Source organism: Apus apus, chromosome 1 (assembly GCF_020740795.1).
Source record: "Apus apus isolate bApuApu2 chromosome 1, bApuApu2.pri.cur, whole genome shotgun sequence".
Taxonomy (NCBI): domain Eukaryota; kingdom Metazoa; phylum Chordata; class Aves; order Apodiformes; family Apodidae; genus Apus; species Apus apus.
Window position 1 is genome coordinate 155,953,545 of NC_067282.1, and position 129,921 is coordinate 156,083,465.

Below are 129,921 nucleotides of genomic sequence, written 5' to 3' on the forward strand. Positions count from 1 at the left end.
CTTCCTGAGCACTTTGCAAAGCACCCCAACATACTGATGGGCAGAGGCAAATTTACCCACCTACTCTGATAAGGCAATAGATGTAGGACAAGGCACTGAGAGCCCTGACCTTTCCTCTCCTCTTTGACTACCTTAGAATTCACTTTTCCTTAATATTTACTGTAAGCTCTGCATCTGCATTTCTTTTTATGAGGTTTCCTGTGAGACAGGTTCTCTTCCATGGAAACATCTTACCTCCCTTCTTTCTTCAATGCTAACCCCACTCCATGGAGAAAGGATCTGGCTGGACCAGTGGAGACTTGTCAGAGACCTTAAATCAGCCAAGGTCTGTATGGCCCCTGTTCAGCAACAGTGAAGTACCTACTTTCCTAATGGAGTTTAGGTGCTTAGGAAGCTGCAAAGACCCGTGAGAACCAAGATCCATTGGGGTTGGAGGGTTCTCCAGCACTGATGACCCTGCCATGGTATAGTTCTTTTTTGAAAGCAAACAGCCCGGATACAGAGCAGGTGTCACTGAAAATGTAATATATACCTCTCGCATCCGCGTCTGCCAAACTTCAATGAACTCCAGTGAAGAGGCATTGACCAGGGTGGCATTCTGTGTCCAGGCAGGGCACTTCCACTTGGGGAGAGACAGCATGGCCAGGGTTGGTGCCAGGAATGCAAAAGTGCCTCCTTGAATAATAGGTAACCTGGAAGGAGAGCAGAGGGAATAGATGACAATCAAGAATGCTAGAAACCCAGGTCTATAGAGATGACTGAAAGGAAAGCAAAATACATTTGAAAATCAGTCTGCGTGTGGCCTCTGACAGTATCTTTTGAAATGCTCTGGCAGGTCTCCATCAGTGACCAGGGATGGGTATTGCTGCCCATTACACTCAAGAGCAATATAGAGGAAGAGCTCATGTTCAGACTCTGCCAATGGAGAGTCTCATTGGTGCTGGAGCCAAACTCTGCTACCCTGCATTAGAGAAAGAGTATTCCTCCTAAGGTGTGACTAGACCATGGAGCTGCACAGCATAGAACCACAACCAAAGGAAAAGGAGGGAAGGGAGGAGAGAAGGAGGAGGGAAGAAGAACAAGGAAGAAAGATGGCGAGACTCTGAAAAAAGCTTAGCATCAACCTAGGCCCAGATATTTCCAATATCTGGTTGCTTCCTCTGTCCCCTCCAGCTGCCTCAGTTTTATTTACAACCTGCTCATGAACACAAGGACATGCCCTGGCTACTCCCCTCATCACAACCGTCCTCCGACTGAGAGCAGTGGAAAATGTGACTTGGTTTTTAGTACATTTTTTCAAAGCTAAGGACTTTGCCCTGTTTCTACCAACACTAGAAAGGAGACCTGTATGGGTGGGTCTGAGCACATGGGCTGGGGTGAGACCTGTGGGCTGCTCCCCCTCTCTCCTGGCTCGGAATAACCCTCAGGCCAGCAAGTAGTTTGCTGGCTTCATACAGAGCTTTGTAGTACTGGGCTTGTGCTACTGTGAGCTACAGAATCACAGAATGTTAGGGGTTGGAAGGGACCTCTGCAGATCTTCGAGTCCAAGCCCCCTTCCAAAGCAGGGCAGATCACTCAGAAAGGCATCCAGACAGGTCTTGAAAGTCTCCAGAGAAGGAGACTCCACAGCCTCTCTGGGAGCCTGTTCCACACCAGCCTCTTCTCCTTCCATGCATGGAGGAATGGAGACAGAGGCCTAAAAGGCCCAACTGGCTCTTCAAAGCCCCCCAGGCATTAAGCTCCCATTGCAGTGCACATTTTTTTAGCCTTTCCTCTAGCATCTGTGAAAAAAACCAAAGCTGCCCAAGGGCACAGGCTGGCACAGAAGCTCTGAATCATCCAAGGGAAACCCCCAAGGGGCTCAGCTCCCTCCATTTAGGAAGCACCTCTGGGAGCAGCTCCCAAAGCAACCTCTCCTTGTGCCAGGAGCTCTCGTGGTGTCTGCCCAGAAAAGCAGTGGGGCAGTGAGCCAAGTGAGTGCTTCTACAGGGCATGGATTTCCCTGAACCAGAGGCACTTCCCCTTTTCTCTGGAAAGAGCTGGACAATAAGAGATGGCATAACTGTAACAGCACCATGTCTCCGTCACCTGAAGCAAATATTTACACCTCTGCAATGACTCATGCCATGCACAATCGAAGCACTGTCAAAGCTCTGCCAGTATATTTGAATATCAATCATCCATAAAGTCACTTACTCACAGCATTCAGCCAAACATGTTGCAGCCTTCAAAGGATTTTGTGGGCTAGGCAAAAAAAATAAACAAAAAGAGGCGGCTCATTGCCACCGCTGTGGAATTAACAATAGATTTATAGCTCCTGCTGTGTTTGCCCTCAAGATACTTCACAGCCAGCACTGGCATGGGTGGGCTCAGAGCAAAACTGTGGTGCTGAGGTGATGCATATGGGGCATGCTGAGCTCTTTCCAGCAGGGTTTGCAGGTGGGAAAGCTGTGGGTTTAGAGAAGGAAATACTGTGCTCTGATCATCACCACACGATGTCCAAGCATCTGCTGAAGGAGGCTAAACATAATGGCAAGTGATTTGTGTCTCTCCTCTGAAGCCTCTAGGATATTGTCTCCAGGGACTATCTGGGACCCATCACTGCTTTTTCATGCTGTGTAACACAACCAAGCTGCAGATTGCAGTGGGTCGGGCTCTTCCCTTGGCTACTGCTTCTGGAGGGCTGCTTCTGAACAGTACTAAGTCTTGGTGGGAACCTTCCCATTTCCATGGCCAGTTCCCATCTGCTCGTTCATGTGCCAATATTGTCTTTTAGACTACATAGTTTTTCCCTGCCTGACACTCTCCATTTCTCTCCCAGGCTAGTTGCAGGTGGCAGCCACACCCCTCTGAGCAGCCACCATGCCAGCCAGGCTAACCAGGCTGGCATCTGTAAGATTAACCATGTCCACTCCCTGTGCCACACTAAGAGATCACCTCCATACCTCTTCTCCTCCAAATTAGTCTGTCTTAAATACAAACACTGGGAACTGTGCAGAGCACTTAGCTGGGGGGGTCCCCAGAGCCTCAGAGAGTGGGATGGATCTTTTCCAGGAAAAAGCATCCCCTCTGTCTCGTTATTTACAACTTTCATGGCCGTCTTGTTGGTGATTTACAGTTATCAACTACTACAGGGTTTCAGAAAACAGTAGAAGGATTTTAAAAATCTGCCTCCAACTGTCTCCTAAGGCCTGGTTTTGCCTCTGGCCACATCACAGGCTGACTCCCACCTTTCTGTCAGGAATGTCCTCATGCATTATAGTTGGGGCCAGCAACAAGGCAATTGTGTCCTCAGCATAGCAAAATCATTCAAGTTTATCCTACAGGAACAACTCCTTACCAAATTTGTTTTTCCTCATTTAGCTATTCCACCATGGGAGAGGCTCCCTGCTACTTTTTCTTCCTCATCTAACAGCGAGCAGGGGACAACACCAAGGCATCTGAGGGGTCCCTGGAAGGACTCCAGCCTGAATCACACCAGCAGTCACATCCACGATCATACACCCCAGCCTGAATTTAAACTAGCTGAAAAGAACCATATTGTCTCTTTTTCATGATCAGGTTGTCTTTCCTTCTCTACTAATCTTGTAGGAATGTAGGAGAAAGGAAGCATCTTCCAGGGAGAGGTTTGCCTAAAGCCACTTATTAGGGCAGACAGAGGAGGAAAAGTTGAATTGGGAAAAGAAACAGGAGGCATAAAACCATTTTGTGGAGCTGGCAGTTGACCACTGATTTGATGGTAGAAAAGTTTCAATCAAGTCCCTCAGATTTGGAAGCCAAAGAAGGTGTGATTTTTGCCTGTGAATCAAGAAACACAGCTTCCCACCATATTGGAGGAAAACCCAGCCTGTGGAAAGAGATGCAGTCCAGTGTCATGACGTGGGGAATAAAAGAAATTTTGCAAGGCCAGCAAAGATTTGGGGTCTTTGTGGCAAGGGGGAGTCTTTGCAGCCATGTCTCTTATTACGTACTGCATTTTCTGGGCAGTGAATGCCAACATTATGCTCACCTCCTCACCACTCAACAGCTCAGCAGCAAAGAGGACTTACTTGCTTACATTCAGACTGTGCCACAAGACCCTGAGCATGCGAAGTGGCACCACCGAACAGAATGTGCTGCAGAGCTCTTCCCTGAGTCTCTGAGGATTGACAAATGGGCTTCAACTTTTCCCAGTTATCCCCTGCCCTAGAGTTCCCTACAGAATCTGTGCGCCCTTGATCCCAGGCCCAGATGAGAAAGGTCCTGCCTCAGCTGGAGGGTCCCTGGAGTAGGGAGCAAGCAGAAACTGTTGACTGCATGTTTCAGTGCTTTATTATTTTGCAGGACAGATTCCTGCAAAGCCCAACAAAAGGTGCATCAAGTACCAGGAGATGCAAACATCAGAACAACTAGGTAGCCCTGCAAAGCTATCACGTCCAGTGATTTCAGGATGCTTTGGCATCTGCCCTGGTTGCCCAGGGGCACCAAATGACCCTCACTGATAGGCAAGCTCTACAGCACACTGGTGGCCAAGCACACAGTAATTGCAACAAACCTTTTGAGTGTCCCATTTCTTGCATTTGGCTTACCTGACTCCAAAGAGGACTTGCAGCAGGGTGCAAATCCCTGAGACAAAGAAGATGGTGCTGATCAGGTGGCTCTGGGTGAGGAGGTCATGCTGGATGCAAAGCTCTTTGGAGAGGATCAGCGGGATGGCTACCAAACCTCCCATGGCTGTCAGGAAATGCTAAGAGCCACAGAGAAAGACTGGGTGAAGAAGGACACAGAACAGGCTGTATAGTACTCCCATGTTGTTGAGGGAAATTAAAAGTAAGTCAAAGATTTGTGTTTGGGTGGTACTAGTATTACCCATCCTCTATTCTGACAACTGTAATGCTCTGTTCCAAGGCATCTACAAGAACTGCAATGCACTCCCACAAACTTCTCCAACTTCCCATGCCCAAAGACCTTCTGTAGTGCTCTAGATTCCCCTTTCACTGTCAAATACAACCAGTTTATCCTCAGCACCTGCAGACAAAACTGATGGGGCTACTCTTCCATGAAGCTGGGGACATCCCAAAATATGGGGGCAGAGCCATCAGGCAAAGGGAGCACAAATATTTCAGTCCATCTCATTTGCACCTCAAAGGACAGTATAAAAAGCTAGCAAATTGGATCTACCCATTCTTTGCTATCTGTAGCTTTTCTCATACAGTGGAATTATGAATAACCATTACAACGGAATAAATCAGGCATTGCATTTTTCTGAGGAGTCCCAGACATAGTTCTACAATGACCTTCAGCTAATTTCTAGATGTGAAAATAATTATTCAAACTTATTTGTGCTTCAAATTTTAACCTAAATTGTGCTGAGCAATGGGCAAGGCAAAGTTGTTTCAGTTGGAACCACTTCCCAGTTCTTTCGTCAGAGCACAGGACTGCAGTGGTGGAACTGGAGGCACTCAGAAACTCACTGTGCTCATTAGAGACATGCTTTATTAAAATTATGATGCAGATGTGTTCAGAAAACCTTGTCTTAATACACTCTATGTCTGAGATGATAATTTCAGGAAACAAAGTACAAAATGCCCACCAAGTCTCAAGCACAGTTCATCATTATCTGAATCTCCCTGAGGTCTCTCTTCCCTGAGGCTCCACACCCAGCATGGCACTGGTGGCACTGGGTCATTTAACACACCTAGGCATGGACACCAGCCAAAACAGAGTGTGCCTTTCAGCTTATTTTTGATTGCCATGGGAAGGCAGAAGTTCAGAAGCCCTTAGACATTTGGCTAACTTCAGCTGAAGCATCCAACCTGTTCTTATTAACTATTTGGCTCCAGTCCCAGGACTCTGCCTTCCATTTGCACTTCCAGGGGCAGAGTAGCTGTGGGCACAAGGATAACATTCAATGCTCAGGGCGTGGTGGAAGGACTTGAGATCCCTGAAATCCAGCCTCACAAATCCAGTCATGCCCCATGAAGGTGAAGCACTCCCCAATTCAGCTTTGACCTCACATTAACCAGCTGAACAGCCATTAAGCTTCCACCCACCCCCAGCCTCCACCTGCTCCCCTGTCTCACCTGAATTCCCAACAGGATGCACAGGTACCAGGGGGGCACATCTGTGACAGTGTAGGCAAGCTTGCTACCCCTGTGGCCTTTGTCCCCACCTTCCTCTGAGCCCCAGGCAACACGGTCAGGTGAGGAGCAGTAGTGGCTCCCATCTTCATCCTGGCAAACAGGAGAAACCCTTTGTTAGTCACAGCCCAGCCCCACAGTCACCCAGCAGCTGCTTCTTTTGCATCTGTGCTCCATGTCTTGGAACAACACCTCATCTATAGTTTTCAACAAGGGCAGGAAGAAAAAGAAGAGCAAGTTGGGAAGTTGAAACAGAGATAAAAACACTTATGGAAAACTTTTATATGCATGTGTGTCTAGACCAGAAGAAATATTAAAGGGTGCCTCAGCCTCAAATGCACATCTGGACAAAGTGTCTTAAAGTCATTCATGTCTAGTTAAGGATGAGGAAACTGCAACCAGAAGCAAGAAAGAGTGGGCAGTGGGTTAATCAGTGAAAGCTGCTCTCATTGTCCCCTGGCCTCTGTCCTTCCTGGCTGTCCCACCCAACCAGCACTCTTAATAAAATATGCTAAAACAACTTGGCTGCCACTAATTACAGAGAAGAAGCATGTTTGATACTTCAGTTTCTTAAGTCTTCTCTTCCCAATGTCCTTACACTCCCTGTTACAAATGTTGTGCCTCTAAAAACACAGCTGTCCTGTGTCTGACAAGAAAGCCTTGCTTCTGCAGAGGAACAGGGACATCAGCAGACAGGGAGCCCTGGCATTCACAAGAAGGGACTCAAAGCAGGGCTACTGGGGTGCTGCCCCAGCTTGGCCACTTGCCCTGGGAATGGCACCCAGAGGAATGCTGCAGGGAAGGGGCAGCACTGGGGATGGGGAAACAGCCTGGAGACCTGGACCCAGGTGGCAGGGTCTGCAATAGCTCCCCAGGAAGGCTGAGCTCCCCTCCCAGGCAGCCAGAAGCCCCAGGGCTCCCCAGGGAGCTGTAGGCCTTGCAGAGTTTATTTATACAAAGACACATTTTGCCAAGGAAAGCAAAATATTGCTTATTGCTTTGCTTCAATTGCCACAGCTTTTAAACTAAGTAAATGCCCCTGGTTGTCCACTCCTCCTTCCAACCAACCCTGACCCCTGAGCACACATGCGCACACACACACAGAGATATGCACCACTCCAGCATGTGCATACGTACGTGTACACCCCTGCACACACACACATGAGGAAGGGGGAGGCTGCCTGAGAAGCCACAATGCTTTGAGACAAATGCAAAAGCTAATTAAGATCCCAAACCATTTGTTTCATCAACCCTTCTCCAGTCAGCAAGTCCTTGGCATGCAGTGAGCAAAGGGTTTTCTGGGCTGGGATGCCCTGCTCCGTCAGGGAGGATCAGAAACCTCCTGTCAGGAGAAGCTCAACCTGTTTGTCAGCATCAGATGTTTTTTTTCTTGTCCTCCAAGTCCTGCTAGAACCTGAAGACATCAAAATGCCCAGCAAAACAAGGTGGCTGCAGTACCACCCATGGCCTAAGTACCTATAGGGATGTAAAATTAATGTGACATTCAGTTGTAAATTTTGTAGGTTTAGGAGATTAATCCTGAAAGACTTCCTTATTTGATTGGAACCTCCAGGTTTCCATTCTCATGACTGAGTCTCCAAAGTCTCATTCTAGATCACACTGTTGAAAATGTGCTCTGCAACACCTTTAAACTCACGTATTTATCCAGCCTAGGCAGGCTGGGAGCATTACAGCTACTTTAGAATAGACAGGTGAAGGCAGAGTTAATTCAAATTGAGCTCAGGCATGAACTTCAAGAGCAAAAGACATTCCTGAATAACTCCCTGTGGAGACATTTTCATTTCAGAACAAGAGCCTGAGCCATGGATTAACAAATGTACAGCAAGGTACTTAAGACTGCCCATGCATGGAGCTATCTGGGGACAGCTACTCCTGAATAACACCATGGGTAGACGAACCCTTATCTAGGCAGACAGCAGTAAGCTCCTTGCCTTGCATTGCAACTTTTCCAGTGTTAACTAGAAGGCATATTCCAGCAGGGCAGAGCCTGTGCCATTAGCAGCCCCACATGACCATCACATGAATGCCTGACCACCCCCTTGCCCCAAGCCAGCAGGGCTCAGTGTGAGAAGGATGCAGTGGAGATAACAGGAGAAGACAGCATCAGAGGCAATGGGCTCAAGTTGAAACACAGGAACCACCTGAAACCAGGAAATACTTTTCCACTGTGAGGGTGACCAAGGACTACACAGGTTGCCCAGGGAGACTGGAATTTCCATCCTTAGAGATATTTAAAACTGTCTAGCCACAGTCCTCAGCAACTGGGTCTAGGTGACCCTGCTTCAGCAGGGAGGCTGGGTAAGTAGACCTCCAGAGGTCCCTTCCAACTTCAGCCAGTTGGTGGTACTGTCAGAAGGACAAGGCAGGAGCATTCCAGAGTGGGAATGGGGAAGCACTGCTGGGGTTCTCAGCCCAGCTTCTCCCACAAACGCAGAGGGCCAGGACACCTGCTGCATATCTCAGGCTCCAGGCACAGCCTCACAGCCCTCAATAGCATCTTAAATAAGCACACCAGTAAGGCAGTCAGAAACTGAGCTACTTGAACCACGGGTAAAAGAACTCCATCTTCTGCCTTCTTTGGGGTGATTCAAACCAGAGAAAGTCACAAGCCTGATCTGCATTATGGCAGAACAGGTAGAAATGGAGACCATTAACAATAGCAAAAGAAATTGCTCTTAGGCTCTGCCTGCAGCTGGCACAGCACCCCTACTGCTCACAGCCCATTCACCAAGAGTTACCTGAGAAATGGGAAGCCTGGACACCAAGAGGTTAAATGCCTCCTCCAATGTGTCCCAGGCAGGTTGTCTGTACTGTGGTAAAAAGAGCGTCAGGACCCCACACTCTCACAGCTGCTGTCACAACATAAGCACCTCTTTCAGTTTCTAATGGAGATGACTCCTGCTGTGAGATAGGAAGGGGCTGCCCCAGTCTGTTGCAGCCCACAGCACCTCCAGTGCACTGCACACCCCTGAAGTGACACATCGTTTACAGCTTTTACCACCCTGCTGTAACCCTATGGGGTGCTTTCCCCTGCTGACTCTCAGAACTCTTTTTTTCCCCATCTCTCTGCCAATTTACCCCAGTAGAAACTGATCCAGAAGACAAAGAAACACACTCTTCACTTGGCTAAGTGTCTATTATAAAATGCTGTACCCAGGGACACAGCCACAAGCTCACTTGCTTTTCAGTACAGATACACTTGCACTGACATTCATCTACACTATCATTTTACAAATAATGGAGAGCAAAGAAGTGAAAAAGGTGCCAGAGAGTAGAAAGTAAGTATGCCAAGCCTGCAGCAGCAGCAGCAACAGCAGCAAGCTGTAGAGAGGAAATAATTCATCGGACTCCTGTTGATAAAGGAGCCGAGACAGACGGTTACCACACACCAGCATCCTTGCAGCCAGTCCAAGCCCCCAACTCTCCCTTTCTCCTCCTGTCTCAGGGCTTGCACCCATTTCTGCAAGCATTACCCTTCAGAAAAGAGCAGACTCACCACAAAGCTGGGGTTATCTAGCCCGTTGAGCTCTTTGTCTGAGGAGGGAGTCATGCCTTCCACTTTCCTTCACCGACAGCCTTGAAAGAGAAGGACTGGTAAGAAGAGGAAAGCCTCCCAAGTTGCCAGTCGTCCCAGTCAACAGTGCCCTAAAGAAACCGGGTGAGCAGATGCAGAAGCTGAACTTCAGGAGTCAACCAGTGCTCAGTCCTAGCTATTCATGTGAGCCGTATCACAGAAGCATTTCTTTTCCCTTGGCTTATATAAGTGACTCCTTTTCTCCAGCTGATTAGAGGATCGGCATTCAAACCAAACTGGAAAGCAGCCTGAGTGAATCAGTAACGGATGGCAGAAACAACTTCCTCCACAGAAAAGGATGCAAGGGAGTGTCAGAGAGGCAAGACATTTCCTTGTTTTGCTGCCACAGCCTTTAAGCTTTTTAATTCATTATTGATACAACAGCCACTTGCACCTTCCATGTGGGTTGGGCCCATTTTAAGACCTTTGTAAATCCAGTTTCTAGATGGTTTCACTTGTTTCACGTGTAAACTGCTTTGCATTTTGGCTTAGGTACAAACGTCATCATCTTGTATGGTAATCTTGTTACAATATGAAAAGAATGAGGGTTTTACTGGGAACCTATTTAAGGCAGCAACAAATTATCAGGTCATCAGAACATGGCACGGGGGGGGGGGGGGGGGGGGGGGGGGGGGAGGTATAAAAGGCATAAGACCGAAAAAGGCCATCTGATTTATCTCCATTCAGCTAAGGATCCTCGCTGAATGGTGATCATCTGACAGCCCCAAGCACAGTTGCCTTTCTCTTAATAAGTGGCAAATGGTGTTAATGCTCCATCAAGCCATTCTAGCCACCCACCCCAGCCCTCCTCAGATTAAATATCTATTTAATTTAATGGTTTCCTGAGGCAGCAAACTTCCCAGATCAGCTGCAGAGAGCTTGTTTAGAGAGGGGCATGCTGTCACCTACACACTGTGACCACCCCTTGGGAACATCTCCTGGTTTCCACACAGAAAGCAGTGTAACAGAAATAAACTTCGGTCCCTATTTCTCCTGTAGAGCTTTGGCATTCTCAGACATTCTCTTCAAGCCAGGACTGAACTACAGGGTGAGAAAACCTTGTCCTAAACACCATCAGTGAAGCTATGAGCTGCCAGACAATCTTAAGGCATCAAACTCACCAGATGTTCACAGCTTTGCCAGATCTCCTTTCTGAACTCCCATTATATAGGGATCCCCCTGTATTTTTATTGCATGGGGTGCATGTCCAGTCCCACTGATCTTGGCATGAGGCCACTTTTTTGTGGAAGCTGTAAATGAGACCTCTTTCCCTGGTCAAACTACCCTGACCACTTTCACCCTTGACTTGGCCCAGTGCAGAGGGAGCAGCACAAAATCCCCATTGCACTGACTTACCCATCTCTTGTTATCCAACGCACTGTATGGTTGTGGCTCACTAGATACTTACTGTTTCATTGTATGTATCAGCAGGATGCACCATTACAAGGCTCTAAGATTGATTCTTCCATTCCTTTTTTGAAGGTATGTTCCTGCTTGCATTTCTTGATGGATACAGTGCAGTTGTCCGAGCAGCCATCTAAATTTGTCCATACTTAAATCCCCCATTAACCCTACTCCACTCCACGAATCAGCCACTCTGTGCCACACAGTCTCTATTGTCATTTTTTTTTGCCAAGCCACAGCACAATATTCCTCTGGGAACAGCCTTCCCAGTAGACTTCTATGAGACCTCCAATTAGAAAAGTTCTCCACTTCTGAATTTCAGCCCTGCACCTGTTCAATGACTCCCCAGTCCCGTTTTCAAATGAGACCTACACATTCAATAATCAGGGTTTCTTCTTCTCTTTGGTTGTAGAAACTTGCATAATAACCCAAAGGTGTGAGTGCACAATGACACTGGTGTCATCTAGATTAGCATGTCAAACATCCCACACAAGTGGGGCAGGATGAGAACAACAAAATAATAGTCATAATAATTTTTGAAAAATCAGTAACAACAATACTTTTTTTCCAAAAAAAGTGAGCAGAAAACAATTCTGCCATTCTGGAAAACTCTGGTGTGCCAAAAATGCACTTTAAGGGTATCAAGAGACTCAATCGTTTTTCACAGCAAGGAATTCTTCAATTAACAAAGAATTGTCAGCACTTAATAGCAGTCTAATCAATAGTATGAATGGCTTTAAGGAATAAATGAGCAGGCATCGACCTGTTAAACTCATTCGTGATGTGTTAGGAATGAAAATAAAATATGATATGGATTCCCTTTAGATTTGTGTGTCTGGCTTATCTCCTCCTATCAGTCAAGCTACCTGGCCAGCTGCTCATGTGAGTAAAGGCAGTTCTGGTTTATGCCACTGAGGGCAGAAGCAGCCAACTGACTGTTAAAAGCAACCAGTCAAGGAAAAGGTAGGAGACATGGGAGACCCAGCTCTGATCCTCAGTCTTGACCCCAAGTCTCCTGTGCCCACAAGGAGAACTTAGACCATCTGTATACTGACTTTCCTGACACGGTCCTTTTCACTCTTGGGTTACATTTCTCCCTGAAAGTCTTTCTCAGGGCATGTTTCATAGTAGATCAACTTAAAATACCACCCCAAGATGCAAACTTGAACTGTCCCTGATTGTGCCTCCATGACCAAGGAGCTTCTTGCACTCTGTAGGTGTCCCCACTGAATTGCAGCTGGGGTGGCACCAGCAGGGTAATTCCCAAGGTCCTACTGGTAGATACAGATGACAGGCAAGTGCCTGTCACCTGCAATCCTGCAAAAAATCTGAGTAGTGAAAAATCTGAACATGCTGTCAGTGCCCTCCACTGTCAGCAACTACAGGCAGGTTTGGTGAGCAGTTCCTGCAGCTGACTTTACCCACCTGCAGTGCTGGCACCTGAGGTTCCTTTGTATTCAGCAGGCATCTCTAAAACTTCCACTGCATCTTAAAATAGCAGTCCCAAGTGGGCTAGATAAAACAAATCCTGTTTCTTTCCCAAACTATGAAACAACCGAGAGTAACTGGCACAGATGAAGATGTCTAAAGTTGAGGGAGAGGAGTCCCTCACATTACCCAGGGAGGTACAGACCTGGTGAGTCACACCAAGCCTCTTCCTGGGAGGGCAGGTTCATCCACAGGGCTCTCACAAACCTGAGGCCCTGAGCCCCAGCTGCCAGAGGTGGGAAAATATGGGTTTAGAGGGAACTCAGGGCTATGAAATAAAAGCAGTGGGGTACAGAAGAGGTGTTACATGGAGACCTTGCACCAAAAAAAACAGGAAACATCTTCCTGGAGAAGAGTTTGTTCTTCCACAGAACTAGCCCTGGCTGGTTTGCGTGGAAGGATGGACTAGCAAGAAAGCCAAGATTATGACTTGCAATGGGGTATTTTGTCACAAAATACCTGTATGTCCTTCTGTCTGCAGAACCTTCTGCAAACAAATAGGATCACCCACAGTCACTGATGTGAAATTAGTACTTGTGTGCTCAGTAGTGGGCAGTTGGCTTCTGCAGGAAAGTTCTGTACTGCTCACTAACAGACCTGGGTGAGCCCAGTGCTTTTAGTCTTGGCCTGCTGAAGTGCACCAACATTATTTCCCGTGAGAAATAAGTCTCATCACTTCAGTGCAACAGGGCAGCACACTGCAATATACTCAGGGTATATGACAAAATTTAGCTGAGAAAATGTTTGATTAAAACACATTAGGAGAGCAAACATGACCAAAGTAAACTCTCTTAAATAGCCAGGGATCATTGCTTTCTATTTTTGCACCAGGATCTCCATGACACAGCAAGAAACTGAGTGCAGAGTCCCTGCCAGAAAATTACCTGTGTGCTCACCTTTCCCCTTCCCACATCTCTCAATTGCCTTTTGTCATCCAAAGGACTTGACATGTAAAGACACCCACATCTACATTCCTGTGGCCAGTTCCCCATGAAAGCAAGCAGGAAACTGCCCAGGCTGCGTCAGACAGCAGCAGCCACCCAGCTGGGTGCAATGCATAAGCTTCCCCAGCTCTTTTCTGGGGAAACCCCTGCAGCCATTCAGCTCTCCTAGCAAGTCTCCCCTAACCCAATCCCTTCTTCTTTCCTTCTGTCATTGTTCATTCAGCCACACCACGGCCTGCCCCGGATACAGGTCCTGGTTCTCAGCACTGTCAGAGGAGCTTGTGAATTCCAAGAGATGAACACCTCTCCAAGAAGGGATGCTCCTGCCCACTATACCCAGACCTTGCACAGGCCAAAACCTGGGGTGTGCTGCCATTGACACCCCACAAGGCAGAGCACCATGTGGCCTTTTCTGGTTACCCTTGCCTTTCATCTACCTGTGCTCCTGAAAGGACCCTCCTCCAGACATTCCTGAGTCAAGAGGAAGAAGAAAAGCTCTTGTTCTTCTCTGGGGCTGGTGCTTTTTGATGTCAAAGCAGCGCAATAACAAACTGCAGAGCTAGCAAGGGGTGGTGCCAAAACCAGGAGAATGGTATAAAGGTGTGAGTCATGCCAGGATGGAAAGACACCTACAGGAGATTAAAGAAGGGATCTCTTAAATGTCACGGCACCACGTTGATGCCAACAGAGCTCTGCTTGACTGCCTATGCCATGGGAAGAGGGATGCTGTTTTCACTGACCGAGTGCGCTGCCACGAGAGGAGGCAGGACACAGGGATGGGACAAGGTAGAGGGCAGCCATGTCCCATCCTCACAGCCAAGGGCATCCTGGCCTGGCAAGGCTGTGGAAGAGGAGACAGGAGGGCCCCAGCAGCTGATCTGAGTTGAAGTGCCAATTTTGAGCTGTAGAGCATGGCCTGGAGGAGAAAATCATCCAGGGCAAGGCAACAATCATGCAGGTGGGGACATGTGAAAGGGGCACTTTCACAAACAGGTATTTAAAAGGTTCAAAGAGGCACAGGAAAAGTTAGGAGGAAATCCCCCCGTGACTCAGAAAGGCTTTATCCCTAAGTGGATGCTCATCAGCCAGCAGGGAGATCTGAGTGCAGGTGTGAAAGACCTTTGAGCCAGCTTTGAAAGCCATCAGCTGAGTTTTGCCTTGCAGGCTGCTGTGGTGGAAGAGCACACTTTGAAATAGATCACCCACAGGTGATCCATCAGGTAGGTGGGAACCCCTAGCCAAGATCCTGGGGCTGAGAGAGCTGCAGCCCCTCAGCCATGCCAGCTCCTGTGCAAGCTCCCCCTCCCCTCTTGCCTTCCCTGCACTGAAAGCTCTCATGGAGCCAGGACATGGACATGCTTCTCACCTGAGCCCAGGTTCATCCCATGCTTCTGCCTCCACAGCCCAGCACCCAGCTCTTTGCAGACAGCTGCCTCCAAGGGTGCAGAGAACAGCACTGAAATCCTCCCCCAGCCAGCAGGATATTGATTTTGCAATAATAAGCCCCTTTATCTCCCTTGGGCCCAGGAATAGCTCTTAAGAGCATTAGCAATGGAATAATCCAGCATTTTGAGCACAAGCTCAAGCACAGTTATTGCGTCCCTGGGCTTTCGCTGAGCCCATTCATTCCCTGGCACATGTGACAAGACTTTCTGCTGCCAGCTCTGTGCTGGAGGCCACACTTGTGGCATGTGCTCAGTCCCCAGCTGTTTAGCACTGGAACACACCTGGCAGTGGGAAGGGGGCAGAGGGCACTGCCCTTGGCTCTTCCCACCATCCCCCAGCCATCAGCAGTGGTGGGGCCAGCTCATAAGCCATGGCAGGAGAAGGCACAGGCAACACCAGGCTCATGCATGGTGGAAGGGCCAGTTCAGGGTTGGTCTCATCAGGACCAGAAAGGTGCATCCCCAGTGCTCACGGGCCTGCCTGTGCTCCAGCTCCTGGAGGTGACTGTGTCTGCACCAGGGGCATGCCCTGAAGCTGGCTCTTCTGTTGCCAGTGTTCCTCTCTCACACTGCCCAGCCTGCCTCAGTGCTCACCTTCATTGCACAAACAAACAGCAAAATCCCTGCAGGCAGAAGAGGAAAGGAAAAACAAACAAACGAACAAACAAGAAACCCCAAACAAGAACTCAGCAATATTCACTGAACTGGGGAGGACCTCTCCTCCTTGGCCCACTCTCCAAGGGGAGCCAAGGAAAGCTCACAGTTTAAGAAGGCTTAACCAGAAAAGAGAAAACATTAAAGTAGTTTTTGAGCAAGATCATTATGAGTCATGGGAGGCTGAAACAGGTTTTTCTGACAAAGCAAGTAAATCCCCTGGAGAGAAGCCCAGGAAGGAACCAGCACAGCCAAAACTAAAAGGAATTGACTGAGAGACAGATGGACAGACAGACAGAGAGTAGGATTAAGGTGTTCCCAGATCCAAAGGCCCACAGAAATTACAAGAGACCTCTCTGCAAGTGCAAGGAGGGCCAGAGCTGAGCCTCCCCGGGTGCAAGCAAGACAAGGTCCCAGTGCCGGGGAGGGACCACAACCAAGGTCCAGCCACTGCCTGGCCCCACAGCTCCCCTCCTTGCCACAGACCCCCTTGGCTGCACCACCAGCATGGGATGGGACAGAATGAGATGGGACAGGGGCTTACTCCCATCTGACATTTTTATTTCCCCTTTATGCTCTGCAGTAAATAACAAAATGACTGTAAGACCACTGTTTGGTTTTACAAGCAGGAGATGCCCACATATCCAAGGAAATGTTTTGGTCCCCCAGATCTACTTGGGCAGCCATGGTCAGCCAAGCACATTTTCTGCAGCTACAGGCTGCAGATATAAAAGAGAGATGGACAAAAATGGACCCACAGAGCCAGAACATCTCCCTGCCAAGCTGTGAGAACACACAAATGTTCTCACACCAAGCTGCCCATATTTGTGCCAAGGCTATTAAAGAACAGTGGTCTTGGCTTTCACCCTTGTATCTGCAGTAAGTCCCAGGTTGGCCCAGGACAGGCAAGGATTCAGGACAGGAGAGGTAAAGGAGATACACAGGATGAGAGGAAGCTCCAGAGGGTGCAAGGAGGAATGAGGACAGCCACAGCAGGGAACGATCAAAACCACCCTGCAAAGCCCAAAGCCCCGCTGGTCACACAGCTGGTATACTGGCTGCTCGGAAAAGCCTCAGCACAGAAGCATTGCCTGCACCAAAACCTCACCATCTTGAGTGCTTGGACAACGCAGGACACTTCACCTCTTCCTGGCTCTGCACAAGGAGCCAGGAGGGCAGGGGCAGAAAGAGCAACCAACAACCCAGGAGGTAAGAGCTGGTCACTGCTGCATCCTCTCCAGATGTAAAGCTTCATAAAACATCGGGGCCTGAAGTCGCAGGCTGAGAAACTCGGTGCAGAGGGAACCCCAAGGAAAAGAGAAAACACCTTTCTCTCTGGCTCCCGCAACAGCAAAGCTGGCAGAGCTGCTGCTATGAAACCCTTTGGGCTCCCATGGCACACATCCCACTCCACTGCTGTGTACAGAAAAATCAGCCCTGGGATCTGGCTGGAGGGAAAAGACAAACATGGGAGGGTCTGCAGCTCAGGAGTCTCAGCAGCAAGCTCAAGTGTGGATTTCAGCAGGTAGAGGAGGAGGAAGAGAGGGGAGCCCGATGCACCTGGGAGAGATGGTGACAGCCAGTCCCTGCAGGAGGGAACTGTAAAAGATTGATCCTGAGGGCTTGCTGCTTTTCACTCCCTTTCCCACGCCTGGTTTCTCTGCAGGGCTTCAGAGCCACTCAGCCAAGCAGCCAGAGCAGGGCTGGCAGTGCTGGGAGCATGGACAAAGCAGAGGAGAGGCAAGTGCTGGGGGAGCGTGGCTGCTCGCTTTGCTGCTCAAGGCTTAATGCCCTAAGAGCCCAGCTGACTCCTGCTCAGAAGCAAAGGGAAATCTCAGGCACTCGGGCAGCCAGGCACCCAAAGACGCCGTGTTTCCCCAAACCATGACGGGACAAAGGTTTGGGAAATGCATCGCCCTTTGCCTGCTGCCCTGGAGCTGCCTGAGCTTTGCCTGGAGTGATGCTGTGGGGTCCAGGACCGCCTCGCCTAGGGCAGGACACATCAGAAAGGGGCTTCTCAGAGACATGGCCAACGGGACCGATATGCACGGCAACATCTCAGGTACCAAGTGAGCGATTGCCCACCTCTCCCTCTGCGGGGCTCTCGGGGCCCCACCGTGCAGGCGCGCAGGGTGAAGGGTGCAGGGACGTGGTGATGATGGCATGACAGAGCTTCTGCTGGTGGGCACACATAGGGGCTGCAGGGATTTGGGAGGTTCCAACCAACAATAATATCTCAGGATATCAAGGTATTAAAATTTCCTGCCCTCTTCCTTTCCCTGCCAAGTGTTGCTTCCTGCACCCTGTCTCCATCTGCACCTTTCTAGTCTCTCACTTCTGCCATTCAGTAGCTGCTCACGTAGAGTTTGCAACTAAAAGACTTATTTCCAGAGAAAGTTACTAAACTTCCTAAGTCTCTCTTTTGGGATTGCACAAAATATTTCAGAGACTTGCAGGACCAGCAGGACTGAGGCAGAGGCTGGGCTGCCTTTTCAAAAGCACCAGTGGGGGCTTTGTCACCACCTCCACTCAGTGTCTCCCCTTCTCCTCCAGCACCGTGCACAGCTCTCCCGCCACCACGCTATGGATACTACTATGTGGACAGAGGCTCTGGCATCTCCTTGGGCTCGGTCCTCGTCTACTGGTGCCAGGAGGGGTACCAGCTAGTGGGCAGCGAGAGGCTGTCCTGCCTCCGCCGGGAGAGCACATCATCCTGGAGCCACCCCCCACCCCATTGCCAGGGTAAGGACCTCACAGGAGTCACCCAACCCCCGTGCCCATTTACAGGGTCCAAACAGGGTGCAGGTGATCACCACCCAATTGCTAACTCGGGAGGGGAGGTGCAGCCACCAGCCCTTGCACTGGGATTTCCTCATCCTGGCCAAGCTGACAAGGGCAGAAGGAGGAGGTGGGGTACCCCAGCCACCCCAAAAGAGGACAGCGGAGGTCCAGCTTGACCAGGTCGGTGGTCACCAGCATGGGTGAAATACCATGCTTCAGCAGCAGGGTCCCTGCAGCAGTGTTTCATGAGCTTAATAAGTCAGGAGGTGATAAATGGCTGAATTCACCTAGCATCAGCTCAGCAGATAAGCAGGCCTTATCTTGCTCCCAGTAACTAGCACAGAAGTCACCAGGTTGGGTCAAAACTTGGTACCATCTGACACCCAGCTCCAGGTGCCAGGCACAGGGAATCCAGGGCACAGCCAAAAGTTTGCAACAGGAGAAAAGCTGAACTCTGTAATAAACCAGCATGTGCTGTTGATTAAAGCACATGTGAAGCATGTGCCAGTGGCCCCTCCCATTTTTTCTGGCACGAGCTCATTGAGAATAAATGGCTGAACGTCAAGCAATTTCAGGAGAATTGCCCTTACTTTGGCAGTGGCAAGCAAAACCACAGAATTTGTAAATGCTGTGTGGCTCATGCATGAACTTCATTGCTCATGCTGGACACTGAGAATTAAAGACCCCCTGGGGCCCTTTTGGAAACAGTTTATGGGCAAACTTGTGGTGCAACAGGAGGCTAAAAAAATAAGTTTGAAATGGAAAAGGTCTGCCACAGTAATTTTGCCTCTTCTTTTTCTCTTGTTCAAATGCCAACAAAGCAAATTCGTTTTAAAAAGGTGACATCTTGTGAATGTCAAGTTTATAAATTGCTTCAATGATACAACGTGGCTGCAGGTACTTCAGCTCAGAAGCATCCCAGGCAGCTTGACCCTTAAAAATGAAACTAAAAACACATCAATTTGCCTCAATTCAGAGCTGCAAAACCTGGTGATACACAGTTAGTGAGTGTCTTTCATTCACAGAAGTAAGCACAACAATATACAAGCAATTAACTCTGTTAGAGCAGGTTACAGTTACTCCTGTAGTAAAACATTCATTAAGCCCATTAGCAAACCTCCTCAGCTCTAAACAGAGGCTGCAGTTTGTGCACTGTGCTTAATGAAAAACAACTTGGGCAAACAACAAAAAAAATAGCCCAAACCTTAAATCATACCATGGGTTCCTTAAAGTAGAGGGCTTAAGATGGTTTTAAGGAAAAAAAATCCCCACTTGTTCTCTTTGAAAAAAAAAAAAAAAGCAACTCTCTGTACTTTCAGAAGTCTTTGTTTGGTTATTTTGCAAGGGTCACATGGTTGGGTTTTTTTAAAATCTGTGTGGTTTATTACTTTGAAAACCTAAACATACAATTTTTGAAGATGTTAGTGAATTCTTTGATATTATTTTGCCCTTGGGATGGGAGCCATGTCCCTAACTTTAGACACTTACAATGCAAACATCACTGAGGTTCCTTTCACAGTTTGATAAAGATGTAATTCATCTGCTTTTTCCAGACATTCATCTTAGGTCAGCTAGGGATCACAGGTTTGGATGGACCATACACCCATCCAAGAAAATTTCTGAAGAAAGGACTATTTTTCACAGTGAGGGTGGTAAACCCTGGAGCAGGTTACCCACAGAGGTGGTAGAAGCCCCATTCCTGGAATTATTCAAGTTCAGGTTGTACAGGGCTCTGAGCAACCTGCTCTAGTTGAAGATGCCCCTGCTCACTGCAGGGGGATTGGACTAGATGGCCTTTAAAAGTCCCTTCCAACCCAGATGATACTATGATTCTATGATTATGTTCATCAAAGTTTCCAGTTAATATGTTGGGGTTTTTTATTTATTTCACAAGCCTATATTTCTTACAAATGCTTCAGTAATTAATTTTTAACTTTTTTTTTTCCTTTTCAACTTAACTTTTTTTCCTGATTAACTTTACTTTTTTCCCAACTTTTTCAACAACTCTCTTCCTCTTTTCAGCTTTTTTTTTATTCTCTTTTTTTTTCTGAGGAACCATTAAGCAGAAATACATGTTCCAGGGAAAAAAAAATAAATTTACCATAATTTCTTTAATTTTGATTTGAGGCTCAATTCATACTAACTTTGTGCTTTATGCAAGAGACCTTGAACATGTTATGGTTTCACAGAATCCTGCTGGTTGGTAAAGACCTTGAAGATCAATGAGTCCAACCATAACCTAACTCCACCCAGCCCAGTGCTTAAACCATGTCCCTAAGCACCACATCTATGTGTCTCTTAAACACCTCCAGGGATGATGATTCAACCACCTCCCTGGGCAGCCTATTCCAGTGTTTAATAACCCTTCCAGCGAAGAAGTTCCTCCTAATGTCCAATATAAACCTCTCCTGGCGCAACTTGAGACCGTTTCCTCTTTTCCTATTACTCGTTACCGGTTTTCAGTCCCACCTGATTATTTTACTTTCATTATCCGAAGAACGTATTAACTTTTCATAGGATTACACACACACACACACCTTCCCCAGGTTAACCTTCTAGTTTATCGTGCCAGCGCAGCATCCCCGTTATGTTTTCTTTAAATGGTTATTACTAAAAATTACACTCTGAAGCCCAACTTCAGGTTATCTGCAAGGGGTGAGCGGGGCCCGGGAAGGGGGGAAGGGATGCCGCCCATTCCCGGGCATCCCCCCCGGGCTCCGCTCACCCCGTCCCCGCCGCTCTTGCCCCCCAGTCGCCCCCCAGCCCTCGGCCACCGGCTCCCGGGCTGCAGTGGCCGCCTCGCTGCTGAGCGGAGCCGTGATCCTGGCACTGTCCGTCTCCTTCGCCGTCTGCTGCTGGCGGGATAGGGCGAGGAAGAGCCGCGGGGGGTGAGTACGGAGGGCGGGGCGGTGCGGGGGACAGGGGGTGAGGAGCAGCCGGGGAGTCGCTGCTGCCATCTGCTGTGACACCACCCAGAGATAACCCGCGGCTCCTCTGTTTGGCCGCCGGGAGGAAGAACGGGGCTTTGGATGCTGCTGGTTGATTCCAAGAAGGGGTCACCTGCGAGGAAACCTGCAGAGCTCGGTAGCTTGGCGGTTTCCAAAAATCCCGCCCGTAAGGGAGGAAAAAAGCATCAGGCAACAGATGGAGGCTGGTCGGTGGGAATATCCCTTTTCTGAGACCAATTTCAGTGCATGCACAGCCCAGCATGGGGAGAGGAGGAACATCCTCCTCCGTGAAGGACCGGGAGAGAAGCCACGGCAGGGAGCAGGGCTGGGCAAGCAGAGCTGCCACCAGCCAAGACCATGCTCACAGAGCACCATCTCTGCAGCTGCACTTGCCTTTTTTTCCCCCAGCCTAGAGTCCAGTAAGATGTCTGATTTCACCAGTGATGGTATCCTGGACAAAGGATCATAGGGACCACACAGGAGCCTACCTAGAGGCAGCTTTAATTCCTAAGAGCCTAATTCCTTATTATGAGAAGTCCAGAAGTGCAAAGAGTAGAAAGAAAACTCAAAGAGATACCACCTCCATCTTTCAGCAGGCATAATCTGTACCTTTCCACATTGGCCTGCTCTTCCCCCACACAGGCTGGTGCCTCACTGCCTCACCAGCACCCCTTTTCTGCAGGACTGAAACAGCTTTGCTGCTTTCCTCTAGAGGTGGAGGGAGGGTGTCAAAATCACTAGGCAACAGCCTTGGTTTAGGACAGAAACATATCAAATCTTTCCAGGAGGGTAAATGAAAACAGCTGAAGATGCAAAGAAAACAACTGCACAGGCATCTCTCTCCACCTTGCAGGCAGCAGCACAGGAGGAAAGTCAGAGGAGGATGGAGACGTGATGGCTCTGCCCCAGAGAGGGGGAGGAATGCTTTCGGAAAACTGAAACACTACCACCGGCGGGATTACCACCTCTCAGCCCATTCCAGCTCTGTGTTCCCTGGGGCATTTGCAGGCCGCAGTAACCTGGCTTTCCAAAGGTAGGGCTCAGCCCCACACTGTCCCCCCAGCTCCTCACACAGGGGCAGGAGTCCCTCTCAGACCATCTGGAGGTAGGATCAGCCAGATGTAAAAGCTCACAGGACTTGGGCAGTGGATCCCTGCCTCACCCTGCCCCATGCTCCCCACCTAGCCCCTAACAGTACCTCACACCTGCTCTTTTTCAAGGGGAAGCTGAGCCAGGGGACCAGGAGTTGCCTTTGCCCTGCCTCAGCACCACCTGGCTGGGCCGTGGGCTCCCATCAGCCCCGCAGCCCCCTCTTACAACCCACTCTACCTCTTGCCTTTCCCAGGAGCCCCGAAAACCTGCCGAAGCTGTCCCTACAGAGCTGGCACCCTGAAGCACAGGTCTTGCCCCAGCTGATGTTACATCCCAGCACACCACCCATCGCCACCCGGCCCAGCCCTCTGCCCCACAACAGGCTGCTGCCAGCCCTGCCCTGCCCTGCCGACCTCCCCAGGAGCCTGCTTCCCCTCTACTACAGAAGCTACGAGGAACAACAAGTTCTCCAACAAGTTCGGGAAGCTGGTTTGAAAATCTGAACTGCCATTCAATCTTTCCCAGCCTCCCACCCTCCTTTTTTCCCTTTAACACCATCAATTCCTTGAAACTGCAGAGCTCAGGAAAGAATTCCACAAAAGCACCTGGGTTTTCAAATGGAGACAACTTGACACTTCCATGTTGAAAGGCTTTTTTGATATAATCTATTTCTTTCCTCCCATGTATATAAGTGCATATTGCAAAAAAAAGTTCCAAGCTTCTTAATGGATCATTTTGGTGAGAGGCATAAAGCCAAGTCTGAGCAGCTCCAGCTTAACCTACAGGCTGAGCACGTGCAGACTTTTAAGTTCTAAACACAAGACTCTCATATTCTGTTTAGGTCTCTTTTAAAGGCTGAAACTGAAGACAGCCAGTTACCAGGAACAGGGAATCTATGTCACCAGATAATTGGAAGCATTTACAATTCATTGCACTTGAACACAGGCTGAGATTTAAAGGGTTTTTTTTGTTGTTGTTCAGAATTCACCATATCCTCCCATTTCCACACAATCTTAGACTTGTAAAATGCAGTGAGAAGTGTGCAAAGATAGCCAGTCAAGAGGAAAACATGAATTTATCTTCAATACAAAGGAACTAGGATAGTTGGGGGAGAAAAAAAAAATAAAAAAAAATTAGGAGGTTTAATCCCTTTTCTCTTGCACTAGAAAGTCACCTCGGGACCTCCAGCAATACCAGAAGAGCTAGCCTACGTGCCATCATTTGCATTCAGAAAGCCATGACACCTGTATTTCTGTCCAGGATTTCCTGGGTGGAAACTGAAGGGCATGTTCCAGGCTGAGCAGAGCTCCATGCAGAGCCTGGCCAGCAGCTTCAGGACACCTTGGCCCCTGTTTGCACCGCAGGACAGACCCATGCCTGCGGAGTACACCCAATGCAGTCTGGGCACACAGGGCTTGTTGAGTAACATGACATCATGTGTGCACAGAGATGCTGCCCGTGCCTCAGGAGGCATGATGGTGTTAGTCAGAAGAGATGCTGGCAGCTGCAGACATGGGGCGAGGAGTAAGAACAAGCACCCAGGATGTGGAACCTCCAAGCATCACCCGCCATCCAGTGCTCAAGGATGCAAACTGTGGTACTCAAACAATCCTGCTACAAAAGGCAGGATTTTAGTCTGCTGATTTCGTTTCTATCAACATTTGCAGCACGTTTCAAGGAAAGAAGCCTTAAGAGATGCAAAATAGCATATTTTTTGTGAGAAGGCAAGACCTACCAGTGGACATCTGGGAACCACTGCTGCTTCTCCCTGCAAAGAAGGCTAGAGACACTTTTTTCTATTTCTAATAATAATAATAAAGGAACCTCTTCCCATTCCACCTCCTATGTCTTCTTTTCATACCACCAAAGTATGGAAAGTCTGTTTGGGGGCTGGGTTTGATGGGGCAGGGAGCAGATGGTAAAGCTTTTACAGATCACTTGCAAGAGGAAATGGCCTCGAGTTGTGCCAGGGGAGGTTAAGATGTGACATTAGAATAAAATTCTTCACTGAAAGGATAATAAAAACACTGGAACAGGCTGCCCAAGGAGGTGGTTGAATCACTGTCCCTGGAAGTGTTTAAAAGACATGTATATGTGGTGCTTAGGAACATGGCTTAAGCACTGGACTTGGTAGAGTTAAGTTATGGTTGTCCTCAATGATCTCAAAGGTCTTTTCCAACCAGAACGATTCTGTGAAAAGGCAACAATGTCCATAGTGGCCATATACCAGCCACTGCACCACAAGAAGGAAAACACCTTCCATTTTCTTTGAAACAACTGAAGCTGTAGGAATGACAGGAAAAACAGGATCTGCTCTGTGCTCTTTGGGCTCACATCCTAACTTAACCTTTTTCTTCTCCCTCTTTTTCCAGCCTAGTCTAGCACTCAGAGGGAGATAATCCTGCTTCAAGGTAAGCTGTTCTTTGGTCCCATTCCAGATGCTTCCAAGAGTGCTCAAACTACCTGTGGAAAGGATGCTCTGGTTGCAGACAGGCCAGCCATCAACTTGGACACAGCACTACTGGTGTTTTGGGCTCTCACAAGTTCATCGGTACCATACCCACAGACCACACTTCCACTTCTGTCTCACCAAAACAGGTTTCATGGACACTGATTCAGCCCAGGATCTGACCTGCCCTATTGCTTGTTCATCTCTGAAGGATTTGTCTTGTTAAAGAGACAAAATCAGGACAAAGCAGAAGGGAGACCGGCAAGGATGGGAATGAGACTTCTCATATGTGTTTCGTTCTCTCTTCCTCTCCCTTGCCATATTTTAAGGAATAAATAAAACCTTACTACAATGTCCCTTCTCTCCAAAGAGACTTCTGTTCAAAAAATCTGGGACAGTTTGCTGTTCCTTGGATCTCAGCAATGCTTTAAAATCAAGTGGGATTTTTTGCTACAGAAGATTTGAGATTGACACCTGCTTTCACTGCACACTGAAATGACGCACATTTTAGATATAAAAAAATCTTTTGCCAAACATGTCCAGAAAGGTGCTCATTTTGAAGTGTCATAACAAAAAGTTAGCATTTTCAGTAAGACACAGTAGTTTTTCATACAGAGAAAACTATCAATTTGAAACAAGCCTTTTATACAACTGACATTTAAAATAATTATTTACTTGACAAAACTGAAAAGTTTCCCTGGGGCAACATTTTCCTGACTTTTTGTGTGCAAAGTTAAGCTTTCTACTACAGAATTTTTCCCCCAAAACCCTGGCAGACTTAGCCAGGTCCCTACAGTGGGGAGGAGCACAGCCAGGTCATTTCAAATTGCAGGAGACTAAAACAAAGAAGAAAGAGGGGTTAAAGGCAGGAAAGCCAACTCTACCACAAGTTTCCCTACCAGCCCCTTAGTCTTTGCTTCAGTTCCTTCTCACCTTGGACCAGCACGGCAAAGAGCTGAGTTAAGGTTGAGACACACTCAGCTTCACTCCGGGAAGGTACCATTGATAAGGCAACAAGAAGCACCTTTTGCATTTATGTGCTAAAAGAGGAAGGAGGAGGAAGGAAACTACAATTCCACGCCTATAATCCCACATTCTCAACACATTACTCAGCGGTTCCTGTTGGAGCCACCATCTACCCAACCTTTCTTCACTAGTGAAACACATGAGGACCTGCTCTTCCCTCCCGCCCCCCCGCCCCGTTTTCTCCCCTGCAGATCACCACAGAAACTCCAGCTTTCTCTATGCTAGGAAAGGGGGTTTCCAGCTGTTTTAAGATCCTGGCCTCCCTGCAGGGAAGCTGAACGTCCAAGAGGTTTAGTTTTAGTTGTAATGCTTTATGCAACATCAAATGGAATATACAGTTATGCAATACATATCACATTTGTGTTCATTTTTTATTTCAATTATATACGTGCAATGCCCAACAGAAAGGCAGGCCCTGCAACTGGAGGAAACCATTTGAAGGGGGATGGAGATACTGTCAGGCAAACCTTACAAGCAGCTGCTTTCTGCTCAGTGTCTGAACAAAGAGAGAAAGCACTTTCTGTTTTTTTGTTTTGTTTTTAAACATGATTTTAACCATAAGACTCCACACTGGAAAACTCAGCCTGCATGCTCATCTAGAAGGAGCTGAAGAAGCCACAACTTTAAATCCATCAGGGTACCTCAGCATACAGGCTCCTAAGGACTGTCAGCACTGACAGAAGAGGCTTCAGGCCCTCTCCGAAGATCTGGGCAAGGTTAATGCTGGGAGTTGTAACATTCAAATGCTAAAGCCATGAAACCACAAAAAGATATTCATTGTCATCTTGAAAAGAACAGCCCCCCCTCATCAGTATAAGCTTCTAGTCCATTATGTGAAGTGTTGCTGTGCTGGTAGGAAGAGGAGAGTGAGGCAAGTCCTACCCTCTCTCTAAGCATCTCTGCAACACAGAAGTATTGGCCAAATTCATAAGTCTGAGGACTAAGGGGAAGAAATAGCAATCTAGCAAGATTTCACAAGAGAAAGCAACAGTAACTGTGTGATGACTGTATCCCAACAAAAGATCCTACCTCATCTGTGTTGCAGGAGATGGGCTCCTCATGACCACCACAGGTCAGGCAGATCACTCTCCCATCAGCTTTAGATTAACAAGGACTTCTCTATACTGCTTTCCTCCACAGTGACACCAGCTTGGTTCAAACAACTTCCACACCTAGCATCACTGCAACAGAGTGTCCCAAACTGGTGTTTTACATCAGTAAAGCCAATAACAAATCTGTTGCTGCCAGGATTACCCAACTCGCCTCAAACCTCCACCATGCAGCAGTTCAGACTCCTGCATCCCCACAACTCGCTCTAGCTCCCTGTGTTTGTGTGGTAAGAACTTTATTTGGCCCTTGCTGTCTCAGGAGCCTTCACTTTGCCACAGAATGTAACAGAGGTATGCTTAGGGCCAAGAGAAAGCCCTGGAAGAAGGGAAGATTCAAATCTTGCTCAGACAGTGCTCTCACATGTAGATTACTGAGGCCACGCTATTAATTACACTGTAACCCAAACTTAATGACAATACTTGACCTCTTCGGTCTTTAGGAGCTTTGTTGACAGTCACAGCCAGAGGACCCGAGAGCTGTTTCCTATCAGTGGAACATCTCAAAGTAGGAAAAAAGAGATGCTGGGATTTGACCAAAGAGGAAGGAGCATAAGTTCTTACAGCTACTACTTAAAACAGATGACAATAAATCAGGAAAGTAGAAAGCACTTCTATTGCCACACACTGCTGGAAGATGTAAAACAACAACTACTCTTAAGGCACGAGTTCATGTCAAACAGCACTTCACATTATTTGCTATGTGCATGCTAAAAATTCACATCACTGGCAGCTGGCTGGAGGACAGTTAAATCTCAAGAAGTTTCAAGTACCTACAACCCCTTCTAGTAGGGCTGGTAACAACTTCAGTCCTCTAGCCCTTCAAGCACTGTGCCACTTCTCAGAATTTCTTGACACACCTCAGTTCTGAGCAGCAAGGGTTTACCCCAGCACTACAGCTTGCCCCTGAGGGAAGTAGCCCCATGTCATACAGCACCTGCCATGCAGTGGATTTACCTGTGCTGGAGACTAACACCAAACCAAGCTCTTCAACTTCAGGCAACTTCCAAGAACCCTGTGGAGACAGGTGAGTAAGAAGCACCCGTGTAACTGTTCCACAGTTTTTTCAAGTGTATTTTTCTAAGCTCCCTTGTAAGTATGAGGGAGGAAATTGGTGCAGGACCTCTTCTTCCCCCCAGAAGAAAAAACGTGTTCAAGCCAAAAATCTCCACAGAAGCATGGCCAGCCCTACCAAACTGTAAATAACCCAAAGCAACTCAGAACAAACATGAACACAAAGCCAAAAAAACCTCCACAAACCAAAACTAAACCACTACCAAAAAAGAAACAAAATCAAACCACCCCCACAAGAAAACCCAAACACCCTGCATTATCTCTAAAACAACATATTGAATTCCTATGATTGAAGGAACATCTCAGAAAAAATCTTTTTGGACAACAGAGTCTGTGATAGAGGGGCAAAAAGAAAACAAAATTTCAGAGTTCAGAAACTAGAATATAAACCCAACTTGATGACTAAAAACTGTTACGGAAGTTGGCAATGGTGTTTTAAGCATAGTTAGAGCAGCCCTGTCAAGACACTGCATTTCTAAGGGCACATACCTGCTCACACTTCGTTTGTAAGTAGGAAATTGAAGTCATTAAAAAAGAGGGAAAAGGAATTTATGCAATGGCTCTTCACCTTACCTAGAAGGTGACAGGCTCCTGGCTGTAATCCAGAGAAACATCACTGCCTTCTCAGATAATAAAAAGAAACAAAAAAGGCTTACAGGAACCCTTAGTATCAGTCCAGCACTGCTGACTCCCAGATTACTATGATTGAACTGAGAATGCTTTGAAAAATCAATGAACGGTTTGAGTTGGAAGGGACCTTAAAGATCATCTAGATTCAGGTCCCCTGCCATGGTCAGGGACACCTCCCATTAGACCAGGTTGCTCAGAGCCCCATCCAACCTGGCCTTGAACACTTCCAGGGATGGAGCTTCCACAACTTCCCTGGGCAACCTGTGCCAGTATCTTACCATCCTCACACTAATTAATTTCTTCCTAATGTCTAACACTTCAGTGGCTAACAACTGCCTCTCTTCCCTCAATACACATTCATATCTGTTTTGGAAGAGTCTGGTCCATCCTCTTTTTCCAATCTCATCTCCAGCAGACACCATCTATCAAATATGTTGCTAGTCCTGGGTCACCAACCTTTTAGCCAAACACTGTTCTTTGCTTAAATACAAGGAAGAGCTGCAAGCGTCTACAATATATAAAGGAACATACCATGCACTGAGATGATCACATGGACAAAGCAGACACATGAAGGTCTCCTTTCAATAAAGGTTCCTGTACATAATTTCTTGTTGCAGGAAAAGTCCAAAAACAAAAACCTCAGGAGAAACTTAATTGAGCTCCATGCAGTTGAAAAGGGTGAAATGCCAGGTTGCTTCCCAACTAGGGGGATGCAAGCATCAGCATCAGACAGTAGATAATACTAAGCTAAAAGAGGCAGAAGCTGCACCCCTTCACATGAGCTTGAATCCTGATATAATTTAACATTCTAACACCAGTGTTACCCACCTAGAAGTCCTTCTGAAGAGGGGCAGCACCATCAATCAATCAATCAATCAATCTAGTTACAAACCTCTTCCTGAAGGCTAAGAGCTGGCCTGTAGGCCAACCACACAAACTGTTGTATGGAAGCAAGGAGTAAGTGCTCTCCTGAGTGGCTGAAGCCTATTTTTTAGTGGCAGCAGACCATGGGAAGAGGTTTCCCTCACCACATTCTGAACTGAGACAAGAAGATGAATCAAGGACCAAAGGCAGCAGCAGCTTCAACAACTGCTGTGGTGCATAAGAAGCAGTTACAGCTGCTTATAGTCAAGAAGGGCACTTTTATAACAAATATACTAAAGGTCAAAAAGTGTCTGTCTCTAACAACTGGGCAAGACAAGAATGGAAAAAAGAAAAAAAATAGCAGGCAGCATCACCAACACCTCCAGCACTGGTTTCCTGCTGGGTTGCAACCCCAGTGCCAAGGGCAGCAGCAGGCACTGCCACAGGAGAGGAGGTGCCCAGCCTGCAGTCCCATCAGGCAGCACTTCTCCTTCCACTACCAGCAGTTACATCAGGGGATTGCACAGGGGCTGAGCGGGTGACAAAAACATAGTTTACTTTGTGTGGGAGTGTTGGCACCAAAGGGTGGGCACATTCTCCCAAGTTACCAGGGCAAATGACTGATCTACAGCAACCTTGCCTGTCCAGAAAGAGTACACTCAGTTCCTTAATGCAGATGGTAAACAGCACTAAATGGCAACACAGGTAAGATACGAGCAAAAGCAGGCAATTGCCAACAAATGACCTTTTTACAAAGCAGGGTATTTGGAGTCACTTTATGCAAATTCAATGCCTGGTTCCCCTGTCCAGTGATCAATTCGGGACTTGCTCCCACTCCCTGGACCATGAAAGGCCATTTCCCTCACCCCCATGAGATGCCCACAGTTGCACAGTGTGAATTCCCTTCCTTGCCCCAGCAGAAAACATTTTAAGAGGGCAACCAGCCTGAACTGTACAGCTCACACCAGGTGAGAAATCCTTCTGCACTGGTATCACTAAGATTTCAGGCTTGTTGCCAACCTCATGAGCTACATCAACCCAGCACCCCCATCACGAGGTTACTGGTCTTAAATATCTCTGGCCAGAAGTGTAAGAGCTTGCTGGAGGCCTTCTGCATGTGTCAAGTGCTCTTCGTTCCCCTCTTGTGCACTGATATTTCACACCTTTAAGTGAGCATGGTGACAGAAACAGGGAGTTGCAACTAGAATGTTCTGCCACACCTTCAGACACATTAGTGCAATCTGTCCCAAGTACCATGGCATTTAATTCAGAAAGCATAAACAAGTTTTTCATGCTTGAGATTGAAAAGGATACCAACAATACAGGTTAGAGACAGACAGCCTCTAGCTGTTGACATAAGACAACAGAATCCCTTAAAAAAATGTAAAGTGTGCATGCCTTTTCCACCCTTCATACAAAAGCCACCATGCAAAGCAATATTTCCATGAAAAAGCAGCTCCAGTTTAGATGAATAGGGGAAAAAACCCCATGCAGTGACATTGTTTTATTAGATGCAGTAATTAAAAATCCAAGTTTTAAAAAAACAACACTAAAAGCAAACATGAAGTCATCATCAAGTTTTCTGTTTTATTTAAGATTTTAGTTTTAATTCTGAAGAAAGAGGTACATTTCCTTGGTTTTAGTTTTAGCATCAGGTTATAACCATGTTTATTTATCTGTTTCTTTTTTCCTGTCTTTTCAATACTGCACAAACGTCCAGAAACTACAGGGTTAAGTAAAAGCTGCAGGCAGAGGAGGTCAGAGGTTGCTCCTGATGGTGATCATGTGGCCCCAATGCAGTGCTATCCCAGAGTGCCCTATTCAGGTGAATCTAGTTGGTTTTTTAATTTAAAAAAAAAAAAAAAAAAAGAAAGAGAGACTAACAGAGGAGACAGAAAGGCTGAAGTAAATATCACTCGTGTTTCAGCTGCTTATATTATGTATACGCTAGGTATTAAATCTGTGAATACTTTTAAAACATTAAAGTTTACTTTAAATCTAAAGCCAAAATTAAAGAAAAATCTTATTCTCCCCTCTTTAAACCACTCTTTAGCAACATGCCAGTTACTCATAGCTGTAAGTGTTTTTTGTCTTTCAACACACTTCATGCCAAACTCTGACAAAATAAAATCCTCTTCTCAAATAAAAAAACAAAACCAACATAGCAATTTCCCTGTGTAGTGCCACACTGAATGCAAAATAAATGCTAGGCCACTGCTTGCCCCACATGTTCAGTAACTTCATTTAAATTAAACACCTTTTTCATGTTTCTGCATTTCATTCTGCATTGCATTTTTTCCCCTACTGCAGATTGACACATTTCCACTAGGCAGAAATACTCATGTGCAAAAGACATAAGACAGTAATATTCTCCTTAAGCATTGAGACTGCATTTTGATCTCTCTCTCTTTTTTTTTTTTTTTTCTCCTTAGAATGCTTAGAAAATATTTCAAACAGTGTATTTCAAACACTGGCTCAGCAGAAACTTAACGAAAAGAGACAGTCATGACCCTGTGATGGCACTGCATTTGGGGGGGAGGTTTGATCAGGAACTGGATTCTTCAGAAAGAAAGATATGACAGGGAACAGTAGGTGGGCATGGGGAGGAGTCAGGGCGGGACACTTCCTGCATTTCTAACGTTTTGGGTTTTATTTTTCTTTTTTTTTTTTTTTTTCTTTTTCCTCCTTTCCTAATGACGATCCAGCGCTGAGCTCTGTAGTAGATCTGTGGGGGTTTTACTGGGGGGTCTGAAGGCTGTCTGAAAGCCTGGAGGTGGGGAATGGAAGCTGGTGGGGTTTGAAGGAGGAGAGTAGGGATTCCAACTGGCTCTGTGCAGAGGGATCTGTGTGCCGAAGGGGTTACTGTGGTGCGTCTGTGATGGTGCTGCACTGGGGCCGTCCACCTCTGTGAGGGCCTGAAGAGATTTTAGCCAATGTGGAGGATTGTCATCTTGAAGGGTGTCTAAACTGTTTCCTGTGGATGCTGGGATACCTATGAAGAGAAGAAAAAAAAAAAACAGGGATACAAGCATGTCAGAGCAGATGCAAAAAGCTTAGCATGAGGGAGGTCAATTTAACCTAACAAAAAGCAACAGTGAAAAAACATTAGTTTGTACAGAGAATGCATTTTACATTATTACATACAAATACCCTGCCTGCAAAACATTTAACATTAAATCCAGACAGGAGAAAGTTCCCCCTCAGAGCACTTTTTCATAAAACACACATTTTTCTCTCAAACATCCTGTGCAAGGACTGCATCCCTGTTGACGTGACCTTACCACACCAAACCACCAGAACACTGCATGCTTCACCTCCTCCTCTGCCTACTTGAATCATGCTTCAGCCTCTCTAACAGGGAAACACAACCAGACAGCCTTATAAAAGAGAGCTTTATAAACAAGTGGAGTATGTCCCTTTTTAAATAACCAAGTCTAGTGAATGCCTTCAGTGCCTGAGGACCAGCGGCGCACACACCGGACATGCCACCCAGCAGGAGGGACACCTACGTTGACCCTATAGATAAGCACTGATCCACCTGACTGCCTGTGAAGGCCCCGGGCATGCATTGCAAAGGCCCCAGTGACATTTTGTTACACCTAGCAGTTCCACAAAAATTCCTGGACCCTTGAGGTTTTGTGGATGGAAGCTGGAAGAGACCACCGCATACTGCCTTTTTCTTTTTTTCCAGAGGTAAATCAGTTTGTGCCAAATACCCATTGGATGGTTTGCCAGCGGAGCTGAAGGAGTGAGAAACGGTTACCTGTGATGATTGCGGGGTCCATCCAGCTGCCAGGGCTGTCCCAATTCAGGCTGTCGGTGGTGGCAGGGTTGGACGTTGGTACACTGTGGTTGGCGTTGGAGGGGGAAGAAGCATTGGGCAGTCCACCAAAGTTGATGTTAATGTTCGGTAGAAGTGCCCTTAGCCCGTCCTGCCATTCCTTCATATTTAAACTCTCTACAGAACTGCTGTTGTCTGGGAGATTTACCAACAAAAAAAAAATGAAAGATAAAAAAAATAAAAAGCTGAAGTTAGAAACAGATGTCCTTCTTCGGTGGGGTATGGGATTTTGTTTTTACTTTTTAAAGTTAAGCATTTAATACTTTCCCTGTCCAAAAATTAGGGTCAATGTTTATATGATTGATTAATTACTCAGAGAGGCTGGCAGGTTTTAAACCAAGTATATGAGAGTGGGAGAAAGATTTAACTCCTCCCCCAATTTATATTTCCCCCTTTTTTTTTTTTTTCCAGTTCAGAGACTCAAAATAATCAAAAGGGCACAGTGGCTCCCCCTCTACTAGTAATAGGGGAAAACCAACCAGATCCTTTATAAGAATACCTCTGGTGCAAGCCAGATAACCCGATTAGGCTGTTTTATTAATGGGCAGGAGGTTAAAAATGGTTGTTTTCTTTGAAGTATATTAAAATGAAGAAAGGCTAGGTAGGGCTTTGCAATAGAAACCGAACATCAGGAACCAGGGAGGTGGAGGAGGAATATCACAGAAGTTTTTTGTTTTGTTACAGCTTGCTCATTCACAGCCTCACAGATGTTCTTCTGAAGGAAATGGTAATTAGGTTCTCATGAAGTTGAAGGGAGTGCAATTTCCTCTTGCAGATGAAGAACAGCAGTGAAAATTCTTTAGAGACCTTTCAGAATAACTCCCAACACAGCAACATCCTCAAAACTTTGGTTAGAATCAAACCAGCTTGACACCAAAACAGTCAAGTCTCCAACTATTTGCCTAAATGTTTCAAGGCAGGTATTGAAAAGCACAACAGGATACTGTGGTTACAGTAACGATTCCTGAACACAAACCTTAATCCATGCTATCTAGGAACAGACTATGAGGTTCTACGATCCGTCTTTAACTTGTCAGACTTAGGTTAATGCTTGGCAGAATTAGGTTATGGTTGGACTTGATCATCTTAAAGGTCTTTTCCAAACAGAACGACTCCATGATTCTGTGATCTCCTGCTTTAGGTATCTCAAATCAAGTACAAGCATCCTAGTATTTATCAGCCAATAAAGAAAATGATACTTAATTAAATTGTGGTCAAATATATTTGAAAAGCAAGCGTTGGGCAGCACATTAGCAGTATGCTCTTTTTGCAAAAAAACTAGAATATAACTTTTTTCCTTTTTTAACCACCTCTGCTTGTCCTTCTTAAAGAAAGGACCTTCACTGCACTCAGAAGTGCTACAGTGAGATACCTACATAATATTGCTACTTCATCAACAATGGAAGATATTTAAGTCTTCAGGGAAAATTAAAGAGGATATCACTAACTTGCAACTATGTATGTTGGACAGAGAAGAAAGCAGTCTCACTTGCTATCAAAACCTGCCTCAGCAATTCTTGTAAAGCTGAATGCTCAGAAAGAACTGATGTCTTTTTGTAACTGGAGGGGGAAAAAAGCAAGTTCTTGAAATTCTGTGCTTTCATGCAGAACTTTCCTTCCCCAGACCAGAGGGTTTTTAGAATAAACTTTATAAAAGATTCTAATTCTGTATAGAACTACAGCAAGAAACTTCATTCACAAACCACAGCAAGTCACACCTCAGTCCATGTCATCAAGTCAACTTCAAAACAAATTACTATGCAAATCTGCTTTATCCACTTTGCCTATGATGACTGCTGGAGCAATGTATTCATTTCTAACCCCATGCATGCCTAATGCAGCTATTCTCACACAAGCACCCATCTGCATCCATAAATGTCCCATGTAGCAGGACAGCAGCTGACACCTAGAATGTCTGTGGCCAGAGCCACACTGCACATGAAGGCTGGACAGGAATAATAGCACAGATAGAAAGAGGGTACTACAGAAATCATCCTCTGCCTGAGCAAATTTGCAGAATACATTTGATCACAGACTCTGGACAGTTTACAGTCAACTGCTGTGCTCCCCACTCACTGGCTGAGGCTGGGGAATCACTCTTCCTCAGAGGTTAGGTTACAGCACACGATACACCTCCACAGTGAAAGCAGGCAACTCCTAAGCATTCCCATAAACAAAGACAGGTCAAAAAATCAGGTAGTGAAAGTAACCCCAAAAGCCTGCCCCCTACTACTACAGGCATCTAAAGATTAAAATTTTAAGTGCTATGGGAGAAAAAAAAAATAGCAGTAACAGAACTGAAGCTCTGCCTCAAGCTAGTAAACCAAGACCAGCTTTTTAGTAAATTCATAGCACATGGATACAATTTAAGTGTGACTGTATCCACACACTGTGCAGCATGATCTGTGTACAAGTCACCTCAGGTGAAGAAAAAAAAAAAAAAAAAGCAGGCTTACTGGCCAGCAATTTGTTCTGTGTTTGTATAGCATCAAGCCATAGTGCCATACAACCAGCTTTCACTTCTACTTTGAGTTCCTGTACTGTAAATCAAATCTACCTCCTGCTCCCTCCAGAGCTCCCGCTTTTTTCTTTGCAATACCAACACACATGAACAGGATTTGAAGAGTTTAGTGCAATACATTTTTCACCCAGAACTATGATCCTGGGGTTAAGAAAAAAATTAAAACTTTAAAAAGCATTAGTCAGAAATGTCCTTGATGCGTTATTTGCTCACAACCTTCTTGAACATCCATAAGCCTATTTAAGACAAGTTCTAATCGTATTTTTTGGCACCTGAGTACCCAGCTCACCATCACAGAAATAACTGTGCAACAGATTCCACATGGTACACCAATACTTTCCACTTTATTTTCTCACCTCTGCTTCCCACAGCTTGTGCCAGAAACACAGCTCAGTTTATCATAGAATGGAATATTTTAATAACTCACTTCTACTACAAGGCAAAAAAGTACACACAGGATACTTATTAGGACCACACAGTAGTAAACATACTCATTGCAATACCTGTGAGCTGGGGATCTGCAAGCTTATGACAATCCTTATCATGGACATTACTAACTCCCAACATGCCCTCAAAGCTCACGTACAAGAAAGCAAATGTGCAGTAAACTGCACACCTGTAACATGTCATTAAGTCTAATGAAGACAAAGCTAGCAAGATGTCATACTTCTGAAAGAATGAGATAGGAAGATAAAAGTAGTAGGGTTTTAGGCCACCGTGGGCTAAGAAAATAGACATTTTTGCCATGTTATTCTCCATTTTAAAAAGACTTAATACAGCACATATAAGAATCCAGTAAGATAGCAAGTGGTTGAGATACAAGACTATCATGGAATAGAAAAGGCTGGCACTGTTTGGTGAGGAGACAATCTGTGAGGCAGGCATAGTGCACCATTGCCATGCACCCTCTAACACAGAACAAAAGAAAATAAGAGGAAACCGAGGAGGACTGCTCTTTATCTCAACTGTCAGTACAAAATCCACTTGGAATCACAGAAGTCAAGAGACAAAAGGCCTATAATGACCCAGTATCTATTAAAACTGTGCTATTTGCTAGCAATAAGGAATTTATTTATTAAAATCTTGTGCTCCTGGGTACAAAAGTGACAAAACAGAATTCCCAAAGATTTATTGTCTTTCCCTGGCAGCTGGGTTTGTGAGGCTAAAAGGCAAGCTATGACAAAAACACTGGCCTCTGACACCAAAGAAAAAGCAAGCAACACATTACTTGTGTGACTGTAACAAGGTTTTCCAGCTTGGCTAATAAATACCCAGAGGAAAAAAACAAACAAAACCAAACAACAAAACAACCACAACTCCAGAGTTTTACAGCTTTGTCACGACTCTCAGCACTTAAGGAGAAATACTGCAATTCAATTATTCTTGTAATACGGGATCTGGTAAGGGATTAAAATGCATTTAGGTGTTAAAACAGATGGGATCAAGAGAGAATACAATACAACACTCCCTGCACTGCCCTCTGGGGCCTGTGACTGGATATGATAGGTAAGCCACCCGGTTAGAAAAATTCCTGATGCAACCCAAGTACACGAGCAATCTGCAGGCACCACACAGCAACACCCAAACCAATCAACCACATCAGTGTGTCTTTGCTGGAATCTGACAAGTTTGAAACAAGAGCCTAAGTGAGAATACACATCCACCCCAAAGACAGGAGTTACTTCCACCACCTGAAGAAAGTATCTTCAGGAGACACTACTACCCATCCCTTGGCTAGTTAGTCTTTTTCTTACTTGAGTTCATGCTTCACCATGAAACTACTACTACAGTTAAAAATGATAAAAGGTTAACTCTTCGTTAATAAAGATCTATTAAAAAGGGCATAAAACAAGTTAAAACCAGTTGACTGCAATGGATGAAAAAAATCTAAACACCAAGATAAATGGGACATTCCTACCACCATGCTCCAGCTTTGACTGTGAAAGGAGAGAATAACCTGGTGAAGCTTCACTGAAAGCACCACTATTCATATGAAAATTAGGCTCAAATACATATCCTGAACTCCTGTCTTCTCTTAATGTGCATTTCATAATCCTATCTGGTCTAGTGGAAACTTGTGTCTACAGAGGTGAACAGATCCCACAGTTCTAGCACTGAACTTTTTCATGTGCCTGAGGTAGGATGTCAACATAAAGTAAAAGCACTTGTATGTAAAAATTTTCAAAGTCAGCTGCCCTCTTAAAGTAAGCAAAGGGAAGAAAAAAACCCACCTTCATCACAAACATCCTGCCCACCTGATTTAAATTAAAAATACTTAAAGTTAGCTTAAAAAAAAAATAGGATTGAGAAGCCTGGACATTCATCTCTAGGAAAGAAACAGTCGTTTAATGGATTTCTAAATAAAACCCTTGCCCCATCATGACACCCTACCAGTCTGGTAGTGTTACTTCCACATCCTCTACTTGCAATGCCTTACACACGATTCCTTCAAATCAGGCACAATAAGTGTGTATCTGGGGGAGAGATGGCTAAGAGGATGATTGCCAAGCCAGAAATACTGTTCTGTTGAACATATTCAGTACTTTAGAAGACGTTTGCACAAGTGTCAGCTGCATTGACATGGGCTGTTCCGTGACATAAATTCTGACACCACCACAATGTAGACCCTAAGGTATTTCAGATTTGGCTGCACCACACTTGCGATGTTGACACACTTGATCTTTTGTGTTTAGGGTAATGGGATAGCATGTCTTACAGTCTATTTGGTGGCAGACCAGCCCACTAAAATGAATGTGTTAGAGACTAGATCATACAAGTTTATGGTCAAATCCATTTAAAAATTCATAGAGTATATGCTTAAATGAATGTGACTAACAGCAAAGATCACAAGACCATCACATGAAGGCAGTGTAAAGCAACTATATATCTTTGCTGTCAAAACTGTATTCCAAGCTATGAGTCCTGCTAAAAAGAAAGTAGACCAGCAAATGTGTGTTGTAATTATTATTTTAAGAATCCACCAGTATTTCATGTGTGTGACCAAGGCACACAACAGTGCTACAGAAAAGCTTCAAATAAGCAAAAGAAATTCAGAGGAAAACTATCATAGGAGAGAAAAATAAACTTATCAGTAATGACACGTACCTGACAGCACAGACTAGAAACAAGAGAAGTGAAGACTATCAAGCTGCATTCAGTAACAGAATGGCTATCACAATGACCTGCTCGTAAGAAGGCCCTTATGAAATCTTCAAGGATTCTAAAGAGGAAGTTTGTTTTGAAGCCTTGGCAAGACAACCGGAATGACAAAATTTGTCTCAGGCCAAGATGGGGGGCAGAAGAAAAAGAGGGTAAAAAAGGAACAGAAAAAACTACCAGGAGTCTTTCAACTTGATAATAAACAAATGAGGGCACCAAAAACCATACCCTTTGAAGTGCCATCCCTGTTAGTTCCAGCCTGTGCTGCATACTATCATTTTCACAGATACCACAGATAGTCTGTGCTTTCCATGAAACAACCCTTTATCCTATTCCAAGAAGTAACTGGGGCTTCTCTATTTTAGTCTCAAAACTACTCTCCACTATTGGTATTTCTATTTTTCAAAAAGTGGTCCAATATTTCACCCCGGGGGGGGGGGAGGAGGGGGAGGGCGGGGGGGGGAGGGGAAGAGGACAGCATGATTTGTCCCATCCTAAAATAAAATTATGCCCATCATTTTAGATAAACTCAAAACCCTGTCATTCAAAGCTTACATATTTAACCAGCAACAAAACAGTTATAATAAAAACTGTAGCTATGTCACTTTAATATGACTAATAAGCTTGCTTGCTCATGAATTTTTTAAAACCATGAGTAAAATCCATTTAAACTGCTATGATCTGAAACATTGTACTCTCGGACTTCATTGATTCTGTGTATTCATGATTTCTAGGAAACCCACAATGCTTACACCAAATGAGGAAGTTTCATCAATTCACAGAGGCCCAAGAATGTCACTGGCAGATTAAAGAAGACTGAATCTGTCCACATTTAAAAAGGAGTGCTGCCCATCAGGAATACAAGTGGCCACTTCATATTAGGGAGATATCGAATGACAGAAGCACTAGAAGATAAAGCTGTTTGTGCCTCACTGACATTCTCTACACACAGGAAGCTACTTGGCAATCCACTAAAACAGCTTTCTAAGAGTCATTCCACAGTACAGATTTCAAATGAGTGTCTTGCTCATGAACAAAATAAGTGTACATACATGCATACACACATATATGTACAAAATCGGCTTCAGTAGTCAAGAGACACCAGTCTGCCCTCAGCTTTAAAAGAATGCAAATAAAGCAGCTTTTATCTTCATTCCACATTGATTTCCATTGTTAGATTAATTCCACATGTATCCAACTTAAAAAAAAACAAAACAGCCATGTAAATAAAAAAGCACTGTTTTTCAATTTGAAATAAATTAACTGCAACTTAACATGCCAGTAAGCCAAGTAGAAGAGAAATATACTGAATTCTGAAGTATACACTTCAAAGGGGAGAGTAAGTTTTATCTAAATATTTTTATTTTTTTATTAAGATCTGACAGTAAAACTTTTAAGCTTTCTGTGACTACGTAAGTGTTATGAGTCAGAGAATAAATTTATTTTCAGGGTATATCCCCTCTACAACATCAGTAAGGGGAAAGCTCATACTAGATATTAAACAGGAAGATTTGTATTTGCTTGTGTGTACAGGTTCAGAATTTTATTAGGTTTGAGAAAAGCAATTTTATATTAGTATTCTGGAGAGTTCTTGTGATTGACATACACTTACCATGGCTCAAGGGACCAAATCTAATATATAATTATAGCAGCCAGCCACCCAATTTTAAGCTGTAAGTATATTTCAAATTGAGATTATAACTTGCTTTGAAAACATGCTTGACTTTGTATCAGATGTTCCACAGCACCCTATCCTTTTTTTTTTATTACTGATTTTTTTAAATGATTTTTTGCTAAAAATGCTTAGTGGTCAACCACAGGACTTCAGCCAGGTTTGGGGCTGGTGGGGGGGAGCACTGTCCTGCACACAAAATGACAATATGATCTGTAATTACTTCAGTCAATAATCAATCAACCTATTTTTTTTTCTTGTGAACTAAGAAGACAATTCTCATCCAAATAAAATGGACCCAAAAAAAACCAGCCAGTTCTCATCTCTGATAATCTCAATACTAACATAAACCTAAACTGAGAGCACAAATACTTCAGATATTGAAACAAAAGCAGTACATATCTGAAACCTACATACAGGACAATTTGATTTAAAAAGCTCAAAAAGATGGGACTTCCATTCATCTGAGAAAACAAACTTAATTTTAACCTAAGTATACCTACTGTTTACTCTTACACTCCATTATCAGGGTTCAGTTTCACAGTTACCCTTATCTGTCAATTTAAAAAAAACTTCACCTGTGACGTCAAATGAAAATCCTGTGTGTAAAAGTGTACCTTTGGGTATGTGCATAAATATATGCATAAATAAATGCAAAAAAACATGGAATTTTTCCTATGGCTAATGCAATAACTAGAACTGGTAAAGAAAAAACAGATCATCTAAGCTATCTCAATCAGCAAAAGCATATCTAGTTATGTAGGTTCTGAATTTGTGGAGTACCCAACCAATCCTCTGACCAAGGCTGTGAGATCAGCACTAGCACAGTGAAGGCACACTCTGAGAAATTATAAGCTAATTTTTAATTTTTCCACATCTCTAACAAATAATTTAGGCTGATGTGTATCTGTAGGTACTTCAAATGTTACGTGGCAAGATTAGAGAAACTGCAAGAAAGCTGAGAAAAAATTAAAAACTTCCACATGACATGAAATTAATTCTGATTACTAAACACTGTTTTCCAGTAGAGGTGACCCACTTTTTGAATACGCAGGTTTTTAAAAATAAATCATTTGGGAACAAGCTGAAGTCCAAATGAGACTGTGATGTAGAAGGAACCAGGAGATGACAAAGGATGGAAAAGATAGTTTTTGTTCTTCTAAAATGCGATTTGGTATTGCTGGGAGGAGAAACACTATTTGTAGAGCTGCTCTTTCAATTGCTGTTATCCCTTCAGGATATTTCATTTACGCTCTTCCTATATTACAATTTTAAAAAAGATTATGTGGTTCTCAATGGTTCTTCAAGTTCATGCATTTCAAAATGTGTTTATACAGGAAGCCTATGAACCGCTTGTGCTTTTCGCTACAATTAATCAGAGAATTGATATTTTGCAAGACAGACTTGACTCAAAAGGAGCCAAAGTTTCAGGTCTGTGCCCAAGGCGCAGCCTCTTGTGAGACACTGCTACTAAAAAGGCAGCACTGTCAAGTATACTAATTTCCAGTCTTTTAAAATCACTAAGCCAATGACATCTTCTAACTCAAGCTAGTGGTTTACTGTATATTTTGAAGTGCCAGTTTGTATTTTAGAAAGGCATCCGTGAGAACACAGCACCCCAGGGCCTTATCACTCTCTTCAACTACCCGAAGGGAGGTTGTACTCAGGTGGGGACTGGGCTCTTTTTCCAGGTAACTACCAACAAGACAGGAGGGCACAGGCTCAAGCTGCTCCAGGGGAGGTTTAGTTTGGATATTAGGAAGTACTTCCTCACAGCGAGGGTGATTAGACATTGGAACGGACTTTGCAGGGAAGTGGTGGAGGCACCGTCCCTGGATGTGGCACTTACTGCAATAGTCTAGCTGATGTGGTGGTGTTGGTCATAGGCGGGACTTGATCTTAAAGGTCTTTTCCAGCCTTGGTAATTCTGTGATTCTGAGGCTAAGCATCTGCCTACTGGAGGAGGGGACAGATGCTACACCAGCCAAGGGAGCTGCCCCTTACGTTGCTGCAGACCCATTCTGAGATCTTATGTGTTACCTTTGAAAGGAAACAGCCTTCCTAACTTTTGGTGAAAAAAAAAACACCTTTGCCTGAAAGAGAAAGTTCTTACTCTATAAGCAATAAATGCAGTCTTACATCTCAAACACAGGCAAAGACCCAGCATTTAATTCAGCTGAAGCTCATTTGGCAACACTACTAGAGAACAGGAACAGTCAGGAAATCTGATGTGAAATCCCTCCCATGTGCTTGTTTCCCTGTTTCTGGGGAACAGCTACCCAAAAAGCTGTTGGAACTGATAGTCCAGAATGCAAACTGGGTCAGCCACTCAGGCCACCTATTCCAGCCAGCAATGCATTCATTTCAAGTCTAGCAGTGTTAATGTGATTAGTCATTCCTCTGATGTACTGCAGCCAAAAGAAGTGAGAGGAATTTTTGCCACATTTTCCCCTTCCAAATGAAAATTACACATTTAAAAATAGGCATCTTGCTACTCAAAAAAGCAGGATGCCTGTCTTTCACTGCCATCCTTAATTATCTTACAATCAAAGATTTTAAGAAATTTGTAAAAGCTCAACAAAACCAAGCTCCCAAAGATGAGGGCACACAAATTTATATATCAAGCTTTACTTGGAACAGTATCTCCTATACAATCACAAGAAAAAATTCCACAGGGTTATAAAAGCAATTGCAATATTAGTGCTGGGAAGGAAGGGTGGGTATGAGATGAGATTTTGAAACAGATGGAAAAGTAAGTAGCAGGACTTAGAACACAGGCACCATGGATAAGTTCTCTCAGAGATGGTGACAAGATTACGCTAAGGAAGTCAGGCCTTAGTAGTAAATGTAGAAGGTGTATAGGGGACAAGACACCAGAGGTAGGACAAGGAATATCAATAGCAGACTTCAAACAGCATGACTTTAATCATGACACTAATTTAATATTTTGGAAGTTAATCCAAAATCCCATTTCCATTTACTTGATTTTAAACACAACAGCACCACCCTGGGTCCTTTAAAAAACCCAAACACCTCCAGAGAAACAGAACCAAGAAAGCCAAAAGTTTATTTCAAATTAAATTTGTTCCATATTGTGCTGAACACTTCACCTCTTTACCAGTGAAACAAAGTTATTAACAATGAAAAATAAAAGGAGAATTAATTTTGGGGATGGAAGATACACACTGACACAAAGTACCTCCTAAAGAAGGTGGATGGAGGCTCAAGAACCTCCACGGAAAGAAATGTGACACAGCAGGCATAAGGACTGATGTGAAGAACAAAATACTCAGTTGCGAAGGCTGCACTAAGAACAGACAACTTTGTTTCAGGAAACAGGACACACAGGGTCTATGTAAGGGTTACTAAAAGGAGTACTGGAAACAGTTGAGAGTTGTTCACAAACAGTGCTCTTCATTTTACAATTTTAAAGCAATGGTCAGGCCTTTATTTTGAAATGGGGAGTGACCTTCACATCATGGCAACACCTCCACTTCTGAGAGGAGCTGCTCTGCAGTCTGGAAAGATACAAGCCTTTGGAGGTGCTGCACATGATATTTACAACTAAATAGTTGTATCAGCCAAGATTTTAATCATATTTCCTATTTTCAATACTAATACCTGATCAGAGAAAGATCTCAGCTACAGGCAGCTAAAGATACAACCAGAGGCACCGAAAAGAATACCACTGGCTGCTGTGCATTCTGCCCAGCTGCTGTGTGATCATGAAGTGAGAAGGCAGTCTTGTTTAAAGGATTAGGACAGAAAAATAATGGACTAACGCATCTCTGCTGTTAAAGAGTAAGGTTATCAATACTTAAAACCAGAGTAAAACCATTCAGATATTGTCAGGTCAAGAGGAAAAGTGTAGCAAATTTCTCTTTCGACCACTGCATCCAAATCGAGGGATGCGAGGCAGCACTGTTTGAGTCACATTGCCTGTTGCTAGGGTATGGGATTAAATGCATTTTGTACACAGCATTTGGAGAATTGTAAATTTCAACAGCCATACCACACAGGACAGGCCCTCTTTTAGAAAGGCATGGTAGCAGAAGTAGAACCTCTCCAAAATCCCAGACCAAATTATTATTCTGACACTACAGAAGTGTCAGCTGCTATGCTGCAAATTCTTTTTTTTTTTTTTTGTTCCACAACTGTATATTCTGTATTTCCAGGAGTGCCATATTTTTATTTATTCAGGAGAAAAAAAAATTACATATTAACAATCAACCCAGAGAAGGAGACAAAGTCAAATAAGAAATTATTTGACAAAGGTCAAATAAGAATGTGTGCCCCAAATGGCAATGAAATTACATTTTGAGAAAATACCAAGTCAGACAGGGATTCTTAGTATTAATGGCAGACCATGTCAGAGCTAGTTCTGATAACTCATCCTTCTCTGTAGTCTAAATAAAGTCTTTTAAACAATAAAATCATAGCCAACATAAAGGGATCCTCCCTTGTTTCATTAAAACGTTGTCCAAAAGGTAAAATTAAGAAAGGATTTAATGTTCAATACAAGTTCCATAGCTGAAAAACAGAAACCAGAAAACCTAAGTGGGAGAAGATGCAACATCATAAGTTGTTCACATATGGAAGAGCTCAGCACTTAAAATAAATGGGAAGAAGTTGGACCTTCTTAATGTAACTTTCATTATTTTGCCATCACTGCTACCAGCTATTGCTTCACAAAAACCTAAATGCAGGCAAGACTCAAAAAATGTGTGTGGTAATCAGTGTATTGATAAGGAATGCAACACCAATACCACAAAGACTGCTGGATGACTTAATACAACAGTCTACCTATTTATTGCCTCAATCTCATATTTAAATAAATATAATTCCAACAATTAGGCAGTGCATATGCAATAAATAAACCACAGCATCAAAACAAAAAGGGCTCCAGGGAACAACATTTTGATTTGTCAGTTATATTCAACTACAAAGACTTATGAAACTCAAACCCTCTGTTTTGAAGTTTCAGGAACAGTTCAAGGAAGTCTACTGCAATTTCCACATCAATGGCTAAAATAACTTGATGGCTTTTCCAGTGGTTAACTTCAAAGACAACAGGTAAAACTTTCTTCCCTCACCCTAAACAGGGTTTAATTCTTCAAGCTTCCTATCGGTGTCCACTTGAATATTTCCTCTATCTTAGATTTCTAATACATGCACAACATAAATAAATTGCCTGTGTTCAAGAAGCATTTGGAAAATGCTCAGAGATAAATGGTTACGTTTTTAGGCTGCCCTGTGTGGAGTCAGAAGTAGGACTATTTGATCCATGATGATCCTTGTGGTTCCCTTCCACCTCAAGGAGTTTCAATGATTTACGTGGGAAGAATATACACACAAGATTGTGTAGTATTAATCTTGAAAGAGTTCAAATTTCCAATGATGATTATTGAATGTATAAGTTCTTACAATTTTTTTCTCATTTGACATTATGTTCAGGACCGTTATGAAATTAATAAATGAAATAACAGCCAGTATTTCCAAATGTCAATTACTACATCTTGCATAGAACTGACGGAAAGGTGGACCAATCATTGACAACTTCTTCCTCACATATGCTTTTAACTGTGTGAATTTTTTCTTACACTTTTTCTGTCTAATAAAATCACTGACTACAAACCACTCACTAGTAAACTCAAAAAAATAAATCTATTTCTATTTTCCCATTATTAATATGCATGCATCTCATTTTATAAGCATCTGTCTCAAAACACATTTAATCTGAGACCTACTTCACCTTATGATCCAATACTGTCTATTATTTTAGAACACATCACTAGGCAATAGGGCAGCAAAGATGACAGCATGTTAGCTATCAAATTACAAAGAGTTTCCTGTTATCCTAAAGTAACACACACTCATAGTGCTGTCAGTGGATCTTTCCTTTGGCATTATCTAGAGAATAAAGGATAGCCACTGTCTTATATTCCTAGAATAGATTGCACGCAATCTAGGGTAAAATTGCTTTTAGCAACAATCATGTTGTCCATGAATAAGAAGTCATTGAACTTTTCTCCTGAAGCACAGTTACACAGTTATAATTACACATTAAATCATCTAACCCATCCCACACCACAGAACAGCAACAAGCCTAAATCATCCCTTACAATGAGAACATGAAACATCTGCTACAGTTTGCAAAATCATATGGTAAGGGAGAAAAAAAATATTAGTTTGGGAAACAGTCAGAGTTCATTTAAATGGAGGTTGGGGACAAATATATGCCTGATGAATATGAGACATTTGGAGTATATGCATAATAAAATTATGAAGTAAATTATGTGTCATTTCACTGGAAACTGCAGAATTAGTATAAAAATCACAGACTCATAGAATCACAGAATCCTAGGGGTTGGAAGGGACCTCGAAAGATCATCTAGTCCAACCCCCCCGCCAGAGCAGGGTCACCTAGAGTACATCACACAGGAATGAGTCCAGGCGGGTTTTGAATGTCTCCAGAGAAGGAGACTCCACAATCTCTCTGGGCAGCCTGTTCCAGTGCTCTGTCACTCTCACAGTAAAAAAAAATTTTCTGATATTCACCTTAAACCTCCTATGCTCCAATTTGTATCCATTACTCCTTGTCCTATCACTGGTCATCACTGAAAAAAGCTTAACTCCATCTTCTTGACACTCACCCTTTACATATTCATAAACATTGATGAGGTCACCCCTCAGCCTCCTTTTCTCCAAACTAAAGAGACCCAGCTCCCTCAGCCTTTCCTCATAAGGGAGATGTTCCACTCCCTTAATCATCTTTGTGGCTCTGCACTGGACTCTTTAAAGCAGCACTACTTCCTCTGAGAAATAGGCTATCAAATTCGATATAGAAATTACTTTTAAATGAGAGGCTAAAAAAACGTAGGCAGTGCCCACGTCTGTCCATTTAAATCTGGTGCACATCACAAAGCAGCTCTACCTGGAGCTGTGAGGTTATGAACACAGGACAGCTTTGATTCTCAACTAAACAAAAGGTAGCTCAGAACATTATATTCAACGTGTCACACATAAGCATGTCAAATGCACGTGAATACTAATTCCTACCTAAAGCAGAAGCAGCAACAGTTTAAAATATACCATTTGCTTCATACAAGCTTCCAAAACAAATAATCTTAGGGGAATAAACTAAAATTCCATTCAGAAAGCCTAGAAAATAGTATACTGGCTTCATATGTAGTTATAAAAGTTTTTAGATCTCTCATTTTCACAGAAATGAGAAAAATTTAAAAGGTTTTACTAAATACAGCAGACAAACACACAGAATAAATAAATGTTTATCTTTTTTTAATGACTAGTCCTGTATTATCTGCTTTAGGAATTTATAGCCCTGTAAAAAAAATTGTGATCAAAGTCCTTAGAAAACATGCAACTTTGACAGCAGTTGAGTGTCTTGGCCAGAAGAAGGCATATGAAGTTTCATCTGCACTAGGTTTCTTTTGCTGTTACATCTGAAACAGCCAAGATGAAAACACTTTCTAACACACCTGCACAGAGATTAACAGAAGACCTAAGAAAAAGGAGCTTCAGGTATACCACAGCTAATCTCTCCATACTGCTGAACAGCTATTATGATATGCATGACCTTTCTAGTAGGTCAGCTAAAGTCTGTTATAAAGCACTGTAATGAAGTCACATCAATATGATTTCCCTTTACTTGTACACCACTTTCGTCTACCAACCCCACCAGACAGGTGTATCTGTAAATCAAATAAGGAAATTAGGAAAACTCTATTATACACCCAATAGATGAAAAACAAGCATAAAGAACAGGAATTATTCTTTCAAAAATAATATAAAAAGAATTTGTTGAGAGACCTGTACACTAGATACGGATTTGAAAAGAGAGAATAATCAATAAATTGGAAACAATATATTAAGTTATCACACAAAAAAGAGGTATGAAGACATCTCCTGACTTTCAATTTTGTACTTCTGAAATTAGATCACTAAAGAAAAATCTATGCACTAAATACCATACAAATAATACAAATCTGTAACTCAGCAAACAAAATCAGAAATATCTGAGACTTCAGCTGATTTCTGACAACAGGAAAAAGAGTAATCTGTGTTTGTGCAAATTACTCTTTTTACATCAAAGCTGAAATATAGGTCAGCTGAGAAGTGTTTGCACTGTGGCATCTGCTGCTATCTGTCAGCCAGACAACTAACAGTGTTTTCTATAACAAGAGATTAAAGACCAACTTAAAGGAACTTTCCATAGAGACTACAGCAGATGTTTATTTTCTGGTTTTAGCACTGTATCTGCCAAAAATATTTTGAGATTAATTAGTTCTAGCAGTTGCATACAAAAAAGGAATATATTTAAATATCAACTCTGTTGTCTTAAAACATATGGGGGAAGTACACAGCACAGGTTAAGCATCATCCAGCACCACACAGCTGGCTCTTCAGGCATCATACTGAAGATCTACAAGTCTTCTACAAACACAAAAAGGTCCACTTTCAAACTGCCAAAGGCAACTAAAGCAATGCAATATTAAGAATACTTCCACAAATGTAGAATCAACCTGTACCACAAACAGATATTTTTCAACACTACAGGATTCTGCTGGTCCTCCTAGTCCAGACAATAGTTTTGTTACTGGCCCTTTGCACTAGCAATTTTTAGAACTGAGTGGTAAAGTTGAAACTTGATGTCTGGCAATATTCCTGGAAGTTGTGTATAGTTCAGGGGAAAGTGAGCAACAGTTTGCCATGCTATGCATGCTGCATTTTTGACACCACTAAAAATTAATTTATTTTCTTTTACTCTTTCTCTTCTCACATTTCAGTGTAACCAGTATCAGTCATTTTAGCCTTAAAACTTTGCCACTACCAGTTTTTAACTACCTGCATTTGTAGTCTGGAACAAGTGTTTATAGTATGAATCAACCTAAGGACACCACAGCAGTATTGTAGCTTAAACAAGCCCTCAAAGAGGACAGGGAAGTAACAGCCAAAATTAGCTCTTGTATTACAGTATCAAAAACATCGTGACTTTTTCTAGGTCACTTTCTGATAGTATGGCTAGTACTTTTCAAAACCCATGAAAAGAAAATAACACTGGCAAACATCTCAAAAAGCAGGTTTTTTTCCATCTTATGGCTACAAAGAGCTTACAGAGACTTTCTACCCGCAGTTCATAATACACTTAATACAATTTTTTTTCTCTGTTAGGAAAAGGGGCCCTGTTTGGGCCAAGCTAAATCAGAAGCATGAAAGGACTTCACATTCCAGAAATGAATTTTTAATCAAGACAATTAGCTCCTTAGTTGTAACATTTGCTGCAAGAGCCTAACAATCCATTCAGAGCACCCTGAACTGGCCTGACTGAGCATTTATTTTTCTTCAAGATCCCAACCCTCACAATCAGGATGAATCCTCTTACACACACTGCAAGCATCCATTCAGCTAAAGATTAGCATAATATTAAGGCCACCTGAAGTACAGAAATTAACAACACTGAATGTTTTATTGTGCAGCCATTTGGTTATGCGGAAGAGGGAACAACAACCCAGCCAAGACATGTGGCACAAATTACCATCATTACAGTATTTTGCACAATTTTAAGAACTCTGGTCAGCACCTGCACGTCAACATGGAAGTCACAACGCGCTTCCAGGGCCTACTCTTAAGAAAAGCCAGTCTGGCAAGACCAAAGAATTAAAATACCAATCTGCTCTTGCACAAAATTAAGCGGGCACAGAATACTCCACCTTCCTTATAAAGCTCAATATTACAAGGCTAAACATCCAAATACCTTTTTTTTTTAATGGAAAGGGCCTATTTAAAATAATATTTCTTCCTCTGTTCATAAGGATATGTCAAGAAATAATCACTTTACCACTTGTAGTTGGCTACTCCCTTTTCCTGTCCTGGCTCAGAGAAGCTGAAAGCATGAATTAAGTCATATTCACAGCCATCCCACTTCACCTACCTGATATAGGGATCCCTCCCAGACCTGTGCTGTGTTGTGGTGGGAGATTCAAGTCCAAGAAATTACTATTTGAGGTGGGATTTGCTGTGTGGTTCAAGTGCATGATGCTATTGCGTGGAAAGGCCATCCAAGGATAGCGAGCTGCTTGGCCTGGAAAGCTGAAGGAGTTGTAAACTGCTCGATGCTGCTGAAACTGTGGGAACCTCTGTGGCATGACTGGAAATGTGCTACTGAGAGAGTTGGCATTTGTGGGTGCAGCAGGATGCAGGAATCCAGAGCCTGGCCCTTTGGCAGTTGTAGTGTGTGGGGTAGGGTTCTGAAGAGATGTGGGCGAGAGGGAAGGTTGGTCTTGGACTGACAGTTCCTTCTCAATCAGGTCTGCTAAGGCTTTGCGGGTGATGTCAAAGGGGTCAAACCCTAAGTCGTCCTCTTGCTGTTTGGAGGAACCAAACCCAAAAGCCGCTTGCCAGTCTGTGGAGGAGGATACTGGTATAGTTTCTGTGAGAGAGAACAGGATTTAGAATAAGAATTAGCATTTACCCATACAAAAATTTCAGTCTCAGCCTACCTGAACCTGTATTACTAGTTACCTCTCATATAATACTCCTGTAAACCTTCCCAAAAGGCACCTTATTCATCAACTTAGAATGCCATTTTCAATCAAACTATCATATATTTCTACTTAAGGTGAAGAGGTAGAACAAGCAAATAATATTCTTACTGCAGAATTGCTCTGTTCATAACCCACAGAATAGCCTTGTCAAGTATTTTCAGTAATAGTACAAAGTAGAAAGAGACCAATAAACACTTGCTTAAAACCTTCTTTAAACCCATTATTACTTGCAGGAAGCATGACCAAGCAAAGTTTAAATAAGACTGTGTTGTGAGCCATCACAGAGGCTACCAGCAGTCGGGACTTTGTTTAGACTTATGTGGGGAAGAAGAACAGTTTCCCACAGGTTGTTACTCAGTTCAGCATTTTGCTTTCAGCATTAATGCTGTGCTTCAGCTCTGCTGTGCAAGAAAGGTGGGGAGGATATGTTCCCTCTCAGAGGGGGAACCTCTGAGCAGCAGTTAAAAAGATAGAAACAAAACCCCCATTGTCTACTATTATGAAGAAAAACAAGCCAAATTCTTGAGTAGACACCTTGATAAAACAAAAGGAACTAAGAAACTGCAGTACAAGATACTGTAAAATACTTTGAGGCAGAGCTGCAAAAACCATCAGATTTCCCCTGCATTTTCATTTACTACTTCATTTCATTATACAGTTTCTTATTCAGATTCAGTGAATGCTGCATTTAGTTTCGCAGTATTTTCCCTCAAAATTCTGGTAGTGCAAGCTGATGAGTACGAGATGGTATCACTCACAACATTAACTCCCTCTGCTGGTAGGGAACTTGGTGTACCGATTTAAGAATTTAAAATTAAGCTCAGTATCCTCTCAGAAATCTACACTTCTATTTTCACTCTAAAATCCATGACAATAGAAACAGTTGCTGGACAGACAAAAACTTGTCCTTTGTATTCTTGTTTAAATAGCAACTATACATTTTATATTAATTATGAAACAAACAACATCTCTACTACCTGGAAAGAGTCTCTCATGGCTAATAATCCTCACAAAATTTCTTCATACAGTACCTTAACAGCAAGTAATTTCTTCGGTAATAAATACTGCTTACAAACAGGATTATGATATCCAGAAGTCAGATAAACATTAAAATACGACTAATCACTAAGTAAGCAGTGTACCTAAGTATTGTTTACATTCTATTACTTATTCTGTTAAATTTATTTTTCTAACACCTCCCTCAGGTTTATAATTTTTGACTGCTTAAATACTGTTACCATTCTCAAGACTATATATATACACAATTAAAATTAATTTTTGTTCATATGAAGTGGTATTCCATAGGAAAATATCTGGAAAATACAGATATCTTTCAGGTGATGCAATCAACTGTATTTTTAGCTTCTCTGAATGTATATAATTTTGCTTCAGAAAGCAAAATATTAGGTACCTTCATGTAACTACCCAAGATACTAAAGAAAACTGAATTCCACTGCACAGCTTCTTATGCTAGAATTATAGGTTATAACAGATTATTACACCAACATATGCTGACACCATGTATATTCTTCATCCTCAGAAAAGCCTGTAACATTAAATATTAAGAATACATGTAACATCCTATTATTTCGATAGGCACATGGCTAAGAAAAAAAAATAGCACTGATAATTTAGCCATGCAGCTGGAAAACTGGAAAGTTTCTTTAAGAAAAACCCTTACATCAGTGCAATTCATTTGCAGTTAAGTGACAAATTTTAACCATTTGTTAAGGGGATAAAAACAGTATTGATCAAGTCCTAGTGTTTTCAGTTCTACACAGATTTAGGCATCAGCTGCAAAATCAAGCAACACCAAGCCATATAACCCAAGTACATACCTGATGTGAAGAGGCTCTGTGGTTCTGGTGCTGTAGGCCAGTCATTTGAAGTTTGTGGAGAGCTGGGGAATGGAGGAAGCCCACTAGGGATGGGGTTAGGGTGTCGAAAGTTGTCAGAGAAGAGTGACTGTGATTCTGTTACAGCCCCTTCAAAAGGAGACCGTGCACTGTGATTAGATGAACTGATGGGTATGACTGGATTGGGTTTTGTTAAACCAGGCGGTGGTGAAGGTGTGTCACTGTTTGTTATCTATAGGCAAAAGAGGAACAGAAACAATTAGGATGTGAGTCTTTATATATGAAACATTCTTCATTAACAAAGTTGAAAACTTTCCTGAAAATTTTGGCTGCAATTAAGTTAGTTAGTATATAGCTCAGTACAAGGTCAAACAAAAATAAACTTAACAGCAGCATTTTTTAGTTTTGTTAAAAATTATGATACATTTCAGAAAATACTTGCTTTTCCATCTACAAGTTGCACTAAGCCCTCAAACTCAATTCTTACTTTCACAGCATTTATCTTTATGTCTTACCTGCTGGGAGCTGTCACCATTTCCTATACTGATGGAATCTGAAGGTTTGTCGATAGGGCTGCAAAAGCAGGAGGGGAAAAGAAACAATAAGAGACTCAAATATTTAATGTAAAAATCAACATTTGATTCTGACTGGTACAAAGGCCTTGAAATAAAGGCAAAGTGAAATTAATTAGGAGGAATTAAGATGGGAAAAAGTCCACTTATATTTATGACAGGCTTTTTTTAATCATAAGCATTCCAATACTTTGCTGTATACTGTAATAATTCTTCCCACCACTCTCCACTCTGCTTCTTGACTGTCCTGTTAAGCAACAAAAGGAAAGTTTAAACATGTTCATGGTAAATTCTATGCCATTAAAAATAGGACTCTTGTATTATGGCAGTATTCTGCAGTAGTCAGCTCCATCTATGCTACTACTGGAGAGAAGCTTGGGAACAGATCTGTTTTCCAAATAACTAAGTTGTCAGCTCCCATAGAAGTCCTAAATAAATCTGGGGAGAGATAAAATATTAAATTAACTATTTAGTCTTGGTGGCAAGTTAAGCTTCCCACCAGTCTTCAAGCTTTAACTCGCAGAAAGTAGTTCCAAGGTAAGAAAACTGAGTTTTGAGATGACAGAAGGGGAAAAACGCAGGCAAAGACATAGCATAAAAGACATGGCACATTTCAGGACTCAAGATTCTGACAGGCATCTGTAAATAGCCTTAATTATGATAGGTACCACACTAATGAAACAGTATTAGTTCAAGTTCATATTAAAATCTCTGCTTTAAAACTTCAAGGTACTTTCATTTTTATCTACCCATAAAAGATGATGCACAAGCACCAGGCTGCACAATCCAAATCAACAGTCCTACAGACAAGGACCAGAAGAAAATTAATTTCAGTTCTATTAGGAGGCCAAAATGGGATCCAAGTCAAATTACAGGCACAATTTGTTAGCACAAGACAAATACATATACAGTAATTATTTTAACTGGGTGCAGACTTCAGATTCTACCTACACCTTGTTTTCAAACATCTCTTGCTGCTGCAAAGTTTAAGTATGGCACAGAGCCACGAATCAAGGTAAAAAATTCCTAAGACTGTTTCCCCCCATATTTGTTCTCCCCATCCCAAAAATACCTAAGAGTGGAGACTCAGCAGAATTAATTCTCCATTCTAAAGAAACTACGTAAGAGTAATCTGTCAATAAAAACAATTTTTGTGCAAAGGAATACTGTGTCTCAAAAAAAGATAACTGAAGCTAAAGTATTCATAACTATAAAAGAAAAATCAGAGGAACACACTTGCAAACAAGCATTACTCTGGTGAAGATTTACAAATACTTTCAACTCAGTAGTCAAAGAGCATGAATGAAGTTTTTCCATTTGGAACAAACTTCGTTGGGTTAGTAATTTCTGAATACCTATAGCACAAAAGTGTGCTCTAGACTTTTGACTACACAATCATTCTAACTGTAGAGCTGATATTCCAGCCAAATTATTTTCCAAAAGCTGCTGACATAAGGTCACCATGCTGCAGTTTAAAAAGCTATATGTAAGACAGCTTTTAATGACCATCTAAGTGCTGAAAATGTTTATTACATTTGAACCTGCCTAAGGAGCCTTTAATTGCAAGACAGGCTTCTAACTCTCAAGAATTAATAAAGTTCATTCTATATCGGCTACAATATTTTTACCTACATTTGATATGCCCTTTTCAGAAAAGACAAGAAGGAAGCTCCATGTCACCTCAGAGATGCAACCATAGAATCATACCTCAATGAAACTACTATTAAACCTAACAAAAAGGTATGACTTTGAACAGCACTCACAATGTTAATGCATCAGTTCAGTATTAATTTAAAACCAAGATCAGCTACCTAACTGGTAAAACCACTTCTTGAAAGATTAGGGTTTATCTTGTTAATTTTCCATCCAACCTGTGAATAAACCCAACTGACATTACCTAAAGGGGTCCAAAGAAAACAAACCAGCATGACTACAGACCACCATCAGAACTGCAAGTGATGCTTATGATGGAAAAGGCCACCAGTTCTATTCAAGGAGGGCACCAAAAGAGGAAAAAAAAGTGTTGGTTAGCAATAAGGAAGTTATTGCAAAAGCAGATGAACTACCTCCTCTGCACAAGGAAGCCTCAGTTGAACCTGCTGGCCTGTCATTCCTGTTCCTGAGTGATAATCAGGGTATTCTTACCTCTGCAGTTGTGTTTCTGTAACACAACTGGAACACAAGAAGATAACAGATATTCGGTCCTAGCATTTAGCTTCCTTCTATTGAAGCTTTTCCAAGTGACAAGCCTCCTGATGTATAGCAACTAGCATGTTACTTCCGTGGAAGCTTCTGAATAGAAATTAAGAGCTCAGATCTGGCTAGGACCATGCAGCTATATAAGCTGTTGATCCCCTGGTCATTCAGTTCCCCTCAGCTCTTACCTGTACCATTGCTTACTAACTTCTCTTTAGTGTTCACCTGCACAATGTGCCAATCAGACTAGCTTGGCTAGGCTAAGTCCCACTTTTTGTGACCTGATCAGGATTTGAATCCAGCTCTCCAACCAGAGAGACTGGAGAATCATTCCCTCCACATCAATCAGTGAGAGAGAAAGCAAGCTATCTGAAGTATAAAAGGCAGCACAATTACCCGAAATCTGAGTCTGCACCATCTGGAGTCATGTGTTCTGGGTCTGTGCCATTTTCTAATATAGGAGGCGTTTTCCTGTGTTCCATTGTTAAACCGTTGGCTGATTTACTTGAACTCTGTAATGATGGCCAGGCATCTTTGTTATTACTGTTGGGTCTGGAAAAAGGCAAGAGTAAAGAAAAAAAAAAAAAAAAAGAAGAAGAGTTCAAGTTATGAAGAAAGTGTTTTTAAAAACTGTAAGCACTGGGGAAATTAATCCTTGTGCCAGACAATCCATACAAATAGATTTATCTGGATATTATTTCTCAGACTTTAAATGGTGATGACTTAAAAAAAAGAATTAGTGGGGATGGAAGGGAGAGAGAAAACTGGGGGGGAATTCAGTTTTCTTCACAGGATAGCTGCTCTGCTAATGCTGACGTCCAAACTTGTCCATTTGGGGGAGTGGAAAAAAATTAAAAGAAACAAAAATATACTGACAGCTTCAAGTATCCAGACCTACACACATCTTATTTAGAATTATTTGCTTTATCCCACAAATATTTTTAAGTTCTGTGAATTACAAATGAAATAATTTTTTAAAAACTGTTTTATATTCCAGACCCTATCAAGCCTGATCCCAACAGATGAAGCCTGTGTTTCACACCTACACAAGAGTCCACAGTTTTACCACCAAACCCTGAGACCAGCCAGGCCAACACACTGTTCATTCAAGTTATTGCTCCCTTCATTTCTAGTCTAAAGCCCCAACTGTTTCCCTTTTTGAAGTAACATTACATTTAATTTCAGATTGCACATGAGATCTGAAAAAAGTTAAGTAGAGGACTCAAAGCCCAAGTTTTTGCTGAAAGCAAACTGAAGCAAGCTGAAATATCTATAACTGAATGCACTGAAATACAGTGTCATCCCCTAACCCTACTACACTTCTACACTCCTACTATAAAAGATTTGCCTTTGTCTTCTCCAGTTCCTTTACATGAAGTTTAGCTTTTCATTTGCTTTATTTAGGATGCTGGGTTTAGTGTTCAAGTGCTGTCTTTTTTTAATGCTTGTTCCCTATGAATTTTTAAAAATAGATATGTTCTTCCCAATGCCCCCCTTCATTAATATGTTCTTATCACAGGGTCCAACATTTACTCTGTATCTCTTGGTCAATTTAGGACATTCACAGTCAGAATCTCAACATTCTTCTAACTGCTTAAAGCAAAACAAGTGTTTCCAACTCCTATCCAGACAAAATTGGTTTTACTAGATACCTGCTCTATCCTTTTTCATATACCTATACAATATGTATACAGATGACAGCCTTGACCTGATATACAGATCTGACCTTTGCTTTATACACATTTGAAAGACAGCAAGTTGATCAGATATTGAACATCAAGGAATGAGTGCACATCAGCAGCAGCACAATAACAGTCATTTAAAAAGCTGCGATTTAGATATAACAAAGCTTTTGATCATTAGCACATTTTTTTAAATATAAAAATTTTTGTCTGCTGCAGCACAAAGCCACCTGTATATTAAAACTAAATTTAAATTGTCTCAGTTAAAAGTTTTGCACTCAAGGAGAGAGGTCAAGAGGAACTTTTAGGCTTTGGGGGTGGGTTTTTGTGCACGTGGGGTTTTTTTTGTTTTGGTTAAATTCAGAGCTGCATGATTCTAAAGGTGTATCCTCTAAAAGATCTGCAAGTGCTTAACAAGTGTTTCCACTTGTAGCATAGGAAAGCGCTCATTTCAGTTCTTTAGGAGAATGTCAGCGGCAGGGGGAATTGCTTGATCTGCTTTGAATGTGGAATATACCTCTAATTGTAAGTGAATGCAGTTACCATGGCTAGCTATCAAGTGACATACCAAGAGATGACTACCCCCATACACAAAGTGGCACTGTAAGATTTTAACATTTGCATTCAGTAGCAAGAAAAAAGGTCTGCAAGTAGGCTCTTTCAAAATCTAACAATTGTGAAAGAGCACTTATGCTCACTTTAAGAAACTGTTTTCTACTACTGGATATTTATAATTAAACATTTACTATTTAGAACTCAACTTCTGTTCAATTCTAGACTGAAACAGAAATCCTGCACCCCAGAAACACAAGAACAACCACAAAATCAGAGGGTCTGACAAACTGCCAGAAATATTAATATTGTATCAATGAATGAGACAAAAACAAGAACCCATGTGGGTAAAAAGCTGTGAAGGAGAACAACATGCATTCAACAGCACACAAGCTACATCCTGTTCTGATGAGAAAAGACTTGAAGAAACATTTTAAAATCTCAGCTGCAAGAAGAAATTAACTTTGCAACCCAAAAGATAGTGCCTAGCCATCCATTAGCAAAGAACAGACTCTGTTGTGAAGATGCTGTTCAGCTGACAAGAGAAATTAACTCCAGAACACTTGTTGCCTTTAGAGTAACATGCCATTTTTTCCACAAGTGCCAAAATGTTAACACCAGTGACTGGCCAAGCTCCAATTCATAATTGCTTTCTGAAGGCTTAAAAGTTTGCTGCAGTTCCAGATAGAGCATTCTTCCTCACTGGTTTCGTTTGTTTTGCTGGGATATAATTAGGTTTCAAAGTAAGATTAGGTCAAACTTTTAACAGACAACAATCAATATGCAATTGCAGGAAGCAGTGTATTTACTTTGCTCGCTTACCTTCCAAGTCAATATGGAACCACTGCCCAAGAAATAAGAAGTGGCACAGTCCTTAAGAAAAGATCCAACTGGATACAGTCAAAGAGCATATGACACTTCCCTCAGAAGTTAAAAGAAAATAATGCCAGCACACCAGCTGGGATATCAGTTCTCAGAATTAAATTCTGCTTATTCAAGATCTATTGGCAATATTTTACCTATAGTATTCACTTTCTTGCTTAAACTGTTGTGCAGTGATGCTGCCAGTGCTGAATTATTGTCTGAAATATTCAGTAGTGGATAAACTGGCACACAACGCAAACCCTGATTACAAGGCCAAGGTTTGTATGAAGTGCAATCTAACATTTACATTCCACTCTGCCTATCTCATTATGAAAATCCTATAAAAAAGGAGTGGAGGAAGCTGCTAACAGTTTTTATTTCTTAAATGTGACATTTGAGTGGATAATTCACATAAGGACTGTTGACCTTAGGCTTTCATTTATCTTTGTGTGACTATGTACTCACATGGACAGAAACCTTTTCATAACTTACTGAGCAAACTACTTCAACAAAATACTATTTTAACAAGCAATAACAAATGATATCTACAACATAGTGAAAAAACCCAACATTTAACTTTACTACATGAAGCCAAGAAGTCTTTTATATTCACATCTTGTAAACTCTTATTCACACAAAGGAAACTGATTTTGCTTTCAATTCTCAAGGTCCGTATACCTAAGGTAAAGACTGCCCTATAAATCATGATGTAAAACACACAAAAAAACCCCATGTCAAGACTATGAGTTGCCTTAGTTGTAAGATACAGACTGCATTAATCATGACAGCATACCAAGAAAGCTGACACCTGGTCTTTAATAAATATTGTTTATGCAAGTAGAAAATACAAGATCTTGTTTCAGAATAACTCATTCTGAACTAGTGATCCAAATACTCACAGCAGAAAACAATTTATTTACTAAATAAGACCCCCATTCTCTTCGTATTAGAACAAAGTTGTGCATATGTCTCCGCACGAATAACTGCTATCAGATGTTATCATATTATAGCTACTGAAAAGAGCAGGTAACTTAAGGATGCAATAGGAGTAAGAAAGTTTTTTTTGGGAGTAACCAGAAAGAAAACATAGCCAGTCAGTCCAGAATCAGTACTTACGCATCATACCTCTGCAGTGCTGTCACTTTGTTCTTGTTCTTGTCAACTGTACCCGTAGATAACTGGAGAAAGTTGGGGTTTAGTTTGTATAATTCTTGCAGTAGTTTCTGTTCATATTCCTGGTGCTTACCCGCCTAAGGAAAGACACTCACAATGAGTAAACACTGGCTTAATATATTTTATATATACAAAAAATATTTTTTAATATATAAATGTACATATGTACCTCCCAAAGTTTAGTAATTGAGCTTTAACAATTTAACAGGTCACTCCTGACTGAAATGCAAACTGGTGCTTCTCAGTTTCAGCACAGACATGATCTCAACAAATCTAAAGTTTGCCTAGAAAGCATCTGGAGGTATTTACCAATTCATATTTTTTGAGACTTCTAAAGCAGAAAAATATTTACAACCTTATTAGAACTTGCTCTTCAGTTCAAATTGAGAGCTTCTCAATATATCTTAAGATAAGTCTCCAAGGCAACCTGCATTTAATACATCAGCCATACTAAGCTGTTCAGAAGACAAAGAGCAGAGAGTCACTCTTAAACCAAAAGTTCCAAAATGTATGTAATTTTATATCAGCTTAATAAAGACAGCTGAGGTGGTCTGAGTGTTACCTGTCATGTGATGAGGAGTATACTCTGAGCACTAACTGATAAATTATTCTTTTAAATAACTGAAAAAGCTGCAATATTCTTTTAACTAATCAAATTAATTGAGAACAATTTCTTGCTTTGAGAGACTGATGAGGCTCAATCCAACTCCAGATATTGAATCTGGTGAGTGAAGGAAGAGTATTTCTCAGTCTAGCTTACCTGTAACACTCTGTGGCTAAGTATTTAACACAAAACCAGCAAGATCCACCCCCCAACCATTTAAATTGATATCTCAAAAAAAAAAAAAAAGAAGCAAGGCAAGCCTTCCAATTTTTTTGTAGGTTGTTATACCACTCCAACCTAAGAATTACTATTTCCAAGTTAAGTGACCTAATGACTTGGATCAAAATGCAAAATAGAACAGTGAAGTAGTCAATAGCTTTTATCTAGTTACCAGATACTAAGAGATCTGCACTGCAAACATTAAGCAGCTGAGTAAGAATAAACCTCTCAGGATGTTTTTCATTCTGCTAAAGACTTCAGTGCCAAAAGTCTGAACACCATGGCCAGAAACATCAGGCCATCCTAAGCTCACTTACCTATCACATAAATGGTGTGGGTTGGAAGAGACCTTAAAGATCATCTAAGTTCCAAACGCCCTGCATGGCAGGAACACCTCCTGCTAGACCAGGTTGCTCAAAGCCCTTCCAACCCAGCCTTGAAGACTTCCTGGGAGGAAGCATCTATAATTCCCACCTTCACTTTCAGACACTTCCTGGAGTTCTACCAGTTCTTTTCAGTTTGTCACAGTGATTAGCAATATTGACAATTGTTTAACCTAGAATGTAAGTTCATCTACTAACATTTTTTTCAAATAGAGAACCAAAGTCTGTGACAATGAGCATTTGGCTGTGTTACAAGGACCTGTAAATTTATATACACTAACCCAGAAAGCTGGTGCACTGAAAGCACACTGCACTTTTCAATAGTTGTGTAACTTCCAGCTATTTCCAAGAAAGCAATATGAAACAGAGAAGAAAGTTTAAGGAATGTAACAAGGAATAGGAAAGGAAGATTCATTTAAGTCACCAAGATCCAGTATAACTCACTCAAGGCTTCTGAAGGTACTCTTACGTGAAACTGAATTCCTGGCCAAGGTATTTTATCAATTTTAACAGGTAGTTACACTAAAGGACTGACAGATTGCCAGCCTATAAAAAGGGCTGTAGAAAAGATCCTGTGAATGACAGACTCCTAAATTCAACCTCCATCCTTCCTAAGATTATAAAGTCTATCTTAAAAAGAAATTAAAAGAAGATAGATGTTCATGGATAAAAACAATCTGCTGGGAATGAATCCGAACACCTTCTGTAAAGAGGGACCCTACTTCACTAACATGATGGAATTCTATGGATATTATCAATAAGCATACAGAGAATCCCCAATGTTTTAAAAAAGCCTCAGATAGAGCTTCACAGCAGAAGTTACTGCAAAAAATGTTCTGGGATAGAGGAAATGTTCTTGTCTGGATTGAAGCTGGTTCAAAAATAGAAAGGTAAATTAGGAATTACTCCCACTCTTTTAGGGTGCAGAAGCAAAAAAAGAGGACTGATGACTGGCATCACTTTTATGCAACACTACTGGCATGCACCAGAAGAGAGGGAAAAGCAAGCTCTCTCCTGACAAAACCAAGCTCTTTAGGTAGAAAGCTGTCATGTTGATTGTAAGGAACTCCAAAAGAACCCCAGAGAACTTGGCAAACTGGTGGCAAGTCAGTTTCATCAGATATGTCAGGTAACACACACCAAGGGAAAAATAGCTTAAACCATACAAATGCTCCACTGATCTGTGAACTGGCAGTTACAGCTCAGAGAAGAGATACTGAGGTTACTGCCAACTGAAGTTGTTAGATGATTATGCACTGGCAACCAAACAAAAAATGTGTTGGGCATCATTAGGAAGGGTATTTAAAAAAACAAAACACTAACAAAAACCTCCACACACCACACTGCACAGAAAACACCAAGGACTGCTGTATTAAACTTTGCTTCTCTCACATCATGAGTATGATGTGTCTGACCTCTGCACACCAAGGAGGACACAGCTAGAAGGTACAGAGAAGGGCAATATAAATTCTCACAGGGATAACTGCTTTACGAAGAAGTTTAAAAGTCCAGGAACTGTCTGATTTGGAAAGAAGGCTGAAAGAGGTGAAATAAAGTTTTACAGTCTCAAAGGTGAATAAGGGTTTTGCTTTTAGCAAGTACTACAATGCTAAGATTAGGGGACACTTAACAAAACTAACTGGAGACCACTATAACAAAGGCAAAAGAAAGCACTTTACAAAACAACTTGTGGATTTCTGGGGCTTACTGCCACAAAAGACAATAGTGTTGACAAGCAGGTTTGAAACAGACTAAACAAACCCTGACAGCTATATAAAAAAAAACCCCACACCTAAAAAGCCTAGGTAGGAACATACCCTCAAATATATATAACATAACAGATCTAGGTGGTGGGAGAAATACAGGGAAATGAACAGGGAAGGTGGCCTCGTTTGCAGGTTTTCCTTGAATTACTGGCTAAGAATTTATCTCCATCTTTTTGACTCAGGAACACCCAAGGGACTTCTCAGTCTTCAAAAGCAAGAAAATACAATGAAAAAAATAACTCTTCATTTCCCATATCAAATCGATTAATCACCTTTTTATTTCAAAATCCATCTCTGTCATAAGTTTCAGCGAAAGGCTATATTACACACATATTAGACTAAATTATATACACTAAAATACACACATGCCACATTTCATGTGATCCCCATTTATGACACTTACCTGCATTTCCTCTTTTGTGAAACTGGCCGCTTCATCCCCCAGTTCATGTAGATACATGCAGTCTGGTTTTGGACACTGCATATTTTTTAGAAAATAACTGCAATATTTTGTTGTACCTAATGATGCCTGAAGAAAAAAAAAAAAACATTACTGAAGTACTGGAGGCTAAGAGCACCTTTTACAGTAAAAGAAAATAGCTGTATTTGAAAAAAAAATAATTCCTTCCTATGGTTTGGAGTTCCACCATAATGCATTTTTTCATGCATATGGACTAGGAAGTCCAATTTGTAAGAAACCTATATACTCAAGGATTAGAAAATTAGAATGCATTTCTATTTTCCTCAATCTAAACAAACGCCAAAATAAGAGCCTCACTAAATATTTGCATTCACAGTCGTAAGAAGCCAAACAAGTAGTTATGAATTTGTATTTCATGAAAATGGCTAATGTTCTGTAGCAAGGTCAGGACATTAATATTAACTAGATGAGTTTGCATAGCCACCAATGTGGCCTAGTCAGCCTGAATACCCATTTACACAAACAGGAAAAGGAAAAAACTTGGACTTTCCAGGGAATTTGAGAGATGTGGCGTTTGGACTGAAGAAATGCTCCACAAAAGCAAACACAGTCAGGTTTTTACACTTTGCTATTAAGCTATACAGCAAAAAAAGACACTGTGGGAAAGTGGGAGGTGGTGATCCATCTCCTACTTTATCTCAAGCTTCTTTTTCAGAAGTTACCTGCTAACCCCCTAAAACCTTGCCTGCTGAAGGCTCCCTGAACTTCCCTGTTGTGATTAATGCCAGGAACAGAGGTCAAAATAAAATAAACGGGGGATTTTTGTTCATCAACACAAACATATCCATAAAGGTAAAACTTTATACAAGCACCAATATTGGTGTCCTAGCACAAATACGTAAGAACATAAAAATATTACCACCTTAAGTGTTCTGCCGTCTACCACCACGTTGTTGACGCACTGTATGGCTCTGAGAGCGTCTTCTGACCGGATGTAAGTTACATATGCACTGGCACTTGGACCCTAGAAAGAAAACATAACATTTTTCAAGTTTTTTTTTAATCTGCACACCAGGCAGACCTGAACATTAAGCTGCTTTTTTAGCAGTTCACTTCATAAACTAGTATATTCGTGACTAGATGTTTTCTGCAAGAAAACAGACAAAAATAATACAATTCATACAGATTTAGATGTGATGCATAAAGAGTGGGGAAAAGAAATGCATCAAAATGTTGCTTGAAAAATACTTAAGGTATTTTATCCCTGAAATGCAGATTAGTGAATAAATGCCATATTGCTGCTTCTTTGAAGGTACTCACACTGACTCCCAGTTTTTAATATTTTTACACTGCATCTTACATCCAACTTTGAGGCCTGATTGGACAAAGCCTCAGTTACCTAACAGCAATTTGATTTTTACAACACTTTTTTTATCTTTTAACTTTTTTAATCTATTGCTTCATCAGAAATAGGAAACCCCAAATTCACTCTGCACACATTTATTGTCTCTAAAGGAATTTAAAAAATCACAAAGGCCTCTGACTTACCTGTGAGCCTGCATATGATGTGCTGTTATTAATAACAACTTTATGTATTTTACCAAACTTCCCAAAATATTCTGGTCGTTTCAAAACCTACAGGAAAAAGAGAGTGGTATACTGGAAGGTTAAGTCATACAAGTCTGTACTTACTATCGTTTAACTGCGCGAGTAAGCCTTTAATAAAAAACATGTCTCTTCTACAGAGAGGAGGAGAGCATGTAGATGTAGATTATTTCGGTTATTTGCAATACAAAGTACATTGCTACTGCAGTAAAGAACTTAAATGAGAGATATTCTACACTTTATGCTTTCTTTTTCAAATTTCTTTCAGTATTCAGATTACCCAAACCCTACTCAGGCAAGATACATCTCAGTCAGCATGAAATAGCCCTATATGTGTCTATTTTACAATTTGTGGAAAAAATTAAAATCACATTTATTGCAGTTTTAAAAGAAATAACTATCTTAAACTTGCATTCAGATATATTAACTGCTAGGAACAAAACGCTGAATCCTGACTCACTTGCCTCAGTGCAAAGAGAAAGAATAAACCAATTAGCTCGAGAGGCTTAAGTTTTCAGAAGACCAGACTAAGTACAGGGAGACAATATCTGACACTTCCTAAGGGCAAAAAAACATTTCAGCATCAACTTCATGCTGAAATGAATGAGTATCACAAGCCTAAAGAAAAACAATCTCCAAACCACTCCTGTCTTGCCCTTCCCCGCATCAGTTAGTAATAATACATAATTTAGGGATCCTGTGCATTGCAGGAACATCTCTAGTATACTGAGCAACTCTGCCGAGTAACCGTTACCTGTGTGCCAATGGAACTGGCAATATATCTGACACATTGGGTACCAAAAGCCTTTCTTTTCCTATCTCTGAGACGGAAGAAGGTGCCAGAGTACTGACCCCTCAAACTGAAGCTAGATCACAGACTCCTAGAACGGTTTTGATGGGAAGGGACTTTAAAGGTCATTTAAGTTCCAACCCCCGTGCATGGGCAGAGACACCTCCCACTAGAGCAGGATGCTCAAAGCCCCATGCAACATGTCCTGGAACACTTCCAGGGAGGGGGCACCCACAACTTCCCTAGGTAACCTGTGTCAGTGTCTCACCACCCTCACAGGACAGAATTTCTTCCTAATATCTAGCATAAATCTGCCCTTAAGACCACTATCCCCTGTTCTATCACCACATGCCCTTTTAAAAAGTCCTTCCTCAGCCTTCCTTTAGCACCTTCAGGTACTGGAAGGCTGCTATGAGGTCTCCCCAGAGCCTTCTCTTCTCCAGGCTCAATAACCCCAACTCTCTCAGCCTGTCTTCATAGCAGAGGCTAAGGGTATTTCTAGCTCTAGACAATAATCTGAGAGTTTTAAAAGGTAGATTTCCCCAGCTCCATCTTCGTATTAAAAATGCATAGTACTGTTTAACCATACTGATCCAAGGGCTTCTTTACCTAGCTATCTCCTCCATCTTCTCAAGGCAACACCAGTGTCTTCAAGATCTAACAGCATTAATCACATTTGGAACATCCTATAGAACTACAGGGCACGTTGTAGAGACAACCAGTCACTCCCTGGTCTCTTCTGACTGCTCTTCATTTAATCAGTTCCCTTTTGCAAGATCCTACACCCATCCTTCTCAGGCATCATTCCAGAGGAGAATGAAAATCCTCAGTAAAATTAAAAGAAGTTTATTCAAGTGTCTTGTAGATTATCCTCGTAATAGGGCAGCATGGCCTTCACAATTTTCCCATGAGTATGTCAACAGAAGTGGATCCACCTGTATTCCATTATAATCTACAGATCCATTTCCAGAATCAGAAAATAGCAGCCAATCTCCCCTTCCAAATCATCTTTATTTTTGCAGGAGGTTTTTGCCTGCTTAAGTGGAAAACTTGAGTATATTGAATACTCTTTTTTTAGCCCATCTCTTTCTTTCAGGCTAAGCTTCTTGGAAATCAAGTCATCTTGGTGCTATATGGAATATTCAGTAAATACAGATTATCTTCTGACATGACAGTGAAAATACTGCTACCAACAAACCTTGTAAAATTCCCCCCCCCCCCACTACACCAATAAATCCACTTCTAATTGCTTTAAGAATTCAGTGTGGAATTATCTGAGGTTTAAAAGAAGTTAATTGTATATACTATTCTCTTACTCAAATCCTGGCTCTGGTCAAAAAAAAATGACTACATTTTTCAGTAATAAATAGCACCAAGTCAGTGTTGGCAGCTGCTTGCAAATACTTGTTGCTACATTCTTGTAGAAACTGAAGTGTTAAATGGCTTATCACTTTAACTTTGACTTTTCTCTTTCCTTCATCTCTCTTTTCTTCCCCTCCACTAAATGCAGCTTTTTGTATTTCATCTTTCCCAGTCTACCAAAATGCAGCTCATAATCCGCGAGTCCTCAGAAAGGGCCAGAAACAGACACTTCTATTTGATCTTTCTCCAGACAATTCAGTCCGATCAGGTGAGTTTAACTTAGCACAGTATTTTTTAAGACATCCATCTTATCCTGTAGTACACTCCTTCCATACTCTAATTCAAGGTACTTTTACTCATTAGAACCAATTCCATTAGGCCCCTGAAGATGACTAATGACGGAAGTAACAAGAACATCTTGAACGTTTTGTCAGATGAAAGGCTTCTTTTTGATGATGCAGAGTAGCAAGCCAACTCTCTCCTGGGTCTTCCTCATATTAAATTTTTTCCCCTCAACTGTCATCAGCCTTATGCTCCCCTTCCCAGTAACACTTCAAGCACTGGCTTTTTATTTCTGTCTCAACAGGTTTTTGCTACACTTTATTATTGTTCTTTATAATGCAACCAAACCCCCATTTTAGAATTGGTGGTACATGACACAGCTATATAATGCTAGCAAATCCAGTCTAGTAAAATGAGTCCCTAAAAAATCCTTAAGCTTATTTTTAGGTTAACAAGAAGTCATTTTTAAACAAAAAAAGAACCCAGACCGTTTGTACTCCCCAAAGCAAAGACATAAATACTCATTGAGGTTATTTTGGAGGAGGAAGCTGAGTAGGCTCCTTTTAGAAGAGAGGACCTCAGTGGCAGCGAACCTTTTCAATGCTGCTTCATTTTGTACCCACCAGGGAGACAGTCACGGGTGGGCACAAGGGTATTCCAATGGTTCCCTGACACTAAGTTAAGAGCAAGATGTGCAAGTGTGAACTACTCACCTCTGGATCTGCTAGACGCTGAGATAGTCCTACCACAAACACAAGGTTCTTCTGTACAACCCGTACACTGGCCAAATGTTTGCGATTCTCTGATATCTTCTGTTTCCTCTCGTTTTGTTTCTGTTTCTTTTCATTTTTTATCCTTTGCAGCTCTTCCTGGGAGAGTGGTTTGTACACTGCTGGATCTTCTGGATATGGCTAAATATAACAAATATCATTAAAACCAACCCATATAAGAAAACACATTTGAAAATAACTTCTCCTGATGTTTTAACACACAAATTTCCTTCTTCTCTTACACTGCTCTGATTGCTATGGCCAGTCACATTATAGAAGTAGAATAAGCTTTCCTTTAGGAAAGGTGAACATCTTGCATACTTTCATGGAATTCTCCTATTTATAGACATCATACTGATTCGAGCAATAACCACATTCTAACCCAGCTGCCTAGTCAGTTTAGTAACACTACAAGCAGCTGCAACATGACAGCCAACACATCCTGTTAAGATGTCACTAACATAGCTTAGTAAGGAGGGTGAAAGCATGCCCTGCATAGTCACTTTATATTTAGTCGCCTGATACAGATTTGGATACTTCAGTGTGCTAATAAAGTAAAGACTACAGCTCAAATGTAATTTCAGTGGCCCACGAGTTCCAGAGAGTAATACCATTACACAGCTCAATTTTTACATGGTTAACTTCTTCTAATGAAGAGACAGATTTCAATACAGCTAATGCAAGCTGATTTAATAGTACTCTTGCCATGTCTATGTACCAGTTTGAAACTTCGGTTTTGTCTTTCCTGGACAAAGGTACATTTTTAACCTCGAGATTATCATCTACAGATAACTCCTCAAACACAGACATAACACTGTAGATTTTAATCTTAAAGGTGTTTAGCAGAAGTACAAGTGTCCTCAGAGTCACCTAGAAAGATTAGTCTATTCATGCAGAACACTACTATAAAAGCAATATTTTAGCCTGGTCTTGTAGAGTACAGGGCACTGTCCTCTGCCCTGAATTACTCCTCAAAGCAATTCCGTATTCCTTACCTGTCCTAGTTTTCTCAAGACTGAAAAATTAGATTTCACACTTTATATACAAAGCAATGCTAAGCACAGAAGTATATAAAAATGTATCTCAAACAAGTGTGTCTAAACACTGAGTTCAAGTAAAAAAATTAGACTAGTACAGCAGATGTGCATTAAAGACTTCAGGTAAAGAAAATGAACGATATGTTTAATTAAGTTCTTTGCTTGTACTACCATAACCAAAGATTTCAGGGTACCACACAACAAAAATGAATTTAACTTTTTCCTGACTGCCTTCGGTTAATGGTAGAATACAAAATTAGCTGTCATACTACATGACTTGAGAAAAAATCCTCTACGCCAGGTGAAAATACAGTTTATGCTAAAAGCATGTACTCCTCACACTTGCATTGCAACTATCATTATTCAAGACATCTTCTGAAAATATGCTACTGTCGACTTCAGCAGATGGCATCTCACAGTTATACACCAAGTCCTCTGGAACATGTTTTTAGTATCACAAAGGAATTTTAAACTTGTAAGATACTTTAGCAGTAGCTAAAGGTACACAGCTATGTCCTCAACATGAAAACACAGTAAAGACTAATGTTACTCTTGAAGAACAGTTTAAGATGTACGATTTGTTAGAAGTTATGTTATTCACAAGTAACAGATTTCATAACATACCTGATGAACAGCAATCATCTGCTAAGTAAGGTCATTTGGGATTAGCTATAGCCAATTAATATCTTGTTTTAACACACATACACATGAGATGCAGAGTAATTCTGCAAGGCATTTCACTTAAAAGAGCTTCTCCAAGTCTGTGTTAGTCAATCATGTAGAATAAAGCACAGATATGGTTTTGTTTTAGGGAAGAGAAAGAATGCTCGACAAAGAGAAAGCTAATTCAGTTCTCAATCTCAAGCTGAGTTTGTATAGGAATGGGAAGAAAACAAGTGCACCAGTATTGGCACATACAGTTCCAAAAATAAAATGGCTTGCCCTACATCAAGTGATGTGGTACCATACCCACAATCCATCTTTTTACAGATTAATTCCTTCTGTATATCCCATACTATGTAAGGCAAAGTTTGCAAGTGTGCTGCTCTCTGGTACTGTGCAAGAAATTAATTCCTAGTTTTCAGTAGATTCAGTAAAGCTCCTGAAGATCCAAGAAAACTAAAGCAAATAGTGCCAAAGTTCATCAGCTGCTTGGTTGCCAAGTATAGTCAAATTCTTTGCATATTCACTAATGAAAAGCAAGTCAGAAAGTATGTTCCTTCTCCGTACCACTATTTGCTACTAGAGGTCCTGAACATTAGTCAAGAAACATTCAAGGTAGCTCAAGCATAACCTGAGCAGAATGTTTATTTGTCCACAGCAAAATTACTAGTTTGTATTTGTACAGGAGAGCACAAGAAGTACTGGGAACACACAACTAAACTTGAGAATCAGGGAAGAGACATTTCTTCATGTCAGCAGAAAGTATGACACTGACTAAATAAGGATTTCAATCATTAAGAAGTAGCAGCAGTTCATTTGCCACCATGGATAACAGCACTTGTTTGAGCAACAGGATCATCAGAAGTTCTCACTAGACACTGTAGAGCTGTATTATATATGAAATGTTTCATATATATGTTCATCGCTCTTACATGTTTAATGCTTCTAAAGAATATGAGTAGTGGAACATCCTGACCTGCAGGACCTGTAAATGAATCTGCATGCACCTCTTCAAACCTGAGAATCAACCAGAAACATAACACAAAGTGATAGATTATTTTCCTACCTATATATAGTGACATTATGATAGGTAAGAGATGGTGCATTTAAGGAGGGAGGAAGGAAAGTAAGCACAGCACCAATATTTCAGATGCTGACTCTAAATAAAACAGTAAGTATTGGAAATTCTGTTCCTTTCAAGTAAGGACAAAGTCAGTATACAAATTGAGTAATTATTTCATCTTCAGAGTGATTGCTTCCCACAGTGTTAATGAACGCAGATGACAGCTCAACTACAGAAAGAACACATGCAGGGAAGGCTGGTGGAACATGGCTGAGAAACCCAAGCTGGATTGACTGTTGATGTATCTCACAGCACCATCTCATTGGTTGTTTACTCACTGTCCAATCCTACAAAACACAGGTAGGACCACAGGTACCCGAAGCTCTCAGGTCTTGCAACAGCTGAAGTGGCAATGCTGATGACATGACCACCTTGATAAGATACTTAATTGATTAATCCCCTATCACTGATTCCTTAGATGGTAGAGGATTTAAGATCCAAGCGAAGTAGCTACATTGTTTATCTGCATTTATGTATTTGCAGATGCAAGACATTAAGAGATGTCAACATTGTTGATAAACTAAGTTTAGCTGAGACCCTCCATTTAAGTTATACAAATGCTCTTCAGCAAAAACCATGGAAGCCACATGAACAAGATATGCCAACACAGAAAGTGACCAGATTTTGTTTACACTAAGTGCAAGCTGATGCAAGTCCTACAATCACTTCATCAGAAGTTCAAGTGTCTCTTCTGCAGTCTCGTTTCTTTCATTTGAGATAGCCCTTGATGAATTCTCAGTCTTCCTGACTAAATTTGTCTTGTCATTTAAGTTTTGTTTTCTTTCAGACTTTTTCCCCCACGTTTTCCCAGTTGTTGAAAGCTGAGCTGGGATTTATCAAGCACTTTGCTTTTGTCATTCCCAGATGGGTCACATTCCTTCCATACATTTCCCAGTCGTTGCCTTGCTACCAAATAGGTTCTGAAATGAGAAATACAGAGGAAGTCAGTAAGGTTTATGCATAGTGTACACTATAGTACTTACATCAAGAATTTTAAAAAAAGCTATTTCCTATGTATTTCTAAATACCAATTGTTAACCAAACTACTCAGTTGCGGGATTAAAAGCACCAGAGGAAACAACTAACATTTGGAGACTGCATTAAACCCGGGTGTTCCTTTTATGCAGAAGCAGGAGGAAGAGAAACGTGGACAAAAACATGGTTAAAACATGTCAGGTTCTTGGTCATAAACGTAGCAGTTTACTCTTTCTCTCCATTTCTAAAACAAGGTGCTAGGAGGAATAAAGCTCACACCACAGGAAGATGAAGTTACATTATTTGGTGGAAGGGCAAAGCAATTAAGAAATGCAAAGGAGCTGGGTTTTTTCTTGTTGGATTTAAACACTGCAACAAATAGCACTATGGTCTGAGAGTGCTATGCTCCATTAAAGCAACACAGGGAACTGAAACAGTACAAATTATCTATATGACAAAAAGCACTTAGGCCACTCAATTTTGAAGAAAAGAAAATTGAAAAATCATTGCAAAGATAAAAATAACTGGCTTTACCAGCAAGACTGGTGACCTGTAAACCAGTTTTTGCCTACAGAAGTCTCCAGTGAGGACAAGATTTTTTCATTCTGATTTGACTAGTTAGCAGCTATGTCACTCACAGTTAAGAAATCCATTGACTGAAAAAAACAAGGTGGCTTGCTTCACATCTTACAATTGATTACACCTACAGTTCTGAAGGGCATTAGGCACTCTAAGGAAGCCAGCTCTATTTTTTTAAGGAAGTACTTTTTGTAGTTAATGAATTAAACAGAAAAAAAATTCTGAGTCTATTTCAGAAGATTCAAAGTTTAGAAAGCTTTTAATGTGTTAAGACTAAAAAGTACTAGTTTCCAACCAGCATTCAAACTAAATTCATACTAGTACCTTGCTTTCACAAATAAAAACAAAGCAAATGTTCATCTACTAACAACAGGAGGATTCTTAGGACACACGAAATCAACTGACTGCAACCACATTAACGTATTCTGCACATATCAAGCTATATAACAGCTTGAGCATGTAGCAGTATTCTCTCCTTGGTAGAAAAAAAAAGTAAGCTAACATCTTGTCAGTTGTAAGTAAACCAGAGACACTCAGGAAAATAATGCTATATATGCAATGCACAGTTGAGATCTACCAAACTAATGGCATAGGTGCCACTACATTGTATAGCCAAACTATTTTATGACAGACTTTTCAAAAATCTCCCCCAAAACCTTTCAACCAAAATTCCTGGAGAAGGAACTTCACTGGCTCCTCTCCACACAGAATTGATCAAAACAGCTGGAGAACTCACATTGCATTCAATACCACTGGCACAAATAGCAGTTTTCTACTATGTAATTTTGCATAACATAGTCATCCTTGCTTTAATATATGCTTATTCACAGTTCGTTTTGCAGTAAGTACCCTGCACTAGTACTTAATATAAACTTTCCTGCAAAAAATTTTGTTGCCTTGCCATTTTCTGCACTTCAGCATTTCTAGTGGTTACAACCAACACACACACCATAGTAGATAGGAATTAGAAAACTGCTTAGAACTTTACCCCAGAAACTTTACTACACTCACACAGGAACTATTTGGACATACTGCACACAGACACATACCTGGCTCAGAGGGTTCAGCACACTTCAGAAGGTGGCTTCTTCCAACTTATTTGATGCTGCCATCAACTGCATAGCTCAAAATTATTTGTTTCCAAGATCCCGATGGGGTCTCTGTGCAATGATGTCTTTGTCTATGCTTCTCAGCCTCTTTCATATGAATCCCCTACAATCCAGTGACACAGCTGCAACTCTACTCAAGAACATCTTGCAGTCCAGGGATGAATAAAGTATCAAGAACATAATCCTTGTCCATTGTGAAATAAGACGTCTCCTTCCTCTCCCGGAACAGTCAGTGTGCTTCATTCTAATTGTAGCACTCATTCTAGCTTTTCTCCCAAAACTGCTTCTTCAGAGCAAACTGTATCCAATTCAGCAAAATATTTGCACATCCAAACATACACCAGATTATTCCAGGGTAGAATGTTCAGCCTTGGCAGTATCCATATTTCAAAAAATTCAGATACCCAGAGGCAGTAAGCAGCATGCTGCTTCTGTGACTCTTCAAATATATTCCACATACTTCCAATAATGAACAGGCCGAGATGAATCAAATAGTTGTTGGCAAAAAGTAGTATAATAAATCCAAGTAAATGAAGCAACTTCAACAGACAAGGAAATTCCAGAAATCTCATGTTGTTCCAGAACAGAAATCTGCTGGTACTATGAAAATCACTACATAACATGTGTCATCTTACAGGAGGTATCACATGTAGAGTGTGATCTGGCTGATGACAGGTGGATCTTCCTTGTAGAACACACGGCTCAAATATGACAGCAAATTTGTGCAATTTGTTAACAAACTTATTTTGCTGTGGGACAGCCTTCAGGCTTACAGAGGTGTCCAGACATTAGCAGTAATAGCTCTAGTGTAGTCAAAGCCCGAAAGAGCAGCAAGAAAACATGACTGGAAGTGCTTACAGAAAGCCATGGCAGTGAATAAAGATAGTGAGACCAAATAAAATTACTTGGAGTCTGAAAAGAGAGCTGTAATGCAAGACAGGAAGCCAACAAAGGCATAAACTGAGGATATGATCACAATTAAATAGCAAGAGAAAGAGAGGACATAAGTAGCTGTAATTACAAAAAGAGGAAGGTCAGGCAAGAAAGTTACAATCCAGGGAAGTCATTAAAGAGAAGACACTGAGAAAGAGTTTTATTAAACACTGAAGCTAAGAAAATAATGAGGTTAAGCAAAACACTAAAAGGGGGTGAAAATAATTAAAATGAAAAAGCAGGCAACTTAGTGAAGCTGAAGTTTATAGTTGTGGTCCAACCAAAGCATCAGCCAGATGTAAATTAAGAGACAGGGAGAAATTAAGTGTGACTCTCAAAGTACTACCTTTAAGTATTTGGCAACAAAATCAGAATACTAAACAAATAGACTTAGCCTAGATTTTTAAATGCTTTGAAGTTTAACACAACTGGATATATTTTCCAAAGGTTTTACATGTTTAGTGTCCAGAAAAATATTAAAAGCTCCAGTGCCACAAACAAAACAAGCAGGTGCTTTATAACCTTGCCTCAGACAGACTGCTAGTTTAGCTGAACCTTGGCCCTCAGCAAACCCCTGATGTTGGAATCCTCACTGTCCTTCCTGAAAAGACCTTGTGTCAAGACATGAGCATCCCAACTCAACAGGTTTTTGGTCTGGGATTTTTTTGGGTTCTTCTGAGGTTTTGCCAGTTCTCCCAGCATCAGTATGCCTTGTTTCTGATCTACAGCTTCCCCTATTAATCCAGTTCTGAATTTAAGAAACCAAGACTAAGCCGCTGCACAACAGCTTTGACGCATATGCAGATAGATAATGAAAGATCCAACACCTCACCCTTGATCTGGCCAGGCTAGAAGAATGCTTCCCTGAAGGAAAAGGATGTCTTTGGTACCAACACAATGCAAAAGCCTTGTAATATGTGCAAGACAAGCCGCTGTTCCAGGATATTTACCTTTCTGCAAGCAGGACAAAGTCCATTCTCATCAGTGCGGATACGATGCCAACAGAAACGACAGATTTGGTAGCCACAGGTGCAAGGGAAGAAGTTGATGTCATCAATTTCCAGAGGCTCCATGCAAAGAGGGCATTCCACAGGGTCTTCTTTAGCATCAGGGCTGCGAGACATCTTTGTATGTTCGCAGAGCAGCAAAAGTTTATAATAACTTAATAGACCAAGAAGGTCAGCACTTGAAGGTCTGCAAAAGAAGAAGAAAAAAAAATTAGCACTTTTGACCTCCTATTTTTTGCATGTTTAAATACTTCAGTTGGTTGCTGTTTTCATTCTCCCCACACAGATTATCCAATAACACAAGTTTATTCCCTAAGAAACCTGAGTTTCTCTTCCTACTTATGAGTCACATGAGTAATATAAATGGTACTGGTGATGTACCTGCCCATCTGGATAGGCAATCACTTCTTTGGCAGTTCACTAGCCTATTTGGTTTTCAAACTGTCAAGTTGTAAAGAAATGCTTAACACTGTACACCATATATTGCTTCCAAGCTCTGCCAGATCCTTTAACTATTGCTTTCCCGAAAACACGTACAAATTCAAAGTGAAATCCTGGAATGTAGGACTTCATGTTCAAGATAATTTTATTCCTTTGCTAAGAGACTTGGAGCACCATTTAAGTCATCTATTCAGACTTTTCACTAGGGTTACAGAATTACAAAAAACAAAAACAAGGAACGCTTCTTTCTCAGAAGGATTAGTTTCTTTGTCCATCTCATTGTTTTGGTCCAGAGATTGATCTCAAGATCAGCCTGAGGACTTGGGCATTAACAAAGATTTGTCAGGTACACAGCTTTCTACATGTGTAAGACAACTGTCATTGAGTAATTAATGCTTTTCATGAGCATCCAATTTATAGCAAGGCACAAAAATATGCATGTGGTTGAAAAGACCCTAAGTTTTAACTGAGAGTACAGCCACAATAAGATATTTCTGGATAAGAATTTCGAAGTGAACCAAAATTCAGGTCACCATTTTGTTAACTAATTTCTTGAATTCAGTCATTTGGGTATACTTCTGTCAGTTTAAGAATGTAGCACAAGAAAGTTAGTTTCAGACCCAAAACAAGACACATAAAATCATCACAGAGATAATAATTCAGTTTGGGGTTTTGCTCCCTTTTTATTCCTCATTTAAGTAACACTGTGGATATTTGAAGTTGTACCTAGTCTCAGCAAGCTGCCTCGATCCTGCATGTACATGGGAGAGAATTAAAGGGTCACAATAGAATGTTTACATGGACATTTTGGAGAGGAAAAAAAAAAAAAAAAAAAAAAAAATCACACACCCACAAACCTAGAAACCCACCGAAAAGCACTGAAAAGACGTGACCAGAACTGCTGGTTGGGTGGCCATACCATCTGTAACAAACCACACCACTTCATTACAAAAAAGTGACCCCAAAAGGTTTTTAAAATCCAAACTCTTTTTACAATTATGCTTTTTCCAAAACATCAGTCATGTAATTATAATTTAACCACACACACACACAATCTGGAGTCCCCTCTACTTTCCCATTGAGTTTTCTGTTGCATTTTTAATCAAAACGTACTAGATCATGTAGTATGCTACCTTTTTCCTGGCTTTTAGGAGCAAGTCCAGAAACAAATTCTCACATCCACCTACTCGAAAAGCAGCAACATTTACTTCTGTCTTCAGAAATAAGCTGACTGAATGTTTTGAGATCAAACCTTTGCTCAGAGATTTCTTTACATTGCAGTGTTGACCTTACATATATGTGATTCGACACTTTAGCAACCAGAAAAAAAAAAAGTCCTGTTTATAGTTGTCCACACTCTAAACCATATTTCTTTGCATGAAGTCTATCTTGCAAAGCACAAGAGGTTCCAGCTCAGGTTGGGACTTTCCACATTACAGGACAGGATCAATTTAGCATATGCCCCACTATACTTGTCCCTGTCCTGCACATCTCTTCAGGGACAAATACTCCTCTGCAAGCAGTCAGGAGAGAATCCTGAAGAGGAACAGCATACATGCACACAACCAAAGCACCAACCGAATATACAGCAGAGAGTATACAGCTTTGTACAGGAATGGTCACGTTGCAGTCAGGCTAACCTGTGTTCACAGGCTGATACCAGAAACCTAGACTCACTGCAATTTAGCTTGGTAGGGAGTTTGGTCTCTAAGCTCAAAGTGCAGGTCTAGTAAACATGTATCACTGGTCTAGACAGAAAAATTCCACTGGATGCTCACATAAGAACAAGGATAAGAGAACATATTTTAGATGTGGTAAGCATGATTTCTCTACATGGCATGAACTAGCAATGACACTGTCCCATTTCTGACCTTCACAGTTATTAAATCAAAAAGTTAAACTACAGTAATACATCAGCTTTTACTTTGTTATCTGTGCTTCACTAGTGCTATATTTGCAATTCATCGTGACAAGCTCAAAATCAGGTTCTGGGGCCTTAACCAGTGTATTCTACAGAGAACACTAGCAGAATCTGACCCGAAGGAAGGAAAGGACTAGTTTGTTTAGCAGCTTTGCCTTGTTTTTTAAGAACACATTCCCACTGGCTGAAGAGTGGGAGCAACTGTTAAAAGGCCACAGCACATTATTTAATTGCTCATTATGCAGATAACTTTACACACATTTCTCCAGCAACCCTTCCATTTCCTGTAAACTTTTCACACTTGTATAGCAGCAAAACCATTACAATATGAAAATGACTTTAAAACAAAGCATGGGATAAACTGAACAGATTTTTTTTTTCAGTTTAGATTTGGATTTGATTTTACACAGATCTCCAAACAATAGGTCAGTAGGCAGACAGCATATTCCCTTCAACTGTGTACTCATTCCACCGCATGCTCAGCAGCTTTGAGCCCAGTGAAACAAATCTAAATCTATACTAGACTAGTGAAGCTGTAGTTTAAAAAGTGCAGTTTTGACGAAACTTCAGCCACCACAGTGAAACTACTGAATTATGAAGTTACTATTTGGAATCTTTGCTAAGACATTTCATCAGTTCATGTGAAAAACAGCATGACATATTAACTAGTACCTCTGGGATATGCAGACAGGCTCTAACAAAACTGCAACATGATTAACATTTATGAGCTGTTTAAGTTAACGCTAAGAGTTCAGCAGCTGCTAGCAATAATGCCAATAGCTTGCTTCAGTCAGCAAATAGCCCAGTATTTTACAACAAGGAGTAAAGAGCAGCTGTGTGCCATGTTTCTTGAAACTAAGAAAAAGGCAGTATTTATTTACTTGGGAAAAGACCATTCAAGCACCGCATGTAGAGATTCCCCACTGAAGTATGTCACCATTTCAGGAGGTTTTATGTATCATGGTTTGTGCCTCAATTCTGCATCAGAACAATACTTTGTTTTTTTTCAAAATTGGAATAGCATGTATAATAAAGCATAATTATTGTTCATATAGCACCACCAAGCAACACAAAGTAACTAGACCCCTCTAAGACTTTTCCAAACAATTCAAGATTAACGTCACAGGAAAAGTAATGTAGCAATGGCAAAAAACAAAAGGTAGTATTACACAGTGTTTAAGCTAGAATATTTGGTCTTTGGAATCGAGTTCAAAGAAATTAAATTAATAGCATCTGAAAAGAAGAAAAGGAGAAAGGTTGTACACATGTACACACACCATCAAGCAGCTAGAATTTATCCATACACTTTCCAAGACGTCAACAACTGCAATCAAACAGGGCTCCAACAGCTCCACATCCTTTTTACAGGAGACTCTGCCAAAACATTCATACACACAGGGATTGAACCAAGGTGGACAATGTCCAGCAGCATGTTTTTGATCTACTAAATTTGCAATCAGTAATAACCAAAAATATAGAAATAAATACTTGTGGATCTCATCCCTTCTACTATAGCAACCAGCAAGTTCCTTTCTTTTCCAAACACATATGCAAAATGTAAAAAAAAAAAAATAATTTTTCATTAACTTTTTAAAATGCTTACTTAGTGCATTTGACAGCTGTGTCTAATCATCTCCACTGTGCAATTGTTTCTCTTTATGACATCCTCCAAATTTTGCAGTTGGGAAAAAGATCCTACTATTTGAGGGTACTCACCTAAGCACAATTTTAGTTCTAATACAGCTAGTGATTTCAGTCCATTTAGGATGCAGATGTTGCCTTCCCTTTTTCACTTGAGCGAGTTTAGCTTTCAGCAGTTTATCTTTCCTACTTAATTTTAAAAGGGGTCATAAAAAAATAGGGGCATTGGCTTGTTATCCATACTTCTTCCTCAAGCGCACAGGTTTGAGACTTAACACACATCCATTCTTATCTCCCCATAGTAGACACCAGAACACCTCTCTGCTTGCTGGCAGTTCATTTTAGTAAACGTAACCCTTAAAGTTTAAGTCCTCTACAAGAAGAGCAGCTAGCTCCAAGGGATACAGACACATTTACCCCCTCACACAATGGGCTGAATCTGAATCCAGCCTTGCTCTTTGCTTTAAGACACTCAAAGTGTCACAGCCAAACATTGTCAAAATCTAGTAGTGAAAAACCTGAGTAAAGGATCCTCATCCCAGAAAATACCTGGAGACTTAGGGCCTCTTGAAAGAAAAAATCCAGACACACGTTAGCTAATGTTTCACTTGAAGTTCAAACATACCTGACACTTGAAGTGAAACAGGTCGGAGTCTATGCACCAAACCCGTAAGGGCTCATTAAACTTACGCAAACAGAAACTCATACTTTTTTTCATGGCCTTGTATCTTTTGAAACTCATCAGCCCTAAGAAGTCTCAAAAACACACTGCGGATGCTGCCTGCGTAACACCACAGGGAAGGTAGTCCCCAAGACCCCCATTCCCACCTGGCCGAAGGATTAGTTCCCTTTCCACACTCCACCTCTGTGGTGATCCCATATCCAAGCCAGAGGCAAAGAGACAAGCAGACTGCAAGCAGCAGCTGTAACAGGTTACACCCCCATTCCTGGGAGCAGCAGCAATTCTGTCGGCACAGCTGACACAGGGGCACAGTGGCCCAAGGCCCACGTTCAGACTAACTCCGCTCTGACAGTGGCTCTGCTGAAAGAAAAGCAGCCTTGATCTCCCTCAGTCTCTGAATGTAAGGTAGGCTGTCACTTCACAGCACTGCAGTGACCGCTGGAAGGTCTACATCAGAACTTTTCACATGCAGGCTACAGAGAAGAGCCCATTTTTACTTTTTTAAGCACACAAACTAAGTAAGATCCAGTGAGTTTGTAATTCAGCCCCACAGAGAACTCATACAGGAGAAAGTTCACATTGGCAGGTCCCAAATCATGGATGGATAGTCTAGTCATTAAAACACCTAGTCTTGTATCTTAAATCATCCACACCATTTGGAATGAAGCTGGGGAACTTCCTCAGGCCACTTCTTTGACATGGTATCCTTCACTTACATGCCATTTTTTGGAGCCCTACACAAGGAGAGTGATGCCTTTCTCCAACCAGTCCTCCACTCACATCAAAATACAGTGACATTTTACAATCAGCAGGTTATTAACACTGATATAGGAGACAGCAAGAGTGCTGAAAACAGGCTGTGCTTTAAATTTTATGGCACTGTTGCTGACTGAGAACAAAGACATCTCAGTGGCAAGCAAGCAGGCTCTTGAATTAATCCAAGTTAGTTTTCATTTGAGACAGAGGGAAAGTTCACTTCCTACTTCTTTTTCCTGACTGCGGTGAACATTTAAAGCAAACTGCACTACTGATTTCAAAATCGTAACTGCACAGTCCATTTTCTCTCATGTCTTTTCTCTGGAATAATGTTTATTATTCTCTCTGCGGTCTGCAGTTACATTCTGATCACAGTACAAACAACACGTAAGAAAAGAGGTAGACAAGGTTCCAGATTTTTAGGAAGTATGACCAGGAATCAGGTAGCCATGTCAGTATTTCTAAAAACAGCAATACACAGGCAAGGGTTATCACAAAGTTATTTAGCTCCAAGACTAAAATCTTCTCTGCTTTTTAAGACTCTCTGGAGGTGCTTAGCGAGTTCACTCTCACTGTTTCAAACTTCTAACTTGAACCAGTAAGACCAAAACATAACTATTTTTGCTGAGTCATGTTTTACCTAAATCAGTCCTCCATCCAGTTCATCACACAGCCATGCAGAAGCTCATACCAGCACGCTGAAGACATAGTAACTACTATCAAGGGGTAGTGACTGTTCAAGCAGCACATTCAGCAGCAGTGCAGAAATCAGCCAACAAAGTCACTAGGTAAGTTTTGACAATGCCCTCTAGGTACTCTAATAACAAAAAATAGAAGAGGTAGATGCCTCCTGCTAAATTAAAGGGGAACTAATAATTCTTTATAAACCCAGGGTGAACACAAACTATTTCAAGACAATTATGCAGCAAGAAAAAAAGTTATGTACCACAAAAAGATGCTTTGCTGTCATTTAAACTGAGCCAAGAACTGTCACTGAAGCCTTATTGTTACAGGACTCAGAGCTTTTATGCATAAAGTGCTACATACAATCAGTGAAACATAAATGCTAAGAAAGCAGCTATTTATTCAAATAAATTACTTTAAATAATGTACAAAATCATGGTGTTACATCTTATTTAGAAATAAAATACGCCAATTAAGATTCTGACACTTATCCACAAGCACGTAAAGCTTTAGACACAATTATCCAAGACAATGACACTATCCTAGCATCTAGGTCAACTCATTCAGTGAAACTGAAAGCCTAATATTGCTCTGTAATTGTCTAAATTAATTTCCAACATTCATACATATTAGAACTTGGATGCCAGTATTCTTTATTTTCTTTCTGCATGTCCCCATTTCATTTTTGCATCTACAACACCACTATATACATACATTATATACCAAAAGCATTTGGATAACTAATTAGAAATGGGCTATACAATTATTAATTTAGATATTTTAAAAGCCTATGTTATAGCCACTGACCATCTAACACTGGATTACATATTTCAGCCCAATAATTTCCTCAGGACACAAGCAGGACATGCTTGACCAACAGATGAAACAAAACAGGCATACTTATGTGGATTTGTATATAGCAAATTATATAACAAGTTGTTCTCTAAGAATGTTGCAGAGACATAACCTATCACGCAAAAAAAATCTGTAAAAAACAAATCAATCAGCTCCTGTTGAACATGAAATAAGTTCCATCTTAACTATACTGAATTCCCTAAATCTCTCATTACTGGAAAAAAGGGTGCTACACCATTTCTTGTACTTTTTCTTCAGAGCATCTGTTACCAGTCACAGTTAAAAAGAGGATCTAGATAGATCAGCTTGCCAATCATGCAGCAACCACAGGCAGCTATTAAACAGGCTATTTGAGGAATGGAGAGTCTTCATTCTGTTCACGCAGCACCCTAGCACAAAACACTCATTCTGCAGTTGGGGTACCTACACATCAGTGTACTATTGTTCATCTTCCTGCATTTTTTTTTCCTGTACTCTAATGTAGTCCTTAGCCAAATGATACATACTCAAAACACACACTTGTCCTCCCTGAAAAGCACTGCTAGCACAGGAAAACTCCTTTCCACATCCCGGCATACCAGTTTTCTCTGTGTTTGAAGACTGCTATATTGATTTCATTGTAGAAGACTCACATTCCAGCACAGAAGCACTATCAGACAGTTGGAACAGCACTTCAGAAAAACAAAGTGTTTTGTAGAAGAGAAGTGACTTGGAGATTAAAAGCTTTGTTAATGCACACACATGCAGTAATTTGTTATATGACAGTATTTAATTGTAAAGATAGCCACTAACATCACAAAGCATATTCATCACCAGTGCAGAGTACACCAGCAGACAGTTTTTTTCATAACATAACAGGGTGTTTCACAGAAGATTCCAACATCCAGTTTTTCCACGGCTTTTACCTCTACAGATTAAAAACCCTAGACACAGACATTTCATCAGTGCTATCCTGAGTAAATTTGGGGACACTGGCTGGAATAGCTTTAAGCTTCAACATATCCCATGTTGCAACCCCCTGAACCATGACTTTGGGCAACTGAAGTATCTCACTTATCTATGAATTTGTTATCCTTTTGCTGCGTTTTACTCACTATGGCTTAAAACTACTGATTTTAAGACAAACTGCAAGTTAATCCATCCCTCAAATTAAAGTGATTTTAACTTTTCAACCACAGAGTGTATATTTTTTTTTTAATTGACAGCTACTATATATGATGATCTACAACTAAACAAAGCACTCTTTTTTGTTTACACTAACTCCAACAGTCTGCATTACCTACACAGAAGCTATTGCTGTTTCAGTATGTAATATGCTCCTCTGATTTTTGAGGGCTTGTCTCTTAATCCAGTATCACTGGTGCACTTCATAACTTCTTTTAAAAATATCCACATAGAATTTTTAAACTAGCAAAATGCACAAATGTCACACAAACTCTTACATGTGCATGTAATATAAGACAGTATGTTCACAAAACTTGAAACCAATTAAGTTATCTAAAAGTAGCAATGTTAACAAATCCTTCAAGATTTCAGAACTAGTATAGCATATCCTCATTATCCTTTCCTGAGGGTAAAAAAAGAAAAAAGCTTTTTCACCTTAAGAGAATTGGTTCCTCCAGTGAAAGTGAGCACATCATTGAACTAGTAATTAAAGTGACATGGCCTAACTGTGCCTTTAAGTAGAATTGGTACAGCAGGTAAATGGATTTCAGTTCTTTAGCTATCAAACTCTAGTAGTATATTAATAGTGCTAGAACTCAGTACTAGTATTAATGTGTAATGACTACATGTTGAATATATTGACTAGTAGAGGAAATGCTAATTTAAGTAACAAAGATCACTAAGTAGAATACTTACATTACAACCCTACTCAGACTGATTTTGATGGGGGAGTTGAGCAAACAGATGATCTACAGACCAATTTAAAACTTTAAAAACCCTAAACAAACCACCCAAGAGATACAACATGCTCCCGAAGTCACCACACCAGTGCTACCCTTTGCATATCAGTTCAGGCTATTCTCCCTCCTCTCCTGTGAGATAGCTCAGCTCTCTGCCTGTCTCCTTGGCAGCCCTCTCACCATATGCAACTTCTCATCCATTTCTCTGGTGTCACTGAGCCTATTCACGTTTTCCTAGGATGCGTTCATCCAAAAGACAAGAAAACCAACTCCAGACCTCTGTAGCTCTTACCAGTCTTTTTTTCTTCACTGAAGAAGATAGGTAAGAACATGCCATTCTGTAACGAAAACTTCTTGTGCTAGCTTGAATTAGATTGCATACTTAATCATAACGGCCAGTATTCCCAGATCCAATTACATAGAAAAGCTCAGCTCTGAAGAGCTTCACAGCCTTTAAAGAGCGACGACCCAGAAATTCTCACGCACTCAGAAAAAAAAAATCACCCCACTTTGCAAGACTGTATTTGAATATAACCCAGTTTGCAACATCCTGCAGGCAGCCATTACCTGGATAATTTATGAAGGACTTAATTTTGATCTGCTGCTCCAACTGCATTACTTCACATATACTTAATATTACTACTGGTCAGATCTGAAAGGATGCCTAGAGAAGAAGTCATACTATCATTGAAGTAGAATATAGCACAGAGCACCATCAATGCTCAGAAAGAAACATGCTTTTTTTTTTTAACTTGCATGAAAGGACAACTCAGCTTTTACATTAAAAAAACCTCTCATTTGCATTTTCATGGTGCAGTATGAACAGGACCACTGCAGCATCTTTAGAATTCCCGGTCTGACTAAGCTGTATGCAGTAATTAACAGCAGTGTACTATCCAGTGCAAAAAATGTCATAACCAGTTTTCTTATTAGTTTCTAGATGTTTATGTTATTAAAATGAAGGAAAAACAATGTTCAGTTACATCTCCTGCAAGCAGATATCCACAGATTTTTTGGTATTATCTATTAGATAGCTAGCTTCCTCTATAGCAAAAGGATTATCTGACATTTGATCCTGAAGAAGCAGTTACAGAAACTATATATTCCACAGAAAACATAACTAAGGAAAAGGCCATTAAAGCTAAGGTACACTACACACAATTTTATATTTTGATTTTTAATGAAAATTCAAGGATTTTTAAATGTTAAAAATGCAGCACTACCTTTTGCTCTTAAGGGAATAGTATCCAGTAGTTAACACACCCGTGAAATTCTCTGCTGAGGCAGAGGGGAAGGAAACACAGAAAAGGGGAATAAAAGCTTATCACACCAAAAAGACATAGCACCATGCCTTATGAAGACACATACACATTTGTCAGTAAGAATTCTAAAAACGACTTGTAGAAAATCAGATATAAATGTAAGATTGAGTGGTCACAGGCTGTGGCTTCTTGTCTCTACCTGCGAAGTATCTCAGGAACCTTCACAATTCCATAGCTCTCCCTTCAGAATTGCCAAGTTGTCACAGCAATATTAAGCGATAACAAACCAGAAAAGTCTAGCAGCCACCTACTAGTACTTCTAAATGACCTTCACACAACACATGACAAGTAGTATTTTCTGCTCATGCACAATCAGGGGGGACTGAGTAACCTACCTGCCTTGGTGGCAGGATTCTGGCTGAGAGCTCCCTTGAACCTTGTTCTTAATTCCACACAGCCCGAGGTGCTTTTCATGAACAGAAAGAGTAAGTGAATGTGCTAGGTAACCTTTTTCCATGTTACCAAGACATGAATAAAACTAAGAATTATTCACTCTTGTTAGAAATGAAATGTAGTGTTGATTTTGCATTCTAGTGTTAGAAACGTAGTGTTGGTTTGGTTCACATATATATATATTCTAGTGTTAAGAATATATAGTTTGAGCACATATATATACTTTAGTGTTAGGAATATAATAGTTTACTTGAGATAAATGAGATATCTGCACATTCCAATTACACCAAGAGTGGTTTACGGCTCAAGAAACTGAGGGACTTAATTGGGCTCCATCTGGGGGATCTGAACATGGAGAAGGATTTATGGCCCAAGATAAGGCCGAACAAAGCTACTTCTATGTTGCTCTTCAGGGCAGGATGACACCAGTAGATTGTTAATTGGGAAGACAGCCAAGGGGGCAAGAAAGGTCAAAATTTTACCTTAAAAGGTAAAAAGTAAACTGCTAGAATGGAATGTGTAAACAGGGGCGGGAAATTTATAGGATAATTTGAAGCGTCGGATAGGCTGTAAACCCTGGAGTACTCAGCCAGTGGGGAAACAGAGGAGGGAATTTTGCGTCGGGAATAAGGAATATAAACTGTTATTCACCTTGCTATAGGTGTGCCTACTTGCTTAGGTCACCCATTCTTGCAAGGATGTAAATAAACTGTGCTTCGCTGAAGGATCTGTGTGGGCCTGCTCATTGGTGCAACAAACGTTTCTCACACTCTGAAGCACAATAACACAACTAAATACACTTCACACCTAGGGAATGGGAGATCCAGCCAGCGTTAGCAACAACCCCCCAAGCTCCCTTCAGGAACATTCTTGAAATTAGGAAACAATAAATTTAAACACCAGAAGATCTGAGAAAGAATGCAGTTTAAACAATTCTCAAAGCTCTTTATGTAAGTGTTTAAAATTTAAAACAACATTCAGAAAATGGATGATAAACTACTTAATGTTGATTTGTTTTCTCCCAACATTCTTAATTAAGGTGTATTTATTCTAGCCTTCAACTCCTGCAGTTCTTCAACATTTTCAAAACAAAACAAAAGGATAACTTGACCTTTAAATATTACAGTGTGACATACCTATTATGCACTTCCCAAGTAATTTTAAATAGCAAACATGAACACCGTATCAGCCTAATTATTGTTTTCTTAGCTCCCACGTTTTCCGATAATCCATGAAAGAATAAAGACTTTTTAGTTGGGTTGGAGGGGAGAGAAGCACCAAAACACATCTAAGACTCAGAAATCTGCACACAGAAAGTCTTGTACAGCTCATCTATAGGTTCTGGATGAGCAGTGACGCAGCTTGAGCGCTTCTGCTAATCAAGTAATAATGCAAAGCATTGAGCTCAGAAGAATAAAAACTCTGTCAAACTCCATGCACTCCTCGGTGCCCACAACTCTATCTTGAAACTCACTGGCAGCTGATGCCAGAGATTAGAGGACTGGCATGAAGTATGCTGCATGACACATTGATTAACAAATCAACAGTCACATATGGCCCTAGATTGAACATGTCTACTTACTCTCATACAAGTAAAACACAAACTACTTCTTCATCATTACCCTGGTAAGAAGCTGTGAAGCACCTGTGTCAATGTCTTTCTCTGGTTCTAGTAGCAGCTTTAAGTCTAACCTTGACTTCTGAGAAAAAAAAACAAACACAATAATTCTTTATCTTTATTTCAATCTGAAATTACATAGATGGTTTAAAAACATCTCAAATCATCTTCTGATTCTCCAGGTTGTAGATTTATTCCTGACAATTCAAAGCATCCTACTGGATGCCATGAAGCAACAAAGCCTTCATCACAGAACTTACTTAAATGTAAGAACTGTGATAACCAGAATAGCATGAATGATACAAATTCAGTATCAGCAGGAAGCATGCCTTGCTCCTTAAAGCTTCTATAGACCTCAAAAGAAAAAAAACATAGCAAGGAAAAAGCAGGCCAATGTGTATAAGAAAATCTACATTCTTTAAAAATAATCAGAAAACACTGGACAAAACTCCAGAGATACCTGTCCTCCAGAGCAGAAACTGCTCCCCTAGAAAGCTATCAGTAATCACACTTTACATCTCTCTTTTCACAAAGCAGAGGTCAGCCCTACCAGCAGGGACCTCAGCAGGTGGCTACTAACTGTATCTCTTGGCTTTAACTGAAGAATTCAGCAAGACAGTAAGAAAGAGGTGATGATACTATCAAAACCCTACTGCTTATCAACACACAAGTAATTCTTGAAAAGGTTGGCTTCATCCTGGCTGAAACCAGGACAGAATATAAAACTTTAAAAGTTAAATTACTTTACATTTCTGGACCTAATGACATGGAGTAGTAGGAATAGCACAGCTGCTACCATTCTTCTGTATGGGAGAGAGTACAAGGAAAAGTGCTGTAGAAGTAACAGCTTCCGACAGTGTTCATGGTTTACTCTATTAGCTTTTTTGCACTATACCATATAAAATATTTCCAAGTCTGATCAAGTACCTTGCCTTTTAATCACAGAATCAGGGAATAGTCATGACTGGAAAGGAAATCTGAGATGACTGAGTCCAACCGTATTAAAAAAAAAAAAAAAGGGAAAAAAAAGACAACACAAAACCACCACACTCCAAAAAACCCCACAACACACAACCTGCAATCTCAGCCAATGACTTGTTACATGACTGATTACATATGGTCAAATCAAGATGAATAAGATTTTTAAAAATCAGGTAACCCAGCAGTAATTTGTCTTAATGCATGTCATGTTTTTTTGCATATGCTGTGGCCTAGAGCTCACATGTACAGAGCAGACATAACACAGACAACTACAACATATGACAACGTGAGTTTCCAAATTCATGTCTGATGTGAAAATAACATTTCATCCAGCAGTTTCTTGAAGTGGGACTTAGTGGGTGAGGGGCAGGAGGGCAAGAAGAAAAAAAAAAAATATGAGATCCTGTGGTTCAAAGCATTCCTGACTCAGCATAGAAAGAATGAAGCCAGAATTTTCTCTTTAGGAGCATCAAGCCAAAGTTAATGAAGTTGCATTCTGTATCTTCAAGGAAAACACGCAGTTTGGGAAAGATAGTGACAACCAGCAACAGTCAAAGAATGCTGACACATGAATTGCCATTCCAAGACATTAAATATTACAAAAATCTTTAACATATTAAGTAGTAGTCTAGAACTGGGATTTCTTGCCTCTATTTATTAGAATTCTAAAAGTCCCATTGTGCTAATACATATGGCCTGAAAAACTGGCAAAAATTTTCCCCTCAATACTGGCCCATGAATTCAGTATCTGATAAAGTTTTTCAATACAAGTTCTACTTGCTACAAGTAAGTATTGCAAATTTATAAAACCAAATGCAATTATTGTTTGATCAGTCAATCTTGAATTAAATTTCAGTGGGATAAAGGATACATCTCTTCAAACATTTTATGCAAAAGAGCTTTAATTCTAGTTTGTCTCTGCAAGTTCAACTTGGAAGTTATTTGCAGGTTTACTTTCACCGAGTCTGGTCAGTCACACACGTTGATCAGGCAGCTGGGGAGGAGCACAGTTCTCACCTGCTGAGCCTGGATTTCAAAACTTCTGCTAATGAGTTTACACCAATGCTTTTGAACAAGTAGCTGCAGTACCAGATTTTTAAGAACAGGAATCAGTACTAAAAATCTTTTAGAAGGGATTCTGCATATTTGTCTTTCACTGACATGAAATATTTTGCTTAGAAAAATGTTCAGATATTTCAGAGAAAACAAGTAGATTGAATTTCTCTGCCTGTCCTTCCATTAAGTTTACAGAATCAGAGGAGCACTGGTACTTTCAGTACCGCACATTATTTCAGCTTCCAGACAGGTATTAACAATGCAAAGAAATATCCATTCATAAACAGAAACGCATCAGATTCTTTAGGGTGATCAAATACCTGCTGCTTTTAAGATTTAGTCTGTAATCGAGTCCAATGGCCATGCTAGTTAGAGCTAGAGTTAGCTGGCAGTCAAAACAAAAAAGAGAAAAAAACCTTTAACTCTTCATGGACACACAAGTCACCCCCCATAAATAATTTTTTGAGGAAAGTCACAGATCATGTGGGTCAGAACAATTTTGTTTTCTCCTTAAATTTCAAAAAAGCTTTAAATAGGCTTCTGGTGAGCTCTCTAAAGAAACTACGATGCCATCAGAAGTATCTGTCCTCTCACACATTAAGATTTAATTTTTAAAATTTGGAAAGAAAAGAAGGAACAAGGAAAGTCAACCATGGGAGCACCACATCATTCTCTGCTATCACAAACACAAGTCACTCTATTTATTAGCAAGCTGAAAAAGAAAGCAAGGACAAAGCAGAAGTAACAACACGAAAGAACTTAACATGTAAAACCAGCACAGAAATCAGAAAGATCTCATGAGATGGAGTGATAAGAGTATGAAATACATTGTTGCTAAATTCCAAATGATGCAACCAAGCAAAAATTACTTCTAAATGAGCACAATGATATGTCAATCTACCTAGTAATTTTAAGAAACAAGTTCTCTGAGCTGTCATAAGTATCTCCTGTAAAATCAGCTCTGTAATCAGTCACAGCCAAAAGCCAAATCAAATGCAAGAAATTATTAGGAAAAATAACTCCACCACTGTAGAAATCCTCACTTGTATCCACCATCCAGAATAACTCTACTTTCCTCTCCCCACAAGCAGATAGAACTACCAAGTACAGAAGGAACTAGAATTACCAAATGTATCATGGGAACAAAACTGACCCACTGGAAAAAGGGTACTGTGGGTAGAAAAAGTGTAATAAAAGAAACAGAGAACATGTAACATATATCAAGGAGAATATATATATATATAAAAAAACGCTGCATGGTTAAACCATGAAACTCCTTGCCACTAGAGGCTGCAGATGACAGAATTTAAATGGTTTGAAAATAATCAGACAAGCTACCAAGGTGGAAGACACAGTGTAAAGTGCATACATCAAAGACTATTAAGCAGAGAATATAGTGCCAAGGAAGTTGCAGGGGTAGACCCTTCCTGAGCTGGAGAAGTCCACACACTTAAGGACTCCTATCAGAACGCATCCTAAGTAGTATCAGTATGTTCACCCTGATCTTACAGTATTCCCTAGAGCACCTGCTGCTAGCCACTAACCACAGCAAGATACCAGGCTAATTTCATTCTGATCCAGTACAGCAGTTCTTATACATGGTAGTGCTCTAATTTATTATAAAGTTCCACACTTTTAGAAACACCAGAAAGGAAAAAGAACCACTAATACACACCTCTGAGTGAGAGTGGTTTTGGACACTGGATTCCTTCAACATCTTTTTAATTTTATTTCCTATCCCTAGAGCCAACTTAAGCATTTTTATAAACACACTTAAAATTACTACAACTTGATGGATCAATGAGAAGCTTAAGCAGTTATTTACCTAGCATCCGCCAAACACAAAAAAGTGAAATAAATGCACTACACAGAAGACAGAGCAAATAACAAGACTTCCATGTTTAACTTAAAAGTTCTCACTACCTAAAATCATTAGAAGTCCCAAAGCTGGTTACCAGCAGTTAGCCAGGCAACAGATATACACACACTGAAATTTCAGAGCTCTTCGCAGAAGCACATCAGGAAATTATGTTGAACTGCTGATAAATATTCCACAATTTTTTATCAACAAAACCTTTGAGAACCTAATTTCATGTTACAAATCTTTGCATCTGCCAGGTACCACTCAAACACTACATGAGCAGGAATCACAGCTGCACCACTTTTATTTTCACACTACAGGTACTACCTGAAGCTCCTAGAACTCCCTGATGTCTAGAAATACTTTCAGTTACAAGCCTTTAAAAGGCATCATGAGCAAATCTACAGCAGAAAGCAGTTGTGTCCAATGATACCAGGTACTACGATGGAGAAACAGTCATATCACTAATGTATTTACTGTCTATAAGTAGGCTTTTCTAGAATTTTGCAACTGATAAAAAATTTGAGGAAGACATTAGATCAAGGTTGGTTTAATCTACTCAAAGTGGGAGTACAGAGCTGTTTCTGTAGTATTACTTGAACAATATTACACAAAAAAGCTATAACCCAGCTCCAAATCTTCAGCATTCATAGAAAAGATTAACTTACCTACAGCTCAGATCACTTGGAACAAGCTGCTTGCAACCACACTATTTTTTGTTTACTTGTTATTATAAACAAAACTTCTGTTTCTTGACACACTGATATCAGCCGCAGGCAAGCCTAGCTACTAATGTACTATAATACATAACCTGTAGTATTTGTCATCACTCAAATCTTAATCATTTGAAGAAAAAGAAGCAATTAATCTACAGTCAGTAGATTTCATGGTCTCATGTTGCCTGGTTAGAAGGACCCTCCCATTTTTTACATTGGTGCTGAACCTCCTCATCAGCAAATAGCTTTCAATGTCATAGTACAGTTTTAACCTAAAGAGTGATTGAAGACAATTCTAGAAAAGAGCAGCATAAAAATAGAGCTCAGCTGCAAAGAATTACAGGTATTGCTACATGGGAAACATAAAGGGAAAAACAAAAAGAGGCTACATAAGCCAAATCTGAGCAGCCTCCAGCAGGGTCCCTGTTTATCAACTGGTAGCAAATCTTACCACATCCAAATTCCCACTAGGTAGAAAAAGATCATCCTCAAACGTTTTCTGGAGTTTAAATTCACACATACTCAATTTACCTTGAATAAGGTTTCCAAGAAGAAAATTAATCATGCATTTGTTCAAATGAAGAGTTCAATCTGACTATGGCAAATTTAGGGCTGGACTTCACAATAGGATAAAGTAAATGGCAACCAAGTTACAAAAGCCTGTATCCCAGTGATTCCTCTGGTTACCTGCCAGAGTAAGCTTGTCTTCATCTTATTCTTCCATCACAAGTATAAAGCAGAGGAAGCAGGTTGTCACAGGCAACCAGACTATCTAAATCTTCAGGATCTGAGGCATGGGCCAGACTCCAGGATGGACCAAGGAACTTGGGAAGAAAAACCACAAATCACAACGCAGAGCCACAACTCCAAGAATTAATTCAATGCATTCCAAAACTTTTCATTTACAGGAAAACGCTATAGAGAAGTATCACAGAATTTCCTCAACAAGGCAAATCTGTATAGAAGTATTTTGCTTAAACATTTAAGAGGTTGCAGTTAGACCCAGCAGCGAAACAGCACCTTGAATCAGGGTGAGGTTGTTTCCTTGCCTTTCCACAATGCACCTATACACTGAAATAGCAACATTAAATCTTGCAAGTCAGGCATATTACTCCGAGGTGTAGGCTGTTTGTGCAGTTTGTTTTACAGAAGAATCAGTCACTTCTAAACAAGGTCCATTGTGCTCAACCATCGCCTCAGACATAAAGGAGGTATCACATATGCCTACAGACCGTGTCTTGCAGAAGGGGAATTCAGAGGGCTGGTGGTAAACTACAAAGCTGAGATGACTGTAGTAACTGTCACCTCACAAGAAAACACCATGGGTTTTTCCAGAGATAGGACTCCAAGAGCAAACGAAGAAAACCATGTGTTTGTAAGGAGAACATATTCTCTATGGTTATTGAATGCCTAGGCTGCTACTGAAGCAACTACTATTTGAAACTACAACACAAAATCTCATACCAATGTCAGGTGTAACAGCCCCATATATCTCAAGTCAACTTTCGGACTATATCAGAAAGTATGTTCCATACCTGGAAATCTGTAACTCCTTAATTGCATTAGAGACTGATGCAAATAGGCTTAGGAAGCTCAATGTTTAGACCACAATAAAAACTGTATGCCCTTTCAAAATATTTTTTACCTTTCTACAAACTAAGCTGGATGAATTTGCCCTGTAGCCTTCCCTAGAAGTTGAGATCTTCACATTTGCAAAAGGCAGTTTACTGCATTAATGTTTCATACTATCCAAGCTACTACGATTAAAGACTGTGGAAGCATTAAAAAAAAAAAAAGCAAGTGGGGGAAAAAATCCCACACCCACCCACAATCCAAAAGCCACTAGGTATGCCAGCATCACTTCTCTGAAAAGCTGTAACTCCCTCTGAAAATCCTCTGGCTTGATTATCACAGACCTTTTACATCCTAAGGGAAGGAGCACAAGAAGAAACACAGCTGTCTTCCACTAGTAACAGTGTAAGGGTAGAGATGTTAGTGTCTCAAATTAGGAATTTTTTTTTTTTTTTTTTTACTGTACCCTTATATTTTCTCCAAGTTTCTCCACTCTCAGTGACAATCTAAAAATTTGTCTACTGTGATCTGTTCCAGTTCCGGACTCTGCATGGCCAGCACCAAAGCCCTCAGTGTAAAACAGTGCCAGAAACATCATGATTCTCTCTAGATGAAAAGTCTGGTGCCGAGATTCGAGAGAAGTTCGAAGTAGTAGGTCTAAAAGATTAAATGCAGGAAGAACATTTTAGTTTCTTAACTGGTGTGGCAATCCTTTGTAAGCCTTTGAGCAGAACGCTCTTTTCTCTTTCAAGACATTGGCCACAGGAGAAAGGGGTCTCTATTGTCTCAGGGAGACTTTCCTAGCATTCCTTTCCAGAGAAGATGAACCCATATAGAAATCTATCCAGGCCATCCAGGAATAATAAAAGCTGCAGGCATTTATTTAAAAAAAATGAAGATTATCAGGTGCTTTATTCTGAAAGTCATTAGCACCAAAGAGCAATCCGAACAAGCACTACACTCCAAACAAGGCTCATGCTAAAAGCAGCCATACAATCTATCACACACATCTGAACAGTAATTCCTGAATTCAGGTGATACAGAACCAAGAAGCAGCTGCACCCTTACTTTCCCTCATTCTTGTAGAAGGCCAGGCCAAGTTCAGCAGCTCCTCAGGACAAAGCTGTACATTAGTCTGGACATGCTGCACAAGACCCCTGAGAACAGAATCCAGCAAGCAACAGAACAACACGCTTTTCCCATGCTACCATCACCTATTTGAGATGTGCTGTCATTGACGCTTGCCCTTCAGTTTTCAGAGTTCAACCATTTATGACTACTCTTCTGACAATGTCGGTCTCTATTCATAAAGACATTCCACTTGGCAATCTTTATGATATTTGAGTCTTGGACATAACTATAGCATTATTCACACATATCCTAAAATTGATTCCTAAAAACTGAAATTTCTGGTTTAGAGAAGCAAGTAGTTTTATAAGGGAAAACAGCATACACAGCTATTATAAACAGCCACACACTCCCACTAATCAAGGTATTTGAAATATTAATATGCAAATAAACATGAATCAGCTCAGCAGTTGCATTCAACAAGAAAAAGAATCCACTCAGTCTACTGTGTTAAGTGTTCAGAATTTCTAGGGTCTTGGAATCAGGAAGCTGAGTAATAATGAACTAAAATGAAATACAAATGTGTGGGGTTTACATTTATGCTTATTGTGTGCATTAAGTGCACAACAGATAGTGTTATCTGACACACTATATTTGCTTTAGGAGAACAGTTAAGCCTGAAGCTTAATTTAATGAGAAAGACTTCCAGAATTAGTCTTAAAACCACAGAAGCTCCATTTAAAATGTGCGTGCAGAAATAAGAAAACAATGGGTCATATTGCACTACCACTTTTGTGTGGGTTAGTGTGTGTGATTATGAATTTGTAACAGAAACTTTACAGTGTGGTTTAGTCTTCATCTGCAAGGTGCTGAATAGTAATTTAATGTTTTAAAGAGCAACCAGAAAACCCTTATTAATGCTTCTACATTAGAGTGGAGTAGTTTCACTGTCTCGGATAGAAATGTCTACTTGCAAATTAATGCCAATTCACCACACCACAGACTTACTTCCCTGGGTTTTAAAAAGACAGTTCTCAACATTTATCTAGTAAACAGCAAAATTCTAGAAGCATCTTTCCTGGAGACTTGGAGAGGGAGTATCGTATTATTCAGGGACATGGCACACCAGTTATCTGCTTCCTGACAAGTGCTGCAGCCACCTCACAAAGAACAGGCTACATGTTCCAAGTTCTTTTAATACCCATCTGCATAAGGGCCAGATTCATACAGTAATGAAGAAGGCATAAAATTATCTGTACAGACCACAACACGACAGTCTTTGCTCCTCTAGCTCAATAAAATAACACAGATTTTATCTTCTTTTTAAGAGGGAACATGGTCTTTGAAAAGCAGATTAGTGTTTTCTCCTTAGCTACTAGTAATAGAAAAGGCTTGTGATCAGTATTGTGCATAGACAGGTAAATCAGATGTTAAAGAGTTTTAATTGATAACATAATGCACATAAAGACACAGGTAGTTCAGATTGTCCATAAAGCATTAACAAGGCAATAACAGCTAGCACGGAATAGTCAGGATAAATAAACAGCACCTTTGGCTTTTGGTTTTTTCTTCCTCACCCCCCGCCCCCTTGCATTTTTTGTTTTCCCTCTGTTTATTAAAACTTCGTTATGTATCATGCCTCAACTACATCATCATTCCCAACATTACACTAGAATGTCAGACAGATGAATTCCCAGCTCTCATACAAACACCAAGCCTTTGGAAATGGATGAAGGATTCCTGCTTCTGCTGGAACATCAGCAACTCAATTCTCAGACCCTCTGGAATGAAGTGCTCACTGGGTGGAGTAGGTAGTGCAGAGAAGAAATCACAAGTCAGAGAGTAACAGAAAAGCAACATCCTCTCCCAGAAGGAAAACAGCCTGACATGAGCAGCAGGGACTGGCTTCCCACTGCCCCATTCCTGAGGGTTACAGATTACAGCAGCTGCAAGGTTCGCAGTCTTCTCTGCATGGCAAGAGCTCCAAATTAAAAACACACAGAATTAACGTTATTTCTCCCCTGCAAGGAGTGTGAAGGTAAAGTACTAATTCCCAGAAATAATCTTTTAATGAATATTCCAGTTTAGTTTTTCGACTTTCATAGGAAAGTCGTTTCAATGAAAGCCTGAAAAATGTTCTAAACACTTTTAAGGGGACATTTACAGCCAAAGGATTTTTAAATTCCTGGAGACAAATGGCTATGCATAAGATTAATAACGTGAGAACACAGAGAATATTCTCTCTAGATTAAGATCATAGCATATAAAACAGTGTAAGATATCACTACACAAAATTAAGGTTTTCAACATCAAGTTACAAGTCACTTTGTTACACCTGAACATAGATGTATCAGTACCAAAGACAAAGCACATCCCCACCGCAACTTTTCTTAAATGGCAAGACATGGATCAAGGACAGTCACAAGAGAAGATGAGAGCGAGCACAGAGGAAATGAAAACTTGTTTTCCTTCTAGCACTGTGCACCTCTGTGGACTCCTGAGACTGCTGAAGATGGAGCAGCCACATCCCTGTGCCTCTCATACGCTCCTGCATTCCTCCTACTCCAAAGCAGCCACAAGGTTTGTAGGCTGAGATAGCATCTTGTGTTAGACCAGCATACCCATTAATTATACATGGTGGCTGAATATAAGATAAAATCTCTGTATTCAACAAGATAGTACTTCTGCATCCCTCACCTTGCACAAAGGGACAGGATGACAAAATCCGACACTTCCAAATTCAGCACTGGATCTCAAGCTCTGATGTCCCAAATTTTCAGCAGAATTAGAGAAACTTGTGAAATTAATTTTAAAGTTGTTCTTAGGGGTGAATAAGAATTAAAATTAATAGTCAACCTTGTTATTCTCAGCAAACAGCAAGAGGAGAAGCATGGTCATTTCGAAATTAAATTAAGATGCACTAAGGCATAGCAGAGGAAACCAATAGCTACATTTGGGAGAGGGTAGAAGAGGTCTTTAAAGATACTTTCAGAAGAAAAACTATAGTAAGTTACCCACTATACCAAAGTTTCCTCAGACAAGGTAGGAGAAAAATATAACCTTCAGCATACTATACTTGAGCAGTAAAATAAGCATCTTGCATCACTTTAAAAGGAATCAAAAAATTCCCTGAAGTATCTATTATACAGTCATAATAGGGTGTCTCTAACAGACAGTATTATGGTTGCTGAACATCTCAACTATGTTTACTTCCTATTTAAGCATGTTTACAAAACTTACACTTAGTCTTTTTCTCACATTTCAATATAAATTTGGGGTATAGGTGGCAACATTCATTACATTCAGGTATGTAACAATGCCAAGTATTTTAGGCAAAGCTGCAGTCACAAACTGCTAGAATTGGTTACAACACACTTTGAACAGAAAAAAAAAACACATTAACTAACAAAAGCTTAAACTGAAAAAAGCTTAAGTTCACTGCTCTCCACAAAACATATACAGTCTGCTTCTCAAGTTTTTTCAACTTTTAAAGGGCATTTTGTCTTTCAGAATAGTACTCTTATAGTTACTACCTATAAAAGGACTATGATGCAGAATTACTTACATGGTATAAGTAACATTCCCCCTCTATCCTTCAAAAATCTTACTCAAGATAAACATTACACTTGTATTTTTAGATGGAGAAGGGCAATGTTGTTTAAATGTTATTTTCAATATATCAAGCAACAGTAAAGTACTAAATGTAATTCACTAATAAATTACACACGGGGCAAACTGCAACAATGCACAACAACAGAAAAGGTACTGTTATATTCAACATTTCCAAGAAAAAAAAATAAATTATACATTTAGGTAAAGAGCCTATCCATCTTTTCTGCTCTTCTTAGAGCAGAATGCCAAAATTACATTGTTTGCAGAGCACTACCTCTCCAGTAATCACTGAATATTTTAGAAGTCTGACCCTTTCAGTCAACACCTAAGCCTAGTTGAGGATTAGTGGTGACCATGACATGTAAACTACTTACAATACCTGTCAGCTACAGTTCAGGTTTCCCATACCCACAGTTTGCTCACAACACACTAAGTTACTGGTTACGGGGACATGCCAAAAAAGGTCAATGGGAAGAATGAACTACCTTTGCCTTCCTCCTGGCCAGAATTAAGGTATACATTTATGATTATTTATATCACTGCTGCTAAATTTGACTGACAAAGAGCTGAAGAATATTACTTTTACAGCATTCTATAAAGGTATTGAATAGTTTACAAACAGCTTTATCAGTCCACCAATTCTTAATTAGCTTTAGTCTGCCAATGCCATTAAACCATCACAAGAGCCAAAGAGTGAGGATTATTAAAAACAAAACCAGTGTTTTGTTTTTAAAAGGAAATACAAGTACTAAGGTATTGAAAAATTACATCCTTCAGCTTTCATCTAACAGCAGTATCACCATAACAAAGGGTTAGTTTAAAAACACTTTTCTAGTTACCCAAACAAAATTGGGCTTGAGAAAGAATACCTGTGAAATCTAGAATAACTAGTGTAAAGGACTCTATCCATAGGTACAGTGCAAAGATGAAGAACCCAAAATCTGGGTGCCAGGGCCAGATTTCCATCACTGTCTGCATTCTTCTAAGAGGCAACGCAGACATAACACTGTTTAAAAATCTAATTTTATCTTTCATTTGGGACTCTATTCATAATCTTTCTGATCACTAGAAAGGTCTTAGTTTAAGCAGAAAACTGAGACTAAGTTATGTCATAAGACAAATTACAGGATACTTGCAGCTACAAATTGCAGAAATTACTCTCGATTATCTACTACAAAATTGTGCATTTTAGCCAACAGAAGCAAAGTCTGTTTTTCCTGCTCTTCACAGAGACAAGTACAGAAATGAGCAATTTGCCACGCACACCTCCATTACTATTCCTGAGGCTTTGAACATAAGTATCTAGCCTGAAGAACAAACAAAAAGAAAAACCTTTACAAGAGAGAGGAAGAAAAATATCCACAAACAAAAACCCAACTTCGATACTAAACTGTTCTTACTAGAATACCTGCAGTACCATGGACAGTGTATGGGAAAGTTCCTTCACTTCTGAGAATTTCATCACTGGATTTTTAAGTAACCACCTCGAGCTTTAAGGAAAACAACCATCCTTTGACTGTGCAAAAGATTCAGCACTTTTCCATATTACACACGTAGATTTAACAACCTTCCTGCATTTCCACTGAAGCCACACAATCTACATTAAGGGTTTTAATATCAGTGTATTACTGATATTTTAAGTTTCAAGCTCTAAAGTGGACAAGTTTATACTAATGAAGTTGAGGATTTTTACATTTTTTGCTACAGAATCATAAAATAATTCTAGTTGGAAAGGATTTCTAGGGTTGTCTAGTCAACTCCTTACTCAAAGCAAGGTTAGCAAGATTAGTCTAGATTAATCAAGGTTTTATCCAGTTGAGCATCAAAATATCCAAGGATGGACACTATAGAACCACCAGCGATCGTCCCACTCCATGGCCAAACACATTCTTCTTAAATTCATGCTTTGAATTTAAAGCATGCCTGCTGTCTCTTGCTTGTCTTCCACACAGTGCTATAAAGAGCCTGGCTCAGTATTCTCAATAGCAGGATAGGTACCAGGAGGCTACTATTAGTTCCCCCTCCTTCCCAAAGCCTTCTCTTCTACAGACTGAAAACGCACTCCCTAACAGCCTGTAGAATTTTAGCAAACTTTTACTTCTCATATGGATATCATACACTTAAAGTCTTCCATTACAATGCAAAGTTTTGATTCAGAGTGGCTTTTGATCCTCATCCCAGCACTTCCCCAGATACAACTGCAGGAGCTAAGACCTCTTACTAAAACCTGTTCTAGTACGAGCTGAAATGAGTCCTATGCTACCTTTCTAGGCTCACCATAACCTCTCCTCCCCCAAAGCTAAAGAGAGCATCTCCTTTTCAGCCTGTACCTCTGTTTCTAAACTAGAAATAAAGTAATGGAAGAACTTCTAAAAAATCCACACAAAGTTGTGCTGAACAGAAAAGACATTTTACAGGCTTTTATATGTATACACACACACACTCACTTGGATACACAGGAAGAAGTAAAGATGTCAGAAGTGAAGGAAGGAAAACAAACAAAAAAATCTCTAGGTATGAACATCAGAAAAGTATCAGGAAGGAAAACAAGAGTACACTACTAGAGCTGCTGTCTAAACCATTAAGTTGTTATTAAAAATGTGAAAGACATTAACAAAAGACACAAATACTCCAGTGTGTGAAGTAAATTTCTGGTAAGGTTTTATGTCCTACAGACAATTACAAACAAAGTTCCTAAATCAGTTTTCCCAATCCTCTATCCAGTCCTACAAAGTTACTTATCAGGCTAATTGCAAGATATTTCAGGACAGTATCAGCTCTCCAGACACAGATTCTTCACTCTTTGGTGAAGTAAGTAACATCAGGTATTGTTAACTACTGGAAAATCCATGTCATGACTAGTCAGTTAATGATTTCCAGAGACAGGAGGAAAAGGAGTGAAGGAGAGAGATATCCAAAGACTACTGCTAGGAGATGTGAAGTAAACTGAGATGTGTGCCAGCCCTTTTTTCGTGGGGAGTGGTGGCAGGGGCGACTACAGGGGAATGTAGTGATAGAATAGGGCAATGTAGTGATAGAGTAAGGGGCAATGGTTTTAAACTGAAAGCGGGCAGATTTAGATTAGCTATTAGGAAGAAGCTCTTTACTGCGAAGGTGGTGAGACATCGGAACAGGCTGCTCAGAGAAGCTGTGGATGCGCCCATCCCTGGAGGTGTCAAGGTCAGGTTGGATGGGGCTTTGAGCAACTTGGTCTAGTGGAAGGTATCCCTGCCCATGCAGGGCAATTGTAACTATATGATCTTTATGGTTCCTTCCAAACCAAACCATTCTATGAACTTCCCTGTAATTTCCATTTTAAGCCTAAGGCAACATAGCAGTGCATTAGAACCTAATCGCATTTAGGCAGTGCTCAAGACAGAAAAATAAAATACCAGAAATTAAGGCCTTGATCCCACAAACATTTAAGTAGTAAACTTTACCCAGTGGAATAGATCTATCGACTATAATGAAATTACAGAGTATACTTAAACTAGAGAGCCAAGTCTATATTTGCAATATTAGATGCAAACAATTTAGTTTATTAAAACAATTCTGCAGGATGAAGACAGCAGTTGCACAATATAACAGTCTTAGTGTATAAATTCACGTGGTACAGTGGAACTGTAAAGTTACAACAGAAGTTTAAAGTAGAAATGGGCTTACGCATATTAAAGAGACACAACATCTATACTGAGGTACTTAGAATTTTTCAAGAGCGCACAAACAATTAAAGCATTAACCCCTGTGGCTGGTAACTGCAAAGCCTATCGGAAAAGTATGAGTGAAGCATTTCAGCTTTCTTGATGTATATCTGGAAGGTAACATTAATTGCAAATTTAGCACATGTCCTGTATCCAAATTTGTGGCACTATCAAGGAGGTGGTAGAAATCAGGCCTCTGGCTTAAAATGGCAAAGGGTGAAGCTTCTCTAAAATCTGGAGTTCTGTAACATATAATTCAAGACAAAAAAGTATCTCCTCTGCTTCAGAAAGATTCACTAGCATCTGTGTCAACAGAAGATAGTATAAATGTCTACTATGTCACAGTCACACTCTGTAACACTTCAGGGATTATTGTTTGCTTCTAAAGAGAACACTTAGAATTTTACTTTGTGGGGAAAACAAAATAAACAAAAAACAAACAAAGAAAAAAAAAAACCAACAAAAAATATTATCCCGTACATATAGAGCTGGAAAATAGAACAAAAGAACCTAAATGTTTCTTCCATACTCACTTTTTTATGGTTTGTATTTCAGAACCTTACACACCCTGAAGACAGTACTGGGACAAGGGGAAACATTAAGAATCGCAGATGAAAATTCACTTCAGAAGTAGCTACTTCATTCCCTGCCTTTCTACTACTTCAGCATGCACTGCAGTTCCTGTAAAATATCCCTTTGAGAAGGCAGAAGATTACACTTAATTCAACGTTATTTAGCCAACAAGATTGCCGTCATAACAAAAAATCAGTACAAAGCAGAGCTCAGACCTATAAGTCTAAGTATTTTAGGCAACAACTCCCAGAAACTACCGATTATGGTTCACTTTTATCAGACAGAAGAAATTCTAAAATCTATGCAAATGAAGATAAAGGTGGAAACTACAATCACAAGACTACCCAAGGGAAAAAGTTACCTTACAAGGAATTAAGCTCCATTCCTTTGGTGCAGAATTTAGGGATGACCAAATTACTCCGAAGTTGATGGTTATTATACCTAAACATACGAATTCAAAGACTCCAGAGAAAAATCTTGAATCACTGCCCTAAAGTGAAGGTTGAGTCCCCAACAGGATGAAACTAGAAAGTTTTAAGGATTCCCAAATCAACAACAAGGCATAACCATGTACACATACTCAAGTCTAAAACTGGTCAAAGTAAGTTGCAGCATTACTGTAGACATCTGTTTTGTATTTGCAAAAAATTGAGTTTTATTTCAAGATGCAAACCACAGTTCAAATGTTTAAACTAGAAGCAAAAGAAAACTTCAGAGGATGGAAGAATCTTTCTATCACTCACTCCACATACCTGGCTAGAAATCCAGGAAGGTAATTTTAGCCAATATTTACTCACATCATAAATCCCAAATCCCATGTATCTGGTACACATGTACCAGGTTGTAAAGCTACAACCTTCTGCTTCTGCTTTTCAGGGAAATACACATTTGCTACAAACAACGGAGTTGAAAAAGATTAGGATCTGCATTCAGGGAAGTACCTTTATCTCAATGCAGAACAGAACATAACTGCTTGAAGATTAACCTATACGCTGTAGCAAACAAATTCTACAGACAGTCATATACAAAGCAATTGTCTTAAAAAGAAAAAAAAAAAGGGGGGAGAAGATCAAGAAGTAGCTTGGGGTAATAGTTTGAGGTAATTTTTTTTAAAGGCTGGGCAGAAAGGGAAAACTAATGTAGTAATCTAAATAAAATCAACCTAGTAAAATCCTCAAAAGCAGTGCATCAGCTTCCACAAACTTAAGTGAGATGTGTAGTATTTGTTTTAGATAAATTCCTTCTAATGCTACCTCAACTACATGAAGCTGCATTCACTCAGGCAGGTGAAGTTATGGACTCATTTGCTATGTACAAAGCACTGCATTAGATCCCAAACAAATAAACTGTCAGACTATGACAAATACATGCTATAAAAACCATGGAAGTTCAAATGGACTGCAAGTGGACTTGCTCAGCATATCCTTTAAATGCTGTGACTTTTTAATACTCACAGAGACAGCTCTAAGTTTTTACTGATTAAGAGCAGCTGAATGCAGTTCCTTCAGGGAACCCTAAGCCCATGTGAGAGTGAAACTAACCAGAACCCATATAAAATTCAAATAACTGCCTGAAGAGAATGAAGAACTGGCTATTAGATTTAAGTTTATTATAAAAAAAAAAAACCAAAAAAAATTACGAAATTAAGACAACATTAAGTAGACTTCAGAAACATGTTGATATAAGCTCTGTTTGAGGGGTTGCTCACTAATATCTGGTTTTATATTTACCAAAACAAAAACAGAAAGTGACACTGAATCCATCACCATTCTTCTACTTCCATATACTAGGATGTCTCCTGAGTCCATTGTGAGTCTCAGAAAAAAATGGTACTGCCAAAAGATGCTGCACTACACCTCTGTAGAAGTTACCTTCACCACACGTTCATAGTCAGCACACACCGAATACAGCAGAAAGAGCAGCTGGTTGCGCCTCTCAACCAGTAAGTGGCTCATTTATTAAACATGGGTGACTACAGAACTTGCCTCTCTCACCTCATCCTACCAAATTAGATTTGTTTTATAACAAATTTTGCTTCACCCCTACTCAATACTTTAATATACACAAATATATTTATGTGCAAAGAATTTTAAAAGACTCATAATAACTGGTATTAATTATTAGTAGAAAGAGAATTAGCATTTTACTTCTAAGTGCTTGTTTTCTGAGGCTTAATTTTAATTATACACTATAGAACTAAGCTCAAAAAAAAAAAAGCCATGCCACCACAAGCTTCCTTATAAAGATGGCTGTATGGTGTTCCCTTTTTGATCACAGAACTTGAAAGCAGTTATCTCATTTCACAGAAAAAGATGATGTTGTCTACAGAACTAATTCTAAGCAGTTTCTGCCCAAGGTACAGTGTTTTCTTAACACTGTGAGAGTCATATGGTCACACAACACAGCTGGTTCTTACCAAGTTTCACTGTGCTATGTATTTATATAGTAGTAACCAGAGCAAGAGTTCTCACACAAGGTATGACACTGCCCCACCCCCAGGGAATCATAAGCCTCAAGGTTAAATCAGAATGGGACCATGAGCAAAAGAACTAAGACATTAATGGCTCTAAAAGAGCTCATTTAGAGCAGGAAGCCACTACACTGGTGAAAATACAAGAACTGATCTACCTGAAAGCATGCTTACAGTTTTAACTAATATTCAAGACAAAAATTAAACTGTAATCCAGCCAGAATACGATGCTACCTATGTGCAGAAGACATCTTGACGAGTATAAAACCTGGTATTTCCTTAAACTCCCCAGTTGTTTTTCCATGTATTCAACGTACACTAACAGTTATGTAAAAGAAAATCAGAGATCATCCTCTACTTTCAGACTTACCACCTGATGTTCTAGAACCAGTCTGCCAATAACTGTGAAACCACAACATTAATATGGAAAATACATGCTTTACTAAATGAAAGGATTAGCAAAGAGAAGCTTGCAAAGGTGGGAAGAAGCTGTGATTTCTCAAATATGACTCCTCAGTTACAACTTCCTTGACCTAGGATGAAGTTTCATAAAAGGAAAGTTTACCTTCTTAGGAAAAGGGATTCAACTTGATAAACAACAACAGAAGCACAGGCTAGCAGGCTTCTTCAGAGGAGCAGCAGTTATGTGATAAATGGCAATAACGTTAAGTCACTAGACAAATTGGATTAACGCTACTGGGCCTCTCTCATTCAGACCAGTGCTTTTAACAGAGCTCCAGCAGTTTAGGGGCCCCTACAGTTCCCACCGATCGGGGGAAACACATTCAAATTAACTCTCTGGCAAGTTGACCTATAAACACTAATTCTGACCTAGCAAATTTTGGCCTTCCATTTTATGTTAGTTTAGGAGCTCTCAGAGGGTATTTTTTATGAATGAGATACTGAGGACTAATTCTAGATTTCGTTCAATGAAAAAGGAAAAAGTCACATGTAATGAAGCAGTAGCTATTCAAAGAGAGGGAAGAGTTTCTATTTTTGCAACATCCAACAGCCCAAGGTAATTTCTACAGATCATATAAAAGCTTTAGGTCTTTAACTGACAGACACAGCTGTAGCTACATATACCTATCTCCAGTCATTGTATTTGGAAATAAGCTATAGAAAGAAAAAAAGGTAGCTGAATAATGTGTCCACAGATCCAGGGATTACCCCTACATACTTCTTTCCCCATCCCATATTTCTAAGCTTATAGGCTGTATTGTACAACAAGAAACTCTAAAGAAGAGACACCACATGCTTGCCTATCTGGGATATTATCTTCATCAAAACTTCTACCACTATCAAAACACCCTCAGGTAGGCAGCTCCAAAGAACATACAAATATAACTGAAATACTTCTTACCATTCCTCAAATTCTAGGGTATTTTGGGGGTTTTTTTGTTGGTTCTGTTGTTTAAGATGGTAAGTTATTGTAACATGTAATAGGAGATGGGTTTAGAAGAAATAAAATTACTCCACCTGCAAATACAATATTTCACACTCCAGGTGTCTTAGCTCATGATCTTGCCATTTAGAATATACACCATTTAAACAGGATTCACATTAAATCTACACTAGTAATAGAAACTTTGAACATAACATGTAGCCTGCTTTCAAATAAACCTCATCTGTTGAATTCCGTTCCTGAAACAAATTGCCCAGCTTCTCACTCTTCCACTGCATTAAGCTGGGAAACTGGTAGCAAGTCTTCCTATGCAGTGTATTTTGTCCTACCATGAGCAAGATTGCTAACTCTTTTAGTTACTGCTTTTCTGTATCAAATCTTATGTGGGAGAAAACATTTAAGAACATACACACTGGAAAAAGTAAATGCTCCTTCTGTTAAACAAGGGAGAGATTAGAGCTCAGTAGTCTGAAACAAGATTAGGTTTCAGTCCACCAAAAATAAGGCCTAAAAATGCACCAAAGTAAAACCAGAAATGAAGCACTATAGTAAAACTATAGTACACTTGCTCCCAACACATTTTTTTGGTCATTCTTACAAAGCTCCTGTGATTCTTTGCAGAATTTGAAGATTTCATTAGAAGTAGTTCAAAGTCAAGAAAGGGAAATGCAATGACATTTTTACAGATTCTCTATCCACTTCATCTCTTTGGAAAACAAATTAAAAAAACCCAATGACCAAAAACACCACTTGAGATTCCTAGTGCTAATAATTAATTATTATAATAACTAATTATGAATAATAATTAATACTTGCAATCAAATAGAAGATACTACAATGTTACCTTTCAGCAACCAAGGACAGCCAAGCTGTGATGAGTAAAAACACTGTCAGAAGGGGACAGTCCAAGGACCTCTACTACAACACGGTACTCTCCTTCTCACACCAACACAAGTAGAAGCACAGTTACTTTTTATCAGATACAGCAGTCACTTGAAACCCACTACATACAAGGCACAGCATATTAGAAAGCCACTCACAGACAGTTGAAGTTTTTCCTTCTCCCCATGCAAGAAAACAGAACGTGATCAAAAGTGGACAGCGCTGCTCAGGGCACAAGCCTCAGCCAAGAGCTAAGCTCCCTTTCCACCAAGTTCAGTAGCACACTTGCTTGATCTCTACATTCACCTTTATTTCTAACTCAGTGAGTAAAAGATGAAAAAATCCTCCTTATGCTGACCCCAACCCACCTTTTGAAAACCAGCAATTGATTAAGTACCTAAAATAAAAATATACAAATGACTGATTAATCACCGTTAAATTAGCAATAAAATACCCTGCTCCAGAATAAAAACACAGCACGTAGCTTTCAGAGCACATTACCTTGGCTTGTATTTTCTTGATGGTTTTGGATGCATGTTTCCTCAAACTGTTAAAGCATGTAAAGTAGTTTATGAATGCATTATTTTGAACGTGTGTTTAGAAAAAAAACTGTGAACTCCATAAATGATAGACTCCTCCAAGAAATAACTTGGAGCTGTCACATTCCTAAAACAGCCAAGGGAAATGAAAGAAAACAAACAAAACAAAAAAAAAACCACACCACAAAACCTACTTGATCTTAGTACTATGGGGAAATCACCAGTTTAAACACTAATTCTTTCCTTTAAGGTGGCGTAGCCAGTCTAGTAACATTAACCCAGAGGCAAGAAAGAATACTGGATGTTCACTAAATCAGTAGAATCCTTGATACAATTTTGAAATAAGAAAATGATGAGGACCCCTTTTTCAAGCTTGCACAAGAAAAATGCCATCTCACAAAACCAAGCATATAAGCTTCTGGTATGACGTAACAAAATCTAGTGTAGTGAAAACATGCACCTAACTATCCAAACAGTCCAATGCAAAAATGCATACATGCTTTTACTTACAGAGGTTATATACCTATTTCCAGCTAGATAGTTATTTGCCCTCCCAATTTGTTACAGGAAGAACCAGAAGGTCTAAGCAGCATCTCAAGCCATGCCAAACCATTTGCTGCTATACTTCATTTTCCAAGTCTGATAAGTGTTTACAGTTGTTAAAATGTTAACAAATGTTAACCAATATCCTGAAAGGAATGAATTCCTGGACAACTCTCCAAGAACCAGAAGTAGGGGCAGGGGGGATGACAGAGAGGTGGCAGCTGTTTACTCATAGAGCTCTGACTCCTCTTGCTGTTTCTATCCAATAAAAAACGGGACAAAGCAGGTAGAAAGATACACACTGGAAAGCAAAGAACCTATCAACATTTTTAAAGAGTTGAAACATTCAAGACATTAAAGCAAGGCAAGTTGTGCAGTCTTGCATATATGCACTTACTCAAGCTATCTCAGCAATAGTACACAACTGCAAATGGGACAAAAGGTGGTTTGTACATCCTAAGACACCATTCACCATGTGAAAGTTTGAGAACCCTTGATCCTAGCGGTCTTGCTGAGTAAGCAATTTCCTTCCAACATGTGGTAAGGCCTATAGATCAGCCTTATCTTACCAGAACAACTGATACAGTTGTCCAAGGCCTAAGATGCAATCTATGATCAGCCACTTAGCAGTTACCTGTGCTTATACTATCTGAAACAATCTCTCAAAGAGGCAGGCAAAATTTTAAAAAATAAATAGTTGCCACAGTTAAGCCTTCAGGGCCCATACTTTAGATACTGGTCACAGTAATTTCAAAACATTTCACTCACAAAGAATATCCTAACTTTCCTGAACAACAGCCATGAAGGAGAATTATCTGTTTATAATGAATATTTTAATTAAACAAAAAAGCCACATACTTGTATATATTCTCTCACCAGCTTCTTTAACCCAAGCCTTTTATTTAGTGGGCATTATATAGCTGTTCTCACAGTTTTTGAGGAAAAAGTATCAAGAAATTAATAGAGCACTATTTCCGACGGGCACTCGGCACCTTTTCTCTGTAAAGAGAAAAGCTGTTAGGATCCTTCAAGACTCCTCATTTTAAAAGTTAACAAAGAGGAACCTGAAGAAACACGCAAGTTAAAAGCAGAGATCATTTTATCACTGTATTCCCCCTTTCCAAAACAATCCTTTCCTTCAGAATGAACTTTGTTTGCAATTCAGCCAAGTTCAACCACCAAGCATTTCTAAACGCCTGCATGTGCTCATCTTGTTTATGAAATGGAAACTACCAGAGAATTCCAAAAACCTAAGGTACAGCACATCTGAATCCTAGACCATGAACTAGTTCACTACATTATTATAGAGATGCTAAGAAAAAAGAAGTATATTTCAGTATTTGTAGGCCATCTGAAAATAATTCAACCTCTCAAGTCAAACAGCTATTTTATTCTCTGCTCTTCATAAGCCTGTACTTTATTTTTTTCTCTTTCTTTTCCTTTTTTTTTTTTTTCTAAACAGGAAGAGAAAGGGGCTAGAAGGAATTTAATTTTTCTTCATATTCATCTTTTGGCATGAGTATCTCTTTTGTTAGTGCCAGTCATCACGTTTACAAGAACATCAAGTCAAAGTAAAGGGATGCTCCTAAACGGAAACATATTAAAACTAAAATGAAATACAGACAGTTAAAACGCAGTGAGTTAGAAATCTGTACAGACTCAGTAAACATGTGACTGGGCAACGTTAACTTCTAAAACTTTTGTTCAGGAGTGAGCTAACATTTGCAGGCCTAGAGTTTCCACAGCTTTAACTCGCTGATTGGTTTTGCTTATATTAACATATGCTCTAGAGAGCTGCTTCTCCTATGAACTACATACTTGATATTTCCATACTGACACAAATATATAAGCCATGGACAATTAAATCATTTCAGGCACAGTAACGGAGCATTTTAAGATAGTTATCTAGCATATCTTCCCTCCCCTTTTACTGTACAGACGAAGGCATCAGCAGCTCACTTTCAGACTGGCAGGTAAGAGCTGTAAGACCGTCGCTGGAAGTAGGATGAGAGCCCATACACAGCCTTGTCATTTGCTTCTGCTAACGCACAAAATGGAAAGAGCTTCTAGTATTTTACAAGCAGGAGACGGAAAGTTACATACCGGTTATTTTACTGACAGACAAATCTTGAGAGGTTACCCAGACCATCCAAAACAACATCAAAAATAAGAGGCTGCCATTTACCATCTGTTTGTCTCTCTCAGGAAAAAAAAAAAAAAAAAAAAAAAGTGCAGATCACAAGAACAAATGGAGCCTGGCTCCGAGGAGGAGGAAGAAGGGAAGAGAGGAAATTTCCACGCAAATCCTAAGTGAATCACGCCGCGATCCCCGCGCCCGGCCGCGCCGGCCTCCCCCGCCAAGGCGAGCGGCTCCGGGGGCACTGTCCCCCCGCGGCCCCGGCCGGCCCGGCCCAAGGGCTCCCCGCGCCGCGCCGGCAAGGCAGAAATAAATAGAGCCTCCCCCGGGCAGAGGCACGGAGGGAGCCCCTTTCCCCGGCGACCCCCGGGGAGGAGCCGCCCGCTCGCCGCCCCGCACGGCCCGGTGCCCTCCCGGCACGGCAGCGGCCCGGCGCGTCCCCCCCGCCGCCGGGGCTGGCACCGGGGGGTGGGCTGAGGCCTGCGCCGTCCCAGCGAAGCCTCGGCGCTCTCGTAGTCACAGCGGCCCGGCTCCCACCCCCTCTCCTCCTCCTCCTCCTCCTCGCCTCTCCTTCCCTCCCTCCTTCCTTCCCCGGCCCGGCCTTCAGCTCGCACTCACCCGCCTTCCTCCTCCCTGCCCGGCCCGGGGTGCGTGTGCGCGGCTCTCCCTCACGCTGCCCGGCGCGGCGGCGGCGGCCGGGCCGGCGGGGGCGGGCGGGCGGGTGGGTGGGTGGATGAGCGTGCGGGAAAGGAGGCGAGGGGAGAAGGAGGAGAAGGGTGGGGAGGGAAGGAGAGAGGCGGCGAGGAAAGAGAGGAGAAGCGAAGGGGAGAAAACCGCAGCGACGCTCCTAGGGCGGGACCTGCGGCGGCGGCCGGCCGGGCGCTTGGGCGGCTGCTCCGACGACCTTTACGCGAGAGACGGGTAATCTCCGAGCTCGGGGCGCTCCTCTGCCAGCCCGGCCACCATCTTACATTAGGGAGACTTGCCCGGGACGCCGCCTCCCCTGCGCTTGCGCCGCCGGCAGTGGGCGGGGAGCAACGGCGGCGGCGGGGACGGGGCGCGACGGCAGCGGCCGCGACGGCGCGGGGCATGACGGGACTTGTAGGCGCCGGCGGCGCGGGCTGCGCGGGCGGAGGCGGTGGCGGGGAAGGCTCCCCCGCGGGAGGCCCGGTCCTCTTCCCTCTCCGCTGCCGCCCGGTAGTCCCCGCATCGTCCCACCGCTCTCCCCAGGCACGGCCGCCCCGCCCCGCCGCCCCGCTCCGGGGAGTCCCCGGCCATGAACTCGCTGCAACTTCAGCCACCTGTTGCTGGCCATTAAACCTGCGCAGTTTTAAAATACTGGGTTGATTTAATCCCCGCCCCCCCCCCGCCTCATTGATCTTGCTTTGTTGTTTGTTGCGGTTTTTTAGCCCCGCCAGCGACCCTGTCTACTTCCCCTTCAGACTTTGCCGGCTGAGACGCCCGGGGAGGGGATGTCCTGCCGGCAAGGGCAGCCGTCACGGTGGCTGGGTCGGGAACGGACGCATCTCCCGCTAAACTCCATAGCGGCAGCAGCTTCTTTCCGCGCGCCCTCTCCTTCAGACGCCGGGAGAGCGGGACGGTGCCCCCGCGCCGCCCCGCTCCTCCCGCTCCTGCCGGCGGCACCTCCCGCAGCCCCAGCCCCTGCCCTCTCCTTCAGGACGAGACCCCCGAGCTCCCACCCCCCTGATTCCAGCCTCCCTGACTGACCCCGGTGTGACAAGATCGCTTGGCTATCGAGGACACACGTTTCTGAAGTTGCAAAATTCGGAGACCCCTTCCATGCCCCCCGGTTTCCGGACCGTGGTGCTGCCGTCCCACCAGGTCGGGTTTCGGGTGGCCGGAGCCTCCCGCACCTGCTCGGTGCCTCTCCGGGCCTGGGCACGGCTGTCCTGGGGCAGCAGGCACCCACACGGGGCTGCTGCTCTGCCGAACAGATGTTTGTTGTTGCTAGTATTACTGTTTTCCAGGTCCATTCCCCATTTGGAAACAGAAGCCAAGCACACAACAAAAGGTGTTTTCTTGGATTTTTTTACTCACAAAATCCAGGCGAATTCTGTTTTCACTCATGGGGGTTCTAAGTAATTTTGACAGAAGCAACTTGCTGTACATTCTCAAGGAAAGGATCCCGCCCCCACCAAGAAGATTGGGATTTTTGGTCTCTCTATTGTCAGAACCTCACACAAACCACACAACTTCTGTCTCTGCTTTCCACCACACACATCCTGGGCCAGGGCCCTGTTAAAACTGAACCCGAAACTCTCCCCTCCTTTTTCCTGTAATCCCCGTGCCACACAAAGGGCCTCATCACCTCGGCTGACAAAAAAGAGCACTTTTACTCCCTGCCTTTATAGCCCTCCAGTGGCTCTCTGTGCTGATGTCCTTTGCTCTCCAAACAAGACAGCCTCATCCCGGATGTTTAATTGTCACCTATCTCCAGTGCACAAGCTACTACTACTTTTGCCATGACAATACCCACCTGAGAATTTTACTTATTTCAGCAATTGATAGGAAAGAGAGGTGTTCTTTACAAAATGCCCTGACATAACTATTTTGTTTAGTGGCATGATGTTTTTCTTCTTTACTTTTGTGTTTTAGACTGAAGTGTTAATACTACTACAGCCTTGTAAATATGCCCATTCCACTAACACTAAAGTGCCTTGTGTTAGCACAACTTATCCTCCTTCCCAAAACAAGTTAACATTACCTTGTGCATCTTGAATTTTATATTGATATATGTATATCCACAAGAGGAAAGTTCTATGAATTAACTTTACCACTTCTGGCTGTAGGCAAGACCCAACTCTGCACAAAAATAAGTGCAGTTTACAGTAGTAGTCTAGACATGCCAGCTCAAATGCAATGTTCTTTTCAAAACAAAACATACAATGGAATATAAGCAGCAATATATGTGAGAATTTCCATGTTTCTCTGCATATATATTTTACTGTAACATATACTTCATATATATAGCTACATACTGATCAAATTCAGGTGAATATACATTAAAAATACGTTTATACTTTTCACATTTTCTTATCAACTTGTATATAAAACATTAGGTTCCAGAAGTGCCCATTATGTAAGTAACTTATATAAGTAATGCAACTGTTGACACACCTCATACCTGGCAACATTTCCTGTGGAATAAAAGCAAGTATTCTGACTAGGAAAGGAAGATTAAAAATAATATATCTAAAAGCTGCAGTTCTTGGTCAGAATTGAGGCTGTTTATTCATTCTATAATTTCTTTTAATTCAGTATTGAGGAGTCTTTCCCTTAGTAGAAGTATGTTCATGTGCCTTGGCTGAGCCCTGCATGAACACAAATCTCAACAGCATCCAGAACGTAGAAAATGTTTTCTACGTTTTCAATGTAGAAAAAAATCTATGTGGCTGAAGATTACTTTGGCTGATGTTACTGAAGGTTACCAATAACCCTGCTTCCACCACTCCTTTAATCTGGTAAGAATAATTTACTAGGCCATCATGTGGCCATTATAAGATTTAGGATGTCGTTAAATTAATTAATTTTTTGCTTTTAGGTAATTGTAATTATTTTCATTAGATGAGTCTTACATAGCCACATTTTGACACCATAATTTGCTTTTTGGAACTGTTTGGTTTTCATTTGTTTTGAGCAGGGCTGATCACTGAGCAGGACTGTTTCTAAGAAATCGTTTCCATATCTACAAAGAAAAGCTTTCAGAATATATTTTATTGGAAATAACCAATGTGTACTAGCTAGAGTAAAGATGTTTTATGATTTATTTATTGTGGTTCAGCCCCTTTTTCACCATGATTCATTGCATCCACACTGTTGTGCATTGATGCACATGCGTGCTGGGAAGGTGTTCTCCCAGGCAATGCTCCATGGTTGCTGTCTTGTGGAACAAAAACGGGAATCTATCAGGATTCTGTAGCTTGGAGCAAAACCAGGCTATTTTCAGGGCTCCTCCAGTGCTAAGTCACCACCATTTCAATTGGCTGCCAAGCTGTACAGAAGAAACTCTGGAGATTGACAGTGGAGTATCCTGAGAAGGGATTAGAAGGAAACATAATGGTGGTGTACTGAAATTAGCAGAAAAGGAGGAGGTGGAGGCTGAGTAATTCCTATGCCTGCTTGGGATGAAGAATAATTAATCTGGGACCTCAGGATGATAAAGTTTTCAAAGCATCTGTACAGCTTCCAGCCTGAATATATAGCCACAAAAAACCAACACAGCAGCACCTCTGCCTATGGACATGTGTAACCGTTTGTCCCTCAGAGCTTTCCAGCAGTCCACTTAGCTCGCTGCTCATTGGATTGATGCTGAACTACCAGTGTGTGCTGGAAATACCTATTATGTGTATGTTTCAGTGTGCTAGTACTGAGAAAATACTTCAAGATTTGGAAAGTTCATGATCCCGAGTTGTGCTGGAAGCAGTGACTGGACATGTGTGCCTGTATTTCAGACTGAAAGTCAGGTTTCATAAACAGAAAAAAAAGATTCTTTTTCAACCTTCTGCAAAGCCTCATTGATTTTTAAGGAAAGTTCACAGACATTAATGCAGAATGATATACAATAGTCAATGACAGCTTTTTTAGAAATTCAGCCTTATTTACTGCAACAAAAATAAGAATTGCTCCCTGGACTGCAATGGGTGTTAATGATATGTCCATTCCTTTTGTCACTCTGGGAGATCCAGACATCTTTCTGCTTCTCTGGCTAATTACTGAGCAAATGTGTTGGAGAAAGGAACTGTATGACTGTTCTGAGTAACTGTAGAATAATAATGAAGGGCTTTGTTGGGAAATTGAAGGGCAGGTGGAGGAGCCTCACAAACACTCCGATCAATATTTGCTGCAAGTGGCAGATGTTCACCATGTCTTGTTCAAAATCCATGAGAGAAGGAGGGGGTTTCTGTGCTGTGCAGAGAAACAGGATGAGGGATTTGTCCTGCTCTTTCTTAAATGAGAGAATACAGTGGTGAAAAATGAATGTATTTTAGCCACAGATATGAGAGAGATGCATCTATGTTAAAGTTTTTGTGTTATTAAGGCAAAATGAGAACCTTAGTGGGATGCCTGAGCCAATTTTTTTCATTATAATCTTTACTTAGCATATCTCTGGCGCAGAGTACCTTATCTGCTAAGTGCACCTATCTTTGCAAATGAAAGGAGAAATGACTCTTGTTTTCTGGAAAGGGTGCAGTGAGGACCTCCAAAAAGCTACCACTACTCTTGTTAAGCTTGGTGCACTTGCAGTAGTGGTATAACATTCTAATACTCTTCAGAGATTTATTTCCTTCTCCACAATTCACAGCAAATCTTCCTGTACATTGGACTCCTCTGGATCTAGACACTCATGTGAAACTTAACACAAATTGTTACAAGCATCCTTCCAGCTCTTTTTTTGCCTTCTGCCTCCTATGCTGAAATCCATTCATGGAACCCTTGGACTTTTCTACCTTATCCTCCTTCTCTGAAACATTTTTTTATGCATCAAGCAGGTTGCAAGGCTTTTGATTTTCAACATTTGCTGTTCCTCTGCAAATATTTGTCATTTCTACACTGAACTCAAACCAATGATAATAGGTTTATTTTCTCTTTTTTTTTTTCCCCTTTTTTTTTTTTCTTTTCCCCCTCTCAATTTTGGAATGTCATTCCCATCTGTTTTTCAAGTATGAGCTTCCCCAGAAAGTAAATGTTCCCAGGGAACCCTGTAGTATGTAACAAAAGATGTCTCCCACTTCTATGTCTCTCCTTTCTGCAGAAATCCTGTGCTAGTGTTGGAATGGGAAGGAGGAAAGATGCTGGTCTAATGAGAGTGGAATAGTAACAGAATTGAAGTTTTCAATTCTGTGAGCACCTCTGTAGTGAAGCGTGCTTCCAAGAGATGAGAAAAAGTCTTGCTCAAAGGCAGTGAATAAATCAGAAAGACATGCAGCATTACACAGAAGGGTACTGAAATGCATTCAATTGCAGAAGTGAGAAACCGTGCAGATAAGCAACCAAGAAGGCTGCATTGCTTTGCTCTGTGTGCAGTAAAATGGAGTGCAGTTTTTGCCTCAAGATCTCCTGTAACACACACAGGTCAGCATCATGTGCACGAGAAGGGAATCAACATTAGCGCAATTGGCCTGAACCCAAGAATGTTATATGGCTACAGATTTGATTACAAGTGTCTTATAATCTCAGCATTTTGAAATGTTTAATTTTGGTAATTAGTTTCATAAAATGTGAAAGAAGCTGAAGAGTGCTGAACAAACTATGAGCCAAAGGACGGATGCTATTGCTTTTTCTGCATCTGCTGCTGCAACAAATATGCCTGCCCTGTAATCCGTGTTCCCCTTAACTCATGCAGTCCTGCCACGTTAGCCAAGTGGCACGAAGTGTAGAGGCGAGCCCAGAGGTATAGTCAAGCAGCATGAGATGGGGACAGAAGATTGAGTTCTGGTTTGTGGAGCACCACAATGAACGCGCTAGCAAAGACGGTGCCAGTCGGGTAGAAAGACACTCATGGTTCATGCAGCTCATTTCCACCACGGTGATGGCATTCAGATACTATCTTGTTTAGAGATGCAGAGCTACAATATAACACAGCATATGATAGCAGTATTTCCCTCTGCAGCATTTTCAAGCCGACTGTCTACTTGGTTATCAAATGGCATTTTTGTGACCTCAATCTTTACATTTCAGTTTAGTGGTTTGAAAAAAAAAAAAAAAAAAAAAAAAAAATTAGCTCTACAATTCCCTATTTGAAGTGATATCATTTGACAGCTGTAGTAAATCATCTGGGTACATTACAATACTGGGTTCAACAGTGACTTCCATGGATAAATCTTTCACGGCTTATCTAATTCTGGCTAGTTAGAAGTCCTGGATTTCCTGTTCACATCCCTTATGTTCTTGCAGACCAACCACTTTTACTTTGCTCTATCATTGCACTGGTCCATTTCTCAGGAATTTCTCTCTTGCGTTCACTTTGGCCAACCCTAACAAATCCTAATACTTGTGGCTGGATGTGCTACACACAACTCATGAGACAATAACAGGGGAGGAAAAAGGACATTGCTTTAAAGAAATGTGTGAATCTCGGGGAGGACATACACTGAAAATGCAAAGGAAGCCATCAGCAAGAGTGATAATATACCTAATCCAGATGATTTTTTGATAGAAGAGGACACTCACAGGCCAGACAGCAAATAAACCTCATTGCATTATACAATGAGGCAAAATAACTGAAAAATGGACAGAATCCTCCCATGAGCTTGATGCAGCATGCAGCTGAAGGCCATGGGCTGGTGAGCCTGGGTTTCATTAATGCATAAAGAAAGCCACGACAATTTAAAACAATCTTTGTGAATGCACTCAAGCCAACTCATCTAAAATACTTGAAGTAACATCCCTGTGTAGAGAGGACTTCTGTTATTGTTTCAGGGAGTCCTCACCTGCTCTTTAAAGTGCAGCATACATTATAAGAGAAAATTATTGCTTATTATTGTTGTAGTCCTTAATTGCCTTCTATATTAGTGTGTTCAAAGGAATGCATTTTTTCACTTCTGCCCTCCTCTGCCTGCATCCCTCAGCACTCAGCATTTTCCACAGAGCTCAAAATTGCTCACATTCTTATAAAAACATCTCAACCCTATGGGATTTGCTGAGGCAAAATAAAAGTGCATGACTTGAGAAAATGCAATATTTGATCCTGCGTATTGATTCCGTGGTGGCTGTATAAACAAAAACTGTTAGTTACAAGAATTTCCACTCTGTCGGCATTGGAGCTCACATTCTGCAGAAGCCAGGTGTGATGGGACCTCACCTGTCAACTATGACATTCCCTTGAAGGACTGGAATGAACTTTGATGCTTGTAAGTATATTGCACCAGCCAAGTTCCAGCTGCAACCTCGCAGTTTTCCAGGCAGATCTGCTTCTTTTTGCCAAAGGAACGGGGGGTACCCCAGCTAATTTTATGCTCTGTAAATAATGTTGATAGAGAGACAAGTCTGAAATTAGATAGGTTAGATAGGCAAAATAATAGATTAAATAGGAAAGTCAAAGCATTTGTTAATCAGATATATGAGTATGTTCCTTAAGGAGCTACAGGAACCTGACTGTAATGATGACAAATGAGAGGTCCCAGAATAATAAGATCAGTCTTGCATATAGGCAGCTCCGTAACTGAGATTCTGTCTGACATAGATGTGCTTGTTGTACAGAGAAATTGGGCCCTTATATTCTGATAGAGAACATTTCTTCTTCTTAACAGCCTGTGCTTGACATGCTGACAGAGTGAGCGAGGGTTGTGCTGTGTGCCTTACACTGCTCTGTTCTCCTTCCCCTTCTGCTCCATCCTCCATCCAGTGCTCTGCAGCATGACAAGGCCAGGCGGAGAGCCACTGAGGGCAGGAAACATATCCAGGGGGAGCACAGACAAGGCTGTTGTCCCAACTGTATTGTATAGGTTAACCTAAACATCTAAAAGATGACAGATATTTTCAACTTCAATGTATTTTTTAAAAAATTATTTCTACGCATTTAAAAATTTTACAGTGTTTTCCCCTGCAATGTTTTAAAATCATTGGCCTGTTACTGCAGGGGTAGGAGAATTTCCTGCTAACAGGCCAGATGTAGAATTAAAGCCCTGGGTACATTTAGTTTCTTTTACTTGTAATAAACTAGCACTTGTTTTTTTAAGGAATGATAAATTGCCTCTGATTCTGAAATAGGTTATTTTAAACTGTAGCCGGTCAGCCTCTGATTGGAGCCATATTTTGCTAAACCATGTAAATCATGTGCTGATTTTTACTTTAGCTTCCTTGCTTTTTGTTTTCTTCTCCTTACTCTCTTTTTATTGGTAAATATACAGTGAAACCAAAATGACATTTTGCATCAAAAGCTTTGGTACTTGTTGGACTGACATGGGAAGAAAGAAGGATATGCTGAGTTTTTTGTGTGGTTTGAGTCCTGCCTAGCAGTACTTCTCCTAACTAATAAATAAAACAGCTTAATGTCTAATAGCTACAACTTTCAAAGCTTACAGGTGTTCATACTTGCACAGGATCCCATGATAGTAGCCTGATTTCCAAACAGGTGAACATTTGCAACTTCTCCTGAGGTCAATGAAAATTCATCTTCTCTGAAACATATTTCAGTTCTGCAATTTTCCTATTATAATACAAAAAAATGGTGGGCACCCAGCAGATTCTACCAAATGTATCCAGAATCTTCCATGTTTAATCTCTTGGGTGTATTGGAAATTTGAACCAAGTTTCAAAAGTCTTCAAGGTAAAGCTATGACTAAGCAGAATAGTAGGTAATGAAGAATCTCCTGAGAGAAGAGAGTAGGGAATGTACCATGGAGTAAGATGCACAGGGTGATGCTGAACAGTAGGTTCTGTCATAAGCATGTGGACAGCTTCGTGGTGCTTCAGAGGCCACCCCATTCACTCAACAAACATAGTGGGCCATCACATTCTTCGCTCACCAGCACAGAAGCAGTAGAGTAAGATGAGGTGGGCTGCCAGCTATTTCCCACTTGGGTGAAAACACTTTGTGAAAATCAGGGATGAGAGGGGAGTGAATTGCCAGTTGTTGAAGAACTGCCTTGATGAGAAGCAACTGGAGGAGAATGGAGGGAAATGGTCCTGACAAAAAGTGGCTGATGGTGAGCAGGGACCCTTGGATAGAGGAGGGTAGAACCAATTTGGAAGGACAGAGATAATAATTATGGAAGATAACTGGTTGAATAATCGTGTGCACATGGCATGAACAAGCATGTGTGCAGGTTGGGAGGCCTTAAAAAGCACAGGTAAAATATGGGCAGGGTCTCTCTACAGAGGTACCCAGCTTGAGTTGTTATAAACCAACTCTGAACCGAGGGTCTGAACTCGTCTTCATGGTTGCAGGCCAAGATTGGATCCAGCCGTACCTACACTCCTCCGAGAAGGAGTTTAGAAAGCAAGGCGGTCCAGTCTGAACCTCACAACTTGGTAGAAGGGTCTTCCCAGACTCTACTTTAGCAAAGGTTGCTTGCTTCTTCATTCCTCTTTACAGATAGGAATCTAGACACTAGACATTCCTCCTTCTGAGTAACATATACCTTTCCTCATTCTTCTAAGCAGCGTATGCCTTGACTCATCGCAGGCCTACTTCAAAGGCACAGAAGCCAGAGGGAGCACCCTCAGACCTTTTCACTAGAATGAAGTCATACCTTCTCACCTCATGACAGGTAAACAGTAAGTAGTCTCAGCTGAGATCTTGGTAAACACAAGGGAGTTATCTTTTAATCTTAAAGATCTAGTTAAAATCCAAGCTTCTTATCCAAGCTTATCTCAATTTAGTAATGTAAGTGAAAATACCTCTGTGTATTTTATTTTAAAATAGTTAAATAGGTACAGTATCTATTTATGGAGTTACAACTATTTTCATGAAAAGTAAAAAGAGCAGAAACAAAGAGTGCAGGTCACAAAACATGAAATAAAACTGCTGAAAGAATAACAATGGTTCCGTTGTAGTCAGACAAAGGAAACTGTGATTGCCTAATTGAGTTTTATTAGGCATTGCTTTCTAATTGCTGATGTGACTGAAGAATCAAAACTGTAAGAGGCTCTTGGATAATATTCTGAGTAGTGTAATTTCTTAAGAAAATTTAGCTATGACACAGCATTCACCTTTAATTGGTACTTTTTATCTCAGATAACTGAGGAATTAAGAGGATAAATAGAGCCACCTTAGGTTTTCGTGGCTCATCAGCATCTTGCATAGACCTTTAGAGTTCTGCAGCATGTTATGTCTCCTTACATTGAGAAAAAACAACTCTGCATGTCACAAAGCAAGTTTATGAGAGAAGTCTCCAAGAAATTCAGCACACAAAAGTTCAAAAATATGATGACTCTAAGCCCACATTTTAGGAAGTGCTCCAGTGCTTTTGCTTTTTGCACCTGTGAAATTCAAGCAGTTCTTTTTTTATTTAAAAGCTCTAAAAGTGAATCCTGACAGCTCAGTCTGCAGAGGGGTGACAACTGCCATGGAGCAGATTGACAGCAAAATTACCTGTGAGGTGTGCCCCACTGAGAAAAGGCTGAGCTGGGGCAGTTTGTTCATGTCACAGCATGTGACAAATGGTTACCAGAAGGGTGATTACTCCTGTCCTACCATGGCAGTCCTTGTGTCAATGGCAGTCAGCCTTCACATTGAAGAACTTCTTAGTATGACATGGTTCACTCCAGGCGTGATTTGGATGAGAGAAGGATGTGGGCAGAGAAGCACCACATGAGTCAGAACACGCACTGCTCTGGGACACACTAGATTTGTGTGTACTTACTGTCCCCTTATTTTTCCCTTTAATTTTAAATATCAGTAATTAATACTATCCCCTTAACTTGCCCTAAGTCTGTGTTTGCACAGTATATCAAAAGGAGGTAAGTTATGAACAAGGAGTCTTAGCAATGAGAAAGGCTCTCAGCTCTAAGGGAGACTAACTCCTCAGTTAGTTTATTCTCTGCAAAAAAATCCTTTTTCTGGTGTTACACATGAAAATTGGTGTGGGGTAACACATACAGTTGGCTTATTATTTTATGGATCCATGAACAGAGAGAAAATACACAGAACTTTCAGACAAGAAATTGGTTTATTCAGAGTGCTAGGGCTATATGACTCACTGGGAAAAAAAAAAAGAAGTATTAAAAGAGTGGCTGAAATCAGAAAAAAAAAAAATATCCACCCTTAGAATACAGACTGCCTTGGTCTGGAACACTTGTAAGGAAAAAAAAGGTTGTGGCTGGTCACATTGACAGACCGGGTAGTGGAAGTGGTATCCCCTTTCAGATAATGTTCAGGCTTTTAAGAACTCTCCAAAACAGTAGACACTTAGATTACATTTCTTGATGATTTAGGCAGAAAGCGAATTAATATTTGACTCTCATGTTATTTGAGCAAAACCTCTAGGCAGTTGAGGGCCTTCAATTGTGCTCCCCTCAAATCTTTTGGTTGATGCTGATGCTTTTGTCTGAAAGACTTAATCATTGAGACAAATCGCAGGGGAAATATTCTTTGCCTGGTGGTCAGATTAGTAATTTGAACAGTGGGATTGTCTCTATCCTACTCCCTGGCAAGTTCCAGTTCCATATCGGGTGAAAGTTTAATTATTTTTGCAAAACGAAGAGGCACTGATGAGAGATTGAAAGTATACAATGCCAAATTCCCCTCCAACCTTTATGGGAGGTAGGAGATGTATCTTAAGCAGGGGTGGGGAGCAGTGAGGTGTAGAACTTAGCAAATCTCTGATAACCTGAACAAGTGCTTGGAAATCCTTCAGTGAAAGGGAAGCATTAATCTTTCCTATAATGCTTTTTGGATCTCACCTCAAAACTGACACTAGAACTTCTGAGGAGTTCTGGAAAATCGCATCTTAAAATGCATTTACCATTTACCAGTATAAACAATGGCAAACTAAGCCTCCCAAAAGGCACAATCAAATCTTCATTAAAAATAAGGCCACCTCATTTTTAGGGGTTTCTCATAGCTTAGTGTCCTTGTGTAGTTACAGTCTAAATATACCTGCAAGCAAACCTTTTGCTCAGTGTCTCAGAATGAGTCAGTATCTCAAGCTTCTCCTGGGCTGGACCTCACTGCAACTTCTTGTTTCTGCAGACAGACTGTGCATTAAGTAAGACTGAGAGTGATGCATAAAAGAAACAGAATTATATTATTAATAGGCAGATGCCTAGGAATGCAGCCGAGTGACACATACTGAGTGTTATTTCTAAGCAAATATTGATTGTCATTTGTAAAGAGATAGTGCAAGATGTAAAGCTATCCTGAAAGCATAATTTGCTGCTGTCTACTTCCAGAGAACTGGTATGACCCTTTATACAGATACCAACCCTAATGATGAATATGGGTCACTGCTTTTTTCTGCATGTTTTTGACCTTTGAATTTCCATTCTTCAAACCAGTATTTAATGTATGCATGCTTTCAACAGGTTAGTGACTTTGAAATGAACTATTCTCTTATGTATTCTTCATTATAATTCCACTAAAGTTAATCTGCAATACTATAAGTTTTGGCTTGCAGAAGCACCTAAAGGATTACCATTCCACCATGTTGGACATTTGGAGACACACACAATTAACTCTGAGAATTTTGTCTTCTCCATTGGCTTGGTCTCATTTTATCTGAGAATTCGGATTAGCTGACCAGGTAATTTTCAGCACTACATTTCAAAGACAGAGATTTAGTTTTGTCTTATTTATAGTAAGATTGTTCTTCAGTGATGAGGGAAATTAATTTTGACCATCTGACACCATCTAGAAAAAAGGTATGAGAGTTAAATGTGCCAAGCAGGTCAGAAGCCTGTGTATAAGATAAAAGTTTTCCATTCTTCTCCTCTTAAGCACTCAAGCAACAGAATGAGCATAAGCCATAAACTCCAGCCTTGTTCACTCAAGCACATAATACATTTTAGTGCTCCAATGTCTAAGGTGTCACCTTGGTAGGAGTTATTGAACATGTGGTTTCAACAATTCCCCCATTAATTGTGAACAGCTAATATTACTTCTCATTATCCTTTTGCAGCACAGTCATAACCAAATAAGGCAGGAGGAGACTTTAATAGACATGTGACTTCCAGTGAAGTATTTTGACAGCAGAGCCAAGTAATACAGCTGCATAGTCCTGAAACTGGATTTGTTCAGTTCATGTCCTTCAGATTCTTTCTCCTGAGGATAATTCTTTCTAATCCTCAAGAAACTTCAACAAAACAAAAATGGACTGGAGGAGAGAGTAAATTCTTACTTACGCTACCTATTTAAACAATGCTTTCTTTCAAATAAGCTATCTCAATGCATCAGACCACAGAAAGTATTTCAGTAATTGACTGTCAGAAGTAAGCAAGCCCAATTCTGTGCATGCTACAGGAGCTTCTTACCTTGTACCCAGAGAACTCCTAAGAAGTGGACAGCACTGAGAAAATAATTAACAAAATGGTAGTATAATTTGTAAAGCAATTTTACATTGCAGTAGAGATGGCATTGTGAGATGCCAATTTTCCTCACTGGTTTCTTTATCAAAATAATTCAGTTTGTTAAGTATAAAGTAATTATTTGTTTTACGATTTAGCTCAGATTATGACTGTTGAGATACTTTCTCGCCTGTCACTTGTATCATCTCCACTTACAGAAACCCTGTGCTTTATATTATTAGCGCAGACATTTCTGTGCAGCTTTACATACCTTCAGTTTTGCCCAAGTGACCTCATCCCACTTCTGTAGCTTTACACCTATTCCAGCACAGCCTCCCTCTGATGAGAACCCAGATAAATGCAATAAGTGTATAACTCAGCCTGCAGAATACATACAACATGCTTGATAAAGAACTCAGTGTGAATTTCAGGACAAAGTCTGAATTGGCAGGACTGGCAACTCACAAAAACATCAGCCATCTGTAAATCTGATACGGAAATCACTGAACAGAATTTTATCAATAAGGCAGTTGATGTGCCAACACTTCTACTTACTATATCAAATATCTTCACTTCTCTCATACTTCGTGTTTCCATCATTTCCCCTGTTGTATGTTTCTACACTTGTCAATTGTAATTACTAGCAGCTACATTGTTACAATAATCAGATTATTTCTCGGACTAGTAACTGCCTTGTTCCCTTCAGAAGCTGAATGGAGAAATTATTACAGAAAAGCTATTCTTCATTCTAGGATAGAAGAGAAAGAATAACAAGACAGATAGTTCTAAGGGCCCCAAAGAAGGAATTAGGAAAAATTAACTCACAATACATCACATGGTCCAGAACAATATTCTTATTTTACCTCTGAGGCCCGAACAAGGATCATAAAGACCCAGTTGTCAAGCAGGAAAATTACCGATACTGTTTATTAAAGCATTAATTTCTGGTCAGGTGCCTATAGTCAACAATTGTCCTTACCTACACAGGGAGGACAGCACTCACCATCATTCAGCTCCTCTCCCCCTCCTCCCAGACCCTGAGGAAGGTATTTGCATAACTTTGTGAACATTTAGCTCTTTATTGCCTTGGACCAGAGAAACCGCTTAACCAAGTTAGCAAGAAACTCACGCAGTTTCTCTTATGAGCTTAGATACCATGGTGACACTAGAAATACCTAGGATGGAAGACAGAGAAATTACAAGGTTATTTTGTTGAGGATCACTGCAGGGAAAGGTCTTAGACTTTCTTTTAAGATTGGACGTTTTGCTAAGTATCTTCATGTATAAAACACACTATTTGCCACAAAGACCGGATTATAGCCAGCTAAGAAGTTTTCAGGAAAATTAGCCTGCATAGTAAGTATTGAGGGGTTTTTACTCTACCAACTTCAGGCAACCCCAAAACACATTCTTTTTCTCTTTTCAGATGAGGCCAGGCTAGAGATCCAGTCGATCAGCATTCCAGGCCTGCTGTGAAATGTTATACCCATTTTTACAGACCAGTAAGCTGTGATGCACACACAGCGTTAATGTCAGTCCAAATAAGAGCTCAAGGAAGTTTTATACTCTAATCAGTAGCCAGAAATGCTTTTGACTTTTTGGGTAAAGAGGTATATCTCACAATATAAAGTTGGGTCTATTTAATGTAGATGCAATTCTACAAGGCACTTTTTTTGGCTGAAGTGCAGAAAAGCCTTTTAATTTTCATTTTACTCCATCATGCAGGTTGTGATTGCAATGACACTCAAGATTAAAGGTAGAAAATTAAGCATGGTGTCTTGGGCATTTGAGTAATACTTTTTATTGATGATAATAATTATTCTTCCTGATCATAATAAAATGTAAAGAAAGTAAATTATATCATCATCATAGCTACCTTTGTATGTTGGTATGCAATTTGGCTACAAACCAGAGTGACTAAATATTATTGAAACTGAAAATGTTACACCTATAGTACCTCACAAACCACATCCAAGTTCCAATCAAGAGCAGGTTTCCACTGTACAGCTCATTTTAATTATTACTGACATTTATTTCCACATACAGAAAATAACATCTCTTACACAAAGTTCTCGTGCCACACAAGCAGAATACACTACCCCACAGGCAATCTAGGACCTCCTTTCCCTGGAATCCAGAGGAATTAATATCCATCCCAGGTATTTAGTGTCAGCCTACCTTTGACACTTCAGAGTTTTCTGTCTAGTAATTAAGGATGAAAGAAGCTGGTGTCCCTCACTGAACCCAGTTGTATTGGAGAACTTGCTGAGAGCTATTGTTAGGAAGAGGAATGAGGTATTCTTTCCCTGTAGTGACTTGGCAAAAAGTCTACCAAATGAGCCAGTGATCCTGGATAAACAATAAGATCCTAAATTAAAGGGCAGCAATAAAATGAGATTAAGCAAAGAATTACTTACTATTCACAGACTTGCCTTACCCATGGGATGGATGGATGCAGATATGCCAGTATAAATATGTGCAGAATGTATGGTATAATATATATAGATACCTCTCTTACTTGGTCCATACTGGGAGCTGTACTGTCACAACTATTTTTCATTAAAAGGTCACATTGCTGACAGAGAAAGGGAAAAATAAATGCTGTCTAACTGGAGCTAAATGTGGTATTTTTCTGCTGAAATTCAGCCGCCCAATGACCTACCCCATGCCATCCACTCTTTTCAGGGTGTTTTTCTTCTTCATGTTGCTATGTGACCATTGGCCAATTAGCATGGAGAGGAAAGAATTTTCTGGAAATTTAAAATACTAAATCTGCAGTGGTTAGAAAGGATCTTTTTCCTCCAACAGAGATTAAAAAAAAAAAAAAAAAAAAAAAAAGTGTGTACAATCTGGCTGTATCTGAATGCCAAAAGAAATATGACAGCTCTTAATGCCTGGGAAAAGAGTTTTTTAAAATGGATTCATCTCTTTATTTCTCTCTTTTTTTAAAAAGTCTTGTTTCTTATGGAAACAAGGCTTAGGAAATCACACTCTGCTGCCAATTTTTTTCAGAAACTTTTGAACCTGTTGCAATTCCTGAACCAATTCCAACCTAATCTGATCAAGAGCTAAAGGGCTCAAAACTAAGCATCCTGGCTTGTATCAGAAATAGTTTGGCCAGCAGGTCTAGGGAAGTGATTGTGCCCCTGCACTCAACACTGGTGACACTGTGCCTTGAATACTGTGTTAAGTTTTGGGCCCCTCACTACAAGAAGTGCTGGAGTGTGTTCAGAGAAGGCAAAGCAAGTTGGTGAAGGGTCTGGAGAACAAGTCTTATGAGGAGCATCTGAGGGAACTAGGGTTGTTTAGCCTGGAGAAAAGGAGGTTGAAGGGAGACCTCATTGCCCTCTACAACTACCTGAAAGGAGGTTGTAGGGAGGTGAGAGTTATCCTCTTCTCACTGGTAATGTAGGACAAGAGGAAATGGTCTCAAGTTGCACCGGGGGAGGTTTAGATTGGATATTAGAAGCAGCATCTTCACTGGAAGGGCCATTAAACACTGGAACAGGCTGCCCCAGGATGTGATTGAATCACGATCCCTGGAGGTGTTTGAAAGACATGTAGATGTGGTGCTTAGGGACATGGTTTAGCACTGGACTCGATAGAGTTAGGTTACTGGTTGGACCTGATGATCTTAAAGGCCTTTTCCAAACAGAACGATTCTGTGATTCTCAAAAACTTCACAAAAATCAAAGAATGTGTAAAGGAAAAAGATCAAAATTAGGATCTCTGTGGTTGGAAAGGCTGAATCAAAAACTCAAGCTATCCATTATGTTTGCCATGGCCAGGCCACCTTCACATGCATCTGCAGATTTAGCATGCTGCCTGCCTTTCACAGTCATGGGTCCTGGGGGGGTGTGTGGGCAGCACAGGAGCAGAGCTATGGCTTCGCAGCAATGGGTAAACAAGAGAAGATACATGAATGCCATATCCAGAAACTGAAGCTGTTTTGAGTCTGCTGCTTGTGGAATAACTTCATTTATTTTCTGCTTTCACCTCTTGCTTGGCACTATTTCTTTCCTAGAATAAAATGAGTAATTCACTGTCTATTCTTACCACAACAGGTCTGTTCTGTTAATGCCTAAGACCAGGAAAAGGGAAATCTCAAGGAAATATCAGCCCTTTGACTTAATGAACAAATTAACCAAACAATTATCCATTGAACTCTGAGAGGAGCTGTTTCTTCACAGGACAAACTTTTTTGCCTCCTCATTTTAAATTTCCTGTTCTCTCCCCTCTTTCATTTCTGCTGGTCCCTTGGAAACTGTTTCTCTAGTTTCTTTCTCATCTTACAGCTGCTTGGCCAATTCACTCTCACCCCAGGACCACTGTTCTCTCTGTATTGCCCTCTCTGCCATCCCATTATAGGGAAGATCTAGAGAAGCAAAGATACTTATTTTGTCAATTTCCTATGGGTCTGTTTCACTGAACATGGTTTTGCAACAGTGAAATACTGTTTGAATGAAGTTCAAGAAGATAAACTACTGGCACTAAAAATTAATACATACTTTTGGTGGAATCTGTTATCTTAAAGATAATAAAGGGGGTTATTTTTGGAGGACACCTGATTACTACTGGAACAGAGGGTGGTAAATTGGCTTCAGATATAGGATACTCGTAAGATGCTATTATTTGTTCCTTAGCTCCAGATACAGATGTCCTCTTTGCTTTCTTTTCTTCATTCCTGGTACTTCTTTCTTGCACATACTATCAACTTAAATGT

The 129,921-nt window shown here is 40.9% G+C and overlaps 2 protein-coding genes across 9 annotated transcripts in view; both read right to left on the reverse strand.

Moving 5' to 3' along the window:
* The window catches only part of LOC127386882 (solute carrier family 23 member 1-like), a 21,177-nt gene extending 11,487 nt beyond the window's left edge, over nt 1–9,690 (reverse strand). Inside the window, exons 1-4 of the mRNA XM_051624556.1 lie at nt 9,637–9,690; nt 6,063–6,212; nt 4,569–4,726; nt 533–692 (exon numbers count right to left, since the gene is read on the reverse strand). Of these exons, the coding sequence (XP_051480516.1) occupies nt 533–692; nt 4,569–4,726; nt 6,063–6,212; nt 9,637–9,690 (522 nt within the window). The remainder of the gene's footprint in view (nt 1–532; nt 693–4,568; nt 4,727–6,062; nt 6,213–9,636) is intronic.
* Nucleotides 9,691–31,470: 21,780 nt separating this feature from the next.
* On the reverse strand, nt 31,471–112,228 carry CNOT4 (CCR4-NOT transcription complex subunit 4). Of its 8 annotated transcripts, none has more exons than XM_051629159.1 (13): nt 112,093–112,228; nt 75,844–76,087; nt 68,418–68,615; nt 65,214–65,300; nt 64,588–64,689; nt 63,648–63,773; nt 60,216–60,349; nt 56,398–56,553; nt 53,749–53,806; nt 53,216–53,465; nt 50,765–51,262; nt 33,383–33,595; nt 31,471–32,611 (listed from the first exon to the last, which is right to left on the reverse strand). In XM_051629159.1, exons 2-13 carry the CDS (start codon nt 76,015–76,017, stop codon nt 32,310–32,312), a joined length of 2,298 nt encoding a protein of 765 aa, XP_051485119.1. In that variant the 5' UTR covers nt 76,018–76,087; nt 112,093–112,228; the 3' UTR covers nt 31,471–32,309. The 8 variants fall into 8 exon arrangements, with proteins under 8 accessions (XP_051485119.1, XP_051485128.1, XP_051485109.1 ...); XM_051629168.1 differs by having other exon boundaries at nt 60,225–60,349; nt 111,852–112,228; XM_051629149.1 differs by having other exon boundaries at nt 111,852–112,228.
* Nucleotides 112,229–129,921: the final 17,693 nt, after the last annotated feature.

What these genes read in the sequence shown, in the direction of transcription:
- CNOT4 (XM_051629159.1), bottom strand. Translation starts at nt 76,017, where the DNA reads ATGTCTCGCAGCCCTGATGCTAAAGAAGACCCTGTGGAATGCCCTCTT. An exon ending in ATGGTGACAGCTCCCAGCAG is followed by an intron (nt 53,466 to 53,748) that starts GTAAGACATAAA and finishes TTTTGCCTATAG; the next exon opens with ATAACAAACAGTGACACACC. An exon ending in ACAGAGCCTCTTCACATCAG is followed by an intron (nt 51,263 to 53,215) that starts GTATGTACTTGG and finishes TCTCTCTCACAG; the next exon opens with AAACTATACCAGTATCCTCC.